The sequence below is a fragment of the Aquarana catesbeiana genome, linkage group LG09 (assembly GCF_042186555.1).
Source record: "Aquarana catesbeiana isolate 2022-GZ linkage group LG09, ASM4218655v1, whole genome shotgun sequence".
NCBI lineage: Eukaryota > Metazoa > Chordata > Amphibia > Anura > Ranidae > Aquarana > Aquarana catesbeiana.
In genome coordinates, this window is record NC_133332.1 from 197,590,211 (window position 1) to 197,709,344 (window position 119,134).

At 43.6% G+C, this 119,134-nt stretch overlaps 1 protein-coding gene across 1 annotated transcript; it reads right to left on the reverse strand.

The window, feature by feature from the left end:
- Nucleotides 1-1,718: 1,718 nt before the first annotated feature.
- ZDHHC15 (zDHHC palmitoyltransferase 15) lies at nucleotides 1,719-107,342 on the reverse strand. The gene is made up of 12 exons (XM_073599500.1): nucleotides 107,131-107,342; nucleotides 91,304-91,330; nucleotides 90,368-90,462; nucleotides 81,615-81,735; nucleotides 78,335-78,404; nucleotides 74,615-74,647; nucleotides 58,023-58,143; nucleotides 52,375-52,507; nucleotides 27,332-27,458; nucleotides 26,443-26,552; nucleotides 7,129-7,209; nucleotides 1,719-4,650 (listed from the first exon to the last, which is right to left on the reverse strand). The coding sequence occupies exons 1-11, from the start codon at nucleotides 107,264-107,266 to the stop codon at nucleotides 7,166-7,168; spliced, it is 1,017 nt and encodes a 338-aa protein (XP_073455601.1). The 5' UTR covers nucleotides 107,267-107,342; the 3' UTR covers nucleotides 1,719-4,650; nucleotides 7,129-7,165.
- Between the last annotated feature and the right edge of the window lie 11,792 nt (nucleotides 107,343-119,134).

Genomic DNA, 119,134 nt, shown 5'->3' on the forward strand with positions numbered 1-119,134 from the left:
TCATGTTCGTGCCCCATAGACTTTAACAGTGTTCGCGTGTTCAAACGAATTTTTTGCCTGTTCGCATGTTCTGGTGCGAACCGAACAGGGGGGTGTTCGGCTCATCCCTACTCTTAAGGGACATGTTTTATGCTTGTCCATCCTATTCCAAAATCCTTTGGCTTCTCTTTTGTAAAACCCTTTATTCTCCGTAAGATATCAGCCTTCCACCTTAATGAAGACATTGTCCTACCTTTCTTGTGCCTGGTTACCAAGCTTCCCAAGGAAACTGCTATACATGGTTTGTGGCTTTTAGGATCTGACAGCTCTAATACGTTCAATCTCCATGCAAAAAACAGACTCTTTGTTCTGCCAACAGGGTTCTACAAGATGCGATACAACCAGTACCCTTGAGGTACTTACTCCTCCAGATCAGTAGGGGTTTTCAGGGCATTCAGCCATCAGGCATCTGTTGCTCAGTTTTTTAATGCTACCGCCTGGTCTTCAGTTCACACATTCTCCAAGTTCTAATAGATGATGTCCACACTTCCGGGAATGCGGTTTTCAATTGCAGGTTTTTTCAGTGGAACTGTAAGTAGGGTTTCTGTTTAGTTGGCTTGTTGGAATGGTTTTGTTTGCTTCTGATTCATTGCTTGGGGATATTCCCAGGGTCTTTTAATAACCTGCTTGTGTCCTGCACTATTAGGATAAAAGGATTTTGACTCAACTGTAAACTCCAGATCATTGGAGTACAGTACAGGACACTCTCTGTGTTACTCTGCATTGCTTGCTAAAGGAACGGAGGCCTCACGGTGTGGGGATAGGGTTATAGAGGTACGCCTGGGGTGGGGTGGGGTGGGGCGTCCAAAAGCTTTGCCAATGTCCAATCACATTAAGGTAGCAGAGTGTAACCCAGGGTCTATGCATATACAGCCTATGTCCCTTACTGTACTCCATGATATGGAATGTACAGGAAAGTCAAAATTCCTCTTTAAAATACAAAATTTTGCCACGCACGCCCTCCCTCCTAGGATACCCTCGATGTCTGCCTACCTTGGGCCATTGAGGGCTTTGCAACTGTTTTGTCTCTTTCTTCATGTATGGTTCACATTGACTCCTCTGTTCAAAAGTTTGGTATACTATATATTGTGCAGGTACTCACTTCCAGGTTTATGCCCCACTACTTCATGTAGGTCACGCACTTCTGTTTTGTGAAGAAAACATTCTGTACCTACGTTGCAACATATGTGCTGTACTTGGAATTTCTTCATTGTATTATCTTGTTTACTCAATAAAACATGAAGAAGCTAAATTTAGGTACTCACAGCCTCATCAGTGTTTACTAACCGTACCACAATTCCCATTTGCTACTGCAGCAGAGGGGACTCAGCACAGGGCTGTGACATCACCACAATTGAAGTCAGGCCGTACTTCCTTCATCCCCATAACAGAAGGTCAATGCCTTCATACAGACCTGGAGGCTGAAGGTAAACACTGCACACACACACCCCATTGATTGCAGGTGTAATGCTTTGCAAGCTTAGATGCAAAAAAAAAAAAAAAAAAAAAAAGTATAATAAAAAAACAAGTGTTGTTGCATTTACTATTTTTTTGCAAAAGGTGGACTGTGCCTTTAACTGCCTCAAAATAGAAATGGGCTAGCCTGTCTAATGTCCAGGGGCAATAGAACAACTAATGTGAATCATGTGTATTTGAAATAAAAAACACCATACCAAGTATTTACAAATTAGACTTCATTTTATTCGGCAGGCAGCAGATCCAGCAAAACATTATGGAAATAGGAGTGTTGGCCCTTAAAAATGCCTTGCAAGAGTGTAAAAATAAAAACTGTACAAAAAAAATAAAATATTTGTTGCATTTCCGTTTGTAAAAGCACTAATCATAACACAAATGACCACATGATGTTTGATAATTAAAGTGCACCTGTCACTTAAAACCATTTTTCTGCACATTTAGCATTTATCAGAATGCCACTTACTGATTCACTCAGAATGACTGGCATCACTGAAGCACACTGCATGATAAATATTCATGTAGCCAGATTTATATTTTGATAGTCATGTTTTGTAGCTAATTGTTTGGCTGAATTCCAAATGATTTAGGATTCAGTCCACAAAATGTATGCATATTATATATAGTGGTGCATTAAATTAACGTGCGTCTCCCATTTGTAGGCTATGAATCTAAAATTTTATTTTAGATGGACATACATATTATAAATGGCTTTAGTCAGACTGCTGATGTATATTAATGCAGTGTTGATCAAACTGAGGCAAATCCTTTTAAAATCCAAACTTAAACAGCAAAATAATGTTTGCATATTTTGCAGTCAAAATTGAGGCTTCAAAGCTTGAATTTACAGAGCCGCATAGATAAAGCCTGTTTCACTTTTCAGTTACTGTAAAGCATAACAGTACTTATTTAACAGCAGTATAAAATGCAACCAATTAAAAACTACATTTCAGCAGATTCAACCAATAGCTGGTAGCTAATGGTCAAGCTGCTTATGGCAATGTGTTATTTCCAATGCATTTAGAACTGGTAACAAGGCCACTAAGCAATAAATGATGGCTCTGAAACATTTTGAAAGTTACAAAATATGCACATTTAGCAGGCAAGTACATACACATGGTAAAAAACAAGGCTCCGTCAAAGGAGCACAGACACGCACACAAACGCACATTCACTTACTTACATGAACATCTCCTCCTTAAGAGGTAATTAAGTCAATGCACGGCAACCATGAATACTGGTAGCTTACAGCAATACAAACACCACTAATATCTTATGCTGGACCTAGTTCCCAGCTAATCCAGTGAAGATTCAAACATCAGTAACCATTTTCTAACCTAATCTGCAGCTTTAATTAAAAGGTCTTCCAGTATGCTGAACAGTTTGTATAAAGCAATGGGAAAATGACTGCTTGCTTGATTACTGACCTTAAAAAAAAATAAAAATATCTGTGTTTGACAGTTTTTGCTTATTGACAAACCAAAGCACAAAATGAAGTGAAACTGAAGTCCTGTTTCACTTGTTGATTGTGTAATTTCTGCAATTACAGCAGCAGATGATTAAGCTTTGGTACAGGAATGACCAACATTCTGATCGCTTTATAATCTCCCTTCCTCACACCAGCTTTATGAATACCAAAGTTAGAATCATGTGCTCAGGCAAAGTTCCATTTTAAATCCCAAGGGCTGTTAGATTTGAGAAACATCTACTTCATGTTTATGTGTTTCCATACACAGAGCATATCTAAATTAAAAAGAGCATTTCTTAGCTTTCTAGATGTTTCCTTGAAGCAGGATTATACATAGGACTCTATATACAACTTCTATTGTGCTTTAGAAAACAAAATGTGCAATTAAGGGACAGTTTCTTTTAAAAGTGCATTCAACTACAAATGTACCACCCAAGCCTTGGGATCGTCAATCTTTTTTATTTTTAGGACAGACTGTGTATAAAACTGATGAGGATCTTTCAGCACAGTACAGGCAGAGTTGATTATCAGCATAATTCCCCAGCACCCTGAACTGGGTAAAATTTGTAAGCAAGTAAAAAAAGGTAAGCAGCATTTTTATATGTTTTTATGCTAAGTGAATGGAAACATGTAACAAATAAAAGTAGTTGTTAAACCAATCAGGCTGCAAACATGGAAATACACTTTAAAGGTCACCGTTTCTTTGCCTAAATTTTAGCCCCCCTATGTACAAATTTAGCATTAATTTACTTCTTTTGCAAAAATAAAACAGCTTTCCATTTATTCTACACACACATACCTCACTTTCTTCATGGATGTTTAAAAACACTGCTCCATTGCTTCTGCCCTACTTCCTGAAAAGACTTTACATCATGTCACAGGAAGGAGTTGGCCAGCTGATCTCATTAGCACACACCCTGCACCATCTACCCTCAGCTAGTCAACTGAGGTAAACATGGGTAGAATAAATGGAAAAAGCAGTTTTATTTTTGCAAAAGAAGTACATTAATGCTATATAGTTACATAGGGAAGCTGGAATTTAGAAGAAAAAAAAAAGATGAACAAAAAGGTGAACTTAGCCTTTAAGCCTGGCATTTGTCATTTTAACCATAAACCAGTGACAAAGCCGGTAGACAAAGGGAGCATGAAGCTGTGGCAAAATGTGGATATGATGAGCATGGTTTTACAGTGCAAATTCTCAACTACAACTAAGAAAATGACCTCCAGTCTATTATGTGCCTATAACAGCTTCTCCGGGTTTTAGATACCAAGTAAAATACCTTCAGGAAACACTAGATGGAAATAACCCTCTGTCATACAATGATTAGTAAACTGTATTTATACAAAAAGCCAACTGGCTAAACAACCAATAAATTAGAATATCAAAAAGTTAAAGTACATAATGAAAATCACTCTGTTACTGAAACTCCTCTTGCATAGAAAGAATTCTCAGAGTGCAGAAGAAAAACAATTGGTCGCATTTTCCTTTCACCCACCCACCAAATACAAATAATTGCCCAACTTAAGCAGCAGATTTGTCCAACAGCTTCAAAGCCTGAGTGGCTCCTAGGGATGGAGTTCTAAAGCTGTACAATGTCTGCATGTGGAGCAAGGGTGCCTGGATATTGGTTGTCGGATGCTACGTGCAAACTTTCCCAGTATTCTGACCCCTAAAATGCAAGAGAAGGAAATATTTTAGGTAGTTTCAGAAGTCAACTTACTTCAGCAAACAATAGCATTATGATAAAGATGTTGAACACCATCATCCCCCATAAATTCCAAACTTCAGCAAAATATCACCATTTACATAATTAAATAGAACGTTTTTTCCCATCTGTGTCCCACTTGGGAAGTTTTCCTTCACTTCCTATCCTGTAAAATGAGAGAAAATCTTTACGTGTTTAAAGTGGAGTTCCATCCAAAAGTGGAACTTCCGCTTATACGCTTCCTCCCCACCTCCGGGGGCCACATTTGGCACCTTTCCGGGGAGGGGGAACGGGGACCTGTTTTTGACAGGTCCCCTTCCCCACTTCCGGAGATGAGGCCGCGACCCGATCTGCCAGAAGTTCAGCCCCCCTCATCTTTCCCCCACTGCCGTGCCAATTAGAATCACAGCGAGCTTCGCACATGCACAGTAGAGAACCAGCTGTGAAGCCGAAAGGTTTCACTGCCAGGTTCCCTTACCAGGAATGGCGGCGGCAGCACCTGGGAGTCGATCCAAAGACCGGCTGGGGTGCCGACATTGTGGGCTCCCTGGAAAGGTAAGTGTCCTAATATTAAAAGTCAGCAGCTGTAGTATTTGTAGCTGCTGACTATTAAAAAAAAAATTACCCAGGCTGGACCTCCTCTTAAAAGTGATTGTAAAGTTTTTTTTGTTTTGTTTTTTTTTTTTTTTTTAGGTAAAAATTATAAGCATGTTATACTTACCTGCTCTGTGCAATAGATTTAAACAGAGCAGCCCAGATCCTCCTCTTCTTGGGTCCCTGTCCGGCACTGCTGGCCCTTCCCTCCTGTTGTGTCCCCACAGCAAGCAGCTTGCTATGGGGGCACCCGAGCCAAGCCACAGCTCCCTGTGTCCATTTAGACACGGAACCGCGGCCCGGCACCACCCCCTTTCTCTCCTCATTGGCTGACTGACTTTGATTAACAGCAGTGGGAGTAAATGGCGCTGCAGTCTCAGCCAATGAGGAGGGGAGTCCCGGCCAGCCAAGTGTCTTGTACAACACTGCTGGACCTAGAACCTTCTGACTTTACAACGCCTTTAAGGAAAGTGCCTTTTTTGACAGCTGTCATTGGAAACCAGTGTCCTCATTAGTAAATTTTTTTCCCCTATTCCTGTCCACTTAACATAAGACTTTGATTTCATTCTGTGGAATGGGGCTACTTGTGGCAAACTGTGGCAAATTTGTGTCAATGGGTGGACATCTGATGATTTTCTACGTGCCAGGGGCACTAGAGACAGATGTTTTTTCTCCTCTTGCACACCATTGTGGTAAAACCTCTGCCGGCTTGATTCATGGACTAGAGGGTACTAAAAGGCAGTTTTATGCTTTCTCTGAATTAAGGAAAAAAAAACTATCCACTGTCTGTGCCTCTGCTCCCCCCTTCCCAAAACACTTACCAAACACCTCCCTCGATCCACTATGGTCTGCCTGCAGCCCCCGCTCTGCTGTCTTTCTGCATTCAAGTGCTTTACTGAGAGCAGCGGGAGCCATTGGCTCCTGCTATGTCAGTCAAACCCTGTGAGGAAGGAGTGGGGGTGGTGCCCAACAGCATAGAATGTCCCCAGCCCCAAAGCAAGCGTCAGAACAGTGTTTAGCATTAGTGTGATTCAGCGCTAGCCACCTTTTTGCCTTTTAAGTGTATTATGCGTTTTACGACAGTGGTATTGTAGATGCTTAGACAATGGCCACACATTTAGTTTTCCATCTATGTTATATTCCTTCTAAATGCTTTTGGCCACATATTACAATTAGAACTCATTTAGCATTTTTATTTTTATGGTTGGTGTTCTCCTCTGCATGTGTGGATTGGAGCTGTGGGCGGGATAGTGGTTTAGGAGCACAGTGATACCCGAGCATTTTGTGAGAGGCATGCTTTCACTCTGTTCTTTTGTTCACACTTCCACTCTTGTTTTTAGCGTTTCTAAACGCTGGAGAAGAACTCTGGAAAGTATTTTATTTTTATTTTTTTACAGAAAAGTTGTATTGACTTTTCCAACTACAAGCATACATACCTGGTGGATAACGGGTAAAGACATCTACTTTACCTTGAAGGATTACAGAATGCCTTACTGAGACATTTTAGCAATAGCACATGGTAATAAAAAAAGAATACCATATTCTTTACATATGACAAACTCAATGATTCCTACACAGGCATTTGAAGTATAAAACAACCTCTAGGCTTCCCAGTTCACCGTTTTCTGTCTTTAGATGTTCCCGCTTTGAAATGGGTTTAGCCGTGTTTAGCGTTTCTGATCAGATCCTGGATGCACATAATTCTATTTTCCCTAAATGTAGCTAAACGGTTGCAAATAAACATTTAATGATACTAATGAGAAATTACTACATGTATTTATATGCTTTTAGAAATGTCCTCTAAAAGCATATGAACACAGATTTGCCAGTGTAATATAACATACATACCTTAACTTTGCATTTTCAACGTCAACTGTGCCAGTAACTATGTGTCCATTTCTATGGCTATGTGTGAAGTCTCATGAGGACCTGAAGTACAAAAGGATACAAAACAGCTGATTTTCCGAACAAACAGTCCTTCTTCAATATTTGCAGTTTTTTTTTTTTTTTTTTTTTTTTTTTTAATTCTTTATTTTATTATTTTTTAAAGAAGTAATCATATGAAAACACAGATACATTCCAGAAGAAACATATTCACACAACAATATTCTCTCCCATGGCATTCAGAAATATAGTCATTGTAAACCAAAGAAGAATTTACGTTATCCATGGGGTACCATCAGATTGTAGGATAGGGAGGTTCTGTATGTCACACGACCACTCCATGAACGGCAAGTACCGTACTTTATATAGAAAGGAAAATAGCGTGAATCACATGGGGTCAGGCGACCCAAAAGCAGAGAGCAAGAGATAGATGAAGAATAAAGAAAGAGAAAAGAAAAAAAAGAAAGAAAGGGGGGGGGGGGGGAAGGGGTACACAAATCTCCGTCCAGTCTCGTCACCCCCGTCAGGGGAACAAGCAAGGTCGACGTATCATTGGGGGTTAGATCATAAGCTCATTGTATTCCTCAGAGTATACAAATTCGTGCCACCAAAACCATTTTTTTTGAGAATTGTTCACTAAGGCCTCTCTCTGTGGCCACCAAGTCTTCCATTGCCCTTATCTCTGACACCTTTCTCAACCACATGGCCACTGATGGGGGCTGCGCCTGCCTCCAAAGCAGGGGGATGCAACTCTTCGCTGCCGTGGTCAGGAGAGGGACAATTGATTTCCTATAGACTTTGGTGGGAATCTCGTGGTGATGAAGAAAGAATTCAGGGGTCTCAGGTATCTCTCGGTCTGTAAATTTTTGCACTATGCTCCATACTTCCATCCAGAAAGGACGGAGGGTTCGACAGGACCAGAAGACATGGAGCAGTGAGCCAGTTTCCTCTCCACATCTCCAGCACAGGCTGGTACTTTGAGGGAACATCTGGTGTATTTTTTCCGGGGTATAGTACCACCGGGTTAGTAGCTTGTATCCCGCCTCTTGATGTCTGGCGCATATGGATATCTTATGAGCAAAAAGAAAGAGCAGCTCTATTTGTTTCTCTGTAAATTTCATCCCTAGGTCTCGCTCCCACTTGGATATGTAAGGAGGTCTGGAGTCCTGGGGTTGAGCAAGTAGTAGTTGGTAAGTCAGGGAGATAGCATGTCTCAATGGAGTTTGTTCCAAGCACATCAGTTCAAAGGGGATTAATTGCCTCTCAAACAATTCAGGCTGAGGCATAGAGCCAATAAAATGAGTAAGTTGAATCTTTTGCCAAAACGATAAACCCGCCAGTGCGGAATCTTCTGTGATTTGTTGCCTATTCTTCCACTGGCCGTTGGTAAGAAAATGTCTTGCTTGGGATCTCTCCACCTCCAGCAGCTGCAAGAATCTGGGGTCTTCCAGACCTGGAGCAAAAGCTGGGTTTCCAATAATTGGAGTGAGTGGGGATGGAAGCGGTGCGACAAAAAAAAAAAAAAAAAAAAAATTGCAGAAAACCCTGCGTACCGCTCGCCTCGTTTCCCCCACCGACGGGTGTTTAATTATTCGGTCAGGCATGGGCTTATGACACCAAGGCAACGAGTCCAGTCTGGTTCCAACTAAGGCATATTCTATTTGCACCCACTGCTTCAAGGTACCATGCCTGCACCAGTCTAGTACTCTGGTTAGATGGCATGCCATTAGGTAGAGATTGGCATCCGGTAAGGCAATACCACCACATAGCTTAGGTAATCTAAGGATGGTCTGGGCCAAACGTGGTGGTTTTTGAGCCCAAACGAACCTGACAAAGGTTTTATTGACCGCTTTAAGGAAAGACGCGGGAATATGTACAGGGAGAGCCTGGAAGTGGTATAGTAACCGAGGCATAATGTTCATTTTTATTATGGCACAACGTCCAAACCAGGAAAATATTCCTTTCTGCCAGGTCTGGAGATCCTTTTTTATAGCCGCTAAGAGGGGAGGGAAGTTGAGAGAGAAGATTTCTTCTATTCTGCTTGGCAAATGAATGCCCAAGTATTTAATGTGGGATGAGGTCCATCTAAAAGGGAAATTTACTTTAAACAACCCAGCTAAGGGTGGTGGCAGAGCGATCCCCAGAGCCTCGGACTTCTGGTAGTTGATGCGGAAAAATGACAGTTTTTCGTATGTCTTCAGTTCCGCAAGCAGATTTGGGATGGATGTCAATGGGCTGGTCAGGAAGAAAAGCAAATCGTCTGCAAATGCGGCTATTTTTGGGGAGAGGGTAGCGTTCAATCTAAACCCCTTGATATTCGGGTTATCTCTTATAAATCTTAGGAAAGGTTCGAGGGTCAGGATAAATATCAGAGGCGATAGGGGACACCCCTGTCTTGTGCCATTTGTTATCAGAAATGATGAAGAAAGGTGGCCGTTCACCTTGACCTGTGCTGAGGGGCAGGAGTAGATTGCTTGCACCCAGTTCATCATGCGCTCTCTGAGACCCAAACACTGGAGGGTTTCGAAGAGAAAGGGCCAGCTTACCCTATCAAGCGCTTTCTCCGCGTCCGTTGACAGGAGCACCATCGGGGTTTTCAGTTTCCTTGCCGCATATATTAGGTTAATTGCTTTAGTTGTGTTATCACGTGCCTCCCTTGAGGGAACAAATCCCACTTGGTCGGAGTGAATCAATTGAGGGATCAGGTCTATCAGCCGAATGGAGAGAATTTTTGTAAACATTTTCAGATCAATGTTTAGCAATGAGATCAGCCTGTAGCTTTGGCATAGTAGGGGGTCTTTACCCTCCTTCGGAATAACCGTGATGTGTGCGCGTAGTGTGTCTCTGGGAAGGACAAAGCCCTCTCCCGCAGCGTTATATGCTGAGATGAAATGTGGGATCAAAAGTCCCCCAAAAGTCCTGTAGTATAACAGGGAATACCCATCTGGACCCGGGGCTTTACCCAGTTGCATGCTCGCCATTGCTTGGGTTACTTCGTCTGCCGAGATGGGTTTCTCCAATTCTGTTAAATCTTCTTCTGATAATTGAGGCAAACCAGATTTTTGTAGATAATCTTGTATGTTATCCTGTTCCAATTGCGACGCCCTTTCTGAGGATGAACGTGACAGGTTGTATAAAGAGGTGTAGTATTTTTTAAACTGTTCAGCTATGGCTTCAGTGGTATGGACCTTATTGTGAGTTTCGGTATAAATTTCTGGGATAAACGTTCGTGCTCGTTGAGCTCTAAGAGCTCGTGCCAGCAGTTTACCACTTTTGTTACTGTGCATATAGAACGTTTACCTGCATTTGGCTATCACCTCTTTTGCCCTATGTAAAGCCAGGGTACGCAACTGATTCCGCAAGGCTGTCAAATCCGTCAATGTTTGTACAGCGAGCGATTGTTTGTGAGTGGCTTCCAAAGACCAGAGTTTGCCTAAGAGTTCAAAGATCTGTCGCTCTCTGGCCTTCTTGATTCGGGACCCTATTTTTATTAAGAGACCCCTGATGTAACTTTTATGGGCTTCCCACACCATTGTTGAGGCTGTTTCCGAGTTTGTGTTTTCGGCAAAAAACTGCCTCAATTCCTTGGACACCTCTGCGACTACCTTGGGCATTTGGATCAATGAGTCATTTATCTTCCACGTCCACTGTTTGGTTGTAGGTGTCAGAAGGTCTATATCCACCATAACTGGGGCATGATCTGAGAATGTAATGGACCCGATCGATGCTGACGTAACCCTAGACAGAAGGGATTGGGGCATCATAATTAGGTCAATTCGGGTGTACGAGTCGTGGGGGTGCGAATAGAATGTGTAATCTCTTTGGTTCGGATGAAGAATCCGCCATACGTCTACAAGGTGGAAAGCATAAAGGCTTTTTTTTTTTTTTAGACGTTTCAGCGCCGCATAGGAGAGCTGAGAGGATTTCCTAGATGAATCCAGGGTAGGGTCCATGGTAAAATTCATGTCACCACCCAGTATTACTGCCCCTTCAACAAATTCTCCCAGCTTGGTCAAGACCGGTTCTAGAAAGGAGATCCGATTTGTGTTTGGGAGATAAAGATTCACTAGAGTGACCAAAGAGCCCCCCAGTGTCCCTTTCACAAACAATGCCCTACCTTCCGTGTCGCTCCACTTATCCTTCTCCTGCCACGGAGTAGAACTGCGAATAAGAATGCTCACCCCTCTAGACTTGGAGTCAGACGCACACCCGTGGTAGGCCATTGGAAAGAAACGATTCTTGAGACCTGGTATTTTGTCGGCACGGGTTAGACATAACAATAGTGCGCTTCTCTGGGGTGTTGAGTCCTTTTACATTAATAGAGAGCAGGCGAACTTGATTCTGACCGCTCCTGGTCATGACGAGAACTGGCGGAGGGGAAAAAGAAAAAAGGAAAAAAAAAAAAGGGGGGGGGGGCGGGAGGGGATGTAAGGAAAATACGAGAGAAGATAAAGAGAACAGATACGAAGACAGCTAATACGCAAACGCGTATGGGAGACCTAATCTCCAAACACCCTAGTGACCCCCAATCAAGAAGCCACTAACTGGGTGTAACCCTATGTGGGGAAAGTGGTTGTGTACAGCAGGGTATAGAGGCTCCCTATCCCCCACCAGTCTATTTATATAAAACAGTGGTGAAGAATGGCTGGTATGTCCTGCCAAGTTTACGTAATGGCCCAAACTCTTTGAACCAGCTGAGGGCACAGCCCTAGCTGGATACGCAACATTTCAAACTTTAAGGTCATCAAGGAAGTGCAAGGAAGAGGGAGGGGGGATCTATTATATTCCCACCCCCAAGGCAGGCATAGCAGCATCTCCAGTGTTTCTGCACAGTTATCTAGGTTAACCTCATCTGGATGCCGTGTCAGCCCGCGGTAAGCATCAGACATTTAGTCCCCTCTCAGCTAGTAAAAAAAAAAAAAAAAAAAAAACAACCTCCCCCCTCTCCCAACACTCCTGAAATCAATGCAACATGTTAGAAATAGTACATTTTTTATATAAGGCAAATGATCTCACATCCAACTGTCTCTTCAAGCAGAATTCACTGCACTTTATCTGCAACATCCTGTAATTGTAGGCATAAGTCCGTGCATAGGAGCGTGTATTCCCCTGACTCCCGGCCGCTCTCCTCCCCAAGAAGATCCCAACCACCCCCCTCCCAACCAGGCAAGAGGTCCCAGTGTGGATAGTTCTCACCGAGCTGATCAGACGGTATCCTCATTGCCGCCCCGGGCTTCACAATCTGAATGGGCGTCAGTGGTTGGCGTTCCTGTGTAGATCCTCCCACTGAGAGGGGCGAGACACAATCACCGTCCCGGAGCAGGGGAGAGGCGCACATCGGTGAAGGGGGAGTCAATGCAGTCTCTCACTTCTAGAGGGGGAAGGGGGGCCGGGGGGAACATCTGTAGTTCCAATCGTCATGGGGGTCATTCCATGGGGGCCGCGGGCGTAACTGGCAGGCAGGGCGGGGAAGGAGAGGAAAGGAGGAGGGGAGGATAGTCAGACAGTTTAGCGGCAGACATTTCAGGTCTCGGGGACACTCACTTGTGGGCAACCGCTGGTGTTACGGCTCAGGATCCTGGGCTCTTATTGGCGTGTGATCTCTCCTTCTGCGCCTTGATGAGCGGCGGGGCTGTGTGTGAGGAGGCGCCCGCGGCCTCGTGCGAGAATCTCCACCAGACATGTAACACAGCCAGTCCTGGAGGGGGATCTCCTCCATCCCCAGGAAGTTAAACAGCTCAGGGAGATCCGAGTGGCGTCTCAAGGTGTATGAAGCGCCCGCCTTACGTACCGTCAACTGTAGTGGGAACCCCCAGCGGTATTGAAGTTGAGTACTACGCAGAGACTCCAGCAGGGGTTTAAGCATGGCTCTCCTCCATAGGGTTGCCCGGGAGATATCCGGAAAGATAGGAGATAGCTGCCCCGTCGAAGTCCACCGTTCCCTTCTGCCAAGCGGCTCTCATGATCCTCTCCTTCTGCGCATATCTATGAAGCCGACAAATCACATCTCGGGGACGGTCTTGTTCCTCTGGCCGGGGGCCCTATGTACGCTGTCAAACTCCCACTGCACAGTTGATTCTGGCTCCATGATCTTGTGTAGAATCGCCCGCACAGTTTCCTGCAGGTTCTCAGATTCCGTGGCCTCTGGTATCCCCCGAAGCCGCAGGTTGTTCCTGCGGCTTCAGTTCTCAAGGTCTTCCGCGTGGAGCCGCATCTCCGCCAACTGGCTTTGGCTTAACATCTGTGCCCTTTCTAGGTGAAGAATGCGAGCCTCCAGGGCACCCATATTTGCCTCCCCACTGGACAGTCTCACCTCTATACCGTGCACCTCCTCTCTCACTTGTTGGAAATCACGGCAGTGCTGCTCCTCCACCTGTGACACCATGGCTGCTAAGTCCGCTTTTGTGGGGAGGGCTCTCAGTAGCGCCCTGATATCGTCTTCGTCCCTGGGCATGAGAGTAGACATCCCCTGGCTGCTCGAGGTGCCGGACTGAGAATCTAGCAAATGCGGGATACCTGTTAGGGAGTTCTGTAATGGGCTGCGTGATGCCTCCATGATGGGAGAGAGGGTTGATGAGGGCCCACTGTCGCCACGTGTTCCTCTGCTGTTCACTGCCGGAGTGGAGCGGGGTGGATCTCTGAAATAACGGTCAATCTGGTCCGTCTGAGCTGCTGTGAACGATCCTCTGCCCCTCTGTCTCTTACGATATCGCATGGCAAGCAGAGATGTTGTTGAATAAGGGCATATCAGCAGGGTTAGACTGGTCGGGAGCTCTGGAACAACACGTCCTTACTCCGCCATGTCCAAGCCACGCCCCCAATATTTGCAGTTTTATAGGTAGTGTGAAAGTTAAACACATATGTAATTAAATTTAGAATTAGTCCAAAGGTTTGTTAAAGGACAGAAATATGCTTGTGTACGGAGTCCCCTTAGGGCATTAACTACCTTTTTTGCAGCATCAAAAGTCTAGGTCCTACAGCTGCTAGCTGGATATAGCTGAGAATTCCAATACAAAGATCTTTTCAGAGATTTATGAAAACATTTGGGTGAATTAAGCCTCTAGCTATACTAGATTTTGGTGAATTGAAATAGGTAATTTAATGGGATTTTTAGGGCTATGTTTTTGGGCAAAATTAGATTTTTTGCATTACCTGTAAAATTTATTTCTTTAAGTACAGGACACAGGAAGATTTAGAGAAGACTGGGATATAGGCAGGTATGTTGAGGCAATTGGACACTAGCAAAAAGACTGCAAAGGTTTCCATATAACCCCCTCACACTCTCAGCAAGCCTCAGTTCTTTAAGCAAGCAATAAAAACCACTAAGGGAAGGGTGGTCTGTGTCCATTCTCCAAAATTCAATTTTGGGGGTACAGTAAAGTCAGAAAACCCATCCCATTTTCTTGTGCATACAGTACATGAAACAGGCAGATTCAGAGACGACTGGGACATCCCAATGCAATATCAATGAGGGGGGATAGACCCGCAACAAACCCAGTCTACAGACACGCGCACACACACACACACACACACACACACACACACACACACCTCCCAAAAAAATAAAAATAAAATCACCTTGCGACCAAAAGCAGCATCATCCAAAGCCTGAACATCTACACAGTAAAACTTTGGGAGGCAGCATTACAAATCTGCAATTCTGAAAGCTGAAGAGCCCATGCACTGACAGATCTAGTAGAGTGATAAGTCACTGGAAAGAGAGGAGCCCTATATGTTTGGCCCAGTTGGCCCTAACACCTAACAATGGTGGAACAAGATGCGGGGAAAAAAGGTGAATGGAAGACACCACCTTAATAGAAGGAGAACTTGGCCCTAACGATGACCATATCCTTGTGAATCACCAGGAAAGGCTCCCTATAAGATAAATCCGCCAGCTCTGACACCCTCCTAGCAGAGGTAATCATTGTCAGGAAAACCACATTAAGAGTAAGGTCAGTTAAAAATAACTCTGTAATGGGCTCACAAGAGAGGGGGGAACCTGCAGCACCAAAATTACCATATTCAAGTCTCACGGTGTTACCAGAGGCTATCTGGGGGCAGCAATATATCCAACCCCTTGAACCAAGCCTTCATTCAGGGAGTGAGATGCCAACAGTCTTTGAAAAAGAATTGCCCAAAGATGGTATTTGTCCCTAAATCGTACTCAGGGCCAACTGCTGATCCAGCTCAAATTGAAGAAAACCGAGGATATTTCCCATGGAATACTGACAAATTCTAACCTTCTGCTGTTCCCACCAGGCATAAAAAAAAGCCCTCCAGCTGTGGCAATAGACTTTAGCAGAATTTTTTGGGCACCTAACCGCATAGTGATTTGTGTCAATCATGTATTTTTTACATGTGTACAGTATCTAAACCTCTATTCAAATGGAAAAAATTGTGGAATAAATAGTGGCGCTCAAAAAAATATAATGCCATCATGGGAATCCCATGATTAAGTCCTTGTGACGAAACATGTTGGGGCGTGGCTGTACGGCAATCTACGCGTGACGCAAGACATTATGACGTGACACGCTGCATCGGGAAGTGGAGGCTCGGGTCGAGGAGCGGGTGAGATTGTCATCAGCCACCGTAGGTCAGCCGCGACCGCAATACATCGCTCAACCAGTGCATGGAATTCCTTGCTGTGTTTATGCTTGCTTTGAATTTGACATATGTGAGTACAATGGTGATGGATTATTGAACTTTTTCTAATAAATCGTTTGAATATTATCACACTATTGGAGCGCTTTTGTCATTTACATGTGGAGAAATCACTACATGAGAAGTTTCTTGATGCACACGACTGGAATTTGGAGATCTTTTTTAACCCCTGTATGTGTGGGTTGAGGCGAGTTTGGCCAAACACGAGAGTGTAAGGCTAATGCACCTGGTGTGTGCGTGTCTTTGAGGGGAGTGGAATCTGTGGCACAGAGGTGTGGTGTATGATTAGAAGAATTGCATATTGAATACTTGGAAACATATCACTCATTTGATTTTTTTACAGTGTTCATGGACTTTTTTTATACACCATATGTTCATTCAATAGAGACTTTAATAGTTTGCACTTGTCACAGGGTGATATCAGTTTTATAACATGTTTAGTGATTGTATTCATTTTATAGTTTGTTATTTATACACTACTTGCTTTTGCACTGGTCACAGGGTAATATTTATCACACCATTATTTTGATTCACGGTTTTCTCTTCATTGTTTTATCATTTATATGTTTTTTTCACATATATGGTATTATATTTTTTTGGAGCGCCACTATTTATTCCACTATTTTTTCCATTTGAATAGATACTGTACACATATTTGCTTTAAGTGGCAGCTATAGGAATCGCTTTGCGCGTATCCAGGAGCGCAGTGGTGGTAGCACAGGTGAGGGCGGTTTAATCTTGTGCACCATCAGTTTGGAATGTATTTTTTACTGTATATTACCATCATGTACTAGAACACTATGAATTTATTCCAATATGAATCTCTTATAGGTCAGCTCTTCAAATTTTAACATGTCTTTATCACAATGGAAACTGCCATTATGTACTTTTAGGATTATGGAATGTTTAAATATGATCTTTTAATAAATTGAAAACTTTATGTACGCTGTAATTTTAAAGTGACCTGTCTCATTTAAAACCCCATGACCATTGCCATTTTGTTAGCATGTATAATTAGGGATGGAGGCATGCTGCGTTTGGTGCCTTCAGGTAGAGCTGCACGATTCTGGCTAAAATGAGAATCATGATTTTTTTGCTTAGAAGATAGATCACGATTCTCATGATTGTGGTGGCGTAACATCTTTCACATTAAAACAAAAAAAATTGCGCTAACTTTACTGTTTCGCTGAAGTGTATTTTTTCCCAAAAATTGCGTTTGAAAGACCACTGGGCAAATACAGTGTGACATAAAATATTGCAGCAATTGCCATTTTATTCCCTGGGGTCTCTGCTAAAATATATATATAATGTTTGGGGGTTCCAAGTAATTTTCTAGCAAAAAATATTGATTTTAAGTTAAGAAACAAGTGTCAGAAAAAGATTTAGACTTTAAGTGGTTCACCACTTCAATACAGGGGACTTATACACCTTCCTGCCCAGACCAATTTTCAGCTTTTGGCGCTGTCGCAGTTTGAATGACAATTGCGCGGTCATGCTACACTGTACCCAAACTAAATTTTTATCATTTTGTTACCACAAATAGAGCTTTCTTTTGGTGGTATTTGATCACCTCTGTGGTTTTAATTTTTTTGCTAAACAAATAAAAAAAGACAGAAAATTTTGAAAAAAAAATAAGTTTTGCTTTTGTTTCTGTTAAAAAAAATTTTGTAAATAAGTTTTCTCTTTCACTGATGGGCACTGATAAGGCGGCACCGATGAGGTGGCACCAATGAGCGGGCACTGACGATGGGCACTGATGGATGGCACCGATATGCAGCACTGATGGGCATTGATAGGCGGCACTGATGGTCACTCATGGGTGGCACTGATAGGCGACACTGATGGGTACTGAAAGGCTGCAAAGATGGGTTCTTATGGGTGGCACTGATGGGCACTGATAGGCGGCACTGATACGCATCCCTGGTGGCACTGGCAGTGGTAGGCATTGTGAGTGGGCACTAATTGGCAGCTGCCTGGGCACAGATTGGTATTTCCCTGGGGGTCTAGGGGGCGTACCTGGTGGTCCCGTGTGGATGGCTTCCCTGGTGGTCCTGGGCGGCTTCCCTGGTGGTCCCGGGTGGGATCCGAGGGGGGGCTTTGCTGATAATCAATCAGCACAGACCCCCCTGTCAGGAGAGCAGCCGATCGTCTCTCCTCTACTCGCGTCTGTCAGACGCGAGTGAGGAAAAGTCGATCACCGGCTCTTCCTATTTACATCGTGATCAGCCGTGATTGGACACAGCTGATCACGTGGTAAAGAGTCTCCGTCAGAGACTCTTTACCTAGATCGGTGTTGCGGGGTGTCAGACTGACACCCCGCAAAAACGAACGCCGCAGCTCAATATCCTGCGGACGTCATATGACGCCCAGTCAGGATATTGAAACCACTTTGCCGCCGCCATTCTGCTATATGGCGGGCGGCAAGTGGTTAAACTTCCTGCATTTACATGTTATTAAAAACTTGGCAGACTGCCCAGGTTTTTTTCTTTACACACACAAGTGTATCCCTTTGAACTAAGTAGGAAGCATTAGTTACAATGTTTCATGTTAAAAACTTGGCAGACTGCCTGGATTTTTTTTTTTTTGACAGCTGAGTGAGCAGATAAGGCTCTCCACTTGTTATATGAAAGAATTGGCAAACTCTGCAATAGAGATCATCAGGGGGGTTGAACTGAGATCGCAATTTGTTTAACCACTTCAATACCGGGCCAATTCTGACACTTTGCTCCTACATGTAAAAATCATCATTTTTTTGCTAGAAAATTACATAGAACCCCCAAACATTATATTTTTTTTAGCAAAGACCCTAGAGAATACAATGGCGGTTGTTGCAACTTTTTATCTCACACAGTATTTGCGCAGGAATTTTTCGAACGTGTTTTTTTGGGGAAAAAAAACTGTTTTGTGTTTAAAAAAAAAACAAAACAGTAAAGTTAGCCCAATGTTTTTGCATTTTGTGAAAGATGAAGTTACGCCGAGTAAATAGATACCTAACATGTCACGCTTCAAAATTGCACACGTTCGTGGAATGGCGCCAATGTTCGGTACTTAAAAATCCCCATAGGCGACGCTTGAAATTTTTTTACTGGTTACATGTTTTGAGTTACAGAGGAGGTCTAGGGCCAAAATGATTGCTTTCGCTCCAACGTTCGCGGCGATACCTCACATGTATGGTTTGAACACCGTTTTCATATGTGGGCGGGACTTACGTATACGTTCGCTTCTGCGTGCGAGCACACGGGGACAGCGGCGCTTTAAATTTTTTTTTTTTTTATTGTTAATTATATTTTATTTTTTTTATTTTGACACTTTTTTGAAAAAAAAAAAATTGATCACTTTTATTCCTATTACAAGGAATGTAAACATCCCTTGTAATAGCAATATGACATGTCAGGTGCTCTTAATAGTGAGATATGGGGTCAATAAGACCCCATATCTCACCACTAGGCTGGGAAGCCTGAAATTAAAAAAAAAAAATAAAACGATCGCTGCTTCCCAGCCGAAGCGGCGCCGTTTTTTTGAATGGAGATGCCGGGCGTGACGTCATAACATCGCGACCGGCCTCCGACGATCATAGAGACTCCAGGGACCATCTGGTCCGCCGGAAATCTCTATGATCTACATCCGGCGCCGGCGGATCCACTCTCCGCCTCACCGATCGTAACGGTGAGTCGGAGCAAGCACCGGAGGGCGGCGGGAGGGGGGGGGGGGAATGTCCCCTCTCGCCTCCCATAGGAATGATCAAGCGGCGGAACGGCCGCTATGATCGTTCCTATGGTGTAGAGATTCGCCGGCTGAAACCGACAATATCTGAATGATGTCTGTAACTACAGGCATCATTCAGATATACCTGCTCAAAGCCCAGGACATCATATGACGTCCGTGGGCTTGAAGTGGTTAAGGAATAATTGAGCAGCTCTACCCTCAGATCACAACTGGTTTCTAACCGCATAGTGATGACTGACTCACACAGACCTATTTCTTAGGACTTGGGCTTCAACAGCCAAGCCGTTAAAGCCAGTAAACTGAAAACCAGATTGGAACACTGAACCTGAAACTGTAGATACAGACGGTCTTGTAACAGCCACAAAATATCTGCCAGAACCCCAGGAACATCTACTTACCATTTTATTCTTGGCCAGTTTGGAACCAAGAGAATCACTCTGACTCGATTCACTAAAGCAGGCAAGGGAGGATTTTTTGGGGAGGAAAAAGGTATATTTCAGGGAGAACTGATCCCATGGGGTTCCCAGGGCATCCACCACAAAGGCCCTGTGATCGAGACATGAACCTTTCTACCTTGTGGTTAAACCAGGATGCTAGAAGATCCACATCCACTGTCCCCAATCTCTGACAAATGTCCGAAACATTTCCAAGTGTGGGAACCACCATCCTGAGTCAAGCTGGCAGGGAAAATCTGCCTGTCAATTTTCCACACTTGGAATGTGTGGCGCCAACCGGGCTGAAGCCTGACGTTCTGTCTACTACAGAATCAGGTCTGCTTCTCCTTGTGCAGCCCAACCTCGGATTCTGCCCTGGTGGTTAATATAAGCCACTGCCATGGCACTACGATTGAACCCACGTCAGCAGTCCCTGAAGGCAGCATGTCCACTTCCGAAGGGCGAGATAAATCGCTCTGAGTTCCAAAATATTGATGGGAAGTCAGAATTCCATCACTGACCAAGTGTCGTGCACTGTTGTTGACCTGATGACACCTCCCCAGCTCAAGAGGCTAGCATCCATCATAAGAACCATCCAAAGCCAAGGCAAGGAAAGAAAGGACTTTCACAACTCCAGCACTAGATTGGATATTCATAATGCTATAGTGTCTGGCCTCTGCTGACAGGTACATGGGTCAATACAAAGAAATAGTCTGTTCCACACAGCCAGGATACTGTGTTGTAATGGCCCAGAGTGAATCTGAGCATACCACACCTTGAAGGAGGCCACCAACAGATTCAGGACCCTCATCCATAAAGGCATTAAGGTTCAATGATGAAATAGGAGTGTCCATGCCTGAGATTCAGCAACGTGATTTTTGTTGGAGAAGAAACACTTAAGCCAGAGTCGTATCTAGGGTGCGTGTGAGTCATGGCAGATTGTTGGAGGTTAAGGATCTAGCCAAAAGCCTGCGATAGTGGAGCTGTCTGCTGAATGTTGTGGGATAGAATCTGGGGAGATATGGCCCTCAACAGTAGGTCATCGAGGTACCCTAAATATTTACCCAAAGAACAAAGCAGAGCAAGTACCGGAGAAAAGACCTTTATGAAGATCCGAGGAGCCATGGAGAGGCCAAAAGGAAACGCCACACATTGAAAGTGCTGTTCGCCTAGGGTAAAACCCAGAAAGTATTGATGCAGAGGATAAATGTGGGCATGCAAATAAGCATCTCTGATGTACAGCAAAGCCAGGAAACCCCTTGTTGAAGGGAGGTGATGACTGACCTGGTAGATTCCATGTGAAATTTCAGTATTCTTAACTGTTGAGAACTTTAAAGTCCAAGATGGGGCCCACGTCTCCACTGGGTTTTAGAACCACAAATACAGTGCATCCGGAAAGTATTTCAAAGCGCTTGGCTTTTTTCCACATTTTGTTATGTTACAGCCTTATTCCAAAATGGATTAAATTAATTATTTTCCTCAAAACTCTACAAACAATACCCCATAATGACAACGTGAAAGAAGTTTATTTGAAATCTTTGCAAATTTAAAAAAAATAGAAAAAAAAGGCCCATGTACATAAGTGTCCACAGCTTTTGCTCAATACTTTGTTGAAGCACCTTTGGCACCAATTACAACTTCAAGTCTTTTTGAGTATGATGCTACAAGCTTGGCACACCTATTTTTGGACAGTTTCTCCCACTCTTCTTTGCAGGACCTCCCAAGCTCCATCAGGTTGGATGGGGAGCGTCGGTGCACAGCCATTTTCAGATCTCTCCAGAGATGTTCAATCAGGTTCAAGCTCAAGAGTGGCTCTGGCTGGGCCACTCAAGGATATTTACAGAGTTGTCCTGTAGCCACTCCTTTGTTATCTTGGCTGTGTGCCCAGGGTCGTTCTCCTTTTGGTAGAACCTTCACCCCAGTCTAGAGGACCAGAGCGCTGTTGAGCAGGTTTTCATAAAGGATGTCTCTGTACATTGCTGCATTCATCTTTCCCTCGATCCTGGCTAGTCTCCCAGTTCCTGCCGCTGAAACACATCCCGACAGCATGATGCTGCCACCACCATGCTTCACTGTAGGGGTGTATTGGCCATGTGATGAGCGATTCCTGGTTTCCTCCAGACATGACGCGCTTGCTGATGAAACAAAGAGAATCTTTGTTTCATCAGACCAGAGAATTTTCTCATGGTCCGAGTCCTTCACGTGCCTTTTGCAAACTCCAGGCGGACTGTCATGTGTATTTTACTGAGGAGTGGCTTCAGTCTGGCCACTCTACCATACAGGCCAGATTGGTGGAGTGCTGCAGAGTTGGTTGTTGTTCTAGAAGGTTCTCCTCTCTCCACAGAGAAATGCTGGAGCCCTGTCAGTGACCATTGTGTTCTTGGTCACCTCCCTGACTAAGGCCCTTCTCCTCTGATAGCTCAGTTTGGCCAGACAGCCCACTCTTGAAAGAGTCCTGGTGGTTCCACACTTCTTTCATTCATGGATGATGGAGGCCACTGTGCTCATTAGGACCTTGAATGCTGCATAAAAATTTCTGTACCCTTCCCCAGATTTGTGCCTCGATACAATCCTGTCTTGGAGGTCTACAGACAATTACTTGGACTTCATGGCTTGGTTTGTGCTCTGACATGCACCGTTAACTGTGGGACCTTATATAGACACAGACTGTAGAGACCACAGGTGGGCTCCAATCAAGTTGTAGAAATATCTCAAGGATGATCAGTGGAAACAGGATGCACCTGAGCTCAATTTTGAGTGTCACGGCAAAGGCTGTGAATACATTATGTATATATGTGATTTTTTTTTTTTTTTTCATTTTTAATAAATTTGTATAGATTTCAAACAAACTTCTTATACGTTGTCATTATTTGGTATTGTTTGTAGAATTTGGGAGGAAAATAATGAATTTAATCAATTTTGGAATAAGGCTGTAACATAAGAAAAAGTGGAAAAAGTGTAAATACTTTCTGGATGCACTGCAAGTTGGAGTAAAAACCTTAAAACCTTTCCCCAACCAAAACAGTGACCACCGGGGAAAAGCTTTTGCAGGTAAACATAAAAACTGTGCTCGCTGTGGCGATCTAGTCATATTGTAAGTCATAAAATCAGGGAGGGTGTCGGAGACAAGCGTTAGCTAGTTGTCTTGCTAGATGACAAACTGGCCTCAAAAAGGTCCAGAATGTCCAGACCGAGAAAACACAAAAAGGTCAACAGACAGTGCTCTGTCATTGTGCACAAGGCTTGGAGCCATGTTTTGACAAGTAGTAGTAACCTTTATGATAAAGGTGTACAGCTCCTCTCCAAAGAAACTACCTCCCGCAAATAGAATCCTCTCCAGGTGGTTATTGCATGTTGCGTCCTCCAATACTTGAGCCAAAACAGCCAGTGAATCTAAATAGCAAAAAGGCTTACTCTAGACCAGGGTTCCTCCAGAGGTTGCTAGGTGTTCCTTGAGCAATGAGCAATTTCTACCTCTCAGATAAAGTTCCCACTGACACCATTAATCTTTTTAGCTATCTGTGAAGGGGGTAAATCTTCCCAATGTTCACAAGTGTAAGGGACATTCTTCTCACTGACCATCACACAAATGTATCATGACACGTAGCTATAGTATGTTTTTCAGGGCTTCCCAAAGACCAAAAAGGTTATTTCAATGGTTCCTCTGTTCAAACACCGTTTTGATGGTGAATTACTATTTTTCATTTGTTATTACGGGTTCACACTATGTAGAGTATTTGTTTCCTTTTTGGTCACTATGCTTGACTACATGAGAAAGACTCTGCTCATCTTGTTGGTCAAATCTGCGAAGCATTTATCTGAGCCATCCATTGGAAGGAGGGATCATCTTCCACTTTGGTCAGAAGTACAAGCATGGATGTCCCATGTATTGGTGTTCACACCATAAGCCTTGTTGACTCATTGAGCCTATGCCCGTTTGAGTCCATTCACTCCAGTAAGCCTTTTCACAACCATTGGTGGTCCTTTTGTATACTCACTCAACATTTGATGTCACAAGGAACACTTTTTTTTCACTTGGTATAGTGCATTTTTTACCATTATTCATCTTTTTACTTTATGGACTTACCAAAATTTTAGGGCACTTTATGGACTCATTTAGTGTTTAATATATAATTTTGTGCTTATTCACATTGATTTATACTGATTTTAAACACATTGGTTTCACACACATGATTTTGTAGCAGTACAGAATCTTTAGCGCTGCACATATTTCTGTTTCCAATGATTCCTCTGTTGAAAAGGTTGAGAAAGGCTGTTCTAGATATTTGAGGTCGGGAGTCAGCCATCTCGTCTAAACAAAATCTCAGAGCAGTCGGCAGCAGTTCCAAACGCTGAAGAAGCTCAGGGCCTATAGGAATGGATGGGTAAAAGTTTCTTATCCATGGTGTCCTTAAATGCCAGTAAATCCTCCAATGGTACAATTGAAAACCTGTTAAAACAGGCAATTGCTGAATCAACCTCAATGGCACTCATTTAGTGAGAAATTAATCTTCTTTAGGGTATTGTTAAGTAAAGTGTTTCGGTGGAGTATTCCAGTTCTAGACATGTCCGCACTTCATCAATAAACACTGAGATAGTAATTACTCACCTTATGTGATAAAGTGACATAAGGGGCTGATCGTAAAACCTGGTACACACTACAGTTTTTCTTTCGTGCATCCCCGCGGGTTGCACAAAAAAAAAAAACTAACAGCTCCAGTCGGAGCCCCTGTACTAACCATGCAACGTTAGTCCAGCAATCTCCCCCGCTGAGCTGTTGTGTTCTGACAGGGGGACGCCCCCCTCCCAGGACACTCCAATCGGTGCTCTCTGCCATTAGCCGAGTGCGCTGATCAGGAGTCGGTTGGCTGCTAGATTTCCAGCATGCACATCCAACATGCACACCAGCAGAATGTCGGACGGTATTTTTTGTACCGGCATATGTCTCCCGACATTCTGCCCATGTGTACGGTGCTTTAGAAGAGACCTCGGACTCAGAAAATAGCCTCCAACCCACCCTCTTTTTGCTCCTTGTCTGCCTCACTAGCCTCTTCAGGAAAGGAAACTAATGGAGAAGGGAGCAGGAGTCTTTCATGACCTTGATGGCCCACGGACTGAATAAGAGCCACAATCTGTCTGATAAGCGTAGACATAGAAACTGCAAAGTCCTTCTCGCAGAGGCATGAGACCTGTGGAGCACCTGAAAGGGCAATGGATACATCCAAGGAGGGGGAACAACTTGGCAAACTGTCAGTGGCTGAATCCCCAGGATGGGTCAGTGCAGCTAATACAGCCCCACTGGCAGCCAAAGACCACATCCTCTCCCTCCATAAAAAGTGATGTATAGGGTACTCACTGTGGCCTAGGAGGTGATGAAGGGGTTAAAAAAACAGTATGTCCCGCAGTGCCTGACTACACAGATGTGTTGCCAAAGTCCCCTTCACAATTTGCAGTCGCCCTCAGGAAGCTTTACTGTTCATGTGGTAAATAAGCAAAGTCCTAAAATGGTCACTGCGCTGTCCGATACATGCTCAGTATACACAAGTGGCTAAGATCCTTAGAGAGGGTAGTAGGGCTGTCCGCACCTGTGCCTGAGCGGCAGTTATTGGCCTAAAAGAGACCCTACTACTAATACTCATTGGAAGAGGAAAGGAGGAAGACCAGGAGGTCAGTGTGGACATAAGCCCCACTGTAAGTGAGAGGAATGGAGGGTTACCCCGCCAGGGCAGGGCATGCACTTCCGCAAAGAAAAGAGCAGTCATTAACCCTTTCTAAAACCAGTTTCACCCAGTTTAGAAGGTCATACCCCCCCCACCCACAGCAAGGGGGCCTTCAAGGACTGGGTCACATTGGTACAGATTACCTCTGCCCTGGACCTGTATAGCAGCCTGCAGCTAACCCAGCATGGGACAATACATGCCAAGGTGGGCCCCTAATGAGGGATTAAGTTTACAAAGTAACTTTACAGGTCGGCAGATATTTTCTCTGGTGGGATAAGGGTACGGTTCCTGAAGTTCTCACTCAGGGGATCCAATCTGGAAACGGTGTAAGATGCCAGTCGCAGTCACACCAGAGCAACAAATTTTTACTGAAGAATTCAGTAAGTGTGACCGACAAAATAAAATACCCACTAGAGTGTAGAGAAGACACCCAATACCTAAAGACAAGCGATAAACTGAGGCTTGCTGGAAGTGGGAGGAGTTATAGGGGGGGTCCTCGCAGTCCCTTTTGCCAGTGTCCAATTACCTGAAGGTACTTTCCTATAACCCAGTTGTCTCTGAATCTGCCTGTGTCTTGTACTGTATAATTAAGAAATTACAATTAATAATCTTACAAGAGAGTGTAAAAATATGCGGTAGGACCATCTAGCTTGACATTTCTATGTTAAGAACAGATTAGAGAACCCCCCAACTACCTGACACAATTCTAAGCTACTTCTGTGTTTTGAAATCCTCACCTGGATTTTCTTCATCTGTACCATCATCATCCCACTGATTCTCTCTAGACAGCAAAGGGTTTTGAGATTCTGAAACTGTTCTCATTGGAAAGGATAGTCCATCTCCAATACTAAGAAAAAAGAAAACAAATACACAGAAGTGTATAGTGATGTAAATAATACAATGCAGAGGAAACAATAAAAACAAGTTACTCATGTATTTCTTCTCATCGATTTGAACTCCTTAAAGCAGATCATCAACCAGAATTATAATGTTGCTTTTCATCCACCATTCCTTCCCTCCACAAATCGGGCTTTTCTTTCCTTTGTTTAGGTTTTTTTTTTTTTTAAATATTAAAGATCTGGCCACCACCCCCCCCCCCCCCCCCCCCATGCTCGTCAGTCGCCTAGGAGTTGACGTGCACTTTGCCCACTCTGCCTCCTATGCTATGTGCAGTACATCATATATCCCAGTAGGCTTAGCCTTTCATTGAGAAAAGAGGGGGAGGGGGCTAGCAGTATGTCGTTGGAGAGTCGCCAGCTAAACCCAGAAGAGCCGGAAGCTTTCTGATGACTTAACCAGAGAAGATGGCAGTGCAGGGCTGATCAGGGGCAGAAGAGAAGGGGTGGGGGTTGGGTGGACAAAGCGAAGATCGAATTTAACATTTATCTTTATGGCAACGAAACAAATCCCTAGCAAACCCTGGAAATTTACAACTCTTAGTTTCCACAAAATTTAAGAACAGGATTTAATTTAAGAACACACACACATACACACACTGGAGGATTAGGTGCAGCCCCTTGGGGATATTAGGGTCCACATGTCAGGCACCCTATACCAAGTAAGCTGAGCAACGCCACCATAAAATATTATTAAAAAAAAAAAGTATGCAAAAACCTGCTAGCCTACCTTGTAAAGAGAGGAATTAACCAAAGATTTTTCTGTTTCCCAAACACTTGATCCAAGTTCTTTCTAATGCCCAGGTGGAAGCCATTTTTATCAGGACCACTGTGAAACACTGGGGTTGAGAAGGCCTCTATAGGAGGTAAGAAAAAGGGCAAGGCAGTTATTACAAATATTTCTACAAATATCTTTCACAGCTCATACAGTTCCCATTTTATTTTAGACTATATAAAAAGAAAAGATTCAATCAATCAATCTAGATCTGTTACAATTAAGTATATATTATACATACATTTTATATATACTATATTACTGGTGCCCAACACGTGGCTCATTGACTCTTTACATGCAGCCTACGGACTATTGGGCACCATATGGACAGTAGAATTGAAGCGGGGTGTTGGTTGCTGAATCGCTCCGTGTGTTTCAGCACCTGGCATTGAAGGAGAGAAGGGATGGGCATGAACTTTTAGTTTCTTGATCCCTCCCCTGGGGGGGGGGGATTTACTTTCACTGCCAGTGACCACCGACTTGGAGGGAGTAATGTAGGGAGAAGGGTGGGGGTTAATATCACCGACACTAGTGCTGGTGGATATTTTTGCGTCCACTGACACCAATGTTGGGGATTATGAATACATTCACTGACACCAATTGCTGGGGATTATTGAACTCCCAACTTCTTCAGTGTGCATTGCGATATACTGCAAAACACAGAAATTTTTGGGCGTTGAGATGCAAAAATGCGCTGCTATTGTGCAGTCCTCTGGAAGCGTTGGGGGTCCCATTTGTGGCCCTATGTAATTTTCAAGTTGACCACCACTGAACTATATGAATTTAACTACTTCCCGCCCACCATATAGCAGAATGACGGCCGCAAAGTGGTTAAGTTATCCTGACTGGGCGTCATATGACATCCAGCGGGATGAGTCAATGGTACGTTGTGTCACTCTGACACACCGCATTTCCAATCTTGGTAAAGAGTCTATGACATAGGCTCTTAACCATATGATCAGCCGTGTCCAATCACAGCTGGTCATATCATAACCAGGAAGTGCCGTTTATCAGCTTTTCCTCTATTCGTGCTGACAAGAGCAGATCAGCGGCTCTCCTGACAAGGGGGGGTCGGGTGGGGGGCATCTGCGCTGATAGTCAGCGCATTGAACATCAGTGCAGACCCACCAGGGATGTCCATTAGAGCTCACCAGGGATGCCCACCCGTGTCCACCAGGGATGCAAATCAGTGTCCATCAAGGAGGCCAATCAGTGCCCATTAGAGATGCCACAGTGCCCAACAGTAATGCCTGTCAGTGCCTCCTCATCAGTGCTGCCTATCAGCGCCCATCATTGCCACCTATCAGTGGGGCCTATCAGTGCCACCTCATCAGTGCAGCAGAAAAATTACTTAGTAACAACATTTTTATTTGTTTAGCAAAAAAACCCAAAAAAAAACAGTGGTGATCAAATACCACCAAAAGAAAGCTCTATTTGTGGGAAGTGCCCAGTATTGAAATGGTTAAAGGGGTGCTCCAGCAGTGTTAAGTTTGTCAGCAAATTTCAATTTAGTCTTAGTCTTCTGACTAAAATGGCATTTTAGTTTTAGTCCTATTTTAGTCTTCTGCAATTGTTTTAGTTTTAGTCGTATTTAGTCGACTAAATCTCCAGTACATTTTAGTCGACCAAAACTAATTTTAGTCTAAAATCTAACGGGTGTAGTTAAATGCATTATTTAAGCATTTCTCTACTATTTCCAAACTCATTATATACTGCTGGAGTGAAAAAAACAAATGTGCTATTTATGGTATTAGGCTGGGTTCACACTATCTTCGCATGCAGCTCACAACAGGGGTCCGGTGCGTCCCCATTCACTGTTTCAGGTCCTATTTCAGTCCGAAATTTTCGGCTGAATTCAGACCTGAAAATGGACCAAAAGTCACACAGGGCTCCTGTGAAAATTTGCAGCGGAGATATTTGAACTGGCTCCATAGAGAGCCGGTCAAAATTTCCTGCTATTGCGAGTTGGATGTGGGGGGGAACCTGCATCCAATGCGCAATAGTGTGAACCCAGCCTTAAAGTATGAACATGCACTACAGACCAGTGTTAATTTTGACAGCAAATTTCAATTTAGTTGTAGTCATACTCTTGACTAAAATGCCATTTTAGTTTTAGTCATCTTTTAGTCTTGACTAAATGCATTTTAGTTATCTCAATTGTTTTAGTTGACTAAAATAGTATTAATTTAGGCAACGAAAATATTTTAGCCAACTAAATTAACACTGCACAGTAATTTTTTGTTAATTTTTTGTAGCTGCTTATAATAAACAGATACTCACCTGTCCCAGGATACAGCGATGTGCTCACCCGAGCTGTCCCTTCTTTCCGTCTTTTGTCCGGGTGGCAGCATCTAAACTGTGGCCACCTGGCTGTGACAGCTTGCGGCTTCATAGCCGGCTGATTATTGCGCATTGTGAATGGTCCCACTTGCGACGTGGCCCAGAAGCCTGCAGGGAGGTAGGGAGAAAGGAGAACTTCCGCTCGGATCGTCTAGGCGAACCAAGCAGAAGTGGGAACAGGTGCCTGTCAAAACCCACTCCCCCCCCAAAAGAAAAAAGTGCCATTTAGTGAAGAGGAGGGGGGGGGGGAGGCCTTAAAACAGGACTACCCCTTTTGGTTGGTGCTCTGTTTTTTAAATAAATTGGAAAAATGTAAAAAGCTAGCACTGGTTTCACAAGACCAGAGAAACATTTCAGAGATTGTATAATTTATCCTCACAGTAAGGCCAAACACAAGCTAAAAGTACTATTTGCATTTATGTCACATTGCATCAGCTTTCGCAACTCTTAACCTCCCTGGCGGTTTTCCCGAGTGTGGCTTGGGGTTAAGTTTCAGTACCATTAGCGGTAACCCCGAGCCACACTCGGGATTGCATTGCAGGATTCTGGTGCGGTATACTTACCTTGTCCCCAGGATCCTGCGATGCTCCCCGCTGTGTCCGCTCTGTTCTCGCCCGAAGCCTCTGTGTGCCGGGCTCTGTTCCCTGCGAGCGTTGCAACGCACGGAGGTAGAGCCCGGCGGCAAATTCAAAAATCATAACACATACAGTACACTGTAATCTTACAGATTACATTACTGTATGCAATTATTTCACATCCCTTTTGTCCCTAGTGGTTTGTCCAGTGTCCTGCATGCAGTTTTATATTATATATACACTGTTCTTTCTGCCTGGAAACTGGAGATTGTCCATAGCAACCAAAAAGTGTCCCTTTACGCCAAAAGTGGTTTTAGACCAGCTAGAAAACAGCGATAGTAAATTAGAACACTTGCAGAATTGAGCGATAGTAAATCGCTGGGAAATTCATTTTATTATTATTGTTTATAATTATTTATATATATTATAATTTATGATTTTGTGTTTCATACTTTATCATACCCGGGATATATACTAGACTCTGTTGTTTGGACAGATTTAAGTGTGTTATTGCTAAGAATTACAGGCCTACAATATAAAACACCAAATTTCTATGCAAAATAATTGTACCGCTTTGAGACGCAAAATCTGACATAATCATATCGCCAGGGAGGCTACAGTGGTTGTAAACTTTTTTGTGTGACTTCTACTTATAGGTAAGCTTAGAATAAGGCTTACCTATAGGTTATGGAAACATCTCCCAAACGTGCGTCGTTTAGGAGATATTTAACCCCTTCCCGCCGACCGTACGCAGATCTGCGTACTCTGGTTTCGGGGGTTATACCGGTGTGATGCCCGCTGCTGCAGGCATCATCCCGGTACCGTTGTTTCGAGCGGGCGATCGGCTATCCGTATATAACAACCGATGCGGCTAAAAGCCGCTCGTCTGTTATACCGGAGGAGCGGGAGGGGACGCCCCCCCCCCTCCCGCCGCTCTTACCGGGCCTCCCGTGCGATCGGGAGGCCCGGTGTCCAATCGGCTGCCTCCGGCGGCTGTGGGCGGGCTGGAACGAAGCTGTGGGCGGCTTCGTTCCAGCCTTCTCAATGTAAACGCGGAAGCGACATCATGACGTCATTTCCCGTTTACTCGGCTGCCAATGGCGCCGAATTTAAAAAAATACACAGTATTCAAAATCGCCGTTTTCGGCGATCTGAATACTTTGAAGTGCAGAGGAGGGAGTCTAAAAGACCCCCGATCCCTCCATAAAGAGTACCTGTCACCACCTATTACTTTCACAAGAGATGTTTACATCCCTTGTGACAGCAAGTAAAAAAAAAAAAAAAACTTTTTTTTTTTAAACACAATTTATAAGTATAAAAATAAATAAATAAAAAAATTTTAAAGCGCCCCCGTCCCCGCGAGCTCGAGCAGCAAAGAAAACGCATACGGAAGTCGCGCCCGCATATGTAAACGGTGTTCAAATCACACATGTGAGGTATCGCCGCGATCGTCAGAGCGAGAGCAACAATTCTAGCCCTAGACCTCCTCTAACTCTAACCTGGTAACCATAAAAAAAAAAATTGAAAGCGTCGCCTATGGAAATTCATAGCTACCATAGTTTGTCGCCATTCCACGAGTGCGTATTTACTCGGCGTAACATCATCTTTCACATTATACAAAAAAATTGGGGTAACTTTACTGTTTGGATTTTTTAAAATTCGTGGAAGTGTCCCTTTTCCAAAAATTTGCGTTTAAAACACCGCTGCTCAAATACCGTGTGATATAAAATATTGCAACAACCTCCATTTTATTCTCTAGATTCTCTGCTAAAAAATATATATATAATGTTTGGGGGTTCTAAGTAATTTTCTAGCAAAAAATATGGATTTTAACTTGTAAACACCAAATTTCAAAAATAGGCTTAGTCATGAAAGGGTTAACTTGTCAATGTCATCGGCGCATGCGCTGTGAAGAAACGGACCTCCGTGCGGTTTCTTCCCCAGCGTGTGCCGTGACTAGCGGGTCACACGACTCTGGCCAGTCAGAGCCGGAGTCCGCGGCTCCGGAAGAAAGAGGGGCAAAGATGGATGCGGCCTGCACAGGGGACAGCACGGGCTTCATTTGCAAGTGTCACATAATGGGCTAGTATGCAATGCACACTAGCCCATTATGCTTTAATTTGCAGGGTTTGCAGAGAGCAAAAGTGGAAGCAAAAACTGATTTAAAGGGATATTAAAGTCTTGTTTTTTTTGTTTAAAAATAATAAACATGTCATATTTACCTTCTCCATGCAATGCTTTTGAACAGAGCAGCACAGATCCTCCTCATCTCGGGTCCCTTGTCGGTGCTCCTAGTCCCTCCCTCCTGCTGAGTGCCTTACAGCGAGCAGCTTACTATGAGGGCACCAGAGCCAAGCTGCTGCCCTGTGTGTCCATTCAGACATGGAGCCATGGCTCGGCCCTGCCCCTTATTGGCTCACCGACTTTAATTGATAGCAACAAGAGCAATGGCACCTGCGGCTGTGTCTCAGCCAATCAGGAGAGAGAGTTATGGACAGCTTCGGCTCTTGTGCAATATCACTGAATCAAGATGGGGTTCAGGTAAATATTAAGGGGGCTGCTGCACACTGAAGGTTTTTTATCTTAATGCATAGAATGTATCAGGATAAATACATTCTGCCTTTAGAAACACTTTAATACAAAGCATGCACGCACACACACCCCTACACCTATATGCAGACAAATGTGGAGATAAAATGTCAGATGAAAAAAAGTAAATCTACTAAAACTCACGAAACAGAAATTGGGACCATATTTATACTCATTACTGTGTATTACACAACAATAAATATCCTGGCCTTTTGAAGTATGTTGTCCAGTTTTTCAATTTACCGATTACTTTTAAGCCTAGGCAAAAAGATGGACATTGAAACTGCGTGCATGTCTTGATCTACAGGTATAAGTTCTTGGCTATAAATTCAGACATTTTCAGGCAAAACACATGACTGAGCTCAAGATGGCCAACAGTCTAGAGGAAGATTCCTAATGGTAACTGTAGGCCAACTATGGTGACGATTTGACATTAACTGCAGAGACAATTCTGTTAGAGTGAAGATGGATTTCAGTAGTTTTATTGTTCTATCCCAATGATTGCCAACACCCTTGTAAATGAGAAACCTTTTAATTTTTCTCCAAAAGGCATATGTAATAATAAAACAAGCAATAAGACAAAGAAACCAGACACAGCCTACCACCCCAGTAAAGACCTCTTCTATGAACTCTGATTTTTAGTTCTTTCCATAGATTTTCTATTGGATTCAAGTCAGGTGATTGGCTGGGCCATTCTAGCAGCATTATTTTCTTTGAAACCAATTGAGAGTTTCCTTGGCTTTGTGTTTGGGATCATGGGCTTACTGAAATGTCCACCTTTGTTTCATCTTCATCATCCTGGTAGATGGTAGCAAATTTTCATAAAGAATCTCTTGGTACATTTTTCCATTCATCCTTTCTTCAATGATATGAAGTTTGCCATTGCCGTAAAAACAGTCCCACACCATGATGTTCCCACCTCCAAAACTTCACTGTTGGTATTATGTTTTTGGGGTGATGTGCAGTGCCATTTGACCTCCAAACATGATGTGTATTATGGCATCCAAAGAGTTCAATTTTGGTCTCAGCTGACCAGACTATTATCCCAGTATTTCACAGGCTTGTCTAAATGTTGTGCAGGAAACGTTAGAGCTTCAATGTGCTTTTTTCTTCAGCAATGGAGTCTTGCGTGGTGAGCATGCATTCAGGCCATGGCGGTTGAGTGCATTACCTTTGGTTTGCTTTGAAACAATTGTACCTGCTAAATCCAAGTCTTTCTGAAGCTCTCCACAAGTGGTCCTCGGCTCTTCAGATAATCCTTTTCACTCCTCTGTCAGAAATCTTGCAAGAAGCACCTGGTTGTGGCCGGTTTATGGTGAAATTATGTTCTTTCCACTTCTGGATTATGGCCCCAACAGTGTTCACTGGAGCATTCAGAAGTTTAGAAATCTTTCTGTAACCAATGCCATCAGTATGTTCTGCAACAATAAGGTTGCAAAGATCCTGAGACAGCTCTTTGCTTTTACCCATCATGAGAGGTTTGTGTGACACCTTGCTAATGAGACACCTTTCTATAGGCCATCAGTTGAGACTGAACCAGCTGATATTAATTTGCAGGGGCAGGATTGCTTTCTCATTACTGACAGAGATCAGCTGGTGTCTTGGCTTTCCATGCCTTTTTGCACCTCCCTTTCTTCATGTGCAAAATATTCTTTCCCTCTGCCATTCCATTTATTTACACATAACCTTAAAATTTCTGAACTTATTTGTTTTGGTTCCTTTGTATGTATGGATTGCATGGGTTGTTATCGACATGTGGTGAACATTACATGTGAATAGCATCTTTAAAAATATATTTACCTAGAAAAATAGTCACGTGTTAAATAATTATTTTATCCGAGATTATATATATCTATCTATATATAGATCTCTAATATAGAATTCTCTCTCTCTCTATTATATATATTCTCTCTCTCTCTCTCTATATAATCTCTATATATTGCAGCCATTTGCTAAAATCATTTAAGCTCATTTTTTTTCCCTCATTAATGTACACACAGCACCCCATATTGACAGAAAAACACAGAATTGACATTTTTGCAGATTTATTAAAAAAGAAAAACTGAAATATCACATGGTCCTAAGTATTCAGACCCTTTGCTCAGTATTTAGTAGAAGCACCCTTTTGGACCTAATACAGCCATGGAGTCTTTTTGGGAAAGATGCAACAAGTTTTACACACCTGGATTTAGGGATCCTCTGCCATTGCTCCTTGCAGACCCTCTCCAGTTCTGTCAGGTTGGATGGTAAAAGTTGGTGGACAGACATTTTTAGGTCTCTCCAGAGATGCTCAATTGGGTTTAAGTCAGGGCTCTGGCTGGGCCATTCAAGAACAGTAAGGTAAACCTTTGGCCCAGTCTGAGGTCCTGAGCACTCTGGAGAAGATTTTCGTCCAGGATATCCCTGTACTTGGCCGCATTCATCTTTTCCTCGATTGCAACCAGTCATCCTGTCCCTGCAGCTGAAAAACACCCCCCACAGCATGATGCTGCCACCACCATGTTTCACTGTTGGGACTGTATTGGACAGGTGATGAGCAGTGCCTAGTTTTCTCCACACATACCGCTTAGAATTAAGGCCAAAAAGTTCTATCTTGGTCTCATCAGACCAAAGAATCATATTTCTCACCATCTTGGAGTCCTTCAGGTGTTTTTTTTTAGCAAACTCCATGCAGGCTTTCATGTATCTTGCACTGAGGAGAGGCTTCCGTTGGGCCACTCTGCCATAAGGCCCCGACTGGTGGAGGGCTGCAGTGATGGTTGACTTTCTACAACTTTCTCCCATCTCCCGACTGCATCTCTGGAGCTCAGCCACAGTGATCTTTGGGTTCTTCTTTACCTCTCTCACCAAGGCTCTTCTCCCACGATAGCTTTTTGGCCGGACGGCCAGCTCTAGGAAGGGTTCTGGTCGTCCCAAACCTCTTCCATTTAAGGATTATGGAGGCCAATGTGCTCTTAGGAACCTTAAGTGCAGCAGAATTTTTTTTTGTAACCTTGGCCAGATCTGTGCCTTGCCACAATTCTGTCTCTGAGCTCTTCAGACAGTTCCTTTGACCTCATGATTCTCATTTGCTCTGACATGCACTGAGAGCTGTAAGGTCTTATATAAACAGGTGTGTGGCTTTCCTAATCAAGTCCAATCAGTATAATCAAACACAGCTGGACTCGCATGAAGGTGGAACCATCTCAAGGATGATCAGAAGAAATGGACAGCACCTGAGTTAAATATAAGAGTGTCACAGCAAAGGTTCTGAATACTTAGGACCATGTGATTTCAGTTTTTCTTTAATAAATCTGCAAACATGTCAACAATTCTGTGTTTTTCTGTCAATATGGGGTGCTGTGTGTACATTAATAAGGAAAAAAATGAACTTAAATGATTTTAGCAAATGGCTGCAATATAACAGAGTGAAAAATTTAAGGGGGTCTGAATACTTTCCGTCCCCACTGTGTGAGATATAGAGATCTATATATATATATATATATATATATATATATATATATATATATATATATATATATATATATATATATATATATATATATATATATATTTATATTAATATTACACACACAGCATTAAACAAAAGTGAGTACACCCAGCACATTTTTGTAAATATTTTATTATATCTTTTCATGTGACAACATGAAAAGAGTCCTAAAGAAAGATTTTAGAGACTTGGGAGCTAAATTGAGGAAAAGGACCTCCAAGGTAGTATTCTCAGGAATACTACCGGTACCTCGAGCCACACCAGAAAGGCAGAGGGAGATTAGGGAAGTAAACAAGTGGCTAAGGATCTGGTGTAGTAAGGAGGGGTTTGGGCTCCTGGAGGACTGGGCCAACTTCTCAGTTGGTCACCAGTACTATAGAAGGGACTGACTGCACCTAAATGAGGAGGGTGCAGATCTGCTGGGAGTAAAGATGGTCAAAAAGTTAGAGGGTTTTTTAAACTAGGCGACGGGAGGGTCCAGAGGTAGAGCTAGTCATTGCGCAACATAGTCCAGAGGGTAGTATTGGGGGCATTAGTGGTAGGTTGACTAAAGCACATAAACCCAAGGCAAGTATAGTAACAAGTCCTAGTTGCATTCTCGGAACATAGTATGTGACCGGTCTAAGCTATTTGGCATGTTCACCAATGAAGGATGGAGGAGGATTTGGATTTTGAGGGAATTTCAGAGACCTGGTTCAACAGCTCTCATGATTGGCTGGAAAACCATTCAAGGGTATACCCTTTATCGCAGGGATAGAGAGGGTAAAAAAGGGGAAGGGTATGTCTACAAATCAAGAATAATGTACATGTGAATGTGAGAAATGACATCGCTAAGGGAGCTAGGGAAGAGGTGGAATACTTATGGGTAGAGCGCCAAAAGGGATGAAGCTAAGGGGAAAATAATACTGGGAGTATGCTATAGGCCCCCTAACCTGAGGGAGGAGGGGGAGACGGACCTCCTATCAGAATTTGGATTAGCAGCAAGAATGGGAAGTGTTATCATAATGGGGGATTTTAATTATCCAGACGTAGACTGGGCGGAGAGAACCACGCATTTGTCTAAAGCTCGCCAGTTCCTAAATGTCTTGCAGGACAATTTCATGGGTTAGATGGTAGACGCACCAAATAGAAATAAAGATTTACTAGATCTACTGATTACCAACAATACAGACCTGATCACAGATGTGGAAATACGGGGCAATTTAGGAAACAGCGATTACAGGTCAATTGGCTTCAGTATAAAATCACACAAAAATAGGAAACATAAGTGAAATACAAAGACACTGAATTTCAAAAGAGCCAACTTCCCTAAAGTACGAACCTTGCTAGAAGGCATAAATTGGGATTAAATCCTAGGAACAAAGAACACAAAGGAGAGATGGGTTCGCTTTAGGAGCATAATAAATAAGGGCATTAGCCAGTGCATCCCATAGGGTAATAAATTTAAAAGGGCAGAAAAAAAAAGTCCTGGGTGGCTTAACTCCAATGTAAAAATGCATATAAAAGCAAAAGAGAAGGCCTTCAAAAAAAAACAGGGTTAAGGGATCATCATCAGCATTCAGACTTTATAAAGAATGCAACAAGAAATGTAAGGGTGCAATTAGGACAGCTAAGATAGAACACGAAAGACACAGCGGAGGAGAGCAAAAAAAAAAATCCCAAGAAATTCTTAAAGTATGTAAACAATAAAAAAAGGGAGGACAGGCCATATTGGCCCCATAAAGAATGAGGAAGGACATCTGGTTACAAAGAATGGGGAGATGGCGAAGGTATTGAATTTATTCTTCTCCTCAGTCTTCACGAGGCAATCGGGGAACTTCAGTAACCAAAACTGCAGTGTTTATCCTCGTGACACATCACAGGAAGCACCCTCATAGCTAACTGATGACAGAATTAGAATTAGACTTGGGAAACATAACATTAATAAAACCACCGGAACCGGATGGCTTACACCCGAGGGTACTTGGGGAACTCAGTCAAGTATTTGCCAGAGCATTGTTCCTAATTTTTACTGACAGTCTGACTGGAATGGTACCAGCGGATTGGAGAAAAGCCAATGTAGACCCAATATTTAAAAATGGCCCAAAATACATCCCTGGGAATTAAAGACCAGTTAGCCTAACATCAACAGCATGCGAGCTCTTGGAGGGGATGATAAGGAACTGTATACAAGATTTTAGTAATGAAAACGGTATCATTAGCAGTAATCAGAATAGATTCATGAAGAATCGTTCTTGCCAAACCTATCTATTAACCTTCTATAAGGAGGCGAGTTGCCATCTAGATAAAGGAAGGCCTGCAGATGTGGTTTATCTGGATTTTGCGAAAGCATTTGACACAGATCCCCATAAACGTTTACTGTACAAAATACGGTCCATTGGCATGGACCATAGGGCGAGTACATGGATTGAAAACTGGCTACAAGAGCGAGTTCAGAGGGTGGTGATAAATGGGGAATACTCGGATTGGTCAGGGGTGGGTAGTGGGGTCCCACAGGGTTCTGTGCTGGGACCAATCCTATTTAATTTGTTCATAAACGACCTGGAGGGTGGGGTAAACCGTTCAATCTCTGTATTTGCAGACGATACTAAGCTAAGAAAGGCAATAACTTCTCCGAAAAATGTGGAAACCTTGCAAGAAGATCTGAACAAATTAATGGGGTGGGCAACTACATGGCAAATGAGATTTAATGTAGAAAAATGTAAAATAATGCATTTGGGTGACAAAACTATGGATGCAATCTATACACTAAGGGCAGAACCTCTGGGGGAATCTAGGATGGAAAAGGACCTGGGGGTCCTAGTAGATGATAGCAGCAGCTTGGCATTGCATGCCATTGCTGAGCCTAACAAAGCAAACAGAATATTGACATGCATTAAAAAAGGAATTAACTCCAGGAATAAAGTGATAATTCTCCCACTCTACAAGACTCGGGTCCGGCCGCACCTGGAGTATGGTGTCTAGTTCTGGGCACCAGTCCTCCTCAGGAAGGATGTACTGGAAATGGAGCGAGTACAAAGAAGGGCAACAAAGCTAATAAAGGGTCTGGAGGATATTAGTTATGAATAAAGGTTTTGAGCACTGAACTTATTCTCTCTGGAGAATAAACACTTGAGAGAGGATATGATTTCAATTTACAAATACCGTACTGGTGACCCCACAATAGGGATAAAACTTTTTCGCGGAAGGGAGTTTAACAAGACATGTGGCCACTCATTAAAATTAGAAGAAAAGAGGTTTAACCTTAAACTACATAGAGGGTTCTTTACTGTAAGAGCGGCAAGGATGTGGAATTCCCTTCCACAGGCCGTGGTCTTAGTGGGGGGCATCAATAGTTTCAAAAAAACTATTAGATAAGCACCTGGACGACCACAACATACAGGAATATACAAGGTAATACTGACATAAATCACACACATGGGTTGGACTTTATGAACTTGTGTCGTTTTTCAACCTCACCTACTATGTAAACTATGGAACACTGAAGAAATTACACTTTGCTACAATATAAAGTAGTGAGTGTACAGCTTGTATAACAGTGTAAATATGATGTCCCCTCAAAATAACTCCACACACAGCCAATAATGTCTAAACCGCTGGCAACAAAAGTGAGTACACCCCTAAGTGAAAATGTACAAATTGGACCCAAAGTGTCAAAATTTTGTGTGGACACCATTATTTTCCAGCATGCCTTAACCCTCTTGGGCATGGAGTTCAACAGAGCTTCACAGGTTGCCACTGGAGTCCTCTTCCACTCCTCCATGACAACATCATGGAGCTGGTGGATATTAGAGACCTTGCACTCCTGCACCTTTCATTTGAGGATGCCCCACAGATGCCCAATAGGGTTCAGGTCTGGAGACATACTTGGCCAGTGCATTGCCTTTACCCTCAGCTTCTTTAGCAAGGCAGTAGTAGTCTTGGAGGTGTGTTTGGGGTCGTTATATTGGAATACTGCCCAGCAGCCCAGTCTCCGAAGGGAGGGGGATCATGCTCTGCGTCATTAAGTCACAGTACATGTTGGCATTCATGGTTCTCTCAATGAACTGTAGCTCCCCAGTGCTGGCAGCACTCATGCAGCCCCAGACCATGACACTCCCACCCCCATGCTTGACTGTAAGCAAGACACACTTGTCTTTGTACTCCTCACCTGGTTGCCGCCACACACACACACTTCACACCATCTGAATCAAATAAGTTTATCTTGGTCTCATTAGACCACAGGACATAGTTCCAGTAATCCATGTCCTTAGTCTGCTTGTCTTCAGCAAACTGTTTGCGGGCTCTCGAGCATCATCTTTAGAAGAGGCTTCCATCTGGGACGACAGCCATGCAGACCAATTTGATGCAGTGTGCGGCGTATGGTCTGAGCACTAACAGGGTGACCCCCCCACCCCTTCAACCTCTGCAGCAACGCTGGCAGCACTCATACGTCTATTTCCCAAAGACAAACTCTGGATATGATGCTGAGCACGTGCAAGCAACCTCTTTGGTCGACCATGGCGAGGCCTGTTCTGAGTGGAACCTGTCCTGTTAAACTGCTGTATACATACATATATACACACACACACAGTTGTGCTCATAACTTTACATATCCTGGCAGAATGTATGATTTCCTGACCAATTTTCAGAGAATATGAATGATAACACAAAAACTTTTTTCACTCATGGCCATTTATTGTCAATTAACGGTGTTTACTTTTTTAAAATCATAACAAAAACTACCCAAATGACCCCGATCAAAAAAGTTTATATACCCCAGTTCTTAATACTGTGTATTGCCCCCTTACATCAATGACAGCTTGAAGTCTTTTGTGGTATTTGTGGATGAGGCTCTTTATCTTCTCAGATGATAAAGCTGCCCATTCCTCTTGGCAAAAAGCCTCCAGTTTCTGTAAATTCTTGGGCTGTCTTGCAAGAACTGCACGTTTAAGATCTCCCCAGAGTGGCTCAATGATATTGAGGTCAGGAGACTGAGATGGCCACTCCAGATCCTTTGCTTTATTCTGCTGTAGAAAATTACAGGTCGACTTGGCCTTTTGTTCCGGATCATTGTCATGTTGGAATGTCCAAGTACATCCTACACAAAGCTTCCTAGCTGATGAATGCAAATGTTCCTCCAGTATTTTTTGATAACATACTGCATTTATCTTGCCATCAATTTTGACCAAATTTCCTGTGCCTTTGTAGCTCACAAATCCCCAAAACATCAGCGATCCACCTTTGTGTTTCACAGTAGGAATAGTGTACCTTTCATCATAGGCCTTGTTGACTCCTCTCCAAATGTAGCGTTTATGGTTGTGACCAATAAGCTAAATTTTGGTCTCTTCACTCCAAATTACTTTGTGCCAGAAGGTTTGAGGCTTATCTCTGTACTGTTTGGTGTATTGTAAGCAGGATACTTTGTGGTATTTGCGTAGTAATGGCTTTCTTCTGGTGACTCGACCATGCAGCCTATCTTTCTTCAAGTGCCTCCTTATTGTGCATCTTGAAACAGCCATACCACATGTTTTCATAGAGTCCTGTATTTCACCTGAAGTTATTTGTGGGTTTTTCTTTGCATCCCGAACAATTTTCCTGGCAGTTGTGGCTGAAATTTTAGTTGGTCTACCTTACCGTGGTTTGCTTTCAACAGAACGCTTCATTTTCCACTTCTTGATTAGTTTCAACACTGCTGATTGGCATTCTCAATTCCTTGGATAACTTTTTATATCCCTTTCCCGTTTTATACAGTTCAACTACCTTTACCTGCAGATTCTTTGACAATTCTTTTGCTTTCCCCATGACTCAGAATCCAGAAACGTCAGTGCAGCACTGGATGAAACATGCAAGGGTCTGTCAGGAGTCCAGATACTCACTGACCTTTTAAACACACACACACTACTTACAAGCAAACAGATCACAGGTGAGGATAGTTACCTTTTATAGCCATTCAAACCCCTTTGTGTCAACTTGTGTGTATGTCATCAGGCCAAAATCGCCAGGGTATGTAAACTTTTGGTCAGGGACATTTGGGTAGTTTCTGTTTGATTATGATTTAAAAAAAAGAGTAAACAGTTGATTGATAATAAATGACTTCGGCCAAACACTAACAATGATTGAATTAAATTTTGTGTTATCGTTCATATTCTCTGTAAAATGGCCAAGAAATCATAAATTCTGCCAGGGTATGTAAACTATATATATATATATATATATATATATATATATATATATATATATATATATATATATATATATATATATATATATATACACACACACACACACACACACATTATATATATTATACATACACATTAAATTTTACCTCTGTGTTCTAATGCTTCATTCTACCCTCTCATGCCATTCAGCTTGTATTACTGTCAATGAGTCAATCAGTAATCTGGTTTTGTTGCCCAAGAGGCCTAGTAACACACTGTACTGCAGAAACACTGCTGCAGACAAGCAGGGGTCCTTCAAGAGTGTGGAATAATGCTTACTAGTTATGCACAACCTAGAAAATACTGTGCAAAGCAATCTCAGACACTGCACACAGAATGTTTCTAATTAAGCAATAACCCCCCTCAATAAAGGCTCATAATTACTCAGGAGTTTGAGAAATCACTGAGTGGGTTGCCACAGCAACATACCATTATAATATTAGTGGTATTGCTGCTGTTTTCAAGCACAGAAATGCAACATAGCAGTCACAGAAAGACTGTAGTGCAGATACAGACTCATAACTGGCATGCTTTCAAAGTAGTAAGGGAAGGTGGGAGGTAATATTTAGGAGCTGGAAAATGATGCAGCTATTATAGGACATCCACAAATGCTGTATAGGAGGGATGGTAGGAAAAGTAGGTACAGTTTTTGTCATTTGTCCCATTTGTGAGCATCTTATCTTATTTTATTTTAAAAGGATACAAGCCTTTGCCCATGTCACTAAAGGGAACCTGCTATCCGGGCTGCATAATAATTCCAGGACAGCAACTATAATCACAGTAGATCTGAATAGGGATGAGCCAAACACCACCCGGTTGGTTCGCACCAGTACTTGCGAACAGGCAAAAAATTTGGACGAACACACCAACACCATTAAAGTCTATGGGACATGAACATGAAAAATCAAAAGTGCTCATTTTAAAGGCTTATATGCAAGTTATTGTCATAAAAAAAGTGTATTGGGACCCAGGTCCTGCCCCAGGGGACATGTATCAATGCAAAAAAAAGTTTTTAAAATGTCAGTTTTTTCAGGAGCAGTGATTTTATTAATGCTTAAAGTGAAACAATAAAAATGAAGGAATATTTAATTTTTATTGTTTCACTTTAAGCAAGAAAATCACTGCTCCTGAAAAATAAGACGTTTCTAAAACTTTTTTTTGCATTAATACATGTCCCCTGGGGCAGGACCCGGGTCCTCAAACACTTTTTATGACAAGAACTTGCATATAAGCCTTTCAAATTAGCACTTTTGGTTTTTCATGTTAGTGTCACATAGACTTTAGCGGGTTCAGCGGCTTTTGAATTTGCCGCGAACACTGCATAATGTTCCTTGTTCGCCGAACGTCCGAACAACCAAAGTTCGGCCCGAACTTATGCTAGGGCCAAACCGTTCGCCCATCCCTAGATCTGAACTGGCTAAAGTATAACTAAAGGCAAAACTTTTTAGTTTTGGATAGAGAGGAGAGCGATAAGAGAACACTGGTCAGGTTTATATTGATGTCTTTGCCCCAGATAGGGAGCCCCGTCCTCTCTTTGTGTCATGTTTACTACGATCACCGAGATTAAAATTAAAGCCCAAATTTTGGATTGTCTCCTGATCAAGAATAGAGGGGCCACTAGTTCTATTGACTGTGGTGACAACCAGGGATTCCTTTACTTTAAAACTTGATGGTTTAAAGGAGGATTTTTCTAGGTTGGAGTATCCAACCTAGGCATTCCAGGTAGCTTACAGCAGAGATTCTTTGGTTTAGGCCAGAGACTGGATTGATCTACTAAAAGCAGATCATCTAAATAGGCTAGGACTTATGCCCTGGGCCGTTAACCTGACTAAGGGAGGTGTCAGGAATTTTGTGAATACACGTGGAGCAGTGGCTAGACCAAATGGCAGAGCCGCAAACTGAAAATGCGATTTTCTACTTCAAAGCGTAGAAATTTCTGATGAGCGGGAAATATCGGCATGTGGAGATATGCATTTTTGATATCGATTGATGCCGAACTCTCCTCCTTGCAAAATGGAGACCACCGATCGGATTGACTCCATGTGAAAGGTTTGAATAAAACCCTGAACACTGTTCCTCTAAGGGAACCTCTGATATCACCTCTTGGGATAAAAGATGATCCAGAGCTAAAAAGAGAGACTTCCTTTCCTTTCCTCTGGAAAACCTAGAGAAACTGAGGAAGCCCCTCCACTGTCCTGACATTGTTCCTGCCAGATTCAGAAATTGCAGAAGCCTTCCCTCCCAAGCGGGGGCACTCCTTCATAAGGAGGCCTTAGCATTTTTGCTTTGCAGGCTACCTGCCCCAAGACCTCTTCTGGCCCTGAGACTGCCCCTGAGGTCTACCTCTTGGTCTTAATGGAAAGGAAAAAAAAAAAAAAAAAAAAAACACACAGCTTATCCGGGTGTTCCCATTCCGAATATATCAGCTTTTTTTTAGCCATGAATGGATAGGAAAAGCGTCCCCAGACGGGGAAAGTTTTAGTGATCCCAAACCAGAGGTGGGGCTCATCACTAGACTGCACTACAGGTAGCAAAAAAAGGTTGAACGAACCAATCTAGTGAGGGAGTGTACCAGCAAACTGTCTTGTGAGATTACTCCCTCCATACTAGGATACTCAGAAGAGGATATATTAGTATCTTCCAGGTCTTTTTGAAGACCATCCTGATCCCCTGCCTCTTGTACCTCAAAATGAGGGTCCTGAGCACTGGATGGGGATCTGCTATGATTGAATCCACTATGGGAAGTGATCATAGCATCAGTTGTTTTCCACTAGAAATTGTAGAAGAAAAAAACCTCCTGTGTGATATAGAGATATATATAGAAGTGTCCAGCGCTGCTGCAACACCAGTCTCCCCTGACAGCTCATTCTAACCGACCACATCGCTCTCAGAGGAGGATGACATTCTTTTGGACATGGATTTAGGTTGTTTGTAAAATAATCAAACCACTACCACTCATAGCCTAACGCACAAAGCAGAGGCACTACCAAAAAAAATGCATACACTGCTAGGCTATAGTCCAGCGATAAAAATGCTGCTATTAATGCCCAGCCTGAAGCAATAGTAATAATATGTCAAAGGAAAAGCCTGTGTCACCAACCTGAAGTAATGCCACCTCTTTGCTCTTGTGTCCCTCCACAGCAGCACACAGTGTGCTTTTTTAAAAACTTCCTCCACGTGTTCCTGGCGTCGGAGAACGCCGACGCTGTTAGGCCCCCCCCCCCCCCGTGCTGTTTCTGGCTCCACCCTCCTTTTCAAAAGGACGGGTTTTCCCGCGCGAGCGGCAGGCTATAGGTTTCACTGGAATCCTGAGCCAGTCCAGCGGGGGGTAAAACAGTCGCCAGGCGGCCACAGCGGTTTTTTTTTTTTTTTTTTTAATTGAATCCGGGCCTTTAATCCCCCTGAGGGGGGAATCCCAGCGCAGGGGCTAACGACAGGAGGACAAGTTACCCCTTCTTACCAGAGGATCTGCTGCTTTGCCAGAGGAGGAGGAGGAGGAGGAAGTTTTCGCTCCTGACACAGTGCTGTTTCCAGCATGAGGCGGTGAGTGCTCAATACAGCCCCCAGTGGTGACACATAGACATGACAACATTATACACTTAAAGGAGACTTTTCATAAAAATTTCAAAATCTCCACTTACCTTTTCCCACCGCAGGGTTATCTGTGGTAAACCATCAGACCCAATCTTCACCCTTCACGGTGGGCTCCGTAAAACATTCAGAAACAGGGAAACCTCGAGGTATCCCACAATCCTGGACCTGCAACAGCACCCTGCCAGTAAAACTTTATTGGCCTTACTACCAAAAGTACTGGATTCCCAGGGTCCACCTCTCTAGAAAGAGAAGCATTCGCAAGCAAAAACCTAGTTTCTTCGGATACGAGGCCCGGGTACCATCAACCTGGCCTAGAAAGACACACTGAATGGATCCGTCGGCATGGCTAGCCCCAGCAAATATTGTTCCAGTAGAGCTCAGCACAGCACATCTTTACTCGTGACCAACACCTTAGACACTGGCGAAAAAAATGAATACTCTAAGTAGTGGGAGGGGTTATATAAGGAGTGCGCTTCTTAATTTAGGGCATGCCAGTGTCCATCACCTAAAGGTGGCCTATAACCCACATAGTAATTACTATGGCTCTGTGTCCCCTGATGTATGAAAAGAAATTGGATTATTGTACTTTCACAGAAAAGGCTATAAAATCATGACTACCTGGGTTACACACCACCTATAGGTGAATGGACACTGGCAGAAAGACAGAAAGTCCTCCCCTATATAACCCCTGCCACAGGAAGTAACAGGAAGCGTTGGTAAACAATGACCCCCCCCCCAATCCAATTTTATTTAAAAAACACGTGGGGGGGGGGGGGGGAGACAACACATTAGCTACGGTCATGTCCTAGGAAACTACTCTGCGACCAAAAGCAGAATTCTCAGCCCCACTTACACCCACCTGGTAAAACCTTGTAAATATAAATAAACGTGCCTGCGCTGAAAAAACAGATATATCCCAATAGCTGGGAGGTGCATATATAGTGTAAAACTATACTACAAAATTTCAATATGGAAAAAAAAAAAAAATGCTAGTAATATATAAATTATGGAATGAATACAATCCTTATATAAAAGTATCCCATAAAGTGCAACATGCAAAAAAACAATATATATATGTGGTTATAAATATTAAATCAAAATCAAGTGTCCACATTTAAAAAGTTCAATTCATTGATATCAACACATAAAGTGCAAGTAAGTGGTGTCCACAAAAAAACAGTGTTCCTCATGCTCCTCCTTAATGGTGGTCACAATCCAGCATGCTTCAGTGCTCTCCTGTGACCCCCCACTTGTGCTTGCGCTCACCTCTGAACGTGTGACACGGTAATTAAACGGTGTCTAAACACGCATTGGAGCCACCCCTTGGGCTCATACAGGGTATGCTGGTATAAACTCCACCAATCTCAGATGTCATCAGATAGTCTCACATACAAGAAAGAAAAAGCTCCATAGTGTGATACAGTAGGGATTTATTTAAAATATATTAAAACTTCCCTCCATAAGGGTACTCACAATATGTAGGTGCGTGAGTGCACCAATCTTTCCAGAGTGTGTTTGTATAAAACAAGCGTTTGTATGGCGTGTGGCGTGTCGTTCCTCATCTACCTCTGTTGCTGACAGCTCCGTCCTACCCCTCCCCAGCTTATCTATATTTGTTTCACCTCACAGAGGCATCGGTCCATCTTTGACTCACAAGACCCCCACATAATTGGTAAAACCTTGTAAATGGTATATACCGAAGAGCGGGTTGCAGCCTTGCAGACCTGAGCCGCTATTGCCTGATGACAAATAGCCGAAGAGGCCCCTCACACTCCTAGTAGAGAGTAAGCCTTCACTTAAAAAAGCAGAGCCTTACCCTTTAAGCCATCGGCTTGTGTAACAAGCATATGAATCAACTGCAATGTGGTCAATTTTGAATTTACTTGACTCCAAGACCCTCAGCCAGGATGAATAATGAATCGGCCTGCCTGACCACTGCAGACATCTTCAAATAACCCTTGACAGCTCAAACCACATCCAAAGTGTGCAGAGCTTTTTCGCCCTGCATACAAGGACTGGTAAAAACTAAGGTATGACGATGCCCTAATTCAAATTAACACTCAAAACCACACATTCGGCAATGGGTGGGGGTAAAACTTAACAGGTAGAACCATATAGGTTACCCCTAAACAAAAAGTATGCATCAACAAATGAGAAACAACTGACCTCTGGGAAAAAAAAAAAACTGCCATTTGCCGAGGCCAAATTCATTTCCACACCTGGTTTGAGGAAAGCTAAAATGCGATCAATCATTTCTGGGGATGGAACTTCCTGGTCTCACACCAGGGCATCCAAGACCTCCAAGTCCTATGATAAATCTTTCTGGACAAAGGCTTCCAGGTCTTCAACAATGTAGATATGACTGCACCAGAGACACCTCAATCCTTCAGCACCTGGGTTTCAATAGGCAGGTCGTTAAACTCAGAAACTGCTACAAAAAGATGCAATACTGGCCCCTGAAACAGGGGGTCAGGGTTGGCCAGAACAGCCCGAGGACACCACCAAGTTCATGATGTTGGTGTACCATCCCCTCCTGGGCCAAGCTGGTGCAACTAAAATAAATCGGCATCTTCTCCTCCCGAATCCTGTGCAGCAAAAGCTGAACTGGTGGATAAATAGGGAGAATTGGTCCCACGATGTTACTAGGGCATCCACCTCCATCACCTGCGGATCCCACATTCTGAACCCAGATGCTAGAAGATCCATATACATTGTGTCCCAATGCTGACAGATTGCACGGAACACCTCGAGATTAAGAGACCACTCCACTGGAACCAACCTCTGGCGACTGAGAAAGTCCGCCTGACAATTCTACATACCTGGGATATGTACTGCAGACAGGGTTGGAAAATGATCCGCTTCCATCTGGGCAGCCTAACTCCTAGTGCCGCCCTGATGGTTGATATATTCCACCGCCATGGCATGGTTTGACTGGAAGTCCCTGTAGCCGACTTGTCTTGTAAATCAGCGCGAGCTGAACAGCCCCCGCAGCTCCAGATGATCCTTGAAAGATGCGATTATATGTCAGAAATGCACCGTATAGTAGGCGATTGTGAAACCTATACCTCTTTAAATAGAGACCCTGTTGTTAACTATAAAAGGGAGCGTGAAGATATCACTAAAATGGGATTTAGACAAGGCATCATTAACAAAAAGAGAAAGTTTTTCAAGCCAAGGCCTTGAAAAGCCAGCAACCTCTCCCCACCCAAGCTCCCCTTCATAACGAAGAGGAAAAAGAATCTTTTTTTTATCCGACTTGGCTGGCCAGGGTCTCCTTTGCCCTAGACTCTGTGCTTTCCCCCTGGATTCAGTCAACTGGGAGTGGCAAAAGAAGTGCCTATATGCGGAAGAACCAGAAACTTGAGTAGCAGACCCTCTGTAAGTTGGACACTTGCCCTTCTTCTTGAGTGGCAAGGAGGAGGAAATCTTTCCATTAAAAAATATCTTTTGGATATATTTATCAAGGTCCTTGCTGAACAGGCATTCCTCATGAAATGTAAACCCCGCTAACAACTTTTCACAGGGTAAATCAGCTAACCAGCTCTTCACCCATAGAACCATGCGCATGCAAATAGACACCAGAGCTAAACAAGAAATTTGCTAAATAGTGTCCTTCAGGGCATCTACCACAAAACACAAGGCCTGGTCACAAGCTCCCACAAGCTCCTGAGTTTCCTCAGGCTTGGAGTCCTCAGAGGTAGATACTACTGCTTGACCTTCCTTAAATTCTGCTCTGACCACTTCCAGCAATCTTTCCTTCTAGGCCTGCCAATGCAACAGCCAATTCATCCTTCGTGAGATTGGTATTGTGGCCACTGCAAGGACCTTAACCTAACACAGTGGCTCAGATGCACCAGTTACTTATGGTCTATCAGGAGATAAGCACAGCAGTGCACCTGCACCCTTCCCAGCTGTGTTCCCCCCTCCTCACTAGCCACCCAGCCTAGAGAACCATCTGGCTGCAAGTGTCCATCCCCAAAAGGTAGTACTGACATGCCCCAGAATTAAGAGTCTGCCCTTTTTGCTGATATGCCAGCAAAACCACCTGCTGCTGCGCTAAAAAGCCCTACAATCTAAAACAGTCTTCATTTAGTAAGATGGCCACTGGTGTCCGCCTCCCCAACATACTTCCAGTCCGCAATCCTCAGGGACACGCGTGTCCACTTAGAGTAATCCCACGCGCGCATCGATTACAGAGGAATACCAAAAACAAACCCTGAGCTCTCTTTGGATCAGGATAAACACTACACAAAAGTGCCAGCAGTGACATAGAACAAGGCCACTCACAGACAGCACAAGGGCTCAGCAGCAACCCAGGACACAGACCACTACCCTGCCCCCAGTGAAATGAGGAAGGACCTCCGGGCAGCCCAAACATGGTTCATATTTAAAGAACCCCCATTGTAAAAAGAATACTCACTTATTTCTTGCTGCAGGATCCTGCCCAAAGGACAGGGACCCAGGACTTCGCCCATCACGACAAGCTGTCACTACAGAGCTCACATTGGGGTCAACTGCCCTGGACCAGTACAGCACCCTACCATAACACCTTGGTCAGTACCAAAGTGCACTGGGTTTTATAAACGCAGGGTGCAGCGCTGAAAAGGTTGCATTACAGGCAATCCCAACCAAAACGTTGGTCTTCATCGCACCATCCATCTTAGCCTCCCAGCAATAAGAAAAGATCCAGCCAACTAATCTCTTGATCCCTGCTGGAATCACTTAAGAAGCTGGTCATACCATACAGAGAGCTGCACTTCAATTACCACCACGTTCAACACACTGGCAAAAAAAAAAAAAATTCAGCACTTCCTGTATGGGAAGAGTTATATAGGGGAGGACTTCCTGTCTGTTTCTGCCAGTGTCCCTTCACCTAGAGGTGGCGCATAAACCAAGTAGTCATGATTTATAGCCTGCTCTGTGTCCTGTGATATATGACAGAGATAAGATTAGAACCTTACTGTGCAAACCATCAATGTGGTTTTCAGAAAATCAGGTCAACCACAGGTCAGATTTGCTTACAGATTTGCTTATTTGTTACAAATTTAAAATTTACATCATCAAACAAATAAAACAGGCCTACGACACTACAGGAAATTGGAATCCATACTATTAGGGGTAATGAATAGGAAACTTAGTGGCATATTTTTAAAGATGCAATTCATAAAGCATACTTTATTTTATTGATTCAATGTCTGTGGTTTTAGTCATAACAGAGGTGTTTTAGCGGTTTCAATTAGATTCAATTTTAACACAGCCTAAAATTTGGTAATAGCGCAGGTGTTCCTAATTGGATAATATTTATAAAGAAGAAGGGAATGTGAAATTCTCACACCAGTGAGGAATAAATCCTTCTTTAGAAGATTTGCCTGCAGTGAATGTCTGGAGTTACCATCACATTAAAAACAGTTAGTTTGGGCCAACCTGGCCCCAAAACCCTGTTTTTCTCAGAAGTTTTTGAACATGAGTACATCAGTTTGGTAATCCCAATAGAAGACTTTTATCATATGCCCACTGAATGAAGGTCATATTTCTGTAAAATTATACACAAAATTATTATGGTTAAATTAAGACCTGCCCACCAATGCAAGAAGTACTGAGCACAGTTGTCAAATTACACTAATGAAGTAGCTACATTTAAGTGTCTGTGCAAGTTAGTCTGTGAACTGGTTATAAGCATAATGTAAATTTACAAACCCTAATGAAGGGTATTAATATTCACCATAGCTTTAGGAAATCTGTAAATCTCCTTAGCAAAGTGCATTATTAGGGTCACCCGCTAGCTGGATGATTTCCAATAGACTAATAATTTACAGCAGGTGTAGCATAGCACACACATAAAAGATGACAAGGTGGACTACAGTGGGCATTTGATGTCATTAACCACAGGATGCTTTTTTCCAATGATACCAAACTGATATGGGATATTATGGCTATTTATTTATTGTATTTCATGCAGTTTATCAGTCACTTACCATCCTTTGCTCTAACATATTGAAAAACAATAATAGATGCATAGAATGTAGAGAAAAGGAGACAAGGTGTGTTCTTCCCCTCTTTTGGGGAAACCAAAAACAAAAAAATGCAAATGCTTGCAATGCTAATTTGTGTGTTTAAGCAAATTTACATCTTTATAATTATAGGCTCTAGAGTTATAATGCCTCACAAATGGGGAAATGGTAACAGGAAGTTTACAATGTAGCTTACCAAGGGTAGTTCTGTTTAGACTCACTAACCAGCAATGATATCCAAAGAGAAACATTAGGCTCAAGAAGAACATCAAAGCGACAAAAAGCAGGAAAAGGACATGAAATTTTGCACGACTATTTGATAGCTCACCCTGTGTAAAAAATAAAATAAAAACATTTCAGCATTCAATTTACATGTACCTACTGTGCATCTCTGCCTGGTAAACGACATCCTATAAAGTATCTAAACTAAAAAGGCAACAATTTTACAGTATCTCTAAAAAGTGAGTAGACCCCTCACAGTAAATATTTTATTATATCTTTTCATGTGACAACACTGAAGAAATGACACTTTGCTACAATATAAAGTAGCGAGTGTACAGCAGTGTAGATCTGCTGTCCTCTCAAAACAACACAGCCATTAATGTCTAAACCGCTGGCAACAAAAGTGAGTACACCCCTAAGTGAAAATGTCCAAATTGGGGCCAATTAGCCTCCCCGATGTCATGTGACTTGTTAGTGTTACAAGGTCTCAGGTGCGAATGGAGAGCAGGTTTGAAATGTGGTGTTAAATCGCTCTCATTCTCTCTTACAGGTCACTGGTTCAAGTTCAACACGACACCTAATGGCAAGGAACTCTCTGAGGATCTGAAAAAAATAATTGTTCCTCTACAGAAAGATGGCCTAGGCTATAAGAAGATTGCCAAGACCCTGAAACGGAGCTGCAGCACGGCGGCCAAGACCATACAGCGGTTTAAGAGGACAGGTCCACTCTGAACAGGCCTCGCCATGGTCGAGCAAAGAAGTTGATTGCACATGCTCAGCGTCATATCCAGAGGTTGTCTTTGGGAAATAGACGTAGGAGTGCTGCCAGCATTGCTGCAGAGGTTGAAGGGGTGAGGGGGGGGGGGTCGTACCGTCAGTGCTCAGACCATACACCGCACACTGCATCAAATTGGTCTGCATGGTTGTCGTCCCAGAAGGAAGCCTCTTCTAAAGAATATGCTCAAGAAAGCCATGCAAACAGTTTGCTGAAGCAGACTAAGGACATGGATTACTGGAACTATGTCTTGTGGTCTGACGAAACCAAGATAAACTTATTTGGTTTAGATGGTGTCAAGCGTGTGTGGTGGCAACCAGGTGAGGAGTACAAAGGCAAGTGTGTCTTGCCTACAGTCAAGCATGTTGGTAGGAGTGTCATGGTCTGGGGCTGCATGAGTGCTGCCGGCACTGGGGAGCTACAGTTCATTGAGGGAACCACGAATGCCAACATGTACTGTGACATGCTGAAACCGAGCATGATCCCCTCCCTTTGGAGACTGGGCCGCAGGGCAGTATTCCAACATTATAATGACCCCAAACACGCCTCCAAAACAACCACTGCCTTGCTAAAGAAGCTGAGGGAAAAGGTGATGGACTGGCCAAGCACATCTCCAGACCTAAACCCTATCGAGCATCTGTGGAGGATCCTCAAACAGAAGGTGGAGGAGCACAAGGTCTCTAACATCCACCAGCTCCGTGAGGTCATCATGGAGAAGTGGAAGAGGACTCCAGTGGCAACCTGTGAAGATCTGGTGAACTCCATGCCCAAGAGGGTTAAGGCAGTGCTGGAAAAGAATGGTGGCCACACAAAATATTGACACTTTGGGCCCAATTTGGATATTTTCACTTAGGGGTGTACTCACTTTTGTTGCCAGCGGTTTAGACATTAATGGCTGTGTGTTGCTGTTTTGAGGGAACAGCAAATCTACACTGTTATACAAGCTGTACACTCACTACTTTATATTATAGCAAAAATGCGAGGGGTGTACTCACATTTGTGATATACTGCATCTTACCAGTCCATAGATTTGTATGATATAAAGCTTTTAATTGGCGAACAGTTTTATTACCTGGTTCAGATTTTTTATTATAAAATGACAAATGGACAAAAAAAAAAAAAAAAGTGAAAAAAGTGCAGTTTGATAAATGTGCAAAGTATTTTGCATTATTAATACTACTTCAAACATATTCAAGAAATCATTTTCTTTCACACATCCTGAGTACAGGGACCTCAAAATATGTGTATTATTGATGCATGTCAACAGTGTAGTTATATTAGATTTCTAAATATTAGGCATTTTCAAGTACAAAAAATTTAAGTAGAACTGCGCTGGCCTTTGTGCGATAAATGCAGATAAAAGCAATGCAACAGTTTCTGTTTACAAACTGACAGCTTATTGAATCAATGCTACTATAGGACACTGAAAGGAGAGTGCAGGTAATGGCGAATTCTTTAGGGAGTAGCAGGATGACGCAGGGTAGTATTTTTCAGCAGGTTTCCTCAGGATTGACACAGATTTTAAAAGTCAGTTGAAATATCCAGGGCTCAGGAGCTTTAAAAATGGAGTGGCTTGTCTAGTGGCCAGACAGCAACACACAAGAGAATTCCAGCTTAGGCACATGCAACAATGTTTTCGACAGCTACTCTCATCTACTGGTTTCAGAGATCTACCGCCCCCTTCCTCAGGATGAGAGCTGTCAGCATGTCTGAGACATGGACAGATGTCCAAAATCAGTAGATAAGAGAAGCCGTCAGACACATTTTTGCATGCACATGCTCTGAAACTCTGTTGGATGTCACTGCTGCCTGGCAAACCCCTCTATCCTTTAATACTTGGGTTTCAACAGCCATGCCATTAAAGCCAGAGACTGAGAAGCAGGATGGAACAGAAGGCCTTAAGCAGCAGATTTAGTTTGTTGGGAAGAGCCCAAGAGTTGTTTCCTAGAAGTCTTAGTATGTCTATGTTCAAAGTTCTTCTGCAATTTTTTGCCATTTCCTCTCTTGCTTTATTTTCTTGAGCATAGGAAGGAGGCTAGAGCTAGAGGATCCAAAGTTCTGGTAACAAACAGGAGGTAATTTGTTGTTGAATCTGGAGGCCAGGATGTCCATATCTGGAATCCCTGATTTTTGGCATATCAGGTCAAAGACCTCTAGAAGAGCCCATTCCCCTTGATCCAAGTATGGCGGATGAGATTTTAGTCACCCTTGGACCCCATTCATGTAAACTGATACATTTTGCGGGAGAGCTTGTGCCTTTGATAAACAGACTTGCTGGCTGGATCATTAGATGAAAATAGAAGAAAGCCTAAAAAGGAAACTAACACAGCCATCACAACTAATAATTGGATGCAATATAATAATCGCTTACTTTTGGGGGTTTAATACTGCTTTATTGGCTGATGCAGGCCATTTCCGTGGCATTGCTTGACTGCACCTTGATAGGGTGTCTCTTCAGAAAGGGGGGGGGGGAGCCAATGCTGCAAGGGCCAACCTGATTGCTCTGAGCTCCAAGATGTTGATTGGGAGCTTGGCTAAGGGATTGAAATACTCCTAACCTGCCTGAGAGACTTGTGTTTGTTGTGATAACTTCCCCACTGTTTAAAGCTGTCTCGTGGCAGTACTAGAACAACCTCTCTCTGGAAGAAGAGGTGGTTCAGGGCATTCTGCAAATCTAACTGTCCTTTGGCAGTTTTTGTTTGATTTAAAAGAAGAAAGCAGCGAGGCAATAGATATTTTTTAACTCTATTTTGTACCCCTTCGATTCCACAGGTTTGGGACCCAGAGAAGCAAACTAACAGACCTCCCCCCACTCTTAGGAGTGAGGGAACCTCTTCATTGTAAGGAGGGCTGTTGGTGGGCCAAGGCTTGTGCCAAAAAGGAAGGGCTGAACTTGGTTTTGAAGCTGAGGCCTGGTAAGAGCGGACAGATGCTCTCCTTTTAGAGGCGTTAGGGGCTCCTGATGAGGGTGCCCTTGGGACCTTGCTCTGTGAAAGTAAAACATTCCCACCTGTGACCCCTTTGATTAACTGATCAAGTACTTCACCAAACAGTTGTCTTCATTGAAAAGGCATACATGTGAAGCACATTTGGCAAGTAGCTTCAGATTAGAGCCATTCAGGAAAATTTGCCTCTATGTTCTAGGACACCCACACTGAAAAGCACAGCAGAAGGCAATTTCTTGAATTGCTCTGTAACAATGCGATCCTGAAATACAGGGTCATGTTGGTTGTTCCTGGTCATAGCCCAGTTAGCTGCAGTTTGACATACTGAAATTGAGCTGGTTGCAGGGCTGGGCCTAAAAGATCAGAGAGCCTTTAGAAGCATTTCAAATTTTCTATCTGCAGAATCTTTTAAAGAAGGAAAATCAATTCAATAGAAACAGTGATATGTTTGATAAAGACAAAGATGACAGGATCAACTACAGGAATAGCCCACTTTTTTGAAAACTCTTTATCCACTTGACAGATTTCAGCAAAGATTTCAGGGGGGAGTGAAAATTCTCTCAGGACATGCAGTCTATGACGATTGGGTCACTCCTATCTGTTCATGAACAGGGGATGTTTTGCAGGATTTTGCAGGCCTCTGTTTATCCCAAGGAGATGAAGAAGAGTAAAGATGCACAATGTCAATGATTTTGTAGACAATGAGCTTTTCAACGTTCTCAAGCATGTTACGTGAAGCTCCCTCTTCAATATAGTGTCATTCTGGGGAAGAAAAATCTTTTGCAGATGCCTCCAATACTGCATTAATATCCTCTCCATTCCTTTCTATGTCTGCACCCTCTAGGACTGGCATCAGACTCCGTTTGTAAAACAGAAGTAAGAGAAGAGGCGTAGCTCTTAGGGGCTCTGGACAAAATTGGCTGTATTAACACCATAACCTGTCCAAGAAAATATGACAAACAGATCCAAAGAACTTTGCTTTAGTCAAATAGGCCATTTGTTGTGTGCCTGAAATAACAGCTAGAATCAGATGCCAAGACCGGTGTTGGAGACAATTCTTGCTCCAAAGCGAAGGAAGCGAGGTTTAGCTGAGGTTAAGTGTTGCACCGGCCTTCAGCAGAGCAAATGTTTGCAAGTGATATGGCATTGACTTTCACCTATCCTCTGCCCTAGCTCCAATGGGAGTATCTCCCTGTGGAATACTCACAGAATAGGGTGCAGAGTATAGGGCAAGCAACTGCCCTGTAACAAACTCTTGTGGCGAAAGGGCGGTTGAATCGTCTGAGAACCTTATAAGGGCTTTAGGCAATATCACAGGCCTTCCCCACAGTGTAGGGTCCAGATAATAAAACTAAGGATGAATTTTCTCCATGAAGGAGAAAAGATCACTCACCTTTATATACTAGCACAAAACTGAGGACTTTCAGAGCGGCGTAGGGTTATAGGAGAGGTGTAGCCCAGGGGTGTGTCCTCTAAAGCTTTTCCAATGTTCAATCACTTGACGGTACACACCTTTATCCCACAGTGTATGAACACTCTACCTGTGTCCTGTCCAGTACAATTTAGTCAGTCTGGTTTTCTATTCCTTTTTTTACATGAAGTTTCATATAATACATGCAGTTAATAATCTATAACTGCCCATCCTTTCGAAGCAAAGATCCTGATTTGTTTAGTTTATACATTTAGTGCCATGTTAAAAATGTATAAAAATAGGGTCATGTACCTGCACCAATACATAGGGTCACGTACCTGCACCAGTACATAACATCTATGACAGAACATATCCATTACCTTGATGGCATAACTACACAACTCTTTTGAAACAGCCCTAAGAAGATACCAAAAAAGTCAGAAAACAGCTCAAAAAAAGGTAACATGCAGTAAAGACAGTAAAATACCTACCGTCCAGTAAAGAAGGAAGTACTTAAAAACTGTAGAAGCAATGTACAAACAGTACAACATGGAATATGCCAGGAACAGCAGGAAGAATTTGTAGTTTGAAAATCCAATACAGTTGTTTACCCTGAAAAAAAATTAAATTGTAATTGCAATAATGTAAAATATGATAAAGTCAACAAAGTATGTTTTAGAGGCTAGGGGAATTGTCATGCATTTGACAATATAAAGAAATAAATAATACATTTGCAATCAGAGCAGTCTCCACAGCATCTGACGCCATCAGGAGCAATGCAGTGTTGAGAGCCCTGCAGTCGATGTGAAAATGCCAAAAGAGCAGTCCACCATCGAAGCGTGGGAGACCAGGGGATCAGATCATTAAAATCACTTTTAGGTTTCCCCAGACTAAACAAGCACTGAACTTTTGCCGTGCAATACAACCCCACTGCAAAGGATAACTTTCAGGTTTCCCGCAGCTTGTAAAAGGGATTTTTTTATTAACCACTTAAGGACCGAGCCTCTTTCTGAGATTTGTTGTTTAAAGTTAAAAGTTAAGTTAAAAACAGTTTGGTTTTTTTTTGCTAGAAAATTACTTAAAACCCCCAAACATTATACATTTTTTTTTTCTAACACCCTAGAGAATAAAATGGCGGTCGTTGCAATACTTTGTCACACTGTATTTGTGCAGCGGTCTTACAAGCGCACTTTTTTTTGGAAAAAAATATACTTTGTTTTAAATTAAAAAACAAAGCAGTAAAGTTAGCCCAATTTTTTTATATTGTGAAAGATAATGTTACGCTGAGTAGATTGATACCAAACATGTCACGCTTCAAAATTGCGCCCACTCGTGGAATGGCGACAAATTTTTACCCTTAAAAATCTCCATAGGTGACGTTTAAAATAATTCTACCGGTTGCATGTTTTGAGTTACAGAGGAGGCAGCTAGCTGCTGCCATAACAAAAATATCCCTCTTCAAAGTTAGGACGTATATCGGCGTGCGGCAGTCCGGAAGTGGTTAATAAACAGGGTGGATTTGATTTAGATCACCAGTAAAAAGGCTTGACTTAAATCAGCTTGATTTAAATCATAATTTTTAAGCGGTTCAATACCGGGCATTTTCAACCCCTTCCTTCCCAGACCAATTTTTAGTTTTCAGCGCTGTCGCACTTTAAACGACAATTGCGCGGTCGTGCGACGTTGTACCTAAACAAAATTGACGTTCTTTTTTCCCCCACAAATAGAGCTTTCTTTTGATGGTATTTGATCACCTCTGCGGTTTTTATTTTTTGCGCTATAAACAAAAGAAGAGCGACAATTTTGAAAAAAAACACAATATTTTTTACTTTTTGCTATAATAAATATCCCAATTTTTTTTAAAAAAAAAAACTAATTTTTTCCCCAGTTTCGGCCGATACGTATTTTTCTACATATTTTTGGTAAAAAAATATCGCAATAAGCGTATATTGATTGGTTTGCGCAAAAGTTATAGCGTCTATAAAATACGGGATAGATTTATGGCATTTTTAAAAAAATTTTTTTTTTTTTTTTTTACTAGTAATAGCGGCGATCACAATTTTTTTTCGTGACTGCGACATTATGGCGGGCACATCGGACACTTGACACATTTTTGGGACCATTCACATTTATACAGCGATCAATGCTATAAAATTGCATTGATTACTGTGTAAATGTGACAGGCAGTGAAGGGGTTAACCACTAGGGGGCAGGGAGGGGTTAAATGTGTTTCCTAGGGAATGCTTCTAACTGTAGGGGGAGGGGACGCACAAGGGGAGGAGACCGATCAGTGTTCCTCCGTTCTGGGGTCTCCTCTGAGCTGACAGGACATGGATCTGTGTGTTTACACACAGAGATCCAAGGTCCGGCCCGGTTAACGGGCAATTGCGGGCGGGCACACGCACCGGGTCCCGAGCAACGCGGCGGGCGCGCGCGCCCCCTAGGCGGCCGGGAACCCGAGGCCGTCATATGACGTCCACCCAGGATGGGAGATCCCATCTGTGGACGTCATTTGTCTATGGACGGGTAGGGAAGCGGTTAAAGAGCAACTGTCATCTCTGTCCAGCAGCGGCTCCTCCATTGATCCACTGTTGACTCACTGACAGTCCCATTCACCTTAATGGGACGGCTGGTGATGCGGCAATGACACAACAAGGAGAGGGACGTGGTGGCAGCAGGTGAGTGGATGCCCACTGACAGGTGCTGCCATGATGGATCTGAAATGACAGGTGCTCTTTAAATGTAAGGACTTATTCTTGCTGGTAGTTAGAATCTTTAAATATTTGCAAACAAAGTGAAGGTTTCCTATTTAGAATAATAAGCTGTCAGGTTAGTAAAACAGCAACATCAGAACCAATTCAATCATACAGTTTGTAATGTACATAGATTTGCAAAACAATGGGATAAAGGAATATTCCTGAACTTTGTTTTACCTCATGGTTACTGTGAAATTGTGTGAATGCATCAATGCAGTGCATGTTATCTCAGCTTGTATTCATTGGATGAGTTTACCAAAAATGTAAATATTGCAGCATATACAGCTTCATGCTACATAACTAAGCTCAATTTCATGCAGATCAAACTAAATTAAATTATGTATCTTAAAATAAAAAAACTCTTTAGATAGATTTTTACTCCAAAAAGCATTTTATTAAAATAAATTTAATGAAAAAAAAATCTGATTTAAATAAAAAAAAAAAAAAACACAAATTTCTTTTATTTTTTAATTTATTTTTTTAAAACCTTGATTTTTATCCATCCTCAAAAAAAAAAAAAAAAAAAAAAAAATGTATACTTCCCTCTGCTCAAAGTTTTTTCAGAGAGTAGTTCCAAACCTCCTCTTCTGGGGTCCCCCGCCAGCGCTCCAGGTTCCTCTTCTTCCTCCAGGCTCATTTCTGGGCTGGGCTGTGTGTGCCCAGCCCTGCCCCTTCACCCCCTAGACCACCCTCCTGGTTTCTCTCCATAGGATTTGATGGCTCCTGCTACTGCCTCTGTGAGGAGAGAGAGGAAGGAGCTGCTGCAGACAGGCACAGAACTGGATCCAGATAGGACTCAGGTAAGTATAAAAGGGAGTGAGGGGGCGACAAAAACACTGGGACATTTTGTACCCTAATGCAGGTAATGCATTAAGGTAAAAAAGTCCAGGTTTTAGAACCACTTTGATTTAAAGGACTGATTTTTTTGGTTTTTATGTTAATATACCATTTAATTTATTTAAAATGTAGTCAAGGTTTGGGGGATAACCAATTTTGCAAATGGCTATTACTGCTTAAAATATCTAATGCAAAATTTATTATTTATATAAAACTTCAAAGCCCAATTTTTAGAAGCCATTTCCTTAGTGTCCTAAAGATAAACTCTTTTAGTTCATACTTAATTAAATCGTGTTAAAATAATTGTTTTTTAATTGAATTAGTAATGCTAAAACCTTTTATTATGTTCAGAAAAGCAAGCAAATTATCTTTCGTTGGTGTGAGAGGAACACACTGGAAGATCGTGGAAGGAGCCTAGGTTATCCCCTGGGAAGCTTCTTGTGTCTGAGAAAGTACAGAGAAAGCAAGTTTGTTGAGGAAAGGATGCTGTGCTGTGAGTACCTCAGAAACTGAAGTAATTAAGGGCAATTATTCCACTGCTGTGATAATTCTTGATAGAGGAGGCAGCTGCCTTTAAAACAGGGAAAAGAGCATAGCCATAGACACTGAATAGTCGGTGACTGGAAAGATGCATTTTCAATTGAAGAATACATTTGAGGTTTTCGGATCAAAGAAAAGAGAGATGTCCAGAATTCATCCATGCATGAAGCTCTTTTCCATTCATCCACCAACCAGTGTATGTTCATTCCCCTTTCTAAAAAAAATAATGTTTATTCTGCCAAATGCTTTTATTTAGTTTTGTTTATGACTGCCTCTAAAGTCAGCATGCTGAAGGTTTAGGCCCCTTTCACATGGGCGCCTCCGCTAAGAGGAATCCACTTGCTCAGCAGGGCATCTCTCCGCTGAGCAGGAGGATGACAGTCCTGCTCTCCTCTATGGGGCAACTGGATGGAAACGGACTGCCTGTCCACTTCCATCCGATCTGCCGGACAGATAGGGGAATAGGACCACTAGCCATCTGTTTTTGGCAGACAGGATGGAGGCAGGTGTCAGTGGACATGTGTCCGCTGATATCCGCCACTCCACAGAAGAGACTGGAGGGTCCGATCAGGTCCACCTAAAAAAACCTGACAGGTCAGATCAGACAACCCATGTGAAAGGGGCCTTACTGTTGCAATGCACTTTGGAAAATACTCTTTTAGCAAGCAGAGGATTGCATCATGCCTGCTGTCAGGCACGGCAGAGTAAAATGTAATGATAGGGCTGCTCTGCTGCTGGTAGTAACTGCAAGGAGTAACTAAACAAAAAAAGGTTTCCACTCCAATTTTACACAGCTATGCTATCTTCCTGTGTTTAGAAATTAATTGATACAAACGTATGTTTGTCACTAAAGGCAATCTTACAATAAGGTCACTAGTTCCACTGACCCTGGTTACACCCTGAGATTCCCGCACTTCCTGCTTTGGCAAGAGGACAGGAAGTGAAGGGAAATCTCTGAAATGGGAAACAGATGTCAAGAAAAAAAAAAAAAAAAAACACACCCACAACACCTGACAAGGGTTATAACCCTCCCTCACTCTATACAAAATGGAAAAAAAAACGTTTTACTTTTAGTGACACTTTAACCAAGCAGCTGGACAAAGGTCAAAAACACACACGCGCTTTTAAGCCATTCTACAGATGAGGCTAAAGAAAAAAAAAAAACAAAAGAAAAGCAAGTTAGATTACTGTCCTTCATGTATTCTCTAGCGCTATCGACAGTCTTCAAACACAGGTCGAGCTTGGGGGGGGGGACGGACGCGGCCTGTTTGCAGCCGGGCCCCGAGGGATGCACTGTCTGATGTACAGCGGCAGGCAAGCAGAGAGATGATATCACTCTCCGCCTGCCTGGATCATCGCTCTTCCACTGATACAGCGAGGCCGCTACACTGCCGTGAGGCGGGGGAACGGAGAAATGACATCTCTCACCACCCGCTCGGATCACCGCTCTTCCGCCCACACAGAGGGGCTGCTACACTGCTGGAGGTGAGGCGGGACAGCAGAGAGATGAGATCATCTCTCACTGCCGCCCCCCCATCACCACTGGCCTGTGCTGTCACCACAGCAGGTGACAAACCTCATTTGGTGACAAGTGACAAACCACATCTGGTGGCAGGTGGTAATCCACATCTGGTGGCAGGTGGTAATCCACATCTGGTGGCAGGCGACGTGGCAAGCGACAATCCACATCTTGTGGCAATCCACATCTGGCGGCAGATGACATGGAAAGTGACAAACCACATCTGGAGGCAGATTCTGCATTATGGCGAGTTGAACTATTTCATTTTATATTACAATGTAATGACAGAAATAATGTGCTTCAATCATCCTGACACCATATCACCCATGGTGCTGTGATGATTGACGCGCTTACACCAGCCATTTCCCCGACAAAGTGCCTGTGAAAAGACGCATAAACAATACTTATTTAAATCACTGTGTATATTTACACTACATTACCAAAAGTACTGGAACGCCTGCCTTTGCACGCACATGAACTTTAACCACTTCGCATCCAGGCCATTTCTGACACTTCGCTCCTACATGTCAAAAATCATAATTTCTTTGCTATAAAATTACATAGAACCCCCAAACATTATATATGTTTTTTTAGCAGAGACCCTAGAGAATACAATGGCGGTCATTGCAACTTTTTATCTTGCACGGTATTTGCGCAGCAATTTTTCAAACGCGTTTTTTTTTTTTTTTAAAAACAGTTTCATGCTTTAAAAAAAAACAAAACAGCAAAGTTAGCCAAATTTTTTTGCATTGTGTGAAAGATGAAGTTACGCTGAGTAAATAGATACCTAACATGTCACGCTTCAAAATTGCACACGCTCGTGGAATGGCGCCAAACTTTGGTACTTAAAAATCCCCATAGGCGACGCTTTAAAATTTTTTACTGGTTACATGTTTTGAGTTACAGAGGAGGTCTAGGGCCAAAATTATTGCTTTCGCTCTAACGTTCGCGGCGATACCTCACATGTGTGGTTTGAACACAGTTTTCATATGTGGGCGGGACTTACATATGCGTTCGCTTCTGCGTGCGAGCTCACGGGGACAGGGGAGCTTTAAAAATTTTTTTTTTTTTTTTTATTGTTAATTTTACTTAAAAATTTTTATTTTGACACTTTAAAAATTTTTTTTTTTTTTGATCACTTTTATTCCTATTACAAGGAATGTAAACATCCCTTGTAATAGGAATATGACACGATCAGTCCTTTTTACAGTGAGATATGGGATCAATAAGACCCCACATCTCACCTCTAGGCTGGGAAGCCTAAAATAAAAAAAATAAATAAAACGATCGCCGCTTCACAGCCGAAGCGGCGCAGTTTTTTTGAATGCAGAGGCCGGGCGTGACGTCATAACATCGCGCCCGGCCTCCGAACGATCATAGAGACTCTCTATGGTGAATATCCGACTCACCAATCACTGAGGTGAGTCGGTAGAAGCACTGGAGGGCGGCGGGAGGGGGGGTCCCCTCTCACCACCTGTAAGAACAATCAAGCGGCGGAACAGCCGCTATGATCGTTCTTATGGTGTACGGAATCGCCAGCTGAAAATACCGGTATCTGAATAATGTCTGTAGACTCAGGCATCATTCAGATGTAAGCCCCGAAAGTCGAGGCCGTCATATGATGGCCTCCGGGTGCAAAGCGGTTAATGGCATCCCAGTCTTGGTTAATAGGGTTCAATATTGAGTTGGCCCACCCTTTGCAGCTTTAACAGCTTCAATTCTTCTGGAAAGGCTGTCCACAAGGTTTAGGGATGTTTCAAAAGGAAGGTTTGACCATTCTTCCAGAAGCACATTTGTGAGGTCAGGCACCGATGTAGATGAGAAGGCCTGGCTCGCAGTCTCTGCGCTAATTCACCCCAAAGGTGTTCTATCGGGTTGAGGTCAGGACTCTGTGCAGGCCAGTCAAGTTCCTCCACCCCAAACTCGCCCATCCATGTCTTCATGGACCCTGCTTTGTGCACTGCGGTGCAGTCATGTTCAAACAGGAAGGGGCCATCCTCAAACTGTTCCCACAATATTGGGTGCATGAAAATTGTCTTAGTATTCTGACCTACATGCTGCCAGGCCTTCTGGAACCCTACAGATCAAGGCTGTGCGTGTAAAGGCAGGTGTCCTAATACTTTTGACAATATGGTGTACATTTCACGCACACAACCTTTTTTGTGTTTTGGTTTAATTTACCACATTATAAAATCTTATTACCACCAACTCTAATCTGTTAAGATAACCTGTATACCCTATATACTAAACAATGCTTTCATGCTTTCCTCTGTAGGTCTGCTGTAGCAATCGCCTTTATTGGCTAACAGTCTGGTTTTCTGGATTTTAATGGCTTTTCCAATCAAGTCAGATTGTCAGAATCCAAAATTCGACAGCAGAAAAGAAGGAAGGAAACTTACAATTGAAATTTAGGGAACTTTTTTTTTTTTTTTTTTTTTTTTTTTTTTACACATCTGACTACAAGAGGAAAAGAAAAGATTAGCAAAATTGCCACACATATGCCTCTTAGAAAGGATACAGTTTGGCAATTCAGTCTTTTTTTTTTTTTATTTAGTCTTGGTTCCTGTTAATATAAACCTGTACTAAAAGAGTACAGATAAGAAACCTGTACTAAAAGTATTTACAAGGAAAGGAGAAAGAAATGTTGGACCCTTTAAATGGTAGATTAAACCTATTGTTTTGTGCAGTACTACTGCAGCCTTGTATAACAAGAGGTTATAAAGAACATAACATTGTGACTATTCACTGAAGGTAAACACTGGATACCTGCCAAATTATTAATGATCATGTAACGTACAAGACTTACAAGATGTGCATTAAGTTGCACATTCTAATTAACAATGTATAGTGGAAACACATTCTAAGTTTTCTTTTCCTTCATTATCACACTAACACATTCTGACATTTCAAGAAAGACTTGGTCTTATGCGTTTCCTTAAAGTGGAGTTTCAGTCCGGCCTGCAAAAATCAGCATCTACAAAAACTGTAGCTGCCGACTTTTAATAAAAAGGACACTCACCTGTCCAGGGATCCAGCTCTGTGCTGACCCGAACCAGCTCTTCACCAGTTTGCGGATTCCCGGCAATGGCATGTTAACTGTGGGCAAAGTCCAGGATGAATGATGTACAAAGTTGAGCTCTAACAAGGTGGAAAGCGCTGGCAGCCTAGTTTGAAGGCCACAAGTGCTTTCCAGGGATGAGGAAAAACACAACTACTAATTCATTGCTGAATTTTCTTTTTTTTGTAATAGTTTCTAGGAAAGAGCATTTTCTGTGTGGTGAATGGATCCATCACTCCAATGTTCTACTCTGGAATATAGGAACATTTAATCTGTTATGTTTCTGTCCCCATTCCAGGTAGGCTGCTCTTTTCAGAGCATAAGTGCACCAACAAACCACTGTCATGGTTCACCGCTTGTAAGATTGTGTCATCCCTAAGCTATAAAAAGAATTTATTGTAACTTTTAAAAGGTTCTTGTCACACAGTGATATAATGCATAGCTGGACAAAGCAATAAATAGGTTCAACCACAACCCTGGCATTCTAGAACAAGAAACCTAACAAGCATATTCTGATCTCAAAGAGATTTTGATATGTCGTCAGTGATTGGGAATGACAATTGTTAACCTAGGGAACATAACTTGGCTAAAGTCAATTGCAATTTTCAAGGTTCATAAACTGTTTTTACAGAACACATCATAGGTTATTTCCTATACAAAAAAAAAAATGATGATTCGGCTATTCAAGATATTATAGGCTTAATTGATAATGCTACAACAGGCAGGTGGATTAAAGCGGAGCTCCAGTTTCTGAAGAGAAAGTTAAAAGTCAGCAGCTACAAAAATTGTCTTCTGGGACCTGTCATGTGTCCTAGAAGACTTCAGGAGGGAGGAGAACTTGCTCTTCTAATCACCTAAGATGGTCGAAGGGGAAGTGGGAGCGGGTACCCGCTCCACCCTCCTCCCCAAAAGCTCCATTTCACCAACAGGAGCCGGGGAGGAAGCCTTAAAGTGGAACTTCCCCGTTTGGGTGGAGCTCCACTTTAAGTCTGCCTTTTTTTTTTTATTACACAAAGCCACTGGTTTTAATTGTGCAGCATTCTAATAACTGATGTCATATGTTGATAAGGAGGAAAATCAGGCATCTGTGTACGTCCATGTTTGCCCCTCTCCGTCAACCCCTGGGTCGCATTTTTTGAACGAGTGTGAGGAGAAATGCTGAAATACTAGTCAAGTATTAGTTTTAGTCTTTTACATTTATTAAAGTGGTGGTCGCGATTATGCATAATTTTAGAGAGAGTGGCTTGACTGAAAAAAGGTTGGGAAACCGTGTGCTACAACAGTCATAAATATAAATATATGTGCAATAAGCTCTGTCAAAAATGAAATGAAAAAAAAAAAAAAAACCCAAAAAAGGTTGAACTTTTTGCCCATATGTCCAAAAGATATGTTTGGCGCAAAAACACTGCATATCGCCAAAAGAACACCATACCCACAGTGAAGCATGGTGGTGGCAGCATCATGCTTTGGGTCTGTTTTTCTTCAGCTGGAATAGGGGCCTTAGTCAAGGTAGAGGAAATTATTAACAGTTCCAAATACCAGTCAATATTAGCACAAAACTTTCAGGCTTCTGCTAGAAAGCTGAACATGAAGAGGAACTTCATCTTTCAGCATGACAACGACCCAAAGCATACATCCAAAGCAAAAGGAATGGCTTCACCAGAAGTAGATTAAAGTTTTGGAATGGCCCAGCCAGAGCCCAGACCTGAATCCAATTAAAACTCTGTGGGGTGATCTGAAGAGGGCTGTGCACAGGAGATGCCCTCACAATCTGACAGATTTGAAGTGTTTTTGCAAAGAAGAGTGGGCAAATATTGCCAAGTAAAGATGTGCCATGCTGATAGACTCATACCCAAAAGGACTGAGTGCTGTAACAAAATCAAAAGGTGCTTAAACAAAGTATTCGTTTAAAGGTGTGCACACTTATGCAACCATATTATTTTAGTTTTACTTCCATCTACCTAAAAGATTTCAGTTTGTTGTTCAACTTGTACAGTTTATAGGTCACATTAAAAAGGTGGAAAAAAGTTCTGAAATGATTTATCTGTGTCTCATTTTTTTTTTTTACATCACAGAAACCTGACATTTTTATATCCACTGTGTAATATTATATATATATACATATACACACACACTATGTGTGTGCGCACATGTTTATGCACTTGGCAATCCTGAGGCATGAGGTGGGGTTAGAGATATTTGTAGTTCCCCACCTCATAAAATGCATGACTTGGGGTGGAGCTGTGGGCAGGATTTAGGAGGAGCCCAGGTTGAGTAAATGCCAGTGGGGGCTTGGCCCAGTGTAGAGAGGGGTGGGTGGATGGGAACTGCCAACTCTGATAACAGGACGGCCGTCCTCACATAGGCTCAGTACGTCATCTCCATAGCCACGCCTAAGCCCACTTAATTTCTGGGTTGTGAGCCGCACCCGCAGGTGCACCACTTCTGGTTTCGCAGCAACAACCGCAGTTGCTATGGAAGTCAAGGGGCGAGACAGTATGGTTTCATTCCAGCCCCGCTATAGCGGGTACAGTTGCCATGGAGATGAAAAGGGTGACCATTTATTGCAGTGTGGCAGCATGGCCCCGCACCTACTGAGGAAGCCCAGTGGGTGCAATGCATATAGCGGTAGAGCCACATTTCAAGGAGTCGTAAGATACACGTTCTGGTTATCATAAGCAAGAAGGCTGGTTTTTCTGATGAATTCTGTATGCGCATATCATAGCACTGTGGAGAAAAAGCAAGGTGCGCCAATCTAGGTGCAGTATCCAGTACAACTTTATTTAATAAATGTAAAAAACAACGGCCAAATGGCTACTCACAAAGGTGCAGTGGGATAAGGCATGTAGTAACATGTGGATAGCCCATGGGCAAGACCGCGGCAGCTCACAGTGAGGGTTCCCAAAATAGTGCTGCAGCGCTGTGGAGGAGGATCAGAGGCTGTCCATGATGTGCTGTCCTCGGCCGGTGGGGGCTATACCATGGAGGGAGCGGGAGAGCCCTGGTGTCAGCAAGGTGGTGCAAGGATCCTCTCAGACATCGGAAGCCGGAAACCGGAACAGGATGGAAAACCAGCGTGAAGCGCACAATACACTGGAGTGAAGGCAGCGGAAATGACGCCTGGATGTGTCAGATGACACGTTTCAATGCATCCGCATTTTCTTCAGATAGAATGGGCTGATGGGATCTACATCATTTATATAGGCTGGCGCTCGACGCTAAGCGACGGCGTCAGCAGGAGGTACTGACAATATTAAGGGGAATAATGTTAAACAAATGATTGCAATTAAAAGTAGCATATGATAGTAAAAATTCATGACTTAAAATGACATAATGACAAAAATTCATAATGATAAAAAAATTCATACCTTAATAGAAAAAAGAAGAAAGAAAAAAAAAGTAATTGAAGGGAAAAGTGATAGAAGGGAAAATAAGAACAAATGAGATAAAGATTAGAATAAAAAAGAAAGAAAACAGAAGAAAATAAGAAAATAAAATGAAATGAAATAAAATAAAAATAAAAATGAAAATATATATAAAAATAGGATTTTTAAAACAGCTTACCTGTAAAATCCTTTTCTTGGAGTACATCATAGGACACAGAGCCTCAAGTACCGTATTTATCGGCGTATAACACGCACCGGCGTATAACACGCACCCCAATTTAGGAGGGAATTTTAAGGGAAAAAAAACTTTTAGGAGGGAAGTTGAAGGAAAAAAACTTACATTTAAATGCCCATCATTGCAGCCTTCCCCAGTGCAGCCATGTCAGTGCAGCCTTCCCCAGTGCAGCCTTCCCCAGTGCAGCCTTCCCCAGTGCAGCCTTCGATCCCCTGTCCTGAGCTTTAAAATCGCCGACCGCGATTTGAAAATGGCGCCGCCGGCGCCGAAATACACCGAGCCGGTCCTCGGCTCTTTCCGGCGGCTCTCGTTCACTTTCGGCTCCACTCGTAGTCCCGAGCGGAGCTATCCGAACCTAGCCGAGTAGGTTCGGATAGCTCCGCTCGGGACTACGAGTGGAGCGGAAAGTAAACGAGAGCCGCCGGAAAGAGCCGAGGACCGGCTCGGTGTATTTCGGCGCCGGCGGCGCCATTTTCAAATCGCGGTCGGCGATTTTAAAATTGTGACAGCTCGGGATCGCAGGGGATCGGCGTATAACACGCACCTGCGACTTTCCCCTGATTTTAAGGGGAAAAAAGTGCGTGTTATACGCCGATAAATACGGTAATTACTTGGTGGAGTATGGGCTTACCTTCAGGTGTTGACACTGGTATAACCAATACAGGAAGTTGACTCCCCTATATAACCCCTCCTCCTTCCAGGAGTCCTCGGTTTTTGTAGCCAAGCAATACAAGCAATATACTCTCACCCCATAAAACAGAGGGGCAGGAGCTCTGTGTCCTATGATGTACTCCAAGAAAAGGATTTTACAGGTAAGCTGTTCTAAAAATCCTAATTTTCTTTATCGTACATCATAGGACACAGAGCCTCAAGTAATTACTTGGTGGGATGTCCCATAGCAATGCTACTTGAGGGGAGGGAGACACAACCCGTAGGGCACCCCCAGACCTTAAGGAATTATACTGCTGCTTGCAGCACACTGCGCCCGAAGGCGATATCCCCATTCCATTTTACATCTACTTGATAAAATTTTGTAAATGTATGCACTGAAGAACAAGTCTCGGTCTTGCAGATCTGAGACATGGAGGCCTGGTGACGCACTGCCCAAGAAACACCAACCGCTCTGGTAGAGTGCGCCTTAACTTGAAAAGGGGGAATCTTTCCCTTTAAATCATGAGTTCGAATTATAACTTGCCGAATCCACTTAGCCACAGTGGATTTTGACGCTGCCTGTCCTTTTTTAGGACCCTCTGGCAGAATAAGACATTAGTCTTACGAATCTGAGCAGTTTTCTTTAACTAGATCTTCACTGCTCTCACCACATCAAGACAATGTAGTGACTTCTTCTTTGGAACATGGTTTTGGAAAAAATGATGGCAGGACAATATCTTCATTCAGATGAAAGCCTGAAACCACTTTTGGCAAAAAGCCTGGATGAGGGTGTAACACCACTCTGTCCTCATGAATAACCAACATGGTTTTGGAAAAAACGACAGGACAATATCTTGTTCAGGTGGAAACCTAAGACCACTTTTGGTAAAAACCTGGACGAGGACCCAACACCATTCTGTCCTCATGAATAACCAAATATGGCTCTTTACAGGAAAGAGCAGTCAATTCTGAAACCCTCCTTGCTGAGGATATAGCAACCAAAAATATCAGCTTCCTAGTCAGAAGGACTAAGGGAACATGCTGTAATGGTTCGAATGGCGGTTTTTGTAACACTGACAAAACTAAATTCAAGTCTCAAGGGCTTAAGGGTGATTTAACTGGCGGATTAATCCGCATCACTCCTCGCATGAAACCCCGGACTAAAGAATGCGTAGCAAGTGGTCTTTGAAATAAAACTGATAAGGCTGAGACTTGGCCCTTAATAGTACTCAGGGCCAACTTAATCTCTACGCCTACTTGTAGAAAGGCAAGAATTCTGCCTCTAATATATCTCCGAGGGTGCCAACCCTTGGATTCACACCAGGAAACATAAGCCTTCCAGACTTAAAGTAGAAATAACTGCCCTGGAAAGCCCACGTCTTTTCAGAATGTGGGTCTCAATAGCCAGGCCGTTAAATTCAGCATTCGTAAAGTAGGATGGAATATCGGCCCCTGTGAGAGCAGGTCTGGCCTTAGTGGAAGGGAACACAGATCCTCCACTGCCATCTTTACGACCTCTGCATACCATGACCTTTTGGGCCATGCTGGTGCTGCCAGAATTACCGGTTTTCTTTCCAGCTTGATCCTGCAAAGAAGTCAAGGCAGCAACTGAATAGGGGGGAAATGCATAGATCAGTAAAAGCTGATCCCACAGTATCATCAATGCATCTGTTCTGCATGCGAATGGATCCTTTGTTGTGGACACAAAGTTGACTGACTTTATGTTGCACTAGATGCTAGAAGATCTACATCCGGAGTCCCCCACCCTTGACAAACAGCCCAAAACACGTCGGGGTAAATAGACCATTCCCCTGGGAATAATGTAGTGCCCGTGCCAATTCTCTATTCCCGGAATGAAGACTGCCAATGGGCACGGAATATTTCTTTCTGCCCAAGTTAGAATATGGTTCACTTCTCTCTGCACTGAGAGATTCTTGGTGCCCCTTTTGGTGATTGATATATGCCTCAGCCGTGGCATTGATGGATTGGATCCTGTCGGGACAATCCCTTAACCTGGAAGTCCAGGCTTTTAGAGCCAGACGCACTGCATGGACACCTTCCCAGAACAAGAGAGCTGCGTTGTAGCAGTCTTTCAGCTACAGCGCTGTAATTAATTGGTTAAAAAAAAATCCCCTGCAAAGCAGCGGCATTATGTGCTAGTATACATTGCATACTAGCACATTATGAAATACTTACCTTAAAACAAAGCCCTCCAGGGGAGTGCTGTCACAGCTGACAGGGCTTCCATCTTCCCCTGGTCTTCCTTCCAGTTTTGCAGACTCCAGTCCCGTGAATGGCTGAGCCGCGATGACGCACCTTCCGAGCATGCTCACAGGAGTCAGTTTACGTCATGGCATTCTGAAGGAATGGCACGGGTAAGCCGTCTCTTCAGTGCCCATGCACCAGTGACATCACATTTTTTTTTTAACCAATTAATTACAGCGCTGTAGCTGAAAGACTGCTACAACGTAGCTCTCTTGTTCTGGGAAGGTGTCCATGGACATCCTCACAGAACAGCGCCCCCCTGGGTGCGCTCTGTGACTGCTGTGTGCTTAGGCTGTATCCAGTGTGAATATCTCCTAAACACTGCAAGTTTAAGAGATATTCCCTGAACCTACAGGTAAACCTTATTAAAAGCTCAAAAGCTAAGTTTACTACCACTTTAACATTTGCGCTATACAGAAGATTGTTTGGATTTTAAAATTGGAATACATTTTAAATTCATAGAAAACCAACTTAAAAATTCTGCAAATTATTGCAGAAAATAGCATATGTTTATGTATGCATGATCAGAACAGTTTATCAGTACTATCAGTAATAAGGATATGTTCAAATGGACTACCTGCCATCAGGAGACATATTAGTATATGCCACGATTTCTGTGTGCTGATAAGTAAAACCCTGATGTTATAATTGCAGCGAAAACACAACAGGCAATCACATGCTTAGGTCATTGACACATACAGTATACATGCCATGGTAAATACTTTACATTCATTTGCGGTTAAGAAGTGTTCACATATCTATAAGCCACTGCCAGTTTAGTGTTTCTTTTAAATATTAACCACCCAAAGCCCTGCCCACAACCCGAACACACCCCTTTTCACTGCCGGTCATGAAATATTCCTGGTAGAAAAACGGAAAAAAAAATATGACTTATTCAGTGCCGATATTTTCCATGCATTATCCTTAGGAGGAGCATGGGAGCTGACATTCCTAACTTGTGCCTGAAGCAAGGTCCAGGATTGTCATCCTCAGCAAGTTACACCTGGAAAAGCATTCAGCCAGACTAGTGCCAGGTCAACTAATAGGCACATGCTTGTTCCCGGTCACTGACTCACCAGGTAGTGAGGGAAGGAGGGAGATCAGAGCCTCAAAGCAACTACCCTGACCAGTTCCTTTTAATTCTAACATGTATCTGTAACCATAAGTTGGCGTTAATGTTCCCTTTCCAAAAATACTTGAAATTAAAGCTACCGTATATATTGGTGGAAATTGTTCCCTCACTCCTTCTTCCTGTGACTCCAATTCAACAAATGAGGGGTGTGGTTGTTGCCAGGACAGGGAGGCACAGGAAGCAATATATGCACTGTCAAAGTTCTAATCCTTTCCATTGTCCCCATTGGGGAGATGTCTCATCACTTCCTGTCCTTAGAAAGTATAGGGATGTGTCTCCAATAATAACTTGACCGAGGCTTTAAAATTCCCTACTCTAAATCCTAGTACACACTAACAGTTGTTTTTTATTTTTGTTCAACCCAGCGGGTTGAATGAAAAAAAACTGACAGCTCAGTGCCACCGTACTAACAATTCGATGTTAGTACAGCGATTTAGTACAGCGATCTCCCCTGCTGAGCTATTGGGTTCTGACAGGGGGACGACTCCCCTGCCTGAACACCCCAGTCAGCGCTCTCAGCCATTGGTTTTCCATCATTTCCATCATGCTCATCCGACAAAAGCCGGCTTCTGTCAGACCAGCTGCCATACACGAGGGCCGAATGGCGACTGTTTTTTTATTGAACCAACCGATGTTGCCCGTCATTCAGCCCATGTGTACTAGGCTTTACACTGCATAATACAAGCATTATTCCAGATACATACCATGGACAATGATGGTCCATCTTTAAGACACACCTATGAGAAAAGAGACAGAAGATCAAATACACCAGCAGCAGAAATATTTCCTGACAGAAACATTGAGACTGCCATCTCCAACTTCTCATTTTTCAAATGCTAGTTGCTTAACAACCCTCTGGCTTCAATACGACAAAGCTGGGTACACACTATAAGAAAATTGGAAGAAAAATTCTGTACAAAAGGAAAGATTGGTCGATTATCTGATTAGTATAGAGCTTTCGACAGACGATTCTGACTGTTCGGACAAAAAATAAATAAAATAAAAAGGTGCAAGCTCTAAAATTTTTTATTGTATGTGAACACAATGTCTGATTTTCAGTCAGTGTGTACACTAATCGTATGAAAATTAATTGAATAGAGAATAGAGAAAAAATGCACATGATCACAAGCAAAGAACGACCCAAGGTAGCAATAAACATAGAAATCAAACACAAGAAAGAACGCTTTTGCCTTTGTCACACACCTTAATGGGGGGGGGGGGGGGAGTACAACCACTCGTCTGCTTTTCTCATAGTGTGTACCCCACTTAAGTCAGTAAGTCAGAACAAGCATACTGACTTTCTTGATCTGCATACTTGCTCTGAATCAGTGACCCAAGTAGTTAAGCTAATAGATCGGTACAATAGCCAGGAAAGTAGCATTTTCAGAAAGAGGTCAGCAATATTCACCATATTTTTCTCATTAAAGGTAAACTTAGACATGAAAAAATACCAATCGTCATTCATTTTGTGAAGCCAGGCAAAGGGGGAAAATGCAAGGCCTTATTTTTAGGTATGGAATGTGCAGGTAATGTCAGAGGCAAAAGCAGGATTAATTAGGTGCAGCCGGTCTACCGCTGGAAACAACAAAAGTAACACTGGCTTTTTTTTTTTTTTTTTCTTTTTATAAAATGTGCCAAAGAAAGACATGGTTGAGCAGCGATGAAAGATTTTATGGGCGATTCCATGTGGAAGAAAACGGAAAACAAATTTCTAATTTAAATGCAGCGAATCTTCCAACTAACATTTGGTAGCAAACAAACTAGGAAAGATTAGCAAATTGCCACACATATGCCTCTTAGGATGTGTCTTGGCTCCTGTTGGAAGAAACCTGTACTGAAAGAACACAGAGAATGCCATTGTTCATCTCTTTTTCTAAAAAATGGCAGTTGTCAAGTTGATGGTTTTAATATTGATGCACAGATTTGGAGCAAGTATGCAGATCAGTGGTTCCGATACCCTCTAACTTTATATACTGTATATTTAGTCACAATACCCTCAGCGGCGTGACCAAGCTATGAGTAAGCACTTGGTGTAAGTGCGAAACGCGTCAGCTATTCTTGTACCACCCCACAGTCGTGTTTTGTGTACCCCATGATCCTGTATTTTGAATAAAAGACGGATTTATCCATTCCGGTGTGCGGCTGTCCAGGTCTTCTTGTTCTCTTCTACTTGCCTCAGCGGCACCGCTATTGGGGTGCGGACCGCACCTGGGTGACAGCCGCCAGAGGGATGACTCCATGGCCACATCTGGGGGGGGGGATTCGGTGTCATCCACTGACAGCACTGAGAGAACCCAGCACAACTTGCACCTCTACCTGGGTTTCCCAACTGTAAGTTGGGGGTGGGGGAAGCTTACAGGCGGGGGGGGGGTAACAATCATTGGTGCTCAGATTAGAGGTTTGTGCGGGAGGGGGCATGGGGGCCATTTGTGCTAAAAGGATGGATTAGGGGGATTTGTACTATGAGAGGGAAATTTGTGCTAGGAGCAGCGGCAGGACAACATGGTGACACCATATTTTACTGCACCAGGTGACACCAACCCTAGTGATGCCACCGAGTACCCTTAGAACGTGGTCAGAAATGTTACTGTCCATATTTCTCTCAGTACAAGTTTCCTTTATTAAAAGGTGAGCATCACAACACTACGGAGGTTATCACTAAACCAAAATGTCAATCTAAACAACATCTAGGTCTTGCAGAAAAACTGCTAGACATTTCAAATTAGCCAGCAAAATAAGTTTAGCCACACAAGATGGAATAAAAAGAATGGTAAATTAAATCTGTCAGCTACATTCATGTACCCAAAACTAACAATACTGCCAACATGCAGGTACTTTGCACTGCGTGCCAGTACCTTTGGTGTATAGAAATCGATTAGACGATTGCCAAATTGCATCTTGGGCAAGTTACTATATACAAAGCCTTGATTTATGCCTGAATGGAAGCTGTACTGCTTAGCAGTGAAATACATGAGCCTCTACTTTTAAGTAGAACTATAAGCTAAACTCTCCCGCCCCCCCCATCTTGGATAGAGTAAGGGAAGGTTATAACCCCTATACGTTGTTTTGCCATCTGCGCTCCATTGGGGATATTTCCCTTCACTTTCCATTCCAAAGCCAAAACAAGAAATCCCTCTAAATTGATGGAATCTTTAAATTTTCACCAGAACTAGTGTCTCCATGAGAAGTTTTCCCCTCTATTCCTGTTCTGGTGACAACTCAGAAGTCTGGATTTTCTTTCACTTTCATGGATAATTGTAAATGGGGCAAAGGGAGAGGGTGAATCCCCCTAACTGGGTCACAACCCACATTAACAACCTGACAGGTTTTCTAATCCCTCCACACCCTATAAAAAAAAAAAAAAAAAAATCTGACTTTAGTTATTGTTTAAAGCTCACTACCCAGGCTACAATCTGATTGTACAATTTCCTCTGCCAACAATAATGTTGGGGCCTACCTGACTGGACACAAATCAAATCATAGTTTAGGTAGGTCCTCAAATTACAAAAGTTTTGATAAACCTAACGTTGATTCTAATGTGTATGGTGACCAAAATAGTGTAGAAGGAAAGGAGGATGGAGCATAACTTTGTTAGGAAGAGGTCAAAGCCCTGCATACAGTATGACCCCAAAACCCAGAGGCTTGCCTGGATCACAGAAGAGAAATGCCTAGTACACACGATCAGAAAATCTGCTGAAAATACCACTTTGGAAGAGTTTGTCTGATAATCTGATCGTTAGTACACAGCTTTCGAGAGCCGATCACGACAGTTTATCCAAAATTATCCAAAGGGACAAAACATTAAAATTTTTCTCATACGATACCAGAACAAAATGATTTTCATTTAATCAGTACAGAATTTGTCAAGGAAAAAAAAAAAAAAAAAAAAAAAAAAAAACACGGTAGAGTAAGACTACACATGCTTGGGAACTAATGCTTACATCACTTCCGAAGTCCTATTCTATCGTCCGAGAATTTAGTAACCTGTTGGTTACCAATATAAAACTAGCATGCAAAAATGAAAAAAAAAAAAAAAACCCAACGGTCATTCGTTCAATATTCTCATCATGTGTACAAGGCTTTAAAGGCTTTAGAGAATTACCAAGGTTACTACAGACACCACAAGGTACATTGTAATGTGGCTGTGTTAGATATGTCTGACATTGATGCAACTGACAGAATTGCTTTATAAATAAAACTATGAATGACTGTGCATTCTAACAGCAAGAACTTTGAAATGTAGATCCACAGCTCATAAAGGAAGATGAATAAAGACAATAAGAATAATAAATAATAATAATAATAATAATAATAATAATAATACAAAAAGTAAAAAAGAACAAAAAACAACAAATATATTTATTGTAATAAAATGCACAGGCATAAAGAAAAAAAAAAAAACTGTATGGTTGTAAGATACTTACATCCCACACACAGAGCAGTGATGGCAGCGATCAGGCTTCACCACCTGGCACCGATCACAGAAACGAATTGCTGAAATACATAAAGCAGTACATGTCAGAATCCAGTGCCATTTACTGTCACTCTTGGTTGTATGGCAATGTTTATGTATTTACAGACGTAAAACACTCATCTACATCAGTAGAGCAAGGTTAAGATGCCATGCACTGTATTTTCCGAGATGAGGAGGGGAGGGGGGGATGTAGTCAAGTCTCAGTGTTGTGGCAAGTCAAACACCTTGACAGATCTTTCATCAGCCTTCAGTCTTGGTAAGGCCAACCAAGGTCCCCTCCACACCTTTGTACTGCATGCAGTTCTGTTTTCATACATTTTTGTTTAAAGTGGTTGTAAACACCTGAAATGAAAAATTAGTACAGTGACAGTGCATATTTTAGCACTGATCACTGTATTAGTGTAACTGGTCCCAAAAAGTGTCACTTAGTGTCCAATTTGTCCGCCGCAATGTTGCAGTCCCGCTATAAGTAGCTGATCGCCGCCATTACTAGCAATAAATAAAAAATAAACATTCCATAAAAATATCCCATAGTTTGTAGACGCTATAACTTTTGCACAAACTAATCAATATACACCTATTGGGATTTTTTTACCAAAAATATGATGCAGAATATATATATTGGCCTAAATTAATGAAGAAATGTTTTTCATACATTTTTTTTGGATGTGTTTTATAGCAGAAAGTAAAAAATATATATTTTGTTTTTCAAAATGGTCGGCTTTTTTTTGTTTACAGCGCAAAAAATAAAAACCGTAGAGGTGATCAAATACCACCAAAAGAAAGCTCTATTTGTGGGGAAGGCCATCAATTTTATTGTGTACAGGGTCACAGGACTGCGTAATTGTCAGTTGAAGTAACGTAATGCCGTATAACAAAAAAATGGCCTGGTCAGGAAGGGGGGGGGGGGGGGGGGGTCTTCGGAGCTGAAGTGGTAATGTCAGTTTTTTTTCGGGGGTTTTTTTTGCATATTTTCTTTACCTTAAAGCCAAATTCCACATATGTCAATTTCTGACTTGTTACCATTGTTGCAGCTTGCACCAATGTGACTATGCATGTGCCGTACTTGGGCGATGTCCCTGGAAGCTGGAAAATCGCTATATTATTACTACTAGTGGTTGTTGTTAGTTATCAGGTCATGTGTGTCACAGTGAACATAGGAGGTCACTCACTCAACATGGGTGCCATTTACAGAACACATTGCATTTTTCTCAGTGAATGCAAAACCTTCTCTGATTAGGTGAAAGGAGAGGTGTGGAAGTGATGTGATCTCCACTTGAATCCAATCAGAAAATGCTTTTCATGCATTGACAGAAAGCAAAGAGTTCTCTGAATTGTGCCTGTGGTCAGCGAGTGAACTCCCGTGTTCACTAAGCAGCAGGGCAGCTGCTCAGCATGGAATCTGAAAGCTAGCAGCGATCACTGCAGAATTGGTGCCATCTACAGCAATTTACAGCTTCTGCAGGGATGCCCAGGTATGGCACATGCATGGCCAAGTTGGACTTATGTAACAATGCAAAGATAATAAATTCCAGCAGGTAAAACGAAAAGAAATACAGAAAAAAAAAAAATAAAAAATTTAAATCCTGCAAGACAATGCATAACAAAGGGATTGTAAAGACAGTAAATTTTCTACCCTAATGCATTTCCTTCATTAGGGTAAAAAATGTCCAGCAGTTATATGGTTACCTGAACCCCTCTTTTACTTACAAGTCCTATTAGATCCAGCGTTGTGCGCCATCTGCAGCGGCACTCTCTCCTCACAGGACACAGAGGCAGCAGTGGGAGCCATTGGCTCCTGCTGTTGTAATCAAATCCTGTGACGAGGATTGGATTGGGGCGAAGCAGCACTGTGTGGGTCTGTAGATACATGCAGTCCTGCCTCGGAAGCGAGCCCACAGGTGCTCCACCAAAAGGAAGCAGCTTTCTATGAGGACCCACAGAGAACAGGAGGAGCCAGTGGGGGACCCCAGAAGAGGAGGCTCAGGGCCACATGTTAGTATAACATGTTTACTATTAAAAATATATATTTATAGTTTACAACCACTATAATAATTCCGTTAGAAACTGACATCAAATAAAAATGTATAAAAACAGAACTGTATGCGGTACAAAAGTGTGAACTGCTGATGAAAGATCTGTCAGCAGTCATCTGACTTGCCAAACCACTGGGACTTGACACCCTCCCCTCACAGTCTTAGCAAATACAGTGCATGGAAAAAGTCATATGACGGATAAAGAACAAATATACCCTGGAAGTTTATTAAATCAAGCCTATACTGAGAAAAAACATTTTTTTTTTTAAATTGTGCGCAAACAGGCTCTTTACTGCAGAAGAGACATGCTAGGTCTTTTCTGTAATAAAACAAGCTTGTTCACGATCGTGAGCGTGTGGGAGTTACATCATTCTGGCACAGCCAATCAAAATGGCTGAAAATCCCAAACCCAGAAAAAGAACAGGCAAAGATGTTGGCGCCAGCAAAGGAAAGAGTATAGTTCTGCCTTAGTTAAGAGATCCCATACAAAATACACAGTGATACAAACAGTGGCGGCCAGTCCATTAGGGGCGCATGGGCGACGCCCCCCATCCATGCTCCTGGCCCCCTGATCTACATACAGCGACTTACAATGGATTCCAATGTTCTAATGGGGGGGGGGGGGGGGGGGGGGTTTGAAGCACATGATTAGAGCCAGAGGCTTTAATACTTTAATAGGCTTCAAAAAAAGGGTATGCTCGGGGCGCAGCGATCCCATCTAGTTGTGCAACAATAGTGAATGAATATTTGCTATTTTCACACTAAATCCCCTCCCACCAATCATGAAGCGGGCTTTGAGACCCATTTCCAGATTGGCCAAAACATCAGGCGATCCTATTGGATGCCTAGCGCCTAGGAGGAGAGGAAAGACGCCGCGCTGGAGTAGAGGACACCAGAGCAGCTGCCCCCCACCAAGATGGGGCTGGCTGTGCTGGAGGAGAGGACACCGGGCAGCCCGCCACCTGGATGGGGTAAGCGACGGACCGACCGGCAGACAGTGAGGGGGGGGGGGGGGGGTAGCGACAACACCACTGGATACAAGTACTGTCTGTGGCCCTTCATACTGGCCAAATCACATAAGGCATGCAAGGAACATAGCTGAATTTCAAGAGACTGAATTTGACTGGTTGCCACTAGGTTATCAGCTAGTGGACTGTTATCTCAGAGACGTTCACAAATATGTGCTTGGCTAACCTCCATTTGCTGTCCGGGTATAAACAGGTAGCTTCTTTGCAAATTCAGCAAGGATTTGCCTCTGAACTTCTGGGCTCTCCTCATTGTCATATCGCTCCTTTTCAGCATAAGGCAGCAAAAACTGAAAACACAAGTATGGATTTAGTCATACAACTACACAACTCTTGCTAGGGATACAGTAAAACTATGCACCTAAAGTTTACGAGCATCCATAAAAACCAGTTAAGACTATCCAATTATTTAACTATAATTGCCTGTGGTACATAGTCATATGCATTAAGCATTCTCATTTAATGGCAAAAAAATTGCAAGTTAGACTTACCGGTAACTTGTTTTCCAATAGGCTTTCAGGACAGCACCCGAGAGATCATGGCTCCTCCTCCACAGGAAACACCTCATCAATTAAGTCTTTAATTGGAGTCCTCCACGTTGCCTCGTCAGTTGTTTGTAGAGAACTCCAGCCCCAGCTGCAACACATAAGCGACAGTTATATCATAGTATTACAGCATCAGCATAAAAAAGGGCGGGTTACTGCTGTCCTGAAAGCCTATTGGAAAACAAGTTACCGGTAAGTCTAACTTGCAATTTTCCAAAACGTCTTTCAGGACAGCACCCGAGAGGATAATCGAGACTTACTCCATTTAGGGTGGAACAACAGCCTGTAAGACTTTTCTTCCAAAAGCCTGGTCCCCAGCCGTCATGAGGTCTAACCTATAATGACGGGCAAAGGTTGTCAGACTTGTCCAAGTAGCTTCCTTACAGATTTGTTCGGGGGTGGCACCAGCTTTTTCTGCCCAACTCACCGCTGAAGCTCTTGTAGAATGAGCCCGGACATTCACTGGACTCTCTTGACCTGTAAGGGAATAGGCTTCATTCTCAACCATCTGGCAATGGTTCCTCTAGAAGCTTGTCTTCCTTTTTTATTACCGGAAAATAAAACAAATAGAGCATCTGAACATCTAAAGTCTTTAGTGCTTCCAAGTAACTCAAGACTGCTCTTTTAACATCCAGGGTATGGAATTCTTCTTCCTTCTTACCCGATGGGTTAGAACAAAAGGTATCTCCCGAGTTAGATCCCGGACCGAAGCAACCTTCGGCAAAAAATTAGGATCCGTCTTCAGAACAATTCGGTCTGAAAAAATGGAAAAGAAAGGCTCCCTGATTGATAAAGCTTGCAGCTCACTGACTCTTCGAGCTGTTGTAACCGCCACTAAAAAACTGTTTTCAAAGTAACTAATTTCAGGGAGGCTAAATTAATGGGTTCAAAAGGTTCCTTGGTCAGGGCCTGAAGAACAACCGATAAGTCCCATGCTGGACAGCTTTTGATCACCACTGGTCTAGACCGGGTGAGAGCTTTGAAGAATCTAATTACTAAGGGTTCTGATGAAATGGATTTTTCCAGAAATACCCCCAGCGCAGCAACTTGAACCTTGAGGGTGCTGACCGCTAGGCCTTGTCCGCTCCTTCTTGCGGGAACTCAAGAACAGAAGAAGTTTGTTTTGGTGACCTGTCAGATGCTGTGCACCAGGAGTTGAAGATTTTCCAAACTTTGGAATATATTGCTCTTGTAACCTTCTTTCTACTGGATAGGAGGGTAGCCACCAATCTATCCGAGAAACCTTTTCTCTTCAAGAGCTGTTCCTCAGTAGCCAGGCCCTGAGTTTTAGTTTTGCTACTTCCTGGTGAAGCAGACGACCTTGTAACAGAAGGTCTTTCCTTAACGGAAGTTGCCAGATCGGTTTTAGTTGCATCTGAAGAAGGGATGAAAACTAAGGCCTTTTGGGCCAGAAGGGAGTGATGAGGATCACTGTTGCCTCCTCCTTCCTGATTTTTGTTATGACCCGAGGGATAAGCTGAAACGGGGGGAATGCGTAACAGAGGTGAAATTTCCAATTGTGCGCCAGAGCATCCACTCCCAGTGATGCTCGTTCCTGTTCAGGGAGAAGAAACGAGACACTTGTGAGTTTTCCTGGGTCGCAAGAGATCCACTCTAGTATGGAGCTCTGCCCAACTTAGAATGCCTTTTGCTAGGATTTGCAGAACTTTGCTTCTGGTTCCCCCCTGTCTGTTTATGTAGGCCACCGCCGTGGCGTTGTCTGACAGGATTTGAGTATGCTGTCCCTGGACTTCTTTCGCAAAGGTCAGTAAGGCCATCTCTATAGCTTTTAGTTCCCTCCAATTGGAGGACCTCAGTGCATCTTTTGTGGCCCACGAGCCCTGGGCCCACCGACCGTTCATATGAGCCCCCCAACCCCAGGAACTGGCATCGGTTGTCAACCTCACCTGGGTTGGGAAGGACCATAACAGACCCTCTGAATATCTTGTCTGGTTCTTCCACACCAAAGACTCCTTTTCACTGAAGTAAGGATCTTCACTAGTGAATCCTGCTGGTGATTCCAGATTTTTAACAGGAAACTTTGCAGAGGTCTGAAATGGAGCTTTGCACACTGGACGGCCGGTATGGAAGAGGTCAGGGTTCCCAATGCTGACACGACCTTCCTGATGGACAGAAATTGATTGGACTGTAGCAGTGACACCACTTGTACCAATTTTTCCTGTTTTCCCTCTGGAAGAAAGATTTTTTGTTCCAAAGAGTTGATACGGAAACCCAGGAATAACACTTCCTGTGAGGGAATCAGATTTGATTTTTGAAGGTTTAAAATCCACCCTATGGATTCTAGGTGAACACGGGCTCTGAGCAAGTTTTCTTGAAGACCTTCTCTGGTCTGAGCAAAAAACAGCAGGTCGTCCAGATAAGGAATAACTGAGATCCCTTCTAGACGCAGAGGCGCCAGTGCTTCGGCCATTATTTTCGTGAACACCCTTGGGATGATGACAGACCAAACGGGAGTGCTCTGAATTGCAGATGTACCACTTCTTCCCTTCTTTCAGTGCTAACCTCAGATATTTCTGCGACCTGGCGGCAATAGGAATGTGGAGGTAGGCATCTTGTAAACCTATTGATGCAATGTAGCACCCTTGATACAGGAGGTTTCTTACTGAAAATATGGAATCCATCCAAAACCTTCTGTACTCTACCGATTTGTTCAGCATTTTGAGATTCAGGATAAGACGGAACTTTCCTGAAGTTTCTGAACGAGAAAAACATGTGAGTAGAACCCCTGGAAGAACTCCCCAGCCGGGACCAGAACAATGACTTTCTGAGTTTTCAGTTCCTGAATTAGGGACTTCATGGCGAAAGCCTTGACTGCATCCCTTGGGACGTTTGTCACCAAGAATCTTTTTGGAGGTTCTTCCGTGAATTCTATCACATACCCCTGGGAGAGCATATTTACAATGAACCGATTTGAAGAAATGGCTCTCCACTGAGGAAGAAACTCCTGGAGTCTTCCTCCGACCTTGAGGGAGTCATTGTAGTTTTCCAGAGGTCGCAGGAGGATTGAAGAGCACTCCACCCCTACCTTTGGGCTTCTGAGAAGACCACGACTTCTTCTTGCCCTGCGTTTTATCTTCCTGCTGACCTTTTTGGGGCCAAAAAAAAAAACGCTTACGGGTTTGCACCTGTTTTTTCTTAACCGGAAACGACTTTTTCTTATCTGCCGTACGATCAAGAATGTACTCTAGCTCCGAACCGAATAGCAGATCACCTGCAAAAGGAATACCACACAGTCTATTTTTAGATGCAGCATCCCCTGGCCACATCTTCAGCCATAAGGCCCTTCTGGCAGAATTAGTTAAAGCTGCTGACCTCGCTGACATGCGGATAGATTCCGCAGACGCATCCGCAATATATGATATTGCTGCAGACAGGGTTGAAAAGGAGTCTAGAATCTCCTGTTTTGAGGAATCTGCTGTGACATGGGCCTTCAACTGGTTAACCCAGTGATCTAAGTTCCTTGCAACACAGGTTGTTGCCATTGCCGGTTTCAGATTGTTCATTACTGATTGCCAGGATCTTTTAAGAAGCAGGTCCATTCTTTTATCCATGGGCTCCTTCAGAGTGCCCATGTCCTCAAAGGCGAGGTCCGTAGACTTAGAGACCTGAGAAAAGGCAGATAGAGGACACAGTTCCTTACCTGAGCCTTGCTGGCGCCTTGGCTTGCCCCCTTATCCGCTGCATCACTATCCATAGCTGTCTGCAGGCGCGTGGTGAAACGAACGGTTCCAGATTCGAAAATGCCGCTGCGCTGACCTGGAACCGGAAATAAGGCACCAGGTGACCCTGCCCTCTCCCTCTGCGCTTTGCGTTCGGAAATGACGCGCGCGCCGACCCGGAAGTGCTGCCTCCTCCCATTACAGGACGTGGCTGAGGTGCTCCTCTGCCACCAGAAACATGGCGGCCGCCAACGTTCATTCCTCCAATGCAACCAGCAGGGAACGGAGGACGGCCGCCTGTCTGGCCAAAAATTGGAAGCAGCACCCCCAGACGTACAGGCTCTCCCCGAGCACGGGAGAGGGAGCCCACGGGACCATCCATCTGCGAGGCAAGTGGGAGGCTCACTCTCCTAGCCAAAAAAAGACCTAACAGGTGAGAACCTATGTCTCCCAGGGAAAAACCTGAGAGATCATGGCTCCCACCAGAGGTGTTCCTCCAGCTGGAGGAAACACAAAAAACTGACGAGGCAACGTGGAGGACTCCAATTAAAGACTTAATTGATGAGGCGTTTCCTGTGGGAGGAGGAGCCATGATCTCTCGGGTGCTGTCCTGAAAGACGTTTTGGAAAACAATGTTATCAACGCAACAATTATCCATGGCAGTGCACTTTTGTCTTCCCAGTCTCACGGCAGTACTCAGGCCTATAATATTTTTGTAAAAGGTATGCAACGCCTGGCAATGAACTGCTATAATTTGCTTCGTTTTGGTCTGTTAAATACACCACGGAAAATGTCTTGTTATATTGGTTTGAGAACTGCAAAAGAATTACCTGTTGATCTTGCCAGAAATCCTGTCATGTGATGACTTGATGTGCTCTCTGCTTGTACTGAAGTTGTATTAGTTACATCAGGGCTCGACAAATCCCAGGCGCCAGGTCGCCATGGCAACAGGAAATTGTGCCTGGGCTACCACCCAAATGTTTGTGCTCCCCCACTAAGAATCCTGGGCTCCACTTGCCCATCTCCAGACCCAGGACCGACATAGCGGGTGCCACCAGAAAGAGAGTAGGGAGGAGAGCAGACACACGTACATCTTTTTTTTTTACAATTAAAAAAATAAAATAAAATTACACCCAAGCTTATAACATCCCCTCCTCCCCTCCCAAAAATAAAAATTGAGGCCCCCCCACCACCCTACATATACGCACATACCGTAGTAAATCGCACGCATCAGGCTCCTTTGCCTGAAAACATTGAATGCAATACACGTTACATATGGCCACAAGCTGAAGTGAGAGCAATAATTCCAGCACCAGACCTCCTTCATAACGCTAAACTGATGACTTATAGGAGCTTTTAAAACGTCTCCTATTGAAAATATAGGGTACTGAAGTTTGTCACCATTTCACAGGCGCCTGCAAATGTGAGGTTTGACATGTTGGGTATCTGTTTACTCAATGCAACCTCGGCTTTTATATTTTACCAAAAAAAATTGGTAATTTATTGCGTTTTTGTGCCCTCTAAAATTAACTCTGTTTTTTACTGAAATTTTGAGTTCCTAAACCTTTGCAGTATTATAGCGCAACATAAAAAATTGGAACTACCACTATTCTGTAGAATCTCTGTTTTCAGACAATATATAATGTTTAGGGGGTTTTATGTAATCTTCAGGCCTAAAATTATTTATTAAACGTGTGCAAAAAAAAAAAAAATGCTCTGGCAGCGAAACGATTAAAATATAAGTTCACCTTTGGAAACACATTATATGTGCCACCCGTAAGCTTTGTTGATTAAAAAAACCTGGCTCCTAACGCTGGCTACTAGATTCAAAGCAAAATTTGTCAAGCCCTGAGTTACATAGTTTCCAGTTATCTTTATGGACTACAGACTTCCCCTTTTATTCATGAAGAAGAGGAGAAGGGAAGGTTTTGGAAGTCCTGTCCTAGGGTCACAGCATTGATTTTAAATAGATAAAAAAGTACAGAGAGTAAGTGTTTTCACGCTGATTGGCATGTACACTTTCTCAAAGAGAAAGTTGCTGTAAAAGAAAAAAAAAAAAAGTAAGTATATAGGTTTTTTTTAAATGAAAAATTGTTTGTCTGCTGGTGGGATACTGGGGTATATCTCAGTGCTGGCATGGATAATGGAAAGTGAGCCGCATGTGTTGGAAGTGTACATCCCACAGGCAGGACCGATGCTTAATTATTTTGTGCCCTAGGCAAGGGGTGTCATTAGTCTTGCTGGATTCCCCGGACTCAGCAGCTATGTTCAAAGACATGGTGCCTGCCTCCTTTGCTTACCTCGTGCCCATCTAACAGGCTGAGCTGCTGCTGACCTCCTCTGCAGCAGCCATGACGGATGTCCTCCATGGCTGCTGCTTTCTCTGCAGAATCAGTCAGTGCTCCAGCCCTGTGTAGGGCCGCTTGTATGCCCTAGCAAGGCTAATGGGGAAGTTAGTGACCGTGGCTGCGCCCCCTAGGGGGCTGCCTAGTTCGCCTAGCGGGAGCGCCGGCCCTGTGACAGGTGACATGGGATGCATGTACTAAATTATTAGACTTCACAAGCTGCAAGCCTCTGTATACAAATCTCACTGGTGCCTTAGATACAAGGGAGTGTGCTGTGCAAGCTGAAGAGCAGGTTTTGCAGGTAGTATAGATGATGACAAAACAAGCTCAGTGTACACCTCACTGATTGCATGCATTACTTTAAAGCGAGTCTGACTCATTCTAGTTACATAGATTTGGGGAAGCGAGACAAGTATAGTGGCACAGATCTCACAGGATTCCTGGAAACAAGCTGTGTGTACTGGGGTATAGATCTGATGGGTGTCACAAATACTGCGGAGTGAGCTGTGTGTGCAGAACACACCATACTGACACGGCTGCAGGATGCTGGGGAGGGAGCTGTGTGTGCCAAGTGCAGACATCACTGGGGAGCAAGCAAGTGTATGTTGGAAGCTGGATACTTGGTGTACACCAAAGTGTGTGGCGAGGGGTGATCTCACTGGTAGATCATGTACTGTTCAGCTAAATTCTTTACTACAGGAAGAAAATTACTCAGAACCCCCAAACATTATAGATGTTTTGTTTTTGTTTTTTAGCAGAGAATAAAATGGCAATTTGTTGTAATCTGTTATGTCATATGGTATTTGTGCGGCGATTTTTCAAACGCAATTTTTTTTTTTTTAGAGAAAAAAAAAAAAAAAAAAAAAAAAAAACACAATATATAACCCATTTTTTTGTAACATATAATAAAAGATGCTACGCCGAGTAAATAGATACCAAACATATCAAGCTTTAAAACTGCGCATGCTACTTAAACTCCAGCTCTTTAAACATTTTTACAGGTTATCAGTTTAGAGTTACAGAGGACGTCTAGCGCTAGAATTATTGCTCTCAATCTGACGCAGTGATACCTCACATGTGGTGTGGACACCGTTTATATATGTGGGTGCGACCTATGTATGCATTAGCTTCTGCCTGTAAGCATGAGGGGACTGGGGCGCTTTTAAAAAAATATACTTTTTTTTTTTTACACTGTCCCTTGAATTTTTTTTTTTTTTTTTTTTTAATCCTAACACAAGAAATGTAAACATCCCTTATGATAGAAATAAAGGCACAGCAGGTCCTATTTATGGGGAGATGTGAGGTCTATAAGACTCCATATGTCTCCTCTACCCTGAAAAGCATGAGTTAAAAAATAAATAAATAATGGTAGCGTTTACATCTGCCAGAACTGGAAGTGACGTCATGATGTTGCTTCCAGCCTCCCAGGGTCAAAGAGATGGCCGGGGACCATTTGGAATGTCCCCATCCGCTGCCTGTAAAAGCAATCCAGTGGTTAATAAGTTGCTAGGATGGCTTTTACATTAGAGGGAATTGCTGGCTGAAACAAAAGATATCTGGATGATGCCTGTAGCTGCAGGCATCATCCAGATATCTCCAAAGTCTACAACGTCATATGATGTCATACAGGACGATAAGTGTTTAAAGCAGGGATATGCAATAAGTGGACCTCCAGCTGTTGCAGAGCTACAAGTCCCATGAGGCATAGCAAGACTCCGACAGCCACAAGCATGACAACTAGAGGCAGAGGCATGATGGGACTTGTAGTTGTGCAACAGCTGGAGTTCTGCTAACTGCATATCCCTGGTTTAAAGGCTAAACAAAAAAAAAAAAAAGGTACATGTGTGTTTTTAGTTATACATGGATGTTTGCAATCTGAAAAATCCATTAGATTCTTAGGCACTCAAGCAGCAAGGTTTACACGCTGAACTTCCAAGTACTGCATTACCCAGGTCACAGAGGTTCGCTCTTACTGCTGCATTCAGTATAGGAAAAATGGGCATGCACAGTGGAATAGCTGCATCCGGTAGAAATAGCTGGGAACTCAGGTGCAGAGATCCCACTGCCAGAGAGACACAAGGGATGATTTACTAAAACTAGAGAGTGAAAAATCTGGTGCAGCTCTGCATAGTAGCCAATCAACTTCTAACCTCAGTTATTTAAATTAAGCTTTGGGAAAAAAAAAAGTGGAAGCTGATTGGTTTCTATGTAGAGCTTTTGCACCAGTTTTTGTAAATCAACCCCATGAAGCTGAGTGCTTCAACTTTTTGCCATTGATCCCAGATTTAAAATATCAGTTCTGGATTTACTGACACTTTGGATTTAAATAGCTTATCTATAGAAGATTCCCACCTTTTTTGTTGGCTCTTTAGGAGAAGTAAAAATAGCTTTCCAGTACGTCCAAATAAAGAGTAAAAACATTATATGAAATATGAAGAGGTATAACGCTGTGGAGAGGAAACAGAGGATACAATAAAAATACATATTAGTAGCAGAAATTTCCATTGAATGCCCAAATGAAATGCAAACACTAAAAATGTAAGGCCGAAAGTGATCATTCATTTGTGGGTGGACAGAGTATGCTGAAACACAGACTGGCTGTTCTTACTTACTGGCACTGTAACAGTGAGATCTGTGGAAAATACCTACTACCTACCTACCTACTAATACCTCAGCAAAAAGCTCACACTACATTTGCTGCAGTCGCCATATTAAATGGCAAGACGAGATGACAAATGGATACCCTTTCAATTGGGCAGGGTTGTGGATTCTGGGGTAACATTTTGCTACCAGAAAACACAAAATATACCGAACACTGGCATGTACTTTAATGTGCGAACAAACTCCTAAAAAACTGACCTGACACTTTAGATGATTGTAGTCACTGAAACTAAATGACATCCATTAAACTTCTATTCGACAGTGTATCTTTAATAATTGTATACAACACTACCTGGTACAGTACACACAAGTTACAGTATTGTAGTATGGAGCATGAATTACAAAATATTTATAAAGAAGTTATTATGACAATCACTGCAGGTGACAATCCTTCTGCAAGCTGTTTCAGTTATAGCGATTCACCACCTGTGAATGTTTAAAAATAAAAAAAAAAAAATAAAAAAAAAAAAAAAAAAAAAACACACACTCACATACATTGCTCCATAAATATGCCCAAGGGTGTGAGAAAAAAAAAATACCCTTTTCAATTAAAGGGGCTTTTTAGCTCACTGTAGATTTGTTTAATCCCCACCTTAACCATGTTAAAACATAATTACACAGACTTACCTCTTTCTAAAGCATTTTCGATAGTCACTAAAAGGAAAAAAAAAAAAAAAAAAGACATAATTTACCTACACAAGTCAAATCAATCACACAGACATTAGCGCTGATGACACATATAGCCCCAATGGTATCTGTACTGCACACAATCCTGCCATTGGTGACTGGGTTGCTATACAGTCTGCACTGAATCCAAACTCACCAAATACTTCTATGGGATTCTGCAACCCCCTTACATTAGGCTAGTGTTCCCCCATGCAATGTCACTTTAAGAGGAAGCAGAGATAAATATAAAATACATTATTCAAAGTAAAGCTCGCCATCGAATCGTGTATGTCTAGGGGGCGTGACCGGACGTGGGTGTGGACGGAGTGTGGAGTGTGAGTGAGTGAGCAGCGGGATGAGAGTCTCTGCTCTGCTTACTGCTACTGACGGAGCGTACGGTCGGCTGATATCATCAGGCAGTCTTGTGCCCTGCTGGTTCCCGGTGTCCTGAGCTGTCCGGTGTTGAAGCAGACGAGTGAGAAGGTGTCGCCTGGCAGGGGGATCGGAGCCTGAAGCTTGAATAGCCACATTATACTGAGGCATTCCCGCTGGAGCCGCTGCAGCTACTGCGCCTGTGCATCTGGAGACCGGTGGAGTGGTTAACATTGAGCCGCTGCGGAGCGGCGAGAGAGGAAGATTGGCGACTGTGGAGCTGGGGGTACCCGGAAGACCTCTGCCAAAAGTCAGCTGTAGAACTCCTGGAGGTTGACTGGTGTTCAGACGCTGTGCCCCGGAAGCCCGGAGACCGGAGTGGGCAGGTGAGCGGGACTTTGAAATAGGGCTTAGGCCCTGACAGATTGCTGTACTAGTGGCTAAGGGACAGTGTGCAAGTGACCCTGTATTACAAAACAAGGGGATCGAGGAGTGTATGGGCACCTGTGGTACAACTATTAAAGCACTAAGTAATTAATGCTGTACAGTATAAATACCGCCTGATTGAAAGTAGCAGTGCCGCTTACACTGCTTTCGCATTAAAGGGACAATTGTCGTTTGTGATAACTCTGGGCCCCGCTGATCTCTGGGTCCCCCCTTATTAACTGTTTCTTCTCTCGGTGGCATTTGTATACCCAAAGTTAACAATGTCTATGTCAAGGAAGAGAGGGGAGGAACCAGTCAACATGGAGAATTTGGGGCCCCGGTCATTGCGGTCAGCAAAGGAGAAGGGAAGTCAGGCGGCAGCAGCGGCAGCAAAGCTAGAGAAATTTGCACATACCCCTGAACAGACTCCCACAAAAAATGGGCAAGCAACACAAGTTAAAGCCTCAGGGGACAGGAAAAGTCAGGGACAGGCGTCATCAGTCGCAGTAGGAGCGGGGCTCAAGAACACGAATATTAATAAAGGTACAGGGATGGTGGAAAAAGATCATATTCCACTACCAACCACTGTTCCCGCCATAGAGGTAGAACCCACCTTGAGGGAGGTACTACAAGCGATCAATTCGTGTAAAACATCAGTGGAGGGACTAAGCTGCCAAATTAAGGAGGTTAAAGATGAACTGTTATTAATAAAGCAGGAGTTGCAAAAGGCAGTAGATAGGATAACAGGCCTGGAGGAAAGGGTGAGCCAAATGGAGGATGATGTATTTCCCCTACAGCAAGATGTTAAAACCATGAAGGATCAATTGGGCAGAATTAAATGAGAAAATGGATGAAATGGAAAATCGCCTGAAAAGGGACAATGTAAGGGTAGTGGGTCTCCCAGAAGGATGTGAGGGGCACAGTCCTACTGCTTTTTTGGAAGGATGGCTTATAGAAGTGTTAGGAAGAGATGCATTTTCTGCACAGTTTGCGATTGAGAGAGCCCACCGGGTTCCCTTCAGGGCTCCGCTTCCTGGAGGCCGCCCTAGGTCCTTATTAATGAAGTTCATGAATCATTATTACAAGATAATCCTACTGCGTAAAGCTAGAGAGAAGGGGCCTATCTTCTACAATGGAGCAAAAATCTCATTCTTTTCGGACTTTTCACCGGAGTTGCAGAGACGCAGGGAAGGTTTTGTGGAGATCAAACGCACTTTACAAAAATTAGAAGTCAAGTATGCTTTACTGTACCCAGCCAGGTTACGGGTAGAGGCAATTGGGGAGGTTCTCTTCTTTGACTCTCCGATAGGAGTAACACGCTGGTATGAAGGAAATAAACAAAGACTGAAACTTAAGGAACGGAGCCCAGTGAGTTAGGATACCCGACATGAAGATCTGGGACTGTGGGAAGGAATATGGACTTGGTATAGGGTGGAAGAGGGATGTTGCATGTTAAAGTAGGAATGAGGAAAGAGGATGGTACTACACTTAAAATTTGGCACATGTGCACATTTTTAGTAGGGGGAGGGGGAAATTTGGTAGGAATGGGTATGGCACAGGGAATGTATGAGGTGGTCACGAATAAAGACCCATGGGCGAACCTGGTAATGTGGGGGTGGGGGGGGGGGGGAGGGTTGGAGTGGCTGGTTTGGGGGAGGGAGAGGGGGCGGGGCTGATGGGTGGTGGAGGAGGGGGGTTTGTAAAACTAAGACAGAGTGAAATTAAAATACACTTAGCATTTGGGGTGGTAGGTAGGGGGGATGTAGGTTCAAACACGTGTGGTAAATATGACAGGAACACTATGAACAAGAATGTGGAAGATAAGGGGGAACACTTGGAATAATCACCAGAATGAAAAATAATAGTAAGAATAATAAGGTAAGCCCTATGGGTATTAAAGTACAGAGAGTACCGTATTTATCGGCGTATAACACGCACTTTTTTCCCCTTAAAACCAGGGGAAAAAAATCGCAGGTGCGTGTTATACGCCGATCCCCTGCGATCCCGACCTGTCACATTTTCAAAATCGCCGACCGCGATTTGAAAATGGCGCCGCCGGCGCCGAAATACACAGAGCCGGTCTTCGGCTCTTTCCGGCGGCTGTCGTTCATTTTCGGCTCCACTCGTAGTCCCGAGCGGAGCTATCCGAACCTACTCGGCTAGGTTCGGATAGCTCCGCTCGGGACTACGAGTGGAGCCGAAAGTGAACGACAGCCGCCGGAAAGAGCCGAGGACCGGCTCTGTGTATTTCGGCGCCATTTTCAAATCGCGATCGGCGATTTTGAAGCCCAGAATGGCTGGGATCACTGGGGAAGGCTGCACTGGGGAAGGCTGCACTGGGGAAGGCTGCACTGGGGAAGGCTGCACTGGGGAAGGCTGCACTGGGGAAGGCTGCACTGGGGAAAGCTGCACTGACAAGGCTGCACTGGGGAAAGCTGCACTGACAAGGCTGCACTGACAAGGCTGCACTGACAAGGCTGCACTGACAAGGCTGCACTGACATGGCTGCACTGACAAGGCTGCACTGACATGGCTGCACTGACAAGGCTGCACTGACAAGGCTGCACTGACATGGCTGCACTGACAAGCCTGCACTGACAAGGCTGCACTGACAAGGCTGCACTGACAAGGCTGCACTGACATGGCTGCACTGACATGGCTGCACTGACATGGCTGCACTGACATGGCTGCAATGATGGGCGTTTAAATGTAAGTTTTTTTTCCCTTCAACTTCCCTCCTAAAAGTTTTTTTTTCCTTAAAATTCCCTCCTAAATTGGGGTGCGTGTTATACGCCGATAAATACGGTAATTAAGGGAACTCTTTCTTCCTTTTTTTTTTTTTTTTTTTTTTTATATATGTAATGCACTTTATGAAATTAGTAGTGGGGTCTCTTCTTAGTTGCCCTATGGGTTTGGAATCACATTGGGTAAGGAGGTCCTATTTTGCACAATGCAATATACCAAGTCTAACGCTGGGTTTTTCTTTTTTTTTTTTCTCTTTTCTTCCTTTCTTTCCTTTTTTTTGGTTTTAGTACAACTGGGTTTTTAGGTGCCATTTCCTGCTTGTTGCTCTTCTGATGCAGTCCAAGGTTCTTAAAATAGGCTCCTGGAACATACGGGGGATGGGGAATCCAAATAAGAGATCTGCCATCTTTTCGCTGTTGGAAATGAGGGGGGTGGGTTTGGTCTGCTTGCAGGAGACCCACCTGACAAAGGACACGATGAAACATCTTCAAAACAGGAGGTTTCAGGCCCAATACCACTCGGTTTACTCCTCTTACTCTAGAGGGGTGAGCATAATGGTGACAAGAGGTTTTGCGTTCTCCTGCCGGCAGGCCAGGGTAGATAGTATGGGCCACTATGTCTTTTTATACTGCTCAATAGAAAACAGAATGTATGTTTTAGCCAATATCTATATCCCCCCACCTTTTAAACTCGAAGTGCTGTATAATCTAATGGAATTCATGTTGGACAAAACGGATACTTCAGTAATAGTCGTAGGAGATTTCAATGAGGTGTTGAATAAAGGTCTGGACAGATTTCCACCGAGAGCTCAAACACATAATGTAGTAGAGGGCCGGTTGGGCCAGTTCCTGGTAGAGGCAGGACTGACAGGTGTATGGAGGGTCCGGAATCCTGGAAAAAGGCAATATTCTTGCTTCTCGGCTTCCCACTCCACCTTTTCCAGGATAGATATGACCCTGGGGAACGTGGAAGCGGTACCGATAATAAAGGATGTAGTATACTTCCCGAGAGGGGTCTCGGACCACTCTCTGATGGTGGCCTCAGTGAGTATAGGGGGTAGGGAGACTAGAGGATTTTGGAAACTGAGTCCATATTGGTTGGAGTTAATGGGGGAACCAGAGAGGATAATAACAAAGTTAGAAGACTTTGTAAGATCCAATGAAGGCTCAACTACAGCGGGTATACAATGGGACACCATGAAGGCATTCCTTAGGGGTATACTGATTCAGGGGGTGGCAGGGATCAAGAAGAAGGCAAGAGAGTGGGAGGAAGGGATTAGGAGAGATTTGGAGATGGCAGAGAAGCAATTTTTAGGAGGACCCAACGCTAGAGAAGCAGAAGTTGTGGGAGGATAAACAAGAGTCCTATAGAATAGCAATGCTAAGGAGGGGGGAGAATAAGCAACTTTTTCAGAGACAACGGGTCTTTGGGGAAGGAGAAAGTGTGGGGCGGATGCTGGCCTATCTAGTGAAAACCAACTCCTCCTCCTCGACGATCCCTGCAATTAGGCCCCCAAGTGGCGAGATCTCTTCTCAGAGTTCAGAGATTACAGATACATTTGGGAAGTGCTATGAAAACCTGTATAGGTCGCAGGGGACTGTTGGAGAGGAGGATATGGATACATTTTTCAAGGATATACGGTTCCTACTGTTGCTGGAGAGGACATAGGAGGGTTTAGACGCGCCAATCACACTAGCTGAACTACAACAAGCGGTGAATGGAATGGCAAACCAAAAATCCCCGGGGCCAGATGGTCTCCCGGTTGAGACCTATAAGCAATACGGGAAAATCCAGCTACCAGAATTACTCAAAACACTGAATTGGGCTCTACAGGCAGGGAGGTTGCCTGACTCTATGACTGAAACAAATATTATCCTGCTTCATAAAGAGGGGGGGGGACCCGCTGGAACCGTCGGCATATAGGCCAATATCTTTGTTGTGCACGGACGCCAAGATCCTGGCAGGGGTGCTGGCGGCCAGACTCAATAAAACTATTTATAAACTCATACACCCAGATCAAACGGGATTTATCTCCCACAGGACCACGAGTATGAATATCAGGAGGGTATACTTGAATCTCCAGACCCCGACAGAGAATATGGGGTCAAGAGCCGTGGTGTCCTTGGATATAACTAAGGCCTTTGACAGCCTGGAGTGGGGTTATCTCTGGCGGGTTCTGGAAGAATTCGGCCTAGGTCCCGTTTTTATAAAATGGATAAAAATACTGTATAAGGGCCCGAGTGCGAGGATTAAGGTCAATAAAGAAATCTCAGAAAAAATATGTTTAGAGAGGGGGACAAGACAGGGGTGCCCTCTGTCCCCCCTGCTTTTCGCCCTCGCCATGGAGCCACTAGCAATACATATCAGGTCCTGCTCAAAGATGGAGGGGTTTGTAAGAAGAACAGGAGAGGAGAGGATTGCCCTATATGCCGACGATGTCCTGTTGTTTCTTGGAGATATGGAAGGCTCCCTTAGGCAGGTAATGGACACGATGGAAAGGTTCGGTAACCTGTCAGGACTAGTGGTGAATTGGAGGAAATCGGCACTATTGCCAATAGATACCTAATAATCCTTTGATGTCGGGAATCCCCCATTTAAAAGTAGTTTCAACAATTCGTTATCTAGGTATAAATATGACAAAAGATCCCAATCAGTATATTGAAGATAATCTAGCCCCGTTATTGGGTAAATTTAAGTGCAAAATAGACATCTGGAACCGGCTGCCCTTAACGGTAGCAGGGAGAGGCAACTTAATCAAGATGGTTTGGCTGCCTCAGTTGCTGTATTTGTTACATAACTCACCGGTATGGGTGAATAAAAGGTGGTTCAAGAAAACTGACACGCTATTTAGGGAGCTGGTATGGAGGAGGGGGAAGGCTAGGATTAGCCTCCAGAGTTTACAACTGCCAGTTAAGGAGGGAGGAATGGCCCTCCCGCATCCAAGGTGCTATTTTCTGGCGGCACAGTTGCAGCATGTAGGGGGCGGAGGAGCTGACAGAGGTTTGTTGACTTTGAAGGCGCCACATAAGACAGTGGTGGAGGGATTGAAGGCAGACTCTCTTCCTGGTAGCGGCCCCACAATCAAGATGATAATAAAGGTCTGGAAGGTAATAAAGAGCTTAATGGGATATGTTGGGTTCACAGAATATACCCCCTTGTGGCACAATAGGAATCTACAGGAGGTGGTGGCCATGGGGGAGTTTAAAGAATGGGAGAGATGGGGCATAAATAGATTATCCCAGTTGTATAAAGGGAATGTATTAAAAACCTTTGAGGAACTTCAAAAGGAAAATAGTATTCCGAGACAAACTTTTTTCAGGTATCTACAAATGAGAGCCGCTTTGAATGCTCAATTTAGGGCATGCTCCCTGATATGGACCGACGCAGCACTGCTTCAGAAAGTGGTTAAACCTGGGAAGATAAAGGGCTTTATCTCAGGAATATGCGCAACTGTGTAATAAAAGTATCGTAAGACCAGAACATCTTGGTTGCAGGGAGGGATGGGAGGCGGACGTGGGGAAGGTAACAGATGTACAATGGAGGAAAATTCTGGAGATAGGGCAGGAGGTCTCAGTATACCCCGCACAGAGAGTTTTTCACTTAATGCTGGTACATAGAGCATATTACACTCCAAAAAAACTATTTCGTTTTGGTTTAAGATTAGACGCCAAATGTCCCAGGTGTGGTGAGGAGGGTGATCTGATACATATGGTATGGAGATGCCCCAAGTTAGTTCGATATTGGTTGGGGGTAGTAGGAACCATTAGTGGCAAGTGGGGGATATCTTTGGAGACAGATGTCAGATTCTGCATCTTTGGATATAGAGTGTGGGGTTCAGAGGAGGCAACGCTAAAAACAGCAGTTTTGAGATGTCTGTATCAAGCCCGGAAGTTGATTATGCAAAGATGGCAAGCAGTCCTCCCCCCGACGGTTGAGGAGTGGGCAACAATAGTAAATGAGATAATTTGGAAGGAGAGAGTTCTATATATTAGAAGAGGGAACCTCAAAAAATTTGAAAAGATGTGGAACCCCTGGTTAATAAGCATTGGATGTAAGGATTAAGGGAATGAATTTAAGATACTGGTTGGGGTGGGAGGGGAGGTAGGAACTAAGAGGGAGGGGTTGGGGAAACAGTTATCTGTCGCCTCAACATAGGGTATGTAGTTTTAATTTGTGGATAGAGCAAGCAGGCTTAATGGGAACATAGTAGGTATGGGTGGGGGGTTTGTAGCCTTCTCCCTAGTGAACTTTGTTTACATGAACTCGGTGTTGTTATAACATGTCTGTTGGAAGGTATGTAAATTTTAAGAAATGTTAATAAAGATTATTTAAGAGAAAAAAAAAAAGCTTGCCATACACTACACCAAACAGCCATAACATTATGACCAGGGTGGATATAAAAATCAACAATTTTTTTTTTTTTTTTTTTTTTTTAAATCGATTTTTTTGATTTTATCAAATTTATTTTAATAAAATGCTTTTAGAGTAAAAATCTATCTAAAGATAGTTTTCTATTTATGATACATTAATAATTTAGTATATTCAGCATGAAATAGCGCTGCATAAATTGACGGCACTATATAAGTACCTTACATAATAATGAAATTGAGCTTAGTTGTATAGCATGAGGCTGTACATTCTGCAATATTTACATTTTTGGTAAACTCATTCAATGAATCCAAGCTTTGCAAGCTGCGATAACATGCACTGCATTGATGCATTCACACAATTCCACAGTTCCCATTAGATCAGTGGTTCTCAACTCCAGTCCTCAGGACCCACCAACAGGCCAGGTTTGCAAGATAGCTGAAATACATCACAGGTGATATCACTTGCTGCTCAGTGATTGCAGTATTCTAGTCTGCAACTCCCCAAGGTAATACTTAAAATCTGGCCTGTTGGTGGGTCCCGAGGACAGGATTTGAGAACCACTGCATTAGATAAAAGCTGAGTTAGACTTACCAGTAACTCCTTTTCTGAGAGTCTTCCAGGACAGCTCATGAGACCTTGGGCTCCTCCCAGCAAGACAGGAAACACGTTAACCCCCACCAGATAAAAGGGCCGGTCCTCCAGGCTCCATGTCAGTATTCTCGAGAACCGTAGGACGTCCCTATAAAAGATATGCATAATACACATAACGGCAAGACAAAACCGGGTGGGAATCTGGCTGTCCTGGAAGACTCTCAGAAAAGGAGTTACCGGTAAGTCTAACTCAGCTTTTCTCTAAGCGTCTTCCAGGACAGCCCATGAGACGATGAGCCAGAACTTACTAGTCTAGGGAGGGACAACTGCCTGAAGGACATTACGACCAAACGCCTGCCCCTGAGCAGATCCAGGCGATAATGTTTAATGAAGGTCGAAAAACTGGACCATGTGGCAGCCCAGCAAATTTGTTCCATGAGCCCTTACCCTATGAGCTGAGGTAATTGCCACAAGAAAAATTGTTTTTAAGGTATTAAGGTAAGTAACTTAAACTGAAATATCCTCTAGGGGCTCAAAATGGAATTCTACCAGAGTTTGAAGCACTAGGAACAGGTCCCATGTTGGACAACTTCTAACCACTACTGGCCTGGACCTATAAATTGATTTGAAGAATCTAGAGTGGGATTTTCCAAGAGAGAAATTTGGAGAAAAACACTGTTAGCTGCCACCTGTACCTTTAAGGTACTAACTAAACACCACTTGAAAAAATGCAAAAATTGAAGGAACATCATGAATTAATCTTTGATTTTCAGATAACCATGAGTTTAATTTCTTCCAAACCTTGGAATATGTGGCTCTAGTGACTGATTTTCTGCAATTTACCAGGGTCTTGACTACTTTGTTAGAGAACCCCTGGGCACTTAGTATCTTTTCTTCAGGAAACCATCTGTGGGTGCAACAGTGGGCCCTGCGATAAGTTTTCTCTCTTCAGAAGACTCAGTGGAGGCTCTGAGACCAGAGTCTGTAACAGGGAAAACCATGGCCTCTTGGGGCTATTAGGATAAGATCTGTCTCTTCTAGAAGAAACTTCTGGAGGACTTCCGGAATTAGCCTGATCGGCAGGATGGCATAACAGAGGCTGAATGGCCACAGATTCGCTAGAGCATCGATCTCCAATGATCGATCCGCTGGGTTCAGAGAAAAGAACTTTTCTGTCTTGCGATTGTTCTGATCTGCAAACAGGTCCGCTTCGGGACATCCCCATCTGTCGGTGAGACCCACAAAGATTTCAGGATGAAGGGACTAATTGTCTCGACATACCCGGTAGCAGCTGAGATAATCTGCCAGACAGTTTTGTGTCCCCTTCAGGTGCACTGCTGTAATTGAGGCTAGATTCCCTTCTGCCCATAATAAAATCTCCTGGGTGATAGATTGAAGTATCCGACTCCTCGTACCTCCCTGTTTGTTGAGGTACGTAACCGCAGCGATATTGTCAGATAGAATCTGGAGATTGTGGCCCTTGATTTCCGTCTGAAATGTCTGCAAGGCTCTCTGGACCGTTCCTGGAGGGTAACAAGACCCTTGATTCCAAGGAACTTGCATCTCTGTCCCAGTTCCTTAGTAGAAACAGCTGTAATGGGCGTTGATGAAACCTTGCCCATGGCACTGCGGGAAAGCAAGAGGTTATCAGACTCTCTGCTCTTGAAACCTCTCTCAGAGAAACCGACTGATTGGTCTTAGGGTTGGGGAAAAAAAATCTATTTAAATCTTGAATCGAGTTGAGAGGTCAAATCGTATTTTGTTTTTTTTTCACCAGGACCGGCGTTGACACCGCGCCGGTCCTGAGGCGCTGCGGGCAGAAGTTTTTAGGCGAGGCCGCGGCTTTAGCCTAGTCCGTGAGGCCAGATGCAGCAGACTAGGCCGAAGCCGCGGCCTCACCTAAAAACTCCCGCCCACAGCTCCTCAGGACCGGCGCGGTGTCCAAAAAATGAATCGAGTTTGTTTTTTTTTTTTGTTTTAAATCGCATTTTTTTTTTTTTTTTTTTGAGAAAATCGTCCAGCTCTAATTGGTCTGTAAGGCTAACATTGTTTGGATCATTTTTGAGACCTTTCCCTGCGGGAAAAAAAGTTTTTGGTCTACTGAGCAAAATTCATACCGCAGATATATCACTTTCTGGGCTGGAATTAAGGCAGACTTCTCTTTGTTTATTAACCAGCCTAGAGATTGAAGGAAGTCCTGTACAGTCTGGAGATCCACTAATAACTTTTGGTATGACTCCACCACCACTAGGAGGTTGTCCAGGTAAGGGATAATAGTTCTCGCCTTCAACCTTAGAGGAGCCAACGCCTCCCCCGACAACTTTGTAAAAATGCGTGGGGCTGAGGACAGACCAAAGGGGAGGGCTTGAAATTGAAAGTGCCAAATCTCTGTTCCCATCTTGACCGCTAGTCTCAAGAATCTTTGAAAGGCTGGATGAATAGGGATGTGCAGATAGGCATCCCTCAAATCCAAAGTGGCCATGAAGCAGTTTGGGTAAAGCAGGTTTTCGAAAACACCGTCTCCATACGAAAGTGCTTGTACCTGATCGAACGGTTTAGAGACTAGAGGTTCAGGATAGAATGATATTTTCCTGGCGGCTTTCTGATGACAAATATATGTGAATAAAATCCCTTGCCCTGATCCGACCGGGGAACCGGAATCAGGACCATTTGATCTAACAAGTCTCCAATTTGGAGACCCAGGGCCCTCGCTTTTACCTGATCTTGGGGAGGGAAGGTGACCAATAATCGCTCTGGTTGCTGGCAAGAAAATTCCAGCCTGTACCCATTGGTCACTAGGTCCAGGATGAATGGACTTGAGGTGACTGCTGCCCACACTGTGGGAGAAAAGCCCTCAATCTTCCTCCCACTCGGAGACACGAGTCACTGTGGCTTGGCGGGTTGTGGAGGGTTAAACAAGACGCCCCCTCTACCTCTGCCCTTGTGCCCGGTCCAATGTTTTTTGGGCCTATTGTCCCTTTCTCTAGGACCTTGCTGCCTACTTTGACCAAATTTTTTTTCTGGCGGCTTTTTCTTATTCTCTGGAAAGGCCTTTTTTCTAGTGCCTCTTGCAGACCTGGGCCAAAAAGATGAACGCCTGTTAAGGGAAGACCACATAGGCGCAACTTTGAGGCAGCGTCACCTGATCAGGTTAAACCATAGGCTTCTTCTGGCCTAATTCACTAAGGCTGAGGTCCTAGCTGTCATTCTTACCGACTCTGCGGAAGAATCAGCCAAAAACCAAACTGCACAAAAGAGAGGGAAAGATTTCAGAATCTGCTCTCTAATGCCGTGTACACACGACCGGACTTTGACCTAACTGGTCCGACGAAACGAATCCGTCGGACAATTCAATCGTGTGTGTGGGCTTCATCTGACCTTTTTCTAGCGAAAAATCTGTCAGAAATAGAACATGTTTCAAATCTTTCCGACGGACTTGAGTTCAATCGAAAAATCAGTTCGTCTGTATGCTAGTCCGACGGACAAAAAAAGGACACAAGGGCAGCTATTGGCTACTGGCTATGAACTTCCTTTTTCTAGTCCGGTCGTACGTCATCACGTTTGAAACGATCAGACTTTGGTGTGATCTTGTGTAGGCAAGTCCGTTTCGTTGGAACTCCGTCAAAAAGTCCTTCGGAGTTCAGTCCGACGAAAAGTCCGGAGTTACCTGCCAACAAATGTGTTTGCATTTGTGCCAACCATACATCTAAATTTCTGGCTACACAAGTGGAGGCCAGAGCTGGTTTAAGATTCCCAATGGCTGAGTCCCTAAGCGCGCCCATATGGTCAAAAGCTAGGTCCGAGTTTTTTGAAACTTTTGAAAGAGGTGCGTCCAACTTAGGATTTTTGTTCCATGGCTGCGCTGAGTCCTCTTCAAATGGAAAACTTTTTAGGCTACCGGAAAAGAAAGGTTTTCTCTCTGGATTTTTCCACTCCAGCTTGATAGTATCAGGAAGGGAACTATGCATGGGAAAAACTCTAGCCTTTTTCTTATGCAAACTATGTACATAAGGTCATGTTTAGACAATTGTACCTTCTCCTATTCTATATCAAGTGTCGTGAAGATAGTCTTTAATAAGTCATCTACATCTTCCAATGACAACTTATACGTCAAGCCCCTTGCGGATTATCTATCCCTGAGCCCTATATCTGACCGATTCTTCTGGTGAAGAATGGGCAGATCCGGCTTCAGCCTCAGAGTCTTCACTGTCCACACTCTGCTGTGGAGCGCTAGGAGCAGCTGAATTCCTAACTGGAGATGGACCCTCTGAGGGGACTTGAATCTTGTAAATTAGAGTTTTAATTGAGCTAAACGTAGACGTAAGCTCATCTCTAACAGAAGTCAGCATTTTCTGACAGGAGACAACCTGGTCATCCTTAACTAGGCTGTCTATACAGGCGCGGCAAACTTCTTTGCTCCATGAGGAGCTCAATTTGTTTCCGCAAATTTCCTTTTTGGTGGCTGCGCTTGGGCCTTGTCCTGAGTCTTGGCCTGCAAGAGAAAAAAATGACACAAAGAAATTTTACGCCACATACACTCCATAACACCGTGCACAGGAGAAAAGGAATATGTGCCCCCTTCACCTAGTCCCTACTGGTTACAAGGGGGAGAACACTCACAGGATGCTCAAGCAAGTAAAATGCACTTCAGGTGTACCCATGAGGTGCTGGTGTTAGGGCCTGCTTGCGCTGCCTGTGCAGGTATCGCAGGGGAGTCCATCCTGCCCCTGTAGTGGTCCGCAGCTTCTGCTGGGTCTCACGGTTTTTAAAACCGCCAGTGTCCCTGTTCGTGCCGTTCAGAGACCGGAACTAGCGTCTCCAGCGCCCGCTGATGATGTCACACGCCCCGGAAGTGACCCCGCTGGGTACTTCCTGTGGGCCAGCCTGGAACGCAAGTTCTGCCCCTCTATACGCACGGCTTCCTCTCTTCCACTGCACCCTCCAGCCAGGTTGTTTAGCAGGAAAAACAAGCCAACTGCCGCCATGCGGCTCGCGAGCAGGAGCTCAGATGAACACCGGCATTCCCCATCCACTGAGAAGCAGGGACAGCAGCCACAAACATACTCCCCCCGGTGGATGTGCCGCTCTGGGACCTAAGAAGAAGGAAGGAATATCACCACAGGAGCCACACTCAGGAGACTTAGTCCGTCCGGTGGAAACACTAATACTGACATGAGGCCTGGAGGACCGCCCTTTTTTCTGGTGGGGGTTAACGTGTTTCCTGTCCTGGTGGGAGGAGCCCTAGGTCTCATGGGCTGTCCTGGAAGACGCTTAGAGAAAACAAAGTTCAGGAATATTCCTTTATCCCATTGGTTTTGCAAATCTATGTATACTACTAAACTGTATGATTGAATTGGTTCTGATATCGCTGTTTTACTAACCTGACAGCTTATTATTCTAAATAGGAAACCTTCATTTTGTTTGCAAATATTAAATATTCTAACTACCAGCAAGAATAAGTCCTTACTTTTAAAGAGCACCTGTCATTTCAGATCCATCATGGCAGCGCCTGTTAGCCCACCCCGATTAAGACCATTAGCATGTAAAGCGAATACCATTTATTATTTCATTACAATGGCATCTAAAAGTTGGTGGGAAAAAATAGGCAGCAAGTGAACATGTTGTCCCTCAAGTCGACGTATTGAAAGCAGGTGGATGGGCGGACGGACAGGTGGCCGGGTGGGCGGCAGGCGGACGGACGGACAGGTGGGCGGCGGGTGGGCGGCAGGCGGACGGACAGGTGGGCGGGTGAACATATAGGGAGATGGGTGGACGGACAGACAGGTAGGTGGGTGGGTGAACATATAGGGAGATGAGCGAACGGACGGACAGGTAGGTGGGTGGGCGAACGGACGGACAGGTAGGTGGGTGGGCGAACGGACGGACAGGTAGGTGGGTGGGCGAACGGACGGACAGGTAGGTGGGTGGGCGAACGGACGGACAGGTAGGTGGGTGGGCGAACGGACGGACAGGTAGGGAGATGGGTGGGAGAACGGACAGGGAGATGGGTGGACGGATAGATCGGTGGGTGGACGGACAGGTAGGTAGGTAGGTGGGTGGACGGACGGACGGATAGGGAGATGGGTGGACGGATAGGGAGATGGGTCCACGGACAGGTAGGTAGGTGGGTGGACGGACAGGGAGATGGGTGGACGGACAGGTAGGTAGGTGGGTGGGCAGACGGCCAGGTAGGTGGGTGGGCAGACGGCCAGGTAGGTGGGTGGGCAGACGGCCAGGTAGGTGGGTGGGCAGACGGCCAGGTAGGTGGGTGGGCAGACGGCCAGGTAGGTGGGTGGACGGATAGGGAGATGGGTGGACGGACGGACAGGTAGGTGGGTGGGTAAACGGATAGGGAGATGGGTGGACGGATAGGGAGATGGGTGGACAGACAGGTATGTAGGTAGGTGGGTGGGCGGACATCCAGGTAGGTGGGTGGGTGGACGGCCAGGTAGGTGGGTGGGCGGACGGCCAGGTAGGTGGGTGGGTGGGCGGACGGACAGGTAGGTGGGTGGGTGGGCGGACGGACAGGTAGGTAGGTGGGTGGGTGGGCGGGCGGGCGGACAGGTAGGTAGGTGGGTGGGTGGGCGGGCGGGCGGACAGGTAGGTAGGTGGGTGGACGGACAGGTAGGTGGGTGGACGGACAGGTAGGTAGGTGGACGGGTGGACGGACAGGTAGGTAGACGGACGGACGGACGGACGGACGGACGGACGGACAGGTAGGTAGGTAGGTGGACGGACGGACAGGTAGGTAGGTAAGTAGGTGGGTGAACGGATAGGTAGGTAGGTGGGTGGGTGAACGGATAGGTAGGTAGGTGGGTGGGTAAATGGATAGGTAGGTGGGTGGGTAAACGGGTGGGTAAACGGGTGGGTGGGTGGGAGAACGGATAGGTAGGTAGGTGGGTGGGTGAACGGATAGGTAGGTAGGTAGGTAGGTGGGTGGGTGAACGGATAGGTAGGTAGGTAGGTGGGTGGGTGGGTGAACAGATAGGACGGACAGGTAGGTAGGTAGTTAGGTAGGTGGACAGATAGGGAGATGGGTGGATGGATCTGATCTACAGTGAGGAGTGTGCAGAGTCCTCCATACAGAATCTAGCACACTCCATGTAGTGGAAGGAGGACCTCCCTGGCCAGGCTCAGCCATCCCTCCATAACAAAGGCTGCAATCCCAGCACCTGACATGGAAGGAAGGCGGAAATGTCGCTTCCTTCTACACCGGCTGTAGGGAGTTCACCTCACCCACTATTACCAGGAAATCAGCGCTGCTTAGGACATTGTCTGCTTACCTAGACACAGCTCACACACATAGGCGTAATACGACCAAAGCACGACCAGGGAGATGATGACTACAGGCACCCATGCTACGACTCGCTGGCAGCACCTCAGTCCTCTAGAGAGAGCCATTCCGCAACCAGGCTGCATCCTGATCCGTGATATCAGCTGTCCTCTAGTCTGGCCTTCCTGATAGGCATTCGATTCACTCGGAAATGGGGCGCATGTGACTCTTATTCGAGTTTTAATGTAGCGACATCTGGTGGTCTACAGGTAGTAGTGCACCAATTTGTAACTAGGGGCGGGTGAGCAAATATTCCTGAAAACTATAATTCGTCACCAATCAGGTTTCATCTATTATTACCTGGAAATTTAAAAAAAAGAAAACTAAAAGGTTACTATGGGCTGGTGATATATGCAGTTTTTAGGTGAATTACACCGATTGAGCAAGTTCATTAGGCTCCTTTACACCATATCTGATTTAAGGATAACTCCGCTTTGTTTGTACACAAATCATATTGCTATTTAATGTTATTAAAAATAACCTGATTTCCAGGACAGTGGGCTGGACCAGAAAGTTGACCCCAATGGCCGATTCCTAATCCTAAAAGGAGAGCTAGAATGCCATAGAGTCACCCTGACCTCCCTATACCTCCCTATACCTCCTCCTAATCACGCCAAATGCATTAATGCCCTCCAGACCTTTGAAAAGGGACGATGATCCACCAAAAGTGGAAGTTCCCCTTTAAGTCCCCCCCCCCTCCTGTCCCATATTTGTCATATTATTTGGGGGGGGGGGCAGGTACCTAGTTTTGACAGTTACCAGTTTCCACTTCCCCTTGGATCAAAGCAATCCCAGTGGAATCTCTCCTTCCCCCTTCCCTCTCCGCAGTCTTCTTGGACAAGTTACAGGTCCCAGAAGTCTGCGGGACCATTCACAAAGTGCAGCATGGCTCACGCATGGGCAGCCGGCTGTGATACCGAAAGATACTTGCATAGCTGGCTGCCCACAGATGCCACCAGGAAACCAAAGGCTTGTGAATATGGATGAGCTCCGGCGTGTTCGCACACTCCATGTGCCGAGCCCACCAGGATGTCGGCACGGCGCTGCGCTAATCACAGGCAGTGAGACATTTTCCCGATGTGCGGCTGCAGAGATCGGGAAATGTCTAACTGCCTGTGATTAGCACAGCACCGTGCCGACTTCCTGGCGGGCTCGGCATGCAGAGTGTGCGAACACGCCGGAGTTCATCCTTACTTGTGAAAAACAAGCCCAGGTGAGGATCCCTGGACAGGTAAGTGTCCTTATATCAAAAATCAGCAGCTACAGTATTGGTAGCCGTTGACTGTTACATTTTTTTACCCAGACTGAAACTCTTCTTTAATGTGGCTTTGGATCCCCTGTTGGATACCTCCAGATAATTCACTCACATTTCTTAGGGTTGATTACCTTCTGATCTCTCTTTCCCTTCTCCCTAACATATCCAAAACTGTGACTGGAATTTTAATTATCTCAGACCACACACCGGTCTCTATGGATGTCCAGATAGGGGCTTCTTCACCTAGAGTGTGGTACTGAAGTTGATTGCCTCCCTGATTCAGGGAGGCCCGCTGAGGTCGGAACTTCTACTTGTCTCTTCAAGGGCTTTTCGGATAATGCCACCCTAGACTCCTCCCCACTTATTCAGTGGGAAAGCCACAAATGTGTCATGCGGGGACTCCTTATCTGGAAAGCTACAGAATTAAAGCAAGTCAGGAATGCACAATTGCAGGTACAATCAGACCTGATTGCCTGCCTTGAACTGGCACATAACAAGTATTTACCATGCTCTGTAACCACTAAACTTACACCCAAAAGGGGCCGCTCTACTTGTTTGCCTCTCCCCCCCTCCGCTGCCACATTTGGCAAGTTTTGGGGGGAGCAGGTACCTGGTTTTGACAGGTACCCACTCCCACTTCCGGCTGACTTTGCCACGGCGAACTCAGCAGGAATTTCGGCCCCCCTCCCCCTTCCCCCACTGCCAGGCAACTCAGAAAGCACAGCACGCATGGGCAGTAGGAAGCCAGCTGTGAAGCTGGAAGGCTTCACTGCCGGATTACCTTAGCGGAGATGGTGGCAGCAGCACATGAGAGCCGAGTGAAAAATCGGCTTAGGTGAAGACACCGCTGGATTTGTGTACAGGTAAGTATCCTAATATTAAAAGTCAGCAGCTACATTATTTGTAGCTGCCGATTTTTCATTTTTTCTGTAGGAGCCTGGAGCTCCGCTTTAAAGAATAACTAAAGGCAAAACTTTATTTTTTAGTTTTGGATAGAGTCGAGATAGATTAGAACCTCTATCACCTTTTATTGCGGTCTGTGCTCCAATTAAAGCGGAGCTCCACCAAAAGGGGAAGTTCCGCTTTAAGCACTCCTCTCCCTCAAATATGCCACATTTGGCATGTAATTTTTGGAGGGGGGGAGCAGGGTCATCGGGTGGCCCTGCCCTTGCCTATATAACAGCTGTCACAGGCAAGAGACAGCAGTGTTGGGAGGCCTCCGATCGAGGCAGAGCTTTTAATTTTATTTTTTCTGTCGGGCAACATGATTGAAGATGGATGGACATCGTGGGACACTTTTTTGGTGAATGGGTAGGGGTTCAATGCATTATTACATACTCTGCACTGTATATATATATATATATATATATATATATATATATATATATATATATATATATACAGGGCTTTTTTTCAGGGGGAACTTGGTGGAACTCAGTTCCACCACCTCTGGCTCAGACCCTTTGGTGCCTGCTCACCACAATCACTTGTAACCACAGAAGTCTGGTTTCTGTGTTTACAAGTGACAGCTCTGCACTCTGTATGTAATGCAATCCTGGTATTTAATGCCCCTTTAAGACCCTCCTACTGTTTTCGTGAAATTTGACTGAACACACCCACTATTTGATGTGATTTGAAGGGTGTGTGTAGGGGAGGGGTTTTGTGGGGCTGTGGTTAAGTTCCAGCACCTATTGTTTGAGAAATTATTACACTATACACGGCCGCCGTATAAGCAGTCTTATATAGTGTGGGGCGTGGACTTAGCCTCCTGAGCCATGATTGGCCAAAGGCACCCTGCCTTTGGCCAATCATGGCTCTTACAGCAGATCACGTTGTGATTGGCCAAAGCATGAAGGTCAGGTGCATGCTTTGACCAATCAGCAGCCATCAATGCATTGCATTATGGGGCGCTCCGCGGTGCTCAAATTTGCCGCGAATGCCCCATATGTTTGGTTCGCGAGCAAACGAACACCCGATGTTTGAGTCGAACATCAGGACTATACCTATTGGGGACATTCTCAGGTTTGGAATCCCCTGAAAGCAGCTTGAATATAGGATTGAGAGCTATACCGCTTTTAAATCTCAGTTATTTGCTTTCTAGCAAGTATGTTACTTGAATATATACTGTTACTGTTTGTTATTCTTCAGAAGAAATATTACAGTAAAGACAATTTCTGTGTTTTATCATAACATGTGTGTTTCTCATTGGTCATTGCACTTACACTGTTGCCAGGTGTGCCAGAGGGGGCTGATGCTGTTATTAGGGTTGAGAGGCAGAATAACGGACTGAACAAACGTAATCGGTTCATTCGGGGGGCAGCGCTACATGTGGGGGCTCGCCCGGGATAATACTGCTACTCTGCAATCAACTCCTCTAGACAGCACCCCATAAAAGTGCCAAGATGGACCCCGTTTCTTCAACACAGTGGTGTGGTGTAGAAGGCGCCAGCCCAGAATCAAGCATAATGATTGAACTGGGGAGGCCTGGACTAAAGAGCAGATCGGTCAGGTAGTGCAGATATTGTCCTTAGACAAGAAAACATGGGTGATCGATGTTAGGCCTCCTACACACATGTGCTACTGGAATGGAAGCAAGGGATCCCTGACCTTTTTGCCCTGGCTGGTTTTGCAATTGCCCTGGCCTGTTCAAAAACTTAGTTTGAGTTAACTGAGAGTGTATATTAATGGTTTCAGCAAAATCCAGAGGTGTGTGAATACCTGTTGAATTTAGACCGTGGTTGATGTTATTAGTAATTTGTTAGCAACCTTTTCTTCTCACTAAATTATTAGGGTGGATATTAGACATGTGCATTCGTTTTCGTCCAAATGCATTTTCGTCCGAATTTCAGGTATTTTCGTTATCGTTTTAACAAACGATAACGAAAGTGCATAATCCGAAAAACGAAAGATCCGACATAAACAAATGCTTTATTTTCGTTTTCGTTGCTACAACAGTTTGATACAGATAGGAGATTCGACATGATGATGACAATAACAATCTGTTTCCATCAAACCTGTGGTCGAATGTGCCTAACCTTAACTCTATTAGTCCAAGATTATTCTACATAGAGAGAAAAGATTCGACATAGAGAGAAAAGATTCGACGTAGGGGAGAAAAGATTCGACGTAGGGGAGAAAAGATTCGACGTAGGGGAGAAAAGATTCGACGTAGGGGAGAAAAGATAAATAAAAATAATGATGATGATGAATGTTATTGGCTGATTGTAACCAAAGAGGAGGAGCAGTAAAATAGCTAGAACTAAGTACACACGTACTTTGGCTTATGGTGTCTGTTGAAAGTTCTAAGAAGATTCGACGGAGCAGGTAAACTATACAGCATCGTACAGTTTAGCTGCTCTGTCGAATCTTCTTTGAACATTCGACAGACACCATAAGCCTTCAATGACAGATTCAACCCTAATTTGGATTTTCGGACGAATGCAATTTTTAACGAAAAACGAAATAAATAAAAACGAATTTCGGGAGTAACTAAATAAATTTATTTTTCGGACGAAAACGAAATTCCGAAACGAAATATTTCAGTGTGCACATGTCTAGTGGATATCTTCATGTCTTTGGGAACCAAAGAGTTCAAGTGGGGGGAGAATGTAGCCAACGTCAGCTATTATGCTTATAAGTTAGAGACATTTCCTGAGTTGTTAATGTGGGGTTGGTTCCCTCTAGTGTTTGCTGGACTCCATATGTAAATTCTTCTCTTCCTGTGTGAGGACATAGAGCAAAGCATCATGGGACGTGTAGTTCAGAATGCTGTAGTGACATTGCCAGCAGGACTGATCTGAACTACAAGGAACAGAATGCTGAGTGCACAGAACAGACTACTGGGAGAGGATATAAAAAGGGCTGGTGCGGCCTAGATCAGCCTCTCTGGACACTGTTTTGACTCTGCCAGCAGGAGGTCTGTGTAACAGGGAGTTTGCGAACGATTTGTGGCCTATACAGCGGGGAGCCAGACAACTATACCCAGAGGGATCTCTGCAGACAGCATCACTTCTTCAGTGCGGTGTTCCAGTCATCTAGAGGCGCCTGCAATTTAGATTCCAGTGAGCTGCAGCGCGGCGCGGCCGCCGCCATTTTCCAGAGCAGAGACACAGCGAGAGAGTTCCAGCTGGAGTCTTCTCATCATCTGCACCGTTATCTATTCCATCTGAGATTTCTGAGATTTAGAGTGGTGACCGGGCACAGCCCATGTTATAGTTAAGGACACTGCTGTTAAATAACATTCACACAGTTTGGCTGGTGGTACTTGTAGTCCCACGGAAGTTAAATTCTCGATTATAACGGACACAGCCAGTAGATGCCTATGCTCAGTACACTTTACTGATTTCAGTAGCCATATCAGATGACATCTTTAGGATTATAAAACAAAGGAAGTTATACTACTACCAGGATAAATCACAACTTTGCTAACTTTGCTACACCTTGCCTTTTGTGGATTACTTTATTTACAACTTAAAATAGGCTAGTTGAAGATATCCGGATTTCAAGGAATACCCTTTCTCACCTTTTTATAATTTTCTCTCCTCATCTGCTCAAATTGGCTTGAACTGCTAAAGGAAGCCATCCTATTGAATAGAATATCGTTTATACTGTTTTCAATATTGTGCAGGATTGCTGGCCTGTGAGTTGAGGAGGTGCCAGGTGTCTACTCTCCTGTTAACCTGTTCACATAGGTCCCTATATTGAGTTAATATTTATGTTCATTCACAATTAAGGGAACTTTACACCAATATATTGTGTTTACTAGATAGGCTTGAGATAAAGGGCGGTGTATACAGGAGTGTTTCCATTATTGACCAAAGTTGACACACATATGTATCTTGTGTTTTGATACTACAGTAAACATATTTGAACTGTTTCTTTAATATTGTGTGAGTCTCTATTTACTACCACAGCTGGTGACATGATGGAACCCAGGGTGTCAGAGATAAGGGAGGATTTGCAGAGTCGAGGTAATCAGTGGGTTACAGAGTCTATTAGCAGCCCTTACGGGGGTACTGCTACACAAATAAAATCATGAATAAAATTGGAAACAGTTATTTTATCCACTTTATCCTCAGGCTCCATGTGTTGTTGTTCCACTGGGGAAGCCATTATGACCACGCACAAGTTTGTGAGTGAATTTAACCATCTTTACTTAGGTTTCTGCAGAACAAAATATGGTACCAAAACTGCAGAAAAAAAACAACATGTTACAAACATAAATGAATAAACAATGCCCTTAGTATTGTGCATCACAAAGGGGTTAATGTACTGCCACTGATCTATTATTGACCAGTGTCAGTTAATGAACCCCTTTGTGCTACATTATTGCCACCAATATTATTTTTAATAAACCTCTTTATGCTGCAGTATGAAGGGGTTAATAAACACTGCCACTGGCTACCAATGCAGCACAAAGGGGTTAATTTACACCACCACTGCCCACCAATGGGGAGGGATGTTTGAAATAGCTCAACCACTGACCATCAATGCAGAAAGGTTTAAGTAGAATTCCAGCCTTAAAATGCCCCTCCTCCCCACCTAATGCCCAGTACACACAATAGGATTATCAGACGAATGATCGTCCATTTTTTTTTTTTGCATGCTAATCTCATATTGAATCTGATGAGTTTACTAAAGTCACGTAACGACAGAATAAAAATTCGGAAGTGATGTCATGTGTATTGCATTTTCGAACGACAGCTGTATTGATTGAACAAAAATCGTACGATCTGGTATCAAATGTCCGATCAAAAAATATCGGATGAACTGTCCTGATCGGCTCTCGAAAGCTCTGTACTAACAATCAGGATTATCATATGATCGCTCCGAAATCTGTATTTTTCTAGCGATTTTCTGATCGTGTGTACCAGGCATAACACCTATGTTGACTAGCCTCTTTTCAGGCCACTCCAGTCCAGTCACATGATCTCCCCTGTGTAAGCCAGCAGCGTATGCAGGGGAGAGGAAGGAGTGCCAACAACAACTGGGATATGGGAACCTATAGGTGATGTCAACGCTCCAGGCTTTATCAGCCATTGTCAAGCACTCATTCCTCTCCCCTGCAGCCACCGCTGGCTGACCCAGGAAAGATTACATGACCGGACCAGAGTGGGCTGAGAATAGTTAATTATATATTTTTTTTACATCAGGTAGTCAACTTAGGTGTTAGGAGGGGGGGAGGGGGCATTTTTAAGGCTAGTTAGGTTTTTACACTTTAACCATTGACCTCCAGATGGTTTTATGCCCTTAATGACCAGACCATTTTTTGCTAATTAGCACTGAGCTACTTTAACTGGCAATTGCGTGGTCATGCAACACTGTATGCAAATTATATTTATATAATTGTTTTCACACAAATAGAGCTTTTGTTTGATGGCATTTGATCACCACTGGGTTTTTGTTTTGTTTTTTTATATATAAATAAAAAAAAAGTTTGAAAATTTTGAAAAAGCAATATTTTCTACATTCTGCTATAAAACATATCCAATAAAATATTTAAAAAAAATCTAATTTCTTCATAAATTTAGGCCAAAATGTATTCTGCTACATTCTTTGGTAAAAAAAAATAAAAATTTTATTAGTATATATTAATTGACTTATGTGAAAGTTATAGTGTCTACAAACTATTTTATATATACTGGAATTTTTGCAGCTATAGACACTATACTGTAATGACGCTGATCAGCAATTTATAGCGGGACTGTGCTGGGGTGGCGGGAAATCTGGCGCTAACAGACAATATCTGGGAGGGTCACTGACACTGATGTCACTAGTGACACCAACACAGAGATCAGCGATAATGTACACTGACACTGTACTGAAACTGGCTGGGAAGGGGTTAACATCTAGGGGTAATCAAGGCGTTTACGGGGTGCCTGTGCAATGTGTAATATGTGCTGCTTTTACTAACAAATCTGACTGTTTTTCTCCCTACTTTGCAGGGAGAAGAAACAGCCAGATCGCCACTCTGTGTACAGAGCTCTGTGTATTTGTAAACATACAGGGCTCTGTGCTGTGATTGGCTACAGCCAATCAGCTGCTCTTGGCCATAAATCATTGGCCAGGACCTGCTGACAAAATCCCGCTGTAGCAAATGACAACACAAGTTAGCAGCAGGCGCGCACATGCGTGCCCCTAACCCAGAACAGGCTGGATGATGTACATGCACTTGATGGAGTCTGCCTGTGCCACCCTTCTGTAGTAAATGTACTGTGGCCGGGCAGCAAGCAGTGAAGAAAGCCACTGACCAACAATACTGGGGGTTATTATTGTTGCTACCGACACCAATGCTAGGGATTATTATTCCAGAACCTAGCACCAATGCAGAGGTTATTACCGAAGCTGGAACCAGTGTTGGGGATTGTTGTTGCAGAAACTGACATCAATGCTGGGGGTTGTTATTGTGAAAACTGGCACAAATGCTGAGGGTTATTATTGCTGCTAGGGACACCAATGCTGGGGATTATTATTGCATAAACCGGTACCAATGCTTAGGGTTATTACTGCGTAATCTGGCACCAATGCTGGGGGTTATTATTGCAGAAACCGGTACCAATGCTAAGGGTTATTACTGCGTAAACTGGCACCAGTGCTGGAGGTTAATATTGCAGAAATTGACACCAATGCTGGGAGTAGTTATTGCAGAAACTGGCACCAATGCTGGGAGTTATTATTTAAGAAACTGGCACTGATGCTGGGGGTTATGATTGCTGCTATTGACACCAATGCTGGGAGTAGTAGTGTGAAAACTGGCACTGATGCCACAGGGTTATTATTATGGGAACTGCCATCTATGCTGGGGTAGTTATTGAGTAAACTGCCACTGATGCTGGGGGTTATTATTGCACCAAAGCTAGAGGGTTATTATTTCAGAAACTGGCACTGATGCTGGGGATTATTATGGTTGTTACTGACACCAATGCTGGGGGTTAATATTGCAGAAACTGGCACTGATGCTGCATAACTATTATGGAAACTGCCTTCTATACTGGGTATTATTATTTTGTAAACTGGCACCAATGCCGTGGGTTATTATTGCAGAAATTGGAATTGATGCTGGGGGTTAATATTGCTGCTACTGACATTAAGCCGGGGGTGTAATTGCAAAAAGCGGCACCAATGCTGAGGGTTATTATTGCGTAAACTGTCAATGTGGGGGCTTTACTGTAGAAACTGCAGTTTGCCATTTTCGCCCTGGGCACCAGATGAATTTGTCCTAGCACTGGTGGTGGTTGTGCAATATATTGGAGTGCTGGCTAGCTTGATAGGTTATGGAATGGAATTAGTTTTCAACAGGGAAGTTCGTATGTGTATATATATCACCCTCCTAGTTGTTAGGCAAATGTAGTGTTTTGAGTTTCTGCTGTAATCGCCGAAGCAGTAATTGTTTGGTGTAGTCTGTTCAGGGTTTCTGTCAGGAGTTAGCAGCTTGGAAATGACCAGATATATGTAGCTACACAAATAAACTGGGACCAGACTATATGAATATATCTTTAAAAGTGAGATTTATTTACAGTGAAACAAAAGACAATCACACACCAGCAGTAAAATACGAACAAACCCCAGCGATAAAATACCCAATTAACCTAATAGAGACCTGACAACTAACTATATACAAAATATATACAAAATGAGGGACACAGGTAATAGGGAAGACTGTGTACAGGAACAGGGAACAGGAGTAAGCAGCAGGGTACAGGATGCAAGGCTAATTTAGGAGCAGGATACACAGGCATAAGGATCTGGCAGCAAGGATGGCAATCAAAACACTGGCACGCCGTGTGCTAGTGGGAGAAGCATTATATGTTCTGCTAGCAGCCAAGACAATTTGGAACTGATTACTGGGGCCTGGCCTCTAGGAGACACCTGCTGGTGGACACTGGAACTACAGCAATCAGCCCAGAGCACCACAGTGCCACCAGTGGGAGTTTTATTCCCCCTAACCCCTGCCTTCAGAAGAAGTTTCTAGAGGTTAGGGCAGGAGAATTTAGATCCCCAGCCTGAATATTTAATAGGGCCAAGCTAATCCCTAGAGAGGTGTGCCCAGATGGTGGCTGGGCTACTGTTAAATATGCTGGAACCCTGGGAGAATTGTCTTCTCTCACCCTGTGGGGATGGACCCATGTGCTCAAGGGAAGGAAGACTGCTTAACTTTGGACTCCCCTTCTTGGAATGGAAGCTGGGCTACTCTGCTGGAAGTTGTATCTCTGGACTGATCATTGGCAGTAGAGCCATGTCCCCGTGTTGCAGTGTCTCTCAGTCCCTCAGTCCCAAGACTTTAGGCCACTGCCGGCTGAATCTGAGTCACAGAAGAGCAGAACTAAGTGTGCTTCTGTGACCTACAGGAGAAGTATGCCCTAAAGAGCTTTAGCCATACTTCTCCTTTACATTTGGTGAGCAATGGGAAAAGGGGTAGGCCTGCAGCTGGCAGAGTAATTACAAAGTGAGAGCAAATTCCTAATTCCCATAGAATGTACTGCTAGTCAAACCCTCACTGTGGAATGATTCTCTCCACTTCAGTTCACTCTCCAAAATCAGATTTGTTTTAGGCAGAAAGGGGAAGGGTTAGACCCTCTGTAATGTATCATTTTAGGTCTGTATCCCCACTGAGAAGATTTCTATTCTATTAGGAAATTGCCCAAATGTTGTGACACTTGGGTAAAAACATTGATAAACAGACCCTTCAGAAACAGTTTTTTTTTTTGTTTTTTTTAACAGAGAACAGTTGTTTACTTTATTGTAATATTTTTTGCTAATGTTTATACGGTCTCTAGTAATATCACTATGAATGTCTGCAAAATTGTTACATTTAGTTTTTTTAAAAAACTACTCCAAATCCATTAGAAAGAAAGCTGCTCTCTACTAGTCTCACTCAATCATTTTACAATGGAGGAAACCATTAAATCCTTTTCAGCTTTCAGGGAACAGCTCACTGTTCATTAGCCATACCACACTGCTGCTCAATGGAAGAGGGCCTCACTTACACTGGCGGTCAGGAACAAAGAATGTCCTGTTACATTAGTCATTGGCTTGAAGAATGCCTGCATATTAGTGGTCAGAGTACAGCAGCCTTATATAAATGGACAGCTGAAGGAATTTTCTTTACATTGGTGGTCATTAGGAAGAATGTTCCCTCTACACACAGCTAACATGATCATTGATGTCAGTGGTTACTTCACCGCTCCACCATTGCCAAAACTATGCAGGCACCATCAGACAGAAAATCAATCCATCGCTGCTCAGGGAGCCCATAGAACCCTGGTTAAGAAAAGCTGCACTATGCAGACATTTACATCAGTGCTACTAGATGGACGTTTCTGAAAACACAAAAATAATCTATTGTGCTTACAAAATAAGAAAGTGCAATGGCCCCTAACAACTGCGAACCTACCACCAATTAATGCACCAGGACTCGTATGCTAGGTGCAATGTCAGGTGACAACAGAAATAGCGAAAAGGTTTCATTTTGGATAGAGTAGGAAAGAGTTAAACAAGAGAACAGAAAAGGAGAGGAAATTTTCTTATGAAACGAAATATTCCCTTTAGACAGTTGTCATCGGGGACAGATGTCCCAACTGGGAGATTTGATTCCCACCTCCTTTTCGGCAGACAACTATAAATTGTTGGACTTCCCATCCCTTTTTGTCCTGCTGAAAATAGTCACCAGAGAAAATAGAGGGGGAATGTCTCCAGTTGG

What these genes read in the sequence shown, in the direction of transcription:
- ZDHHC15 (XM_073599500.1), bottom strand. Translation starts at nt 107,266, where the DNA reads ATGCAGCCTGGTTGCGGAATGGCTCTCTCTAGAGGACTGAGGTGCTGC. An exon ending in ATGGACCATCATTGTCCATG is followed by an intron (nt 58,144 to 74,614) that starts GTATGTATCTGG and finishes ATTTTTTTTCAG; the next exon opens with GGTAAACAACTGTATTGGAT. An exon ending in TTAATTCCTCTCTTTACAAG is followed by an intron (nt 26,553 to 27,331) that starts GTAGGCTAGCAG and finishes CTTTTTTCTTAG; the next exon opens with TATTGGAGATGGACTATCCT.